At 41.4% G+C, this 141,234-nt stretch overlaps 3 protein-coding genes across 4 annotated transcripts; 2 read left to right on the forward strand and 1 right to left on the reverse strand.

Moving 5' to 3' along the window:
• The first annotated feature begins 6,005 nt into the window (after positions 1-6,005).
• slc44a1a (solute carrier family 44 member 1a) lies at positions 6,006-16,705 on the forward strand. The gene is made up of 16 exons (XM_076729525.1): positions 6,006-6,262; positions 6,530-6,616; positions 7,624-7,766; positions 8,798-8,934; positions 9,077-9,170; positions 9,664-9,833; positions 10,468-10,557; positions 10,677-10,819; positions 11,030-11,216; positions 12,234-12,402; positions 12,534-12,690; positions 12,849-12,932; positions 13,023-13,160; positions 13,259-13,495; positions 14,436-14,510; positions 16,217-16,705. The coding sequence occupies exons 1-16, from the start codon at positions 6,239-6,241 to the stop codon at positions 16,238-16,240; spliced, it is 1,959 nt and encodes a 652-aa protein (XP_076585640.1). The 5' UTR covers positions 6,006-6,238; the 3' UTR covers positions 16,241-16,705.
• A 3,667-nt stretch (positions 16,706-20,372) lies between these two features.
• spock3 (SPARC (osteonectin), cwcv and kazal like domains proteoglycan 3) lies at positions 20,373-38,363 on the reverse strand. Of its 2 annotated transcripts, none has more exons than XM_076727694.1 (11): positions 38,262-38,363; positions 37,975-38,097; positions 27,933-27,972; positions 26,219-26,327; positions 25,366-25,474; positions 25,109-25,217; positions 24,697-24,810; positions 24,384-24,605; positions 23,328-23,390; positions 23,092-23,229; positions 20,373-22,664 (listed from the first exon to the last, which is right to left on the reverse strand). In XM_076727694.1, exons 2-11 carry the CDS (start codon positions 38,095-38,097, stop codon positions 22,507-22,509), a joined length of 1,185 nt encoding a protein of 394 aa, XP_076583809.1. In that variant the 5' UTR covers positions 38,262-38,363; the 3' UTR covers positions 20,373-22,506. The 2 variants fall into 2 exon arrangements, with proteins under 2 accessions (XP_076583809.1, XP_076583807.1); XM_076727692.1 differs by having other exon boundaries at positions 24,384-24,608.
• Positions 38,364-49,129: 10,766 nt separating this feature from the next.
• On the forward strand, positions 49,130-69,288 carry ugt8 (UDP glycosyltransferase 8). Its single transcript, XM_076728581.1, has 6 exons — positions 49,130-49,283; positions 54,563-55,395; positions 59,655-59,797; positions 64,443-64,519; positions 65,517-65,736; positions 65,972-69,288. Exons 2-6 carry the CDS (start codon positions 54,565-54,567, stop codon positions 66,351-66,353), a joined length of 1,653 nt encoding a protein of 550 aa, XP_076584696.1. The 5' UTR covers positions 49,130-49,283; positions 54,563-54,564; the 3' UTR covers positions 66,354-69,288.
• The last annotated feature ends 71,946 nt before the right edge of the window (positions 69,289-141,234 follow it).

Raw genomic sequence — 141,234 nt, forward strand, 5'->3', positions numbered from 1 at the left:
ACCCCCTCCAACTATCCCCGCAACCCTGGCCTCTAACCTCTGGGTCATCCAGATGTGAGGTGAGGCTCTGGATGAGTCTTTTCTTAGGGGCCTCGGTGGGAAACTGTACACTGCCATCAAAGTTCACTCTCCAGGGACGCAGATGTTCGTACTCAAGGGGAAAGATCAAAGTTCAACAAGACTCTCTGCAGCATGTCACATGATGCGCTCTGTGGTTATGCCGAATACAGTGTAACGAAATGCAGATCTTTTCAGTCACAGTAGCATCCACACAGACATGGCTGGTGATTGAAGTGCAGAGGCCGACACAGAGTATGACTCAAGCTATCCATTCATTACCTCATGTAGACATCCAACACGGGCCTGTAATTTAAAAGGCTAAGCCTCCCCCCTGCCAATCCAACCATCCTGCACGGCCACAGGGCAACTGTCCTATGTCACAATCTGATCCGTCAGTGATAAGGTGCAAACACATGTTAAATCAACATGTGTGAAACCACACGCCCATAAGCAATGCCTCTGAATGTGTGTTAGCTACGAGAGTACTTACACACTAAAACTGGAGAATTAAAACAAACTGTAGCTTGAACAAGAGTGCACAGCCATGCCAGCAGCTCTGTGAGACACAGTGGTGCTTTGAGGTAAATGCAAACATGCTAATATGCTCACAAGGGCAATGCTAACACGCTGATGTTGATGGTAATATCACTGTGGCAGCTAGTTATATGTCGTTAGCATTTTGGCATAAAGCTTCATACTTTTGGCTGTGATTGCACAAACCAGTCTGATCTATGAACTGAACTGAGATATATATGAAATGTGAACTGAAACATTCTGTGTTTTCTTTCTGGTAATTTACATGGACATATAGTATGTGCAGTCCATTTTGGAATATGACTATGTGCTGTGTGTAAGTTTCAGTATTTATTTGGCCTTGAGGAGTCATCGCTGCAAGCCAGACTCTGTCTAAGTCCCACATCACACAGGATGAGCATGAACATTCTCACAGGCATGCAGAATCATTGGTCACATGTCTAGAGTGGTTGCATACATGGTTAAGAAAGACCTATTCATGATTCACCCTATAATCCCCCACTGTTCAACCCCTCGACTTCTTAAGTGGAGCAGTGAGGGCCCAAAGGAAACAGCCTCACATTCCTCACTGATATAGTTTATTATTGGAAAAATAAGCCGTCTAAATCATGGGCACTGAAGAACACACAATGTTTGGCCATGTAGGAAAATGTAGGTGACGCTTTCAGAGGAAAAAAAAATGTCCCTCCTATTACTGAGTCATTTTGAGTCTTTGCATACACAAAGACTGCTTTGAGAAGATTTTCCTGCACCCTTCTTTAGGCTTCTTTAAATAACCATTTTCTACTATACTTACCTAGCAGTTATGTGAAGTTGTAAAAACGGATCTTGGGTTCATTTACACTAAAATAAAACTAAACAAAATGCCAGAATCTCATCTGAAATTCTAAAAATAACATCAACCAACCACACCAGGATCCTTGCAATCCTTTGCTGTCACTTGCTATGCCCTGTGGTTAACGACTCCTTTTCAAAAGCCTACAGTCACGCCGGTTTAAATAACAGCGTTTGAGGCCTGGGTGGGAACTTGAGCAATCGCAATATTGTTGAATGAAACATCCCCATGTAGATGATGCAAGTAGAGCATTTAGAAAGCTGGTTGAGGGCCCCATTGCTGTCTTAATTAAAAAATAAAAGGTCTTTAATCATCTGTGGATTTCAACTAGCTTTGCTTGTGTGGGTCTACAATGCAAGAAGTCCTCGTGGGAGAAACCGAGGGGGTCTTGGCCACTGATCATGGGTTACAGTGTGACCGTTAACCATGGGAACAGGAAGTATGAAGTTATTGAGGATACAGACCATAACAATCTCCAGGCTAAAATAATCTATTTAATCTTCTTGTGAGAGGATGTGTGTGTGTGTGCGCGCGTATGAGACAAGAGAGAACGTTATACTATAAGTGTGTGGGTGGTTTTGTTTATGTATGTCTACTGCAAAATGTTGTTTGATGTGTCACATGAGATGACACAGACTTGTGTCACCTAGGCCTTACATTTTTATGATGACATGCAAAATGCTGTGTCACCCACTCAGAAAGTCCCATTGGTGTTCAAGCTTTACCATCTGTTCTTTGTTGTTTAGTACTCTGGCATGGTGAAAAGGTCTCAAGCACCAGCAGTGCCACAGTGAAGGGGACGTTTCCATTTTAGACGTCACTGCTCTTACTAGAAAGCAAACATCCGGCATCTGTCACTCTATTTGTGTTGTACAGCATTTCGCCAAACCTCGTAGGGATGACTGTATAGTTCACATGAGCAAACATACAACCCCAATTCCAAAGAATTTAGGATGCTGTTCGACACATAAATAAAACACAATGTGAAAATTTGCTAATCCTTTGCTAATCCTTTCTGACATATAGCACATAGCTTCATTGATTTTTGTAAATATCTGCTTATTCTGAATGCGATGGCAGCAACACGTTTCAAACTAGTTGCCTACTGCTCAAAATAATTGGTTGGAACATTCCACTGGTAAATAGGTTCGCTGGTAACAGGTGATAGTATTATGATAGGCTATGAAAGGGGCGTCCTCAGGAGGCTGTCATTGACAAACAAGGTCCTCCAAAAGACTCACCTCCTGTCTCTCATCTTTCTCTATATATGAATGGTATCCCAGAGTTGTCTTTCCTCTTTTCAGGTCTTTGTGGTCAAGAGGAGGTCCCGCAACTCAGGTCCTACCGGGTTTTGCAGGCCATGGAAGTTGCTTGACATCCAAATAAGGACAAAAAATATGCTATTTCTAAGTAAAGGTTACGAATCAGAAATAACTTCGCAAGTCAATGCAGCCCATTTTCTGCTTAGACAATGTAAATGCACCTCCAAGAGACAGTTCCACGTGGACCAAGGTAGGGAAAGGTGGCAACAGCTGGATGTCATCTGTGTACTCTGACTCAAACATATGCCCTATAAACCTATAAACACCTACACCTGGGCACATTCTCACACTTCTGTAGCCTTAACATGTATGAAGGAAAGCACACAGCCATACCTTCAGATGCATATTAGCACTGTACACGTGTGTATTAGCATTGAATGTTTCACAGGCTGCTATCACAACGCAGATGCTTAACTTTGCTCTTGTTTCTGGCCTTGATTTGTGCTTATATAACCAAAATAAGACGACAATGCCTTTCTTGAGATCATCCACATGGATGATAAAGCAACTGTCAGTGATTCACAAAGAATCTATTGTGAAACTGAAAAGTGAGTCATATATCACCACCCCTTCTACTCATTTTTGCACCAAAAAAAAAAAAGTAGGTGCAATGTAGACACAAAATATTTGCCTTTTGGAATTCATCACATTCTCCAACACTTGCCATTTTCTGACAGCTTGAATGTTGAAAGTATCTGAGGAGAGACACAAAATATTTATCCTCTTGCCGTGTTGTTTATGAGGAACGATTCTTGAGCTCGGACCAGTCCTTGTAAGGGCCAGAATAGTGACGTACTACATCCCCCCCCCCACCCAGGATTCTGCTGAACATATGCTGTGCTGGCATCGACTGTTCCAGCAAAGATCCAGGAACACGTGTTGTCCTTGGACACTGTTGCCACAGCAGCATCAGCGGGAAATACTTGAGAGCGAGAGTCAGGAGATGAGGGGCCAGGGGCTGTTTCATCATTTGATGAGCTGGACCTCTGAGCAGTTATGTTTCCGCCCCATGTTAGTTTGCATTTTGGTTCCAAATGTAACCTCCCAACATCTGGCCTTGTTCTCTCACATACAATCACATGGAAATTCCAAAGTGTTGTGTTAAGCATATGTTCTGGTCCTGCAAGATCTCCATCTCTTTACTCTTATTTTTGTTTTTAATCCACACTGACACAATAACAGAAATTATCAGGTATGAGGAAAACATGCATGTGTGTCTGTCTGGAATACAGTGTTTAAAAAGGGGACTGTAAAAGGTTTAAGGCTGCAGGAATTTTGCACTAGTCAGGGACGCAACTGATAAGATTGCCACAGTTAAATATTTACCTTCCCTTCCGGTCTTCTAAGCAATGCAGTAGAAACATTTATAGTTCAATAAGAGCAAGAGGAAAAAAAGACGTAAGCCACCTCTTCTTCAGGAAACTGTTTTGACATTCCAGCCCACTCAGGAAGTGTACGGGTCAGGAAATCTTCACTATGAGGAGTAGGAACCTTTAGAAAAACAGTAGGCAGGAGACGCCGTCTTGAAAAAGATGCTACTTCAAACATCTGACTCTTTTCAGCAGCCACCAATGGCAAAATTTTTGAAATAGTACATCCAACTAACTGCAACACAAATCAAGAGTTTCAGGGCAAACGCTGCTGTTGCTAAAATAATGATGTACAAGGGGTGCTGGGTTTTTTCCAGAAATATAAAGATGCTTAAAGATACAACAAAGAAATAGCCTCAGATCTCAAATCACTAACCTTTGCTGTTGCTTGGACTTGTAAATGTGTGTTGCCTCTTGATAGAGCCTACCACATGCAGCTGGGCTGCACAGTGTGTGAGGGGACCCTTCTGCTGCAGCAGTCTCTTTGTCAGCAGGCATCCCCAGTCAAGTGTCTCTGAGCAAGATGCAGTCCTGTAGTGGCTCAGCAGCAGAGCTACCTGAGACTGTCTGTAAAGAATCACTGTGTAAGCATTTGATGGAAGAAATTGGTTGTAGTTGCATGACACAGACTGCTGGGGGCGACAAAAACCTCATATTTATCAACGTGGGGAGCTGATGCACATGGACATACACAACCTTATGGTGTTATAAATTGCACGTTTACAATTTGTAGGTGTAGCTAGCTTAGTTTGAGCGCATTGTCAGCTCATTTAACACACTTGAGAGAAAAACGTGCAGAACTGTAAAATAAAAGAGGCCGAAATTGTGAGGTCCACGTCAGTGCCACTCAAACTTTAACTTACTGTCCAGCCTCTCCTCTGCCCTGTCTGTGAAGCCGGCTAGTCCAGCCTTAAACGTCTCAAAGTACTAATTTGACAAAGGGAAAACACGCTGGTATTACACGAAGAAAGACGAACAATCGGAGCAAAGACTGCCTATGAACCTGAAGCTCATTCTTACTCACCTTTGTGGGTGAAATTGCAACCGCAAGGTGGCACAGTAAAGTTAGCAAACCAGCAATTTCCCCCCGGATAAGGTTCATTTTAGTCAATTAAGTTTTAGTCGTCTTTCTGATGTAATTATCTGTCATTTCGAGTGAGAAGCCTGGCCACACCATGAATTATGTTCACAGTTAACGGTTACTTCTTTACTCCAGTAAACGGCGCCAAACTCTTCACATACGTTCATCTACAAACTACTGTGGACGCTACCGGTAAGCTGCTTTCACTGCAGCTTGTAACTTTCTAACACGCATGGACCTCACCTTTTTAACAACAACAACAACAACAACAACAACAACAACAATTATAGTAATAACAATTATTTTATTTTGGAATTGCAGTGTTTGATAGTCATGTTGTAATTTGCATGCACAATAATTATGTTTAATTCTTAACACTATATGTTACATGTAGCCTATTCGATATGCTTACTGCATTATAGTAAGATGTTTTGATTATAATTGTATCCCGATTTGCTATTTGCATTTTGTCTAATTTTCTTCAAAGTTCAACTGATTCCAAATCAACATACCCTCATGAATATAAAGAGTTATTTATGAGGCAACCAAGGAGGTGTTTTTATGGGTTCCTGCCGACCCAATTCCGCATATTGAGATGTTAATTCAGCATAACTTCTGTTTTTTGTTTTTTGTTTTTTTCCTTTGGCATCATTTCTGATATAGTCACAGAAGTAAAAAAAAAAAAATAAATTGAGAAAGTAAATTAAAGCTTTGATGACAAAAGCAGCGGCATTTCGGCTCTTGCGGTGGTGGTATGTTTGATAATTCGGATATTTTGATAGTCTTTGAAGGCAGCACAAGACATTTGACTTCTTCCGTGTTTACCTGCAGTTGCTCTAAACGAAGGAGAAATCACAAATGGGTGTTAGTAACTGAACTGAAGGCGTTGACAGCTGTTTGTTCGTGTCCATGCACGGGCTATAGGTAGAAGGAGAAGAGAGGGGGAAATGAGCCGAAAAAGCGACAAAGTTTAAGCAAAGAAAGGGCACGTGAAGTTTTGTCGTCGCTGAAGTTCGCTGAAGTTGTCGTGTTCACGATGGGGTGTTGTAACAGCACCGAGGTAAGTGAGCTAAAACATGGTGTCAGTTATGGCTGCTTTACAACTTGTCCCACTGACTCGCAGAGGAGTTTGGGACAACGTGTGTAACGACAGCGTCACTTCTTCGGCAGCAGCGGCAGCTTGTTTTACAACAACAGCAACATTTGTCTGCTGGTTTCTGGAGCAGCGGAGTGGCTGACTGAAAGTGCGCCGCGGCGGTCCCAACAAAGCAGACTTAAGGATATCTGTGTCATCTTTTTCTTTGATTTATTATTTATGCCTTGGCAGAGCAAACGTGACTGGAAACCGCTGGAGGAGCGCAGCTGCACGGACATCCCATGGCTCATCATATTCACGTTGTTTTGTATTGGGATGGTAAGTTTTCGGCGGAATGCGCGTTGCCATTTTAATGAGGTTCACATAGCAAGCAAAGGCGAATGCAGTCCAATACAGCAGATCTGCAGTAAGCCCTGCATTTATTTATGTAATGAATGTTTGGTGACACTTTTTAGACTGTAGTTTGTGTAGCTGTTTTATTGCATTGTACCAGACATTTTTCTCATAGTTTGCCCACCCATTTTATATCAGTGAGTGTAATATTGTGTTCAATGCAGTTGTACAGCTACAGCCTGCAAAATGATTGTTCAGTTCAATCAACACCTCTCTTAAACAGTCACAACAAAAACCGAGCATTATAGCCTTCATGAAAGTAAGATTTGTTGTGGTGCTGTTGCATCAGACTGCATTACTTTTACCTATTACTTGCTTACATGCTGCACTGATCAATCCATGGATGCATGGAAATAACTTTGCACAACAGCCCTGCAATAAATTAAGATTTGGATGAAAGTGATTCAGAGAAGTGTTGAACCTTGCTATGATTTCGGAGGCTGTAGTTATGCTGCTATAGTGCTATGAAATGACAGTGTGTTGTACCGAGATGTGTTTATAATATTCAGTCCATCTTCACAGATGCAAATGAGGTGGACAGATAATTAGAAAATGCCAGTTAGTGGGACACAAATCAGCTCTACAGCACTTTCAGACTTCATCATCCAAAATGTTTATAAAGCTGAATCAGCACCTCTCTGAAACAATTTCAACCAAATCTGAACGTTGTAACTGTCAGAAACCTTTGTGAATTTGTTGCAGGACTGTTGGATTGTACTGCACTGATTTTAATTTCTGTATGTTTTTCATAAAACTAAAGTTCAGTTTACAAACATCTCAGTTTTTGATTGTAGCAAATTAAAAGTCATGTTTTGATTCAAGATTTTGTCACCTATTAAAAATGAGTGCATGGTGCTGCTTATATGAGTGTTAAACCTTTGTCTTTCATCTTATCCTGCAGATAATTAACTTCATCTTTGTGTCATCTGCAGGTGTGTATTTGTGGCTTTCCCATCGCCACAGGAGCTGCCTCCAGGCTCATATCAGGATACGACAGTTACGGCAACACCTGTGGCCGGAATAACACCAAGATCGAGGGAGTGCCCCTGAGCGGCCGGGACATGACCGAAAACAAGTTAGTCTGATTTGTTCCAAATGATCTAAGATGTGACATGGTTTTATTTACATCCTATTCATCTTTTTCTTTTATTGAATATGTTGCATCAAATCTCTGCTGTCCTTTAAGTATTTTCATTTGCTCTGTTTTCCTGATTTAGTTCAAGAATGAGTCCATTAAAGTAGACATGTTGAGACCTCTTTTGCCCTCTGTAGTCGAGTGTAAGTGGCACAGAGGGAAGGCGTTCTCAGCATTACTTGTGTGCATGCAAGGATTGCATCATGCAGTCCTAATCTAATTTGCCACAATCGACCGGTTGCTGTATTTGTAAACACTTCAGTTTACCTCCTGTTCTGGCTCACATACTTAATAAGGTTGAGCAGTCCAGACCATGATCTAAGTGTCGTAAAATGTCTGATGTTTGCTCTGTTTGAGCAACTAAATTTACATAAATGGAAGCGTAAATAAGATGCCATTAGTCAGAAGGTTAACATAGATTAATATCATCAACACAAAGCTGCACTGACTCACAGTCGCACTGTGTTCTGCTGCTCAAGTTCTTCATATATCTGAATGAAAAGCACAGTTTAAGAGTACGTTTCCCTATTCATAATTTCCCACTAAGAAAGCCTGAGTTGGATGTTTTTATCAGCCGGCCTGCATTGACACAATTTCTCCTCTCATCATAATTTATGTGAGAAGTCTTTGATGATATTCCTCCTTTCGGGCTGTAGCTTTCCATCAGCATGCAGCCTGTAGGCTCGGTTTTACTGAAACAATGGGTCATGCTTTATTGATGGGCTGATTGCCCATGGAGGCTTTGAATAAAAGGCGTTTCTGCCACAAAGAAGGATCTGTGCAGCAGAGTAGCAAATGTCACCATCTTTCATTTTCTGCCCAGACAGAACTGTCCCAGCTGGCATAGTAATAACCAAATATACTGATATTTTGGTCAAGGCAAGATAGTTTTTTATTTTGGAGGGAAAGTTGTGGCAGCATTTAACATTATTGAACAGCCAATCTGCAATTCTAACTTTTCTTCCTGTCAGGTATGTTTTCTTTCTAGACCCTTGCAACCTTGACTTAATTAACAGGAGGATCAAGTCCATCGCGCTGTGCGTCTCCAAATGTCCTGCTGCTGAACTGAAGACATACAGCGATTTAAAGCAGTTCGCTCTGAGCAACGGTGAGAAAACTGCACGTGTGAACATATTGTAGAGAAGAGGTGGTCCACAGTATTAACCAACAGTTTTATTAGTATTTGCACGTCTTTATGATAAACAACATGCAATCTTTTGTTATTTGTTTGTTTGTTTATTTGTTTGTAGGATCTCAGCTCTGCTCCTATGATATTTCTCCTACAAGATACACAAGCCATTCAGAGAGATTCACTAAATGTCCTAAACTCCCTACTCCACCAAGGTAAGCAAGCACATCCTTTAGGTTTTGAGTAAATATCAAACATAAACAAGAACGACACTTATCAGAGGATGAGACGGCGTTCTCATCGCCTCCAGTTTTCCCCTGATTTTACCACCATTATTGTTAATTTTGGAACAGGTCAAGGCTGGTCAAGAGTGTTGTGAAGCTGATGTGGGCACAGTGTGTTTAAACCAGGCCAGTGTTTATGAGGGTAACTTGTATATTTTTAGTACTGCTTCATTTTCCGTTTTTGCTTGCGTTCAAACTCACATCATGAGAACAGGAAATCTTCCACTTATTCATTCATTCAGTCAATGTTTATTGATTCATTTATTTCTGTGGTTTCTTCCCAAAACAGATTGACCCAAATACTGTATCTACTGTAGATTAATCTACTAATACACATTCCAGGACCAAGTGAATAACAGAGATATATATAGTCTGCCATTGAAAATAGATGAACCCATGCTCTTCATCTTCGTCATGTTTGCAGTAAGTCTGTCCCAGTGTTCCACCGCTGTATTCCAGTGGATATCGGCTGCTATGCAGAATTCGCGCAGGCCTTCGTCACATTTGTCAGTGACAACAGCGTGTTGCGCCGGGTCATCGCGGGGGTGATGGCCAGCAAGGAGATCATCATGGGCCTTTGTGTGCTGGCTTTAGGTATAACACATGGTTACATCTAACTAACAACAATGCATGAGGATGTTCTCTGTGAATAATGAATGGTCTTATCCAGTGACAAACTACTGCCGTGTTTTTTTTATGTTCTGCTGCTCCCACTGCACAACCCTAATTGCTCATGAGGATTCAGTAGGAAGGCAACTTTCGGAAGGAGAAGCTATTTTTGTCGTTAAAATAACAGGAAATGTCTGAGTGGTTACAGCCATTGTATCCGCTGAAGTTTAGCCCACAGGCATGAATTGAAAGTCTGCTCCGCTCCTCCCATTGGTTCAGCAAAAAAGACCGAACTGATCTAGACATCTTTATTCTCAACTACTCGATCTGTCTGGTTTGGGTAAATTCATTGTCAAGGCTCCATGACTCATAGCAGGAGAGATTTCCCCTTCATGGGGCATCTGGTCTTTTGTCATTCAGTTACTGTTTAAATGAAATGCAATCCCATGGCTTAATTGCTTTTGCATGGTTCTGTGTGTTTCATTTATGTTTTAGATAAAGTAATATTATATTAACCCTTACAATAAACAAAATCTGCAGTTTTCTGCAGCTCGATGCAGATTTTTCCATGTTATCAGTGTGTTTATAGGCTCATCCTGTGTTTTTTTTTTTTTCTCAGTTCTGTCCCTGATCATGATGGTTGTCATTCGTTACATCTCCAAAGTGCTGGTGTTGATTCTAACCATTCTAGTAATCATCGGCTCTATAGGTAACTTACAGATGCAACACATACACCTACCCACCTGATTCGTTTTGACGTTTCAAAATATGCTGATGTTTTCTTCTGTTGCTGTTTTGCAACTCTTTCCCGCGTTGACCTTTTTGCAGGTGGGACAGGCGTCCTCTGGTGGCTCTATGTGGACCACAGGAATGCCCTGGATAATAACACCTTATCAGTATTTGGGAAAGAAGTGGCCTCAGACAACGTTAAGGCCCTTCTTGTGTATGCAATTGGTGCTACAATTTTCACGGTATGTCTGATGCACAGATGCTGTACATGTGCGTGCATTTGGTGATGGATTTGGTGATCTCATACCGCATCACTACAGAGTAATGCATGTTTTTCACATTTGTGTCTTTTTGTTTCCTGAATGACGGGAAAGGCCACTGTGTTTCAATTGAATTACCCGACTCTATAGCTCATTTCAGTAGTTTCATTAGCTCACTGTCTGTCCCTTCAGGTAATTCTCCTGATAGTGATGTTCATCATGAGGAAGCGTGTGGCTCTCACCATCTCCCTGTTCCATGTGGCCGGTAAAGTGTTCATCCACCTTCCCCTGCTGGTCCTGCAGCCTCTCTGGACCTTCGTCTGCCTCATGCTCTTCTGGGTGTACTGGATCGCTGTGCTTCTCTTCCTCGGGACTTCAGGTGAGAACAAAGGCTCCAGTCTGGTTCATTCATGTGCATGTTTGTCACATTGGTTGATTTGATTGGTTAGGATTTGTTGGTGTGTACATGCTTCAGAATAGTTGCTATTATCTGTGCAGAACACAGACTAGTAATCAACATCACGTGTGAGTGGTACCATTCCCAAACGAGTAGAACTTTAAGTTAGTCACTTGTGACATTCTGCCTCAGCATCGCGGCATGACTAAACTCCCACATTTGGAATCTCGTGCCAGTCTCGTGATGTGGGAGGATGGAGTCAAAGAACAACTTCTCTCTTTATCTCCCACTTCTCTTTTCTACAGTTGACTTTTAATCCCACCAAAGTAGCAATTAAAACAAAAGGGCCTGCACAAGTGAAGTCAAATCGTCATATTTTTGATTTATATGTTGTATTTCTGGGATGTATTGTGGTAAATATGGAAATCTACGGAATCAAATGAATGATAAGAGTTGCAGTTGCAGTGAAATTGAAAATCCATAAATGTAAAATAAACCATAAAGTGAAGCTTTCCTCAAGCATTTCTTTTGGTTAAATTAGTTAAATTACATTCTTGACTTATTGACCCTCTTCCTTTTTAGATATGGGAAACATATTATTAGAGAAGATGTTGCACAATTTCAGTTATGATTAAAAAAAATGCTGTAGAGTACAGCTAGTGAATTTATAAAATATGGTATAGTGTTAAAATTCAGATTTCATGCGAGTCCACTCAAATCGTTCACTGCTTGCTCTAAAAAAAACAAAACCTGTGTTGTATTTTAATTTTAGTTTCAACATCAGCCAGCCTAAATCGCAAATAAAACATCAGTGTCCTCTTTAAGCTCATAAAATACTCTGTTCACCAAGAACAGTGCTGACAAGTTGCTTGATGCAGTCATTCACGCATTATAAGTAAAAGTCAATCGGGACGTAAAGTTCATGCATATGTTTTAGCTCAACTGTACGACTCAACTGTAAAACCAGCCACCCAAACACCCGCTCGTATTTCCTCACAGGGACTCCGATAAAGAACAACTCCACAGGTGTGGTTGAATATGAAATGCAAGGGCCCCTTCAGTACTTGGTGTGGTACCACGTTGTGGGTCTCATCTGGATCAGTGAGTTCATTCTCGCCTTCCAGCAGATGACCATCGCTGGAGCCGTGGTCACCTACTACTTCACAAGGTAAGTAACTGAAGCTGATTTGTATTTTATCACATGGAAAACTTCATGTTGTCTTTGCTGTTATGATTATTCAATAATTCAGTTTTTAGGTGATATGATTTCAATTATATCCTTCTCCCTGTTGTCTTAAGGAATAAGTCCCAGATGCCAGCTACGCCCATCCTCTCCTCCATGGCACGGACCATCCGCTACCATCTGGGTACTCTGGCCAAAGGCTCCTTCATCATCACGCTTGTCAAGATCCCTCGTCTCATCCTAACGTATATCCACAGCCAGCTCAAAGGGAAGGTGAGTGGTGAAATTCCGCTAAGTTTATAAAAATGCTACAAACTCAAAAACTCCATCATGGCTTCATATTGAGCCTGCAAGTGTCAATCATCAGTACTTTTTAATCCCCACATTTGAATGAAGCTTGTTAACCTGTGGATTTCCTTCACTCTTCACAGGAGAACGCCTGCGCTCGGTGCATGCTGAAAGCTTGCGTCTGCTGTTTGTGGTGTCTCGAGAAGTGTCTTGCTTACTTAAATCAGGTAAGTCGTTTTAGGTTGGTGAAGGAAGAAAGTGTAGAACACTGCACGGTGGAAACAAGTATTTACAGTGTCCGTATCACCTTATTTCAGAATGCTTACACTGCGACAGCCATCAACAGCACCAATTTCTGCACCTCTGCCCGCGATGCTTTCGTCATCCTGGTGGAGAACGCCCTCCGAGTGGCTGCCATCAACACTGTGGGCGACTTTGTCCTCTTCCTGGGAAAGGTACCTCACAGAGACATATTCTGACATTTCTTATGTGAGATTCTCCCCCAAACCAAGCAGATCTTAATGTCTTCTAACTCTTACATCGACACTCTCAGGTGCTAATAGTCTCCTGCACAGCTTTTGCCGGCGTCCTGGCTCTGAACTACCAGAGGGACTACACTGTGTGGGTCCTGCCTCTCCTCATCGTCTGCCTGTTCGCCTTCCTGGTGGCTCACTGCTTCCTGTCTGTCTTTGAGAATGTGGTCGACGTTCTCTTCCTCTGCTTCGCTGTGGACACAAAGTATAATGATGGCAGCCCTGGACGCCAGTACTACATGGACAAGGCCTTAATGGTGAGAGGATAGTGTGCATAAAGGGGACATTGACGTTGTAACAAATATGTCAGTGGAGTTTTAGAGGCATGTGCTTTTATGCAAGAACCACCCATACGAACAGATTTATTCTTAAGTTGCACAGACACACTGATTCAAGAGAATTTGTGGCTCTCACCAGTTTTCTGTTACTTAATTTGATCTTAGGTGGGAATGAAAATATAAGTGGTCCAAAGCTGTTGTACAAGGCATGTACAGACAGTCTTTCTTCACAGAGCATGACTCGATTGTCTTTAGAGTCATAGTGCTTTAATCTGAGTGATTTATTATGCAGCTGGTAGCATAATATCACCTACTGTGGACTATTATATTCTCTCTACTAATGGACGGCTTTGCTTTAGAAAGACGTCTTTGTAGCATCGCACTTTATGTTAAACCATTTCCTCCTTCTGTCTGTCACAGCTGCTCTGATGACATGTTGTAATGTTAATATATTCACGGTCTTTCATGTCTAAATTTATGTGCTGATTTCTGACAGCAGACTTGAACCTCTGCAGTGTGACATTCTTTTACTGACTTTTTTTTTTTTTTTTTTTTTAACGAAACTTGCCCTCTCAAACCGAGCAAACAGGTAGCTTTGCATAGTATTTTTCTTAACCACTGACTGCTCATGATTAGATCTCATGAATGCGCACCTCCTCGTGAGCAGGACAAGTTTATCCAGTTTGATGAATCTGACTTGTAGGAACATGGAAATTCATATATGAATATTTAGCAACTCCAGGAATCCAACAACGGTATTCCTAGCTGCCATTATTTATTTTCTTTATGAACTTAAAGGACTACTTTTGCCTCAATAATAAAGTGGTTATGATAAACAATCAGAGGCTTTTAAGGTTAATTCTTTTGAATAAAAAAAGGGTAAAATAACTGACCTATAACTCTTTCTTTCCCCTCTCAGGAATATGTTGAGAACAGTAAGAAAATGGGTCAGTACAAGCCAGATGATGGAGATGGACGAGAGATGAAGCCCATGGTGAGTTGAGAAGTCTTTGTACAACCCAGATTCCAAAAGAGTCAAGACGCCATGAAAAACATGAATAAAACAGAATGTGATCATTTTCTTATCCTTTCTGACACTGATACTCAATTGAAAACATGCCAAAGACAATATATTTGATGTTTTACCTCATCAGCGTTGTTGATTTTTGTAAATAGCTGCTTATTCTGAATTTGATGCTGCAAATTTAGCAAATTTCAAACAAGTTGAGACAGGAGCAACTAAAGACTGGGAAAGTTGTGGAATGCTCCAAAAACACCTGTTTGGAACATTCCACAGGTAAACAGGTTCATTGGTAACAGGTGAGAGTATCATGATTGGGTATGAAAGGGGCATCCTGGAAAGGTTCAGTCGTTCACAAGCGAGGATGGAGCGAGGTTCACCACTTTGTGAACACGATTGGATCAAGGGTATTAGTGCACTTCATAATTCTGTTGTCGGCAAACAAAGTTCCTTTGCAAATGATTGCATTCTGTTTTTTTCTGTGTTTTACACAGTGACCCTACTTTTTGGATTTAGGGTTTAGTATTCTCAAGAATACGTAAACTGGGTTCATGTCTGTTACTCATGTAAATACTGTAAACTAACCAGTTCTTTATGTGTGATTCTACAACCCTGCTTCTAAAAAGGTTGGGACACTGTTGAAACTGTAAACAGAAACAGAATGTGATGATTTGTAAAACACTGACATCACATACTTAATTGAAAATAGCACAAAGACAACGTATCAAATGTTGAAACTAAGAAATTTCATTGTTTTTGAAAATTATATCCTCATTTAGGATTTGATGTTAGCAACACATTTCAAAACGTTAGGATAGTAGCAGCAAAAGACTGGAAAAGCTGTGAAATGCTGAAAGAAAACAGCTGGTGGAACATCTCACAGCGAATTAGGTTAACTGGCAACAGGTGAGAACATGATGGGGTATAAAAAGAGCCTCCCAGAGAGGAGGAGTCTTTCTGAAGGAAAGATGGGGAGGGGTTCACCACTCTGTGACAGACTGTGCTGGCAAATAGTGCAACACCTTAAGAATAATATTTCTCAGAGTAAAATTGCAGTGAATTTGGGGATTTCAGTGTCTACAGTACACGATACACAGTCTGTACACGAGGGACAAGGCCAAAAACCAATATTGGATGGCCGTGATCTTCAGGCCTCAGACAGCACTGCATTGAAAACAGACACGATTCTGTAGTGGACATCACTGCATGGGATCAGGAACACCACATTGTGCACGTATCCCAACAGCATGGCTCCAGAGTAAAGAGCCTGTGTGACTCCTGACTTGGCAAGCCATTGAAAATGTTTGATGCATTATGAAACATATAATACGACAAAGGAGACCGTGAACTGTTAAGCAGCTGGTCTCCTCAGCTCCCAAATGCTTACAGAGTGGTGTTAAAAGCAGAGGTGATGCAGCAGAGTGCTAAACATGAGCCTGACCCAACGTTTCTGACATGTGTTGCTGGCATCAAATTCTAAATATGGACATCGTTTTCAACATTTGCTATGTTGTCAGTTTTCAACTCTCAATTAAATACGGGGTTTCAGTGTTTTGCAAATCGTCACATTCTGTTTCTGTTTACATTTTACACAGTGTCCCAACTTTTTTGGAAACGGGTTGTAATACGATGCATTTAAAGCTTGTGAAAGTGAGTCATTAAATTTTTTCCCTTTGCAGGCACGTGGAGGGACTCTTGCTTGACCAAACATCATCCCAAAACCACTAAAAATACACCAAAGCTTAAAGAGTTTACCAGCATTTCACTCCAGGGACATCAGTAAGATAACAGTGCACTCCATACAGAAGCTTCACATCGCTTCAGCAAAAGATGCATTGAGTTTTATTTTGGATTTTTGAGGAAGTAGGTTTGACACTAATTGGTGTAATGTGGCAACGTTTCATTTGTGTTGTGTTTTGATACCAATTTGACCAGTTTGTTAGTTTTGTCTTGTCCCTCTCTAACTTGGGTTTTCTCTTTTGTTATATTTTAAATAATGTTAAGGTTTTAACATGGTTTAACATGTTTTCTTTGTCGCATAATTGGTGTTAGCTGTAGCTTGGTGTACATTTTCAAATGGATAGCTAACTGTGTTTCGTCAAAGGCTGTTCCTGTACTTTTATTACTTCTCAAATTTTATACTTAAATAAATTAAAAAACAGAGTTTCATTGTTTGATCTTTTGTCCACATCTGTAAAATCCTGCAAAGAAGATAATATGAAAACTTACATAATCCTATCAGAGATTTTCTCCTCTCTAGCCACAGACCACTTCTTCTTCAACTCAACAGAATATGTATGTATGTATGTATAAGAGTGTAAGAGCGTGTATGATGAGTGTGAGTATGTGTTAAATCCTGGCAGTTATGCTGTACATCAGCCTTTGGTCAGCAGGGGGCAGCATATGAATTGAAACTAACAAACATTCAGTTTTAAATTGAACTAGTAGTAGTACAGTAGCTTTAAAGTAGTGTAAAGAAGCACGTGGAAAGCAGCACCTAAGCTGCATCAGAATGGGCCATCTGCTTAGACTATATGTGAAAAAGCACAAGTACCCGTCCCAAAGACATCCCTGAAGAGATTTCAGGCATTGTTAACGAAATGAGTGATATTCTTCCATCAGAGACTCCAAGTTAAACCTTAACACAAAATGTCAAGTATTAGTATTATTAGTCAGCTTAGAGATTTTCACTTGCGTGCTGCTTCAAATGCATCAAAAACTCAGTGAGACAAACTTACACAGGACAGCACAGGGAGAGGACTGCTGTGGGGTCTACCTTTGACCACCTGAGGGCAGCACATCCTGTGAAATGAATGGCTTTGCCATTTTGTATCCACTGTAGATGTCATGCCCTTCAAAAATAATGGAAAACAAAATTGCATTTTAGCCTCAGACCGAGGACTAACATGTTTAGCCTTCTCTGAATCCACTTAAGGAAAATGAATGATTTTGCGTCATTGTGAAATGGCGTCATTCCAAATTTCGTGACCTGGTTTAAATTTGCTTTTTGAAAAGATGAAACTTCAGTGAAGTAGCTGGTGACTTCTTGGACATGGGGTGAAAACGTTTAACACAGAATTTCTACACAGTATGTCGATGAAATGCAACAAATGTCCGTATATGTGCCTTGCAGCTGCATTTTGCAAAACTTATTTTTCATATATTTTAAATAAATGTTGTCACCATTAACAAAGGAAGTTAGCCAATTTCTTGTAAATATTAAAAAATGTAAACATCTTCCAAAGTAAATACGGAATGTATTTTTTCCCTTCAAAAAGTGAAATTTCTAAATAACTGCCCTGCCATAAATCTGATTCCCCATGAGTGTATTCACAGTCCACTGATGTATAGATTACTGCCTCATCCCTTCCAGTTTCTCTCCAGTTCGACATTGACCAGACAAGAGTCAAACCACTAAGCAGTTCGAGGTTATTGATGGGAAAGCTCTCAGTGCACGCTGCTGTCCGCCTCCATAAAACACAGGAATCCAGGAGAAAACGGCTCGATGGCTGGTACTGAGTCACACCTACATGATTTCTGTAGCACTTACAGAAACCTAACCATTCCTGGAAGCCTTTTGTCAACGGATAGAAAGACAGGAAAACATGTCCTGCTGGGGGCCACCTGGGCAGGAAACGGCATGATTTGAGCCTGAATAGGAATGTTTTGATATTATTCTTCTTATTGTTGTTGTGGTGGTGGTGTCATTCTGTCACTTGAATATTAAGGATTCTGATTATGTTCATTATTATAGTGAACAAAGCAGGATTGGACATTCGGCTGGAGTGTGTTGACCCAAATCAATCAATTTTTGCTTCCTATGAAGGCCACAATGTCAAAAACGGACTTTACAGAAAATGAAAAAGATCTGATTTCTTTAAATTCTACTGCATTTTGGACACCAGGAGCTTTTCAAGACATATCTTTTTTATTTGCAGCAGACTGTAAAGTATCTGCAGGTATATTTATTGTGGCATCTGAGAGTAAATTTTAAATGAATTCGAGGTATGTGTATATTTCAAGCCCTTCTTCATATTTTAAAACCTCTATCTCAATATATTCTGACGTATCTGTGCATTTTATTTATTTACTTGCTGGATAGCTGCTGTATACCATCCTATAGTGTTCTCAGTACAGGCAGTGTATGAAATAATCATTTGACAGAACCTGTAAAGCTCTGATTCAACTGGTAAATAGTTTACAACCTGTTCTGTCCCACTGCTGTATGGATGTCTATTGTTTACGCTGACTCAGGCGCAGTAACATGAGCCTGCTGTGTGTGTGAGTATTGACCAACAGTGACTTTAGCCATTAAGGTGAGCCATACTGCCTCCTCAGCAGCTTGCCCTGGAAGCTCGGCTCAGGCCTTTTCAATGCTGCTTACATCTAGTACAAAAACAAGACTTCAATAATGAAAAGGGCTCACGATGCTGCTGTAGACACGCAGAAAGAGAGTACACATGCCGAAAAGACAATAGAGAGTAATCACTGTGATCATGATTATAATATTAAAAGGAACACACCCATACACGTAGATCATGTTGACCACAAGCCGCAGATGCAGAATCATCACCTGGTTATTGTGTAGTAGGGCTGGATGATCTGGTGGAAATGTATGGTATTATGTTTATTTTATTTTATTTTATTTTTACAATATTGATACAAAAGCACATATAAAGTATTTAAACTACTACAAAAGTTCCAACATCATTCTGGATGTTGGCTTGGAGACAATAATCAACCATTTAGTAGCTGATTTTAGTGGCTGATGAGTAAGAAGTGCATAAAGTGATATGATTGTAAGCTCCTCCGCCGCTAAACACACTGAATTCTTATTGATGTTTCAATATGAGTATATTAGGTCTAATAACACAAACTTGGCAGGTGATTAATCCTCATACAGCAGCAATACCTGATCATTCAGCTGAGTGTGGAAGTGATGAAAGAGCCTGCGTCAGAGTCGTGCTTATCCAAGAAACCCGATTTCAGAACATCGTAAGTGCTTCCTGCAATTTGAGGCACTTCCCATCAGCGCTCAGTCATGCTGTCTCCCCATATGCAGGCAGATCACTTTTTAGTGTTGGAAAGCCTCCAGCAACGGGCCCTGCCGTGTGGAAATTAGATGGTATCTCGCCACATTTCTATGGTCAGTACATACAGGCAGAGGAAAAGTGCATGAACATGAACATTTGATATTTACCCAGTGACTTCCCTATCTGGAGCTGCTGGCGGATCCTGTTGCCAAGACACACAGATTTACGCATTGTGTGAGTTCCTGCAGCCTGCGTGCGCTGATGGGCTGTGAAAAAAAATAAGAAGAAAAGTGGTTCTCACAGCAAAAAAGGGAAAACAAACTTTTCCAGGTCAGTGAATGAGCCTTTTTCCTGTGATAATTCATTTAGGATATGTGTGTTTTCCTCTGGATGTCCTTACGTGTGCTTGTGTGTGTTGTGTGCATGCTTGCATGTAGGTACGGTGTGGGTGTAACGGCGGCTCATGAAATATTCACCTGCTCCTCTCCTACATAATGCAGTAATGTTCCTGCACACAGAACTCATTGCCTGCGAACACACAGTTTGTCACTCTTCTCTTAAACGGGCTTCACGCACTTCCAACTTCCATTTACGGCAGACGTTTTGGCAGTTCAACAGCTGTACACCTTAAAATGGGAGGACATTACGAAACGCAGGCAACTTGTCCGTCGTTTCCTAAATATAAGCACGTTAAAACAGAACTGAAACAATAAACATGGAACAGAAACTTGGTCACACGGAAACAAGAGGTCACAACGTCTGTACCGCAAGTAACACTCACGACCACACAGTCAAGCCAACATTGGTCAATATAGCTTTTATTTCAGCAAATCATACATACACTGTAAAAAATGCATCTGTATCATAATCTTAAAATGCTATCAGAGCTGTGATGACAGTGTGTGATTGGTTGAGAGTGGCTACAGTGTCTGAGGTCATTAAAATGATTTGCATGTCATCACACTCATGAAACAGCACACTTTAAGACCGAAATGTTTTCCAGTTCGAAAAGTGAATTGAAATTCCAAGTTAAAAGGAATGAGGGGGAGCAAAAACAAACAAAGAAACAAACAAAAAAACTATTGGACAGTTAGATGGCACTTTTCAGGTCTTAACATGGAATTTCAACAGATTCAAAATGAAGCCCGACGGTGGATTAATCATTGAAAATTAACTCCGAATCCCAGGTCTGCATAAGCAGTCGCAAGACTTATCAAGAATACACAAATCTGGGATCAGCTTCACATTTCAACCCTGACAGATATACACTGTAAATAGTTAGAGCATATCAGGTACAAATCCAGCTTTTGAAACAAAGTAAAAGCAAAACACTGTAAGATGATTTTTTTTTTTTTCATATAAAGCTGTCTAAACCAAAGCTTCCTCTAGCCAGTGTACTAATATATAAACCATTTTCAAATCCAGCAGAATCTAAGTGTTTTTATGCCTTAACTGTTAAGTATATCTGTGCTTCTCTACAATCTAGCTATCCTATGTAACAAATCAAAAGATCTGAAATATGGCCTATTTAACACCATCATAAGAGAGACCCAGAACACAAGCCATACCAAAACCCAAACCGTATCCAAGCTTCACAGCGAAGCCACTCTTATGCAGTGTCAAGACGAGTTTAAGTCGATCCAGTAAGCATGCTTCTCCCACCATTCCCACCATCTGTCCTCACCAGAAAAAGGCACACCTTACCCTTCATCCCCTGCCAGACATTTTCAACAGGTCTGCATGGCTCTGTGGTTTTCTTACTGTGCAAGAGATTTATTCCGTTACACTGTGTGTTCAAACTATTTTAAGTACAAGAATTTAAAACATCACCTTTCCACTGGAGCTGATGCTGTGACGTGAGCTGCGACGAGGTTTTCTTTGAGCTCGCCGTCATATTAAAGGTACGTAAACATTTCTTATCGCACAGCCTTGTGGCTCACAAAGTTTTTAACTAAGCAAGTGCAGTTTCATCTGTACACGCTTGAGGGGAATTTTTCACCCTCAAGCTCCATTACATATATTTTCCAGTTCCACAAAGGTTTAGCCTCTGGTTCTACAGACTGAAACGACATCACGCAGTATTAGACATGCTATGGCAAATCTGTTTCATCGTCTGTATTCATCCAACAATGGATTAGAAAAATAGATAATAATAATATTTCTCCCCTAACACCACTGGCCAAGCAGTAATCTGTCTTTCCTTGTTGCTGAGCCTTTGAGATGATTTGACTTGATTTGTGTCTCCGTGAAAACAGCTAGCATGTCGGTTCTGATTGTTATCCAACTGACACTGTGGGTTGTTTTTTTTGTTTTTTTTTTTTGTCTTAACTCTCCTAATGAAGCATGGCTAACTCTTATCTTGTTTTTCCACACAGTTACAGTCACGGTTACAAATCAAGATCAAAAGAAACCTAAAGAGTGCAATATTCTCTTATCTACATCATCAACATCCCACCTATACACAGGAATATTTGATAAGGAGTAAAAGGGTTGGTGGGGTGAAGGAATGAAGAAGGGGAAAACTCTTTAACATTGCGCCTCAGGCATCAACACACTCAGGCATCAGAGTGCTGCACAAGGACAGGACACACTAGAAGACATGGACTGTCCAATGAAGGGAGAGGTCGTTGCACACGTGACCAAATCCAAAACACTGGATTGGGTGTCGCTTAGTCCTCGTCATGTTCTCTGGTTGGCTGACACACAAGTGAACAAGTGCCATTAACCAATCATATTTTATACTTAGAGAGGAAGAGAAATCAGAAATGTTTGCCAAGAATATTTTTTTTCTTACTAATGAACAAACAATACACAGAGAGTAGTCCATAGGCTGTTAGTACGATTAAGTATCTGCCTGGGGAGTCACCTAGAAACGTGCAGTTTGACCAAACAAACAGTTTTCTCTTTTTTTTCTTTTTTTGTTTTCTTTTTCAAAATTACGACAGATATTCGTCGTTGTCGTCATCGTCATCATCATCGTCCTCGTCCTCATCGTCCATCCCAGCCTGGTCGTTGAGGACAAAGGAATCTTCGTCATCGTCGGTGAACAGCGAGTCTCCGCTGCCGAGGTCTCCAGAGGACTCCAAAATCACGCCTAGAAGCACAGAATGAACCAAATCTTACAATCAAACGAACAGTTTTGGGAAGTAGTGAAGATTGACACGCCTGTATGGTCAATATGAACATCCTGCTGGCAGCCTGTTAGCTTAGCTTAGCATAAAGCAACCTAGCCTTAAGGTGAGTAAACCACAACTTTTTCATACTTTCATACAAATTTTGCAGATTTTGCTGAGAGCCAGACATCCAGTTTAAAGTCTTTTTATGCTAAGCTAAACTAAGTGGTTGCTGGCGGTAGCTCCATATTGAACGATGAGAACGAACGGATATGAGAATGGTGTCAGTGTTGTCATCTCGCACTCAGCAAGCATTTGGTTATTTCCTCCATGATGCCGTACCTGCAAATCAACTCTTCGTTCTCTCACACAAACACGTGACCCTCTATCCTCTTCAGTTTTGCTTACCGCAGTTTGCCGGGCCATGGGTGCGTGAGCCGGCCACCTCGTTGCCATAGCGATCCACGCACCAGCACTGGCCACTGCTGCTGTGACACTGGTGGGACCTGTAGTAACCCTCCTCATCACAGGATGGCAGATACTGACCTACACATGCAAGCCAAAACACACACAATGAATTAGGACAACACACCGTTTGTGTGTATATTTGTGCTATGGTGTGTGAGTGTATGTGTGTGTCTCACCGAGCAGTTTCTTTCCCACTTGCTTTTTGTTGATACTGGACAGCTCTGCTTTACAAGGGGAGTCTGAAAAGGAGAGACAAGGGACTCAGGTGACAAACTGCAGAAGTCTGCTTTTCTGGGAATGCATCTGTTGTGGGAACTTTGCTTCCTTAGTGTACTTTTTTGCTTTCGTCGTGATGTTTGTTATCCTGCTGTCTTTGCTTTTACAAGTGCAGCTGTGGAGACTCATCTCTAAATACTTTTTTCTTTATGAGCAAAAAAACTCATTTTCATCCTCGGTCTCATGCACTGGCATTTTAATGCACTGTATTGTATTGTGTTGCATGTTATTATTTTACACAATGCAGTAATGTATTCTGTACACGTCAAGGAAGAATATGGCATTCTCACTGAATGGAAGGTGTCTATTATTGTTCTGTCTGTAGAAGTTAGCTCACAAATTAAAGAAAACTTCTGGTTTATTACCACTTCAGTCTTGTTTTCAGAGTTTTGGCCATCATTTCTATCGGTGGTGATAACACTGTGCTCACCGAAGTAAATGCTGAGATTGGGGAACATAGTAAAATCAATACAACAAAGTACAAAGGGTCAATGGACACAAGTGATCAGACAGACCAACAAGCCAACAGTTAAACCATTTTATAACCACTTATTTTGGAGGTAAAACTGAAAGTACATCCAAAATGTTGGATAAGCATAGCAGGTCAAAGTTAAACCAGACAGTCAGACTGTTGTGATGCATGATTACAGCGGAGAGTACTGGGTAATTATTTATAAGATAAGACAACACTTTATTTATCTGTTTGCATTTGTTTTCTTTTCCAAATAAGGTTTGGCTCACTTGGAGTTCTATTTAAAACCTGCATGTTCATGTTTCTTTTTCTTATTATATAACAAAGCCATGAAAATAAGACCAAACTGTTGTATGAAATCAGAATTATATAACACGACATACAGAGACTGAAGCTGAGTGACATCTGTGTTTGCATGTATGTCCAGGCGTGACGGCATTTGGAGTGTTTGCATTTGCATGAGAGCGCATGGAGATCACCGTACCTGTGTACCTCTGGAAGCATGTGCACCACTCGGAGCTGGTTATGACTTTGTCTGCATGTGTGTCGCAGGATTTGAAGAATGCATCAGAGCATGGCTCGTTCCTGTCCAGGTAGAGGCTCTTGATTTCTGACTGGTCCAGCTGGAGGTCAAAGTTTGTGTCCAACCGGGAGAACATCCAGCCCAGAGGGTCCTTACAAATAGGTGATGCCCCGACCTCAAACTCTGCTGGGAAAAGGATGGAAAAAATGAGAGAGGGTGGATGCAGCCAGGTGTCTCAGTGTAACAATGACTATGTTAATGCCATGTGACTCACTGTTCTTCTCTGGCTTTGAGATCTTGACTCTCTTGTGGTTGCCATTCTCATGCAGTACCCTGAACCAGTCTCTCAGACGACTCACCACCTCCTTCAGGTCCAACTCGCTGCACACTGAGGAACAATAACACTCATGATTAATGATGATAAAGTGATGCTTTATTGTCCTCCTACTCCCTTGTGGAGAAGGGAGGTCAGAGTCAGCTATAGCACAGCTGCCCTGAAACTTGTAGGGATTCACTGTCATGCTAAAAGACTCTTCAGCAGCGCAGAAGGGCTTTAGCTTGCCAGAAGAGGGACTTGAACACGAGCTTGGACACAAAGGAAGACTTTTTAATTGAGGAAAATTTATTGTTTCTTCTGCAATGTATTCTTGCTTGCAGTGTGCAGTCATGTGTGCAGAGCCTCGTACCTTTCTTCTCTGCAGAGCTCTGTTCAGGCTGAGCGGGGCAAGGACACATGCCAGGACACTTCACAGCAATCTTCTTTCCTGTGATGCATGCCTGGTAGTCTAACTTACACTGAGCAAGAGCGACAGAGACAGAAGGGACGAGACAGAAGAGGAAGTAAAATCAGGACATGCGTCTCATCAAGACGAAATGTAACTCATGCATGCTCAGATATCTGTGTTGTGGGTGAGAGAGGAGGTGAATGTGTGTGCATGGGTACCTTGGTGGAGTAGGTGTGGCCGTCAGTTCCACAGACGGGAGAGGGGTGGACCACAGGGCAGGGTTTGCACTTTGACCCCGGGCTCTGATACAAACTGGCATCTTTAAAACTAGAAAGGAGATTCAAAAGACTTACTTCGCACACACACACAAACACACAAAACATCTGACTGTATGCATATGAAAATATTTCAAATGACTTGATGTTGTCTCCATCTCAATGCGCTGATTATCCTCCCAGCTTCATTCAAAACGAATGTTTCCGAAGCATTTTCTGTGATGCATTTTTTTTGTCCTTCAATCAATTTCAAAAATGAGACGAGGATTAGGATTTATGCGTGATTATTTTCTGATTTGCTTACACTGTGTAGTGGTAATTGTGTTGTTGCTAAGAATGGGAAATGAGGTCAGTATGGTGTTACTGTCCTCTGTCCAGTCTGCAGTGTCCCAGACAGACACACACACACACACAGATATACAAAGCCCATTCATATCACTTGGCAGGACTTTGTGTCCGTTGTAAGGCGGTGCCAATGCTGGGGTAATTGGACTAAAAAGTAATGTCACACAACAGTCGCAAGAGAGCTGGGCAACCAGTCCACCAGTTGGAAAAACAGAAAAACAGCCACCCCTCTGGTGCTGTTGCTTATCACACTGCATGAATAACCGAGCATGAAAAGGATGAGGGGGGAGAAAAGAGATGGGAGGTAAAAAGAGATTTGATTTGCTCCTAATCCACTGTTTCATTTAGGACTTTGTCACGGAAACATCTGAATGCAAATTTGAGGGACGGCTTTGAAACTCACGCCTGTTTAAAAGGGCAAGTGTGTGCGAGAGTGTGTGTGTGTTCTTACCTAACTCTCCTCTGGCTGACACAAGAGGCAGTTTTATAATCCTCAGCCACGCACACCTTGTGGCGACTGCATTTGATCTTGAGACAGGGGTCTTTGGCTGGATCAAGGCCTACAAACACAAAACAGAGATATAGAATGAGAAGACTTTTAAGTGTATATATGCGGATGGTATTTGTGTGTGCGACAAAAACACGGCCTCTGTATTTGAAGAGCTTCTTAGAAAGTCCATGAGCATAAGCATAAAGCATCTTCCAAGGTTACATTTTCCTTTTGCTTTTTGAAATCCTAGGGCAATGATTCATAGTTCAACCATGTACTTTCTTTTACTTTTTTACATATCCAAGCTATGTGGATAGGTATATAATAGATCTGCATGTGTATTGCGTGTGTGTGTGTGTGTTAATTCCAGCTACAGTCTGTTCACTTACAGTAAATTGGCAAAGTGTCTCTCACGCTGAAGTCAAAGCCATAATACCCTTAAGTATCCTTACAGCTAAAAACAGATGGGACTGGCTATAGAGGCTACTTCTGGCCTTGCATCAGCCTGAACTGACTGTCAGTCTAATGTGCCCTCTTGCTGAGATCCTCTAACTGATCTGGTGTCAGATCCCACAGCTGAGGGCCACATCTGGCTTTGAAAAGGAGAGCTGATTTTAGATCTGAATCTCAGGCTGAGGGTCTGATCTTTGTTGGTAAAAACAAGCTAGCTGTTTCTGACTGCTTGTCAGCCTTCAGCGTGGCACCTATGTGCAGGATCTAAGGCTCTTAGCTGATCTCAGAACAGTCTGTGAATGACCTCTGCTCTTAAAGAACCTTACAGTAATCCCTGAGCAGCTTTGGCAGATTATCCTGCCTCCATCCTCTACTGCACTATCTAATGCTATTGTTTCCCTGACATGCCTCTGTGTGCATGTGGGGATGTATGTGTGTGAGTGTGTTTGAGGATACAGTGCTAAGTGAGAGTGAAATGTGTTGATGTCCTGGTGTGCCTGGATGTGTGTATGAGCTTATCACTGTCTGTTAATACGATGGGCACTGAGATGATCAAAGAATTGAAAATCAGCTAGTCGGTGTAGTGAAAAGACTTGGGGGTAGCTTGGAAATAGCAAACTTAACACACACTCATATATATGTATGCCAATAGATAAAGGAGAATAAACATGCATGAGATGTTCACCCTCCATTCCTCACTGCTACTAATTCTTGTTGCATGATGTTTACAGAGCAATCATGGGGCACAGGGCTGACTGGTCTCAACATGTTTCCAACAGCCTTCACTGAATGTGATTTGTTGCTATTCGAATGCCCCTGAATAAATGTTATTCATTAGAGTTTTAATGTCATATTGTGCACTTTTTACTGCCATACTGTACATCTTGTATAATAGTACAATTGTAAATAACATGTGGACACCATGCACATATTAACTTTGAGCAATCCTGCCATATTTGATGACATTTTACAAAATGAATACCATTTTACTGTTACAGTAACATAATAAATTTAAAAAACCATAACTCAATGAGTGTGACTCACTCATAACTGGTTGCTGATCGGTGTGTATATACTGATGCAGATTAAAGACTAAAAACAAAAAAGATGGTTTAAACAAAACATCTTCTATTAATAAAATACCATATTTAAGATGTATTTTTGTTTTTGTTTTTTTAATCACAAAGCCAACGGCGCTCGACGCTCTCGTCCTCACACCCACCTTGATCGAAGGGCTTGGATGGAGTCCATGTTCCAGGCTCCTGAAACAGGGTAAACCAATAAATGAAATCATAAAAATATTGTTCAAATATCATCTAGAGTAAAGAATACATGACAGATACAAGATCTCCATTAAGCAGTCATACAAACCTCCACTTCCTTTAGGAGAAAGCATTACAGAGAGAGAGAATGAGGAATTCGTTTTGATTAGGCTTTTCTTTTTGAGTGCAAACTTTGCATAATGAAACAAATTGATCTAGGGAACACACACACACACACACCAACACAGCATCGAGCACAAACACGTAGAGCATGCATTTATTTAGATGATGTTGATGTTATGACAGCAGCTCTAGACCATCATTTGCAAAAAAAAGGGGCCCGTGTGTCTGTGTGTGTGCATTTGCTGCTTATCATATACTCCCTCATGGCACCTAATGGAATTTTGTTCATGTGGCATACACACTCTTAACACAGAGAAAATACCACATCAACCAAAAAGTTTGAAGACGTGAAGGAATATCAACTTGAAAAAAATAAAAAACAAGACTTCCTGCCTGACTAAGGTAAGGAAGGAAATACCTGCAGAGCTCTTATATTTATAATATCAACAGAAAGTCTACTGCATCATTAAATAAAGAAAAATACAGTATGTATGTATATGACCCATTTTAAGTAATAATATAATTTCCCAGAGTGCTTTACTCTTTCTCTATTGTTTGAAAGCTTGTTTTTTGTTTTTTGTTTTTTTTTAAACATCTTCCAAGATAGAGTCAAATGGTTCAACTTGTTGCCTGTGAGTGTGTGTCAACAGCCTAAATAAGAATTGCTGACAGGTAAGTGATTTGCCTGCTTTTAATAGAAGGACAGGAAGGAGACACACCCAGGGGGTGCTGGCTTATGATGCAAATGTAAAAGGAGCTTAAGAAATAGAGGGCTGTGTGCTCAGAGATCTAATTCTCTGCTTCACTCTCAGCTCTGTGTCTGGTTTCATTCAAACTCAACACTACATTGTGTTCTGTCTCCTCTCTTTGTCTTTTACATTATACACAGCACTCACACACCTGATGTTTTCATCACTTGTGGGGACATTACCTAGACTTACATTCATTTCTTGGAGACTTACCCCAAACCTAACCCAAACTTAACCACTATTTGCCTATTCCTGACCCTGTATCTAACCCTATCCTCAGTCTTTACCCTAAAATGTAAAGATTTAAATTGTGGGGACCTGTATTTTGTCCCCACAAGTAACGTGTGTTCCCACAATGTGACTGTGTAAAGAGGGTTTTTGTCCCCACAACATGAGTAATACATGGGCACTCAACACACCCACCCACCCACACACACTCACACACACACACACACACACACACACACACACACATGAACCCTAAACCCTTAACCAAACCTTAACACAAGTCTTCAACCAAATTTTATAATTTATGTTATGGGGACTTTTATCCCCCAAAGGAAGGTGAGTCCCCACAATGTGACTGTGTAAACAGAATTCATGACCCACAAAGTGAGTAATACACATCCATGTAGTTTGACTGACACACACACACACACACACACACACACACACACACTTGTTTTTGCCACATAGGAGGTCACTGACTTGACACTTCCTCTCTGGGCACTTGACTTGATCCTGACCATAGTCATAACCTTACCCTAACACTGGCTAACATTTTGGATATCACCTTTTTAATGTGACTGCGTCAACTCATTTTTGTCCCCACGCTGAAAGTAAATGACAAAATCTGGTTACCCCAAATGAATAATTAACCAGATGAAAACATTGATTTCTTCGATAGCCTCACAATGTTATACAATTACTTGCATAATTGAATTATTTCAATTAATTTACTACTTTACTCATTGATTATTGTTATCAAAATGCAGTTTGAACCTGTGTACAGGTGGCTCTCTCTCTCTCTCTCTCTCTCTCTGTCTCTCTCTCTCTGTGTGTGTGTGTGTGTGTGTGTGTTTGGACATTTATTACTGACATGGTGGGGACATAAATCTGTTTACACAGTCAAATTGTGGGGGCTCACCTCCATTAGGGTCCCCATTAAATTTGAGGGTGAAAACTTGGATAAAGGTTAGGGTTAGGGTTAGGCAAGTCGTGGTTATGTTTAGGGTTAAGGTAATTCTCCAGTAAGTCTATGTAATGTCCTCTGAGGTAATGGAAAAACAACTGCTTGTGTATGTGACTCATTCAGTTCTGTATAGCAGAACAAATTGGAAAGGAAGGAAACAGATGAGAAAAAAACCCATCAGAATAAATCCCACAGCGTGGCTGAATGTGTCTTGTCCACCCAAATAAAGCCCTGTGTAGATTTTTCACAGTCCAATTTTGTGCAAATCTCCACTAACAGGATGAATAAAATTCAATGTTTTTGTGAGTTCAAAGTTCAGTAATCTCTATGGACGCAATTACCTCTCAGTGTCACTTAAACAGAGCAGAATTATTGTACTATTGTTACCTGTGTATGTAGCATTTACTCAAGGTGATGTGTCGTATTGACAGCAGAGGGATTAACTGTGAATCAGCCACGACACAGGGAGGCCATAGTAGCATCAATGAGAAACCAGTTATCAATTATGATGCAGTGAGGAATTTAAAAAAAGTGATGCTAAACGTGCTTTCGAAAAGGCCCTTCCAAAATGTATGTGAACACTGAAAACTTGATCAGCCACATGAGGGCAGGAGTCCCAGCTGAGGTGTGAGTCGTGGCTTAACACAGAATCAATCAAATCTGCCAACAATTAATTGTGTCACAACTGTACTGTATACCGACTTCAAAGTGATACAGAGACACAAGAGTTCGTAGTGAGTGAATAGGTGTGTAAGTACTTTCATAAACATGCAGTTATACAGTGTACTACAGCATAATGCACTGTGCTACTTCAGATTGTCTTGCTGTAAATGGTGAAGCAAATGTTGTTAGTGTTGCCAAGGTTGTCTGGTTTGACAATGTGGAAACACATAATGTAAGGAAGGTTCAGCGCTGGTTGAACTGTGGTTACATAGATAAGTCATCTTCCTGCAGTGTGACTTTGCAGATTTGCAAAGTTTTTTAACAAGCTGTCAATTTTTCTTCAAGCAGCTAAAATATGTTAACACCTTGGACTTCTCTGCCACACTTGTTTGCGAGATGCAGTTTCCTGTATTGTCACCCGTTGAAAAAACAGACATAGTTAGAGTTGCATTTTGTGATGCACTGTTTGTGCTTGGAACACTGCAGTCTGATGCAAACACTTTATATTAACAATTTCTGAACCAAAAGCAATTCATTCTATTTCCTTTCAGCATATCAGAATGAATCATATTGAATGTGCATGATTTATACTCAATGCATCAATGCATTTAATGAACTGTTACACTTCACCATGTATGTTGCTTCATTGGAAAGGTCGCATATTACCTTTACACAGTAACACCTACGCCTCAACTGGTTCTGTTGAGCTGAATTGAGTTGAGAATTGAATCCACATGTCTTTGTGTGTGTATGTGCGTGTATGTACTCTGCACTGAACCTTTACACCGTGATACTGTTTGCCACAAGATCCCAGTTATTTTTCAAAAAGCATGACTTTAACTGTCAGCCAGTCTCCCACTGTCTCATATCCTTGCACTCTATAAGGTGAACAGGGTCAACTCTTGCTTTCTCTAAGCTCTAATTAATTTCTCCTTCTTGTCCTTCATTTCTGTCCCTTTCTTACCCTCTGCATCTTCAGGACAGACTTCATTATTCGTTGTATCACTGCTCCCTCTCTACCTTTCACTATTCTCCTACCTTCCACAAAGGTCTCCTTCTTTTGTTCAGAATTATGCACAGTACATTAACATCTTAATAGAAATAAAACACACTGAAAGCTTAGCAAAGACAAAGCCAAATAGGGAGGTACTTTTGTTTCTGTTCAGGGTGTTCCCCTCTAGCACTGCAGACCATGAAGACTGAATAATGAGAACATTGCATTATGGGGGCCAGGCCCTCTAGACCAGTCAAGACAACAAAAGTGCTTGCGGTCTGATTCCTTAATGGAATCAGCAGACGCACGAGAACGCACGCACGCACACACACACGCACAAAAGTACACAAAAACACACACATATGCAGAACCACACACACACATACACAGTTCTATAAACAAACAAACTTATCACCACAACACTGACTGCAATGCCAGAATCTGTCAGCACTACAAAACATCAAATAACAGCATGAATGCACTTCACTGCACATGCAACCACCCACTTTCCCAAAAACCACAGAAAACCCAAAATTCAACAATAGGTCTAATGGCCTCCTGAGTGTACGCTAAAAATAGCAACTTTTCAATTTATCTCTCCATCTCTTTCCACCTCTATTCCTCTCTCTGCCTTACAGTGATAAGTCTTTTTTTCTCATGTGCACAAATACACACAAACACAACAGTGTGCATTCAGCTCAGTTGGCTCACATCCTAAATTGCCAGCGTGCATACTGATTTTCTGTGGTTTTATCTGCATGTCTACAGAAACAGGTCCTATGTATGTTACTTCTGACGAGCCCCTTTTTCTCACTTCAGATTTTCACAGATCATCCCTGCTAATTGTGTCCTATAATGGCTTCCTTACCTTTCCTGACTACTTACTGACTTCCCCCATAACTTCCAATAGGAAAAATATGTACATGTTTTCTGTACCAGTTCTACTTGTCTTGCTCAAGCTTGTCGCATGCATGCATGCACAAATGCACACAAATACACACCGAGGTGCTTTGAAGTGGAAAAGGCCTCAAGCTCTGTACCTCCCCAACATCATTCACCTTCCACAACACAAACAGCGCAGGACGGACATGCACAGTAAAAACACTGAGAGAGAGAGATAAGAGGTGAAGAGAGGAGTGGATGAAAAGGTGTAATCTGCTCTAATGAGGCTGGTGAAAACAAGATATTAATGTATTCCTACAACATAGAATGAAGCACCATGCTCTTCATCACACTTCATGTGTGCATTCATTGTGTTTTCCGTTCATTGTTAAATTTTCCTCCTCCTCAGCTTATTTATTTACTCTGTGGCAATGCTGAAAGCTAGCCAAAACCCACTAAACAGAGCAGAATGTCTAAAAAACTGAGATGCAGAAAAGAGAGCCCCAGGCCTCTCCATCCGCTCTAACAAGCCTTACAGTAAATTGATGACCAAGATCCAATCTAGTGCATTTAGCAGGAGACCCACTTATGGCTCTTGCTGAAAGATGAACGTGACAGTAGGCATACATGCCTAAAATGTAAAATTTAAATCACAGTTAGGTTTGGGACAAAATACCAGCATATAGAATGAAAAGTATGTGTATTGACACAGTTCTGAGAAAATGTAAAAATGTGTAATTACCTACCTTAATTATTTATGGAATTAAGATAGTGCTAACAGCTCTAAGTAGGAGTAAAGGGTTTCATCCCTAACTAAGATACCCAAACTTCCTTACAAACTACCCGCATGATAAATGACAGTATAGACTGGTCTTGAGGTCAGGGGTCATTTTAAGCAGAGTTGATTTTCATCAACTATTCATAAATCCATTAATAAGGTTGTCTGTAAAGTCCTTTAATTCATAGTTACTAGCTTGTTTCAAACTGGAGATTTGCACCATTACAACGTCAGGACCGTGTTAGTGAGTGAAGACTACAGTAATGTGTGAATCTTCTGCTCGGAAACATCTGCAGTCCAGTCCCATCAAAAGCAGTTGGTAAATTAAAGAGGAAGTTACAGCAACATCATAAGGTGTAATGTAACTTCCAAAAATTACAGTGCTAAATGCTTATGCTAAACTGAAAAGACAATATGTGACAAATGTAGGCATGGCTTTGTTTCAGTTATATGTACATACATGAAGCAATATGTTGGGGTTAGTCGTATTCACACAGTGAGAGAGAAATCTAATTAATCTAACTGACATTATTTCATTATTGGCATAATGTCTTGTGAACTTGAGCTTTGTTTTAGGGGTTGTTTCTGTAAAGTATCTGACAACAAACAGCCCGTCAATCACGTCAACTTAGTCATCTCTGAGTGGATCTATGTTCACAGGGTCCTTCAATATTCTGTTGACACACTTTAACTCTCCGGTTGTGTTCGGGTCAAAACCCTAACCCTAACCCTGGAAACACAGTACCCTAGAAACATCGCTCCATAAATTCAGGTTAGAACTAGAAAACTAGGTTGAAACTAAAGCCAACTCATTAAAAAGTTTTTTTTTCTGGTTTAATCAAGCAGGCTGATCTTTTCACTTCCTGAAAAAAAATATATAATTACACATGTATCTCAGAAGTAAAATTTCCATGACCTGTGTAATTATAGGCAGCACTGTATGTGTCATGACAAACAACTGCAGCTTTCCTGTGCAAATTGCCCCCTCGAGCTGTAACCTCTGCACAGTGTATGCAGTACGTGACAATACTGTGGCAGTATTGGGATGTGCATATGTTCCATTATGCAAGGCAGTATCAATCAGATTGGCATCACCTCACTTCTACAGCACATCTAGATAATGACTAGATGAATATAGAAATTGACTGATTCATAAATGAAACAGCAGACGCATTGTCCATATTATATTCATTATTACTCCAGCAACTGCTCTGACCTACACACGGCAGGCTTCACTTCTTCCTCTAGAATATCTAATTTTACTGCAAGTGTACAAAGCCACAAAGCCACTTGTTAAAATCTGCATGCCAATTAGGAATTAAACACAAATATCTACTATTTAGAGCAATAAGAAAAAAAAGCAATAAATGCCAAAGCACACAGCGACACACAGACGACAATCTGGGACATGGTGTTAAAACAGGAAATGAAAGGCACGTGCACATCTACAGCGCAGATAATGCTTTGGTCCTCCACCTCTACCTCTAATGCCTGAGCCTCAAGGTTAAAACACAGCCATGAATGCACACAGAGCCTTCAGTTCACTGCCGATCACGCCACCCTCTCTCATCTTCCCTTTCTACTCACAACCCTCCATCTCAAGTATGTATCTATCTAACTGTCTATCTATCTATCTATCTATTGACTGTCTTCAGTGTCTTCTCATTGTCTTTGCGGTTATTTATACACCTCTACATTAACACAGTCACCAAACACTCTCACCTCTTCCTCTCTCTCCACACACAATCTTTGTCCCGCTGTATATGTCTCAAAGAGCAGCACATGGCCAATCAGATTTCCTCTCTGGCACTGGTCCTGACAGCCTATTTGCATAATCCAAATCCTATTCAACAGTTGGACCTGAGGTGTATCACATGTGTCCACCTAAGGCTATGGCCTCACACACTTCAGTCTGACAGGCAGGGAAAGTGAGAGACAGAAAAATCCTGTTACAAGTTCTGCAGAAAACATGAAAACATGTATAAAAAGAGAGCACTTGCACTTTGGAAATGGAAAAAAAAATGTTGCTCCTGCTTTTGTTGTTCTTGTTCTCATTATTTGGTCTTCTTTTGCTCTCTGACATCAAATATATCACGGGCTCTAATTCAGAGGAAAATCCTGCTGCATGCGCACAGCATAGTGGTAAGCTGGTGTGAGTGAAAACTGTATTTTCTCTGGTGCATTATGTTAACCATGTTGTTTTTGCTGCACACTCAAAGTACAGCTCCCTAACAAAAAGCCTGTGTGTGCGGGCACGCATGTGTGTCTGTGTGTGTACATATACGTGCATACATGCTTAGCCTTGTGTCTGGGTGTGTGCATGAATGCAAGTGCAAGCATGTACAAATCACTTCTGCTTGTATGGACCCATTTACTGCAATCTGTGGTTAGAGGCAAGATGTGCTTCTAACAGATACACTCTGCCTGAAACCTACATTGCACTATTATATAGAAAAACTTAAAACAGACTTTTTACTGTGAATTCTGCCCCTTTCTGTAATTCTGAGACACTCGTTCCCGAACAACAGTCGTGATTTTCTTTTATCTGTAATCTACAGCTGAGATAAAACCTTAATGCATTGCACGGAGCCTGAATGTATATACGCGTTAGACTACAAAAAATAAGCATTTTTCTTAAGACATGCTGAAAGGCTAATGACTAATGAATATAAGGAGGAGACAGTAGAAAGCTTTGCTAAAACCTGGCCAGTGGTTTTGGGGTCAGAGAAGATCTGACAGTTTAGCATTGAAATCTTTAAATGAGTCTGGGGTCATGTATCAATTGATGGCTATTGCAATATAAGTGCTATATGAATTGGCTTTCATTATAGTCATTTCAAACACAGAGTTATCTGTAAAAAGCAGCTCTTTCCTCCATATATTAAACGAATCAAACAAAGCTATATTTGAGACAACGTATAAGAAACTCATCCCAGCCTGAAATCTGACTGAAGTGCCATTTATTTCACTTCAGTCCAATACTTCAGGTGGTGTGCCATTTGAAAGAGGAAATTCAATGAAAAAAAGCAACATCATTCAAAGGCCTGCATGAGAATCAGTAAAATTAACAGCCAGATGTTTTGGCAAACACAACAAAATGTTCCATCCATTTTTGAACAGCTATTCCAGCAACTCAGTGTTTGAAATGAGAGCTCATAAATGAACGTATCAGCTGCCACAGCGGGTAATATCATATAGTGAGGCACACTTGTGGGGCTCTGTCATGCGGCAGTATTTGTTGTTGTTGGGATCTGGAGGAGGGCGAATTATCCAGTGGTCTGCGGGCCGGGCGGCTGTCGGTGCCGTTGTGCCACCATATTCTGTGACCCATCAGATTCTGTGATCTGATAGGATTTTCCGGGTTGATGTCCATTTGGCTCACAGAATCTGATTACAGAATTTGGTGTAACATCATTACCGGGGCGTGGACCTATCGCTTCGTCAGGCTTTCTGAGACTTTCAAACGCTCTCTAACATGGTGTTGATGCTTCCACTTGGCACCTTCATGCTGTAAAACAGTGAGGTGAAGTTTTTCATTTGGGTGAACACTTTATTTTGGGTACAAGCTACAAGCTGCTGCCCTGCGTGTTGTGTTTACTTCATCTTGGGCACCCTGACTGTTAGGACAGGAAAGTCGGCCCACTGGACACTGTTCCTGCTGATGCCATCGCAGACAGGTGCTGAGCACTTTAAAACACATTGGTTCCTATCCAGCTATGAACGGGGTTTAGTCCACAAAAACTGCCACAAGTGATTAACAGTTGGGCTCCACCATCAGAGGCTGTGTGGTATGTGCCGTAACAATCAGAGGCGTCATTACTCACCTTATAGAAACATGGTAATGGTGGCTGACGGCACCAGCATGTATGAACCAGATCAAACACAATCACTGTAGCACTGCTTGAGAGAGGGAACCACTGGGACACTCAGATGTACACAAAGCCTCTGGGATGCGGTGTAATATTCCTTTAGGATAGGGACTCAGTTGGTCTAAGACTTCACACTGGACTTGCTCTACTTTGTTGTTGTTTTTATCATTGCGTTAATATGTCGTTACCAATTAGGCCTCGCGCCTTTGTTGTGATATTAGTGAGCTTGTCAACACACACTCCACACACGCAGATATGAGTATACAGTTAAAGCATAACATCCAAGTTTGAATCTCCACTGGTTTGTTGCCACTACCTTGTGGCAGGTGTTTATTCCTCCGAACAAGCGGCACATCCAGGCCTCATCGCTGCGGACTCCCTCCGTCATACCTGCCCACAAATAGGCCCCTTCCTGGGACTCGGTGGTGCCTCTCGGACAGCCAGCATTTGTGTTTTCGCAGAGGCCTTGGGTATCTCTGCTAAGCAGGGACTCCAATCGCGAAAACACACTCACAGGCAGGGACTATTGGTCTATTTACTGTCTCAGTGGAGCAGGTGACGAACGTGTGACAAACACCACAACGGGCCCCGTGACGCGTCGCTTGGACACAACGAGAAAACGAGGAGCGCATGATTACAAACCAATGAGGGTGGCTATTAGGAGAAAGGAGCAGGGGTGGGGGTGGGGGGTGTTAAATGAGATAATGAGGAGGAAAGCGGCGTAAATAATACAAGCCATAAATATTACTTACATCTCTGAATTTATCCCATCTCCCCGCGAGCCACTTATCATCCAAAAAATTGCCGCTGTCGGAGCGAGCGGAGACGTGTCCAACGGCGACGGCGCACACACACAGCAAGGCGACGCTCAGCATCTGCGGACACACAACAACAGCACGGAGAGAGGACATCGGATCAGGCTGTAGGACACCGCAGTCGCGTTGAAAACAGAGGCAGTTCAGTCTGCATCACATCGGCGACGAATAGCGATCGTCAACACTGAATATAATGATGCGGAGGTGTTTTTTGTCTCCCCTACCTTGTCGCATCAACTGCTCTCCAGACTGGATGGGCTCGCTGCCGTTTTCTGTCACTAGTAATAGCCTCTCTCTCTCTCTCTCTCTCTCTCTCTCTCCCTCTCTCTCTCTCCCCGCACCGGCTGTCTGTGCGCAGCGGAAAACGGGAACGCGCATGGCATCGTGCGCGGGCCCTGCGCTCTGTCCCTCTTTTTTTTTTTTTTTTCCTCTGCCTCTCCTCGGTGCGGAGGAAACAGTCATGATGGCTCTCTGTGGGCTGTTATCAGGCCACCGCAAAAGTGTCTCCCACTGATTACCTCTTATATAAAAGACATTGGGCAATCCGATGACAAAGGGTTGAATGTGACGGGAAAATGTAGAAAGATGTGGGATTGTTGTAAAAACACAAAGAACAAAAAACAAAAGAAACGGAAAACAGCATAATGTACGATCACCATTGATTCACTATAGAGTATCACCGAGATGCTGTAAATCCAAATAGGAAACATCGGACCTTCTTTTCCAAAAGAAATATATCTACTGTAGATCAGACCTGTGTGCGTGTTCCCTTTATTTCTCTCATGTTTATGCTCTGTTAGAGCCATCGCATGGGAGCTGCTCCAGCTTGTTTGTACAGTAGTGACTCATAAGAGAGTTTTCACATTCCTGGCAGAGGTTAGCTCAGGACTGTAAATTGATGCCGCAAGATAATATGGTTTCCATAAGAGATGCACCTAAGTGGCCCACTCTGGATGATTTGTAGAGGTGGGTGGAACCGCTCTCTGTTAGGGTAGACCTTTTTGGGACATGCCAAGTCCCAAAACATTCTTCCTCAGAGTAGTTATGTGGGATTGGGGGTGTTTGGAGTGGAAGAATTTGAAGTTTTTTTTTTTGTTTCAGGCTACAACAGGATACCACTGCAGTGTTATCACTACAGATAGACACACAAGGGGGTGACAAATTAAAGGAAAAATCTGACTGCTGTCAGATCAATATCTCACATAGATGTTCAGCTCAATTGAAATCTGTTTACTTCAAAGGCCATAGTAGAAGATTGTGATTATTTTTATGCTTATCAAACCACTCAGTGTCCTGTATGGAAGCGTCTGCATTCATTGCAAATGCTTCTCCACTCAGTTACTGAGGTTTTCCTTTTAATTTGTCAATCTTTCTGATAAAGAGATGGACAGAGTAAAATAATGATCTGCAAGTAAAAATGCAAAAACCTTGCAAACATGGAAAGGGTGAGCAAGTGTGAGTATTAATACCACAGCGGTCAGGTGGGTCAAGGCATTATTATGCACAGTTGCTGTAGAAACCTTGACCTCAGCTTCACATCTTCATCTTCATAAGAGGCAGCAGAAAAGACAATTGTGTGTGTGTGTGTGTGTGTGTGTGTGTGTGTGTGTGTGTGTGTGTGTGTGTGTGTGGGCATGTGGAAAAGATGACAGTGTGCAGATATTTGAAAGTCAAATTAGAATATGAAGCATGCATGACTGCATCAGAGAAACACACGAGTGTTTCATGTGGCGGGCATAACTGAGATGCTAAATGGTCAACAGCAAAAGGACACACAGGTAGAGACAAACACAAAATATGCAATCTGAGTTCTGCCCTCACTCCAACAGGAAGTGTACAGCAAGTAAACAGGAAGTTGGTGGCACAGAAGCCACTGTGGGTGAAAGAACAGCAGGCGCTGGTCTCCTTTCAGCCGTGCTGTGTTCTCTCAGATGATCTAATCTTGGTTATGACAAGATAGTTGTGAAGATTGTGGTGTGCAGGACTGTGGATGACGTGGTCATCCTTTTATGATTTACTGTTAGCTTGTTCTTTATGACATTTGTGCAGATGGAAGCGATAAAAGAGGTGGTGTGTGTGTGTGTGTGTGTGTGTGTGTGTGTGTGTGTGTGTGTGTGTGTGTCTTCCAGCCCAGGGGGTTCATACATTATTCAGTCTCAGACATTAAAGATGTAGATGTGGTCAGAGACATATGCAGGAGAGACACACAGAGTGCACACACACACACACACACACACACACACACACACACACACACACACACACACACAAATCCACACATAAATGGCCACACACAGATGTCTGCTGTTGCCTAATGAAACTCTGCATAGATTTTTCATCCCAGTGTAGTTTGTTCTTTTTTCTCCTCTAAGTAAATTCATGAACATCACACATTGTTGACTCAATCTCTACACAGGCAGAGAGAAAAGATGAGAAAGGAGAAGTGGAGAAAGGAAGGGGGTGAAGAAAAACAGGATAAAAACAACGTAATGTGTGAGTGTGTGCGCTTCTGTCTTTGTGTGTGTGTGTGTGTGTGTGTGTGTGTGTGTATGTGTGTGTTTGGACTGGAGAGGCATGGAACGTGTCTCAAGGAGCTGAGATTTCACAGCCCAGTGACTCTGTCACTGTGCACCTGCTCACTGAGACGGTGGGAGGGAGGAAATGAGAGGAAAGAGGGAGGTGAGGTGAGGGGGTTTTGGGGTAAAAGGGAGTACAAAATCCATCAAGAGAGAATTAGGGTGAGCAAAGGAATGCATTCTGCTGTGGAAAAAAAAAAACACCACACAATACCCTATCATCACAGCTGACGATGAGTGTGCCACTCTGCATTTTACCATACATAAGCATATGGCCAAAAGCATTTAGACACCCAAGCATGTCACCTTTATGTGGCTCTTTAACATCTCACTCCAAAACCATAAACATTAAAATGTCACTGTAACGGCCTCCACTCTTCTGAGCATGTTCCATTTTTGCAGAGATTTGCTCCCATTCATTCACAACCACATTAATGAGGCTGGACGTACTTGAGGTCAGTCTTCCAGATCCTCATGAGGATGTTTGTCCAGGCTGAGGTCAAGAATCTGTGAGGGCCAGTCCAGTTCTTTCACACCACACTGGATTATCTTTAAAGACGTCAGTTTGTGCACGGGGGCACTGTCAGGTTGACGCAGTAAAGTTTCCACAAAGTTCCAGAAAGCTTGCTATTGTTGAAAATAGCAATAACACAGCCTCTTTTTTTCTAGAAGACATTTTGACTGATCAAAGCAGGAAAAGCACCAATCTTCCTAATAACGTTAACAATGGCTCCACTCTATAAAAGTGTCCCAGTAAGCCATGACAGTGAGGCAGTGGGCCAGCATGAAGGAACACCAGGACCCTCAAACAGCACTTTTTCACAGCAAACATTTTGACAGCAGAAAAGGCAAAGGCAGGCAAAGCAGAAAAAGCACAGGTGGAACGACTGGCATTAACAATGGCTCTGTTCCATTAAATGTCCCAGGAAGCCTCTCCAGGGAGCCAACATGCACAATACCAAACCCCAGAACTGGCTCGCCTAAACTGAATACAGCCACCATTAATGTTATTAATCACACCTGTTCTTTTCCTGCTTTGGCAAAAAAAAAAGGCCCACTGACGCTGCTGAAAGCGACTCAGCCATCATTAATTGTATTATTTACATCTGTTCCTTCTGTGACACATCAAAATGTCTTGAAAAAAGTAGCAATAAGACTTTCCTTGATTCAAGCTAAGTGGCCTAGTTCATGATCAAAAGTACATGTCAGTGTGTTGACAGGAGCTTCCACATCCACTATTAGAGATGTTTTCCTCCTGTTCAGTGCAGCTCTTGTGTCACTCAAGCAGAATTGCGAATGATTAAATCACCATGCTGGAAATAATGGAGTATCATATTAAGACGATGCTCTCTCTGTCTCTCTCTCTTTGGTCTCCTCTGTCTCTTTCCATCGGGATGTGAGAAGAAAGGCAATAAAAAAAAAAGCGAATTAGAGGGAGACCCAGGTGTGTCTAAATCTTTAATTGGATTTCTTGTCATCTCTTCTTCAGTGAAATGAAACATTAAGGTTTGCTTGGCTTCACCTCAACTCTGGTAATTGTTTTGTGGTATTTTTGTGAAATGAAAACAATGTTTTGTGTGAAAATGTTTTGTGGGTTTGCATGATGTTGTCCAGAACTTTGTATGTGTGGGAGTGTGTGTACATGGATATGTAGGCGTGTGTGAGTGGATTTGTTTTGAACATGGCTGTGTGTGTGTGTGTGTGTGTGTGTGTGTGTGTGTGTGTGTGTGTGTGTGTTTGAAATAGAGATGGAGAAAGCCAGAGATGAGGGTGGTGGGTGAGCGTGTTATCTTGCAAAGCAGACATTTTTAGCATAGCTGTGACTATAAGGTCAGCGTGAGTCCTGTGTTTTAGCCCCGGGATGAAAAGCTAATAGCAGAGTAATGACAGAGAGGGAAACTGCAAACAGAAGATAAGGTGGACAGAAACAAAATGGCCATCGCTGAGAGGGCTGATTACAGAGCCAGTGAGTGAGCATGAGGAAAGGAAGTAAAGAGAGAGAGAGAGAGAGAGAGAGAGAGAGAGAGAGAGAGAGAAGGTGGGAGAAAATAGGATAAATTATATAGAAAATTGATGGATGGATGGATGGATGACAAGGTGAACCTGTCTTTTCGGTGACCGACAGAGCACAAAATTATGCATCTGTCACTGTTATATTTATTATGAAATGAAAACGTCTGTTTTCCAAAGAGAGAGAGAGAGAGAGAAAAAAAAAAGCTGCCTGGTAAATGATAGCTGAATGACATCCAGCTGTGGTTTTACATTTCAGGCAGCATTCGCATATTATTCCACATGTTCTCCCACTATTGGAAATGTACTGAAAGTCCAAGTTTCAAGTCAGGAAGGTCTTTGATCTGTATCTGGGTGAGCCAGAGTCACATGAAACATGTTAAAGATGGAGGACGTACAGAGAGGCTTTGTGTGTGGGTCAGGAAATAAACAGCAAAACAAATAAGACACGAGGAACAGAAAGAGTGGAGTCACTGGAATATTTTGAATTCACCAATAGGAACGTGCTGCAGATATTTTGATGATGGTGTTTGTTCTCCCCCTTGTGGTGATTATTACACATTACACTAAACAGAAACATGACTGTGAGACACACTTTACTCAACTGGAACAGATGCTGTGAAGTGCATATTTAAATTTCAGTCTAAAAAACAGACACAATACATGATTGTTGTTGATGGCACAAAGAAGCTTGGAACATTTATATATAAGCAGCCTTATGATGTTTTCGCTCATACTGTGTCAAAAACATGTTGGTTCTCTAGCTTCTAATGTTTTGTTCCATTTACATAAATGATTGGACACAAGTACCACTCCGTATGATGCAATCTAATACAACATCTCTAATTACAGCCTCAAACATTACCATTAGGTTGGATTCAGATATGAACATGATGAAAACTGTTGATTGATTAAATTGATATAAGACTGGTTGGTGTTTAATTTAATGGCTGCTGTAGTGGATTGCATTACTGCTTTACATGGTTAACTGCTAACTCTGTGTCCATTGATAGCTCCTGAACGGCTCATACGACACTGACAGTGTTTAATACACATTGAAGTGAAGGGGAAGTTTTGAAATGTGAAATGTCTAAGTTTGCTGCAAATGTTCTGACTGCTCACCTGTGGTTTTAGATGCCTAAATATGTATGAATACCACAGAAAGACAGTTGTTATTCCCTGAAAATACTGGCCTGAATACTAAAATGAACTTTTGTTATGAGTCTAGACGTCACTGCAACTCCAACCCGGTCCTGCATGTTTAAGCACCACATCCGAGGTATCAGACACATCTTTATGGGGGATTTAGTCCAACCCCCCTTTCTTCAAATTGTAGTCATTTTCTTCCTGGATTACTATACCACCCTCATTACTCGGCTCCTGTCACAGGTTAACAAAGTTGCTCTGTCGTGAAGGCTGCATGCTCCACTTGTTAAACCTACTAAAATTCTTCCATCTCAACTTCCTCTCCTCTATGGTCAGCTGTGTATGCTATCCTGGAGCAGTTGTGGGAGGATCTGGCCCTGCAGACCTCCAGGCTGCTCTCCAGCAGCTACACATAAGCCGGTTTATTCATATTCCACTACCAGATGCTTGGCTGTCCTTTCCTTTTCGTGCTAGCGGTCATCACTTCACACAGTCGTGACCACTGACTCCTGGCTTCCCAACCAAGAAATGACCTTCCTCATCTGGGCAGAATTCACTTCTGGCCTTTGGTGAGCGAACGCTCATCCTTCATATCCCAAATGCATTTTCTCACTGAATGTTTTCTCCTCCCAGCCTTCCGTTCTAGTAAAAATGTTGAATTATATTCATACTGAGATGTGTTTCTAATACAATATCAATAAGGGTTGAGTAAAAATAGAAACACCTCTCAGCAGTTCAGTTAAACAGAACCGCCTCCACAAACACTCTGAGGCCTGATAGTTCCTGTTTGTGCGCTGCTGACGGTTATCACCTCAATAATAATATTAAATAATAAAACATACATCTTTTGTCTAACGAGTGAAAGACGGGAAAGAGCTGACATCTGGTTATTTCTTTTGTAATACTATTATATTTCCACTAGGGGGCAGAACAGAACACTTATGGAAGCAGAGCAATAAAAATGAGCCCATTTATTTTATCATGAAGCCATGTTGCTTCAAGTGCTTTGTATTCCCTGTTTAATTCAGTTTTATTTATCATAAGCAGGCACGAACTTAGTATTTATTTAGCTAGTTTATGATATATTTGCAGCCCCCCCAAAACTAAGGTATACATCAGATCATTTGCCTTCTGTTTGGATCATGCAGAGCCCTGCATGATCCAAACTTCCTCTACTTCCTCATCTTTGCCCTTTTTTCACTTCTTGCGAATCTTAGCATCCCCACCCTCTCTTTCTTTCTAACTCTCTCTCTCTCTCTCTCTCTCTCTCTCTCTCTCACACACACACACACACACACACACACACACACACCATGACCACCACAGCTCTCCACGGGAGAGTTCTGTCATGGTCTGTAGATTGGGTGTCCCAGGGTGATTAACTATTAATATGGAGCTCAGGTAACACACCTGATATGTGGGAGGGTGGAGGAGGTGCAGGGGATAAAGGCAGGGACGGGGAGAAGGAGGGACAGGGCGGGGAGAAAGAGAATAGCAGAGGAAGACTGAGGAGGAGAAAAGAGAGAGTGACACAGAGAGAAATGGTGTGCAGGGGAAAACTAGCAAAGAGAGAAATGATGAGCGAGTGTGAAGGCACGAGCCAGTTAACCGACTAACACACACTCCCAGTCTACACACAGGCCATTTCTGGATTGGAGGGCTGACTGGCCCAGTAGCCAATAGCAAAGAACAATATTGTGATGACTCAGGGCATAGCTGAGGAAATGGGATACTGAGGGCTGTGAATGTGTGTGTGTGTGTGTGTGTGTGTGCATGTGGAGGGCAGATGCATAGACAAATGGATCACTGTGAGAGAAGAAACATCCATTTGTCTTTAACAACACACATCGCGGCTCTGCTCTCCAACGCGCCCCCCCCCCAATTACTTTGCATTCCCCTCAGTTTATGGGCATGTGCATGCGTATGTTTACAATGTAAACAGACCTACTTCTTTGTGTCAGCATAATTACAATGGACTAAATTCTTTATCTCCATCTTCTCAGCCTGATAAGCATCTGTCCTCTCTCAATTGTTTGCCGGTTGGGAGTTAACCCCCAAGCCCCTTTTTACAAAACCTTCCCCGCAGGCAAACACGAGCTCTTTCTGCTCCATACCCACAGTGCAGAATGTTTAAGGTAAATGAATGAGCTGGTGAATGAGGATGAAGCTATCTATAACGCACACACAAGCGACTGATGCTGTAATAATGTGCTTCAGCCGAACAGCTAATTATACTTCTGATTATTAAGCTATGTTAAAAAGCGTTTTCGCCACTATGGTTTTAGTAGAATGAAGTGCTGAATTTCAGCACCGTCAGGAACTTTATCTTCCAGCCCTCAGTCATCAATCTTTCAGAAGCGCGCGCGCACACACACACACACACACACACACACACACACACACACACACACACACACACACACCCACGCACACACAAAAGGTGACTGGGTGAAACAGACAGGTATAGCTGTATGTTGATATAATGATCATATGTAATCAGATATTTGACATGCAATAAAGAAATGGAACTGCCTTTGTATAATACCAAGTTTGACTGTTTTTTTTTCTTTTAATACCATCAGCCTCACACAGAAGCATTTACCTGTTTATTACAGTTTATTACAAATGAGTGCACACTTTATATTAAGGGTCCATGTTTTCATTATAAGTGGTTTAAAAGTTGTAATTTGAGGCTGTTCTTGCTTATGTCTTTAAAGTTTTACAGATCAGCTCTAAGCCATTAAAAAGCCATTAACTTTCAGGTTGCCAGGTTTTGCTGATTTACTGCTTTTCTTGTTTTTGATATTATTTGTAAATTCATTATCTTTGAGTTTTGGACTGTTGCTTGGACCAAAGAAACAATTTACACCTTGGGCTATGGGAAATTGTGATAGGTAAAACAATAATCAGTTCATCCTAAAACAAAATCCGTTTAAAATAAAAAAAAAAATTCAATCCATAATGAAAATAATTGTAAGTTGCAGCTGTAAAACTTTTACACCTCTTATAATATGTGCCTGATAAGCTGTGGTGGAATGAAACTGCACTCATGCAAATACTGTGTCTAAGTACAATTTTGCCATATTGTACTTTTACTTGAGTATATTCCATTTTATGCTACTTTATTCCACCACATTTCAGAGGCCAATAGCTCCACCTTCACCAGCTGCAACACTGAAGTGATGTCAGTGTCAATGAATCAGTAATCATAGCTCTATATAATACATAATATAATTAATATTTAGAATACATTATTCTGTAACTTTTGTCCTCTTAAGAGTTTGAATGAAGGACTTTTACTTGCCACAGAAGATTTTTACACTGCAGTATTGCTACTTTTACAAAAATAAAGATCCACTAATGCTTACAACCACGTTTCCAAAAAAAGATGGGATGCTGTGTAAAATGTAAAAAGAAATAGAATGTGATGATTTTCAAAACACTGAAAGACAACAGAGCAAATGTTAAAACCGAGAAATTTCATTGTTTTGAAAATTATATCTTCCTCCTTACAATTTGATGTCAGCAACACGTTTTAAAAGAGTTGGGCCAGTAGCAACAAAAGACTAGAAAAGCTGTGAAATGCTGAAAGAAAACAGCTGGTGGAACATCTCACAGTGAATCAGGTTAACTGGCAACAGGTGAGAACATGATGGGGTATAAAAAGAGCCTCCCAGAGAGGAGGAGTCTTTCTGAAGTAAAGATGGGGAGGGGTTCACCACTCTGTGACAGACTGTGCTGGCAAATAGTGCAACAACTTAAGAATAATGTTTCTCAATGTAGAATTGCAAAGAATTTTGTGATTTCATTGTCTACAGTACATAGTCTCATTAAAAGATTCAGAGAATCAGAAGAAATTTCTGTTTCTGAGGGACGAGGCCGAAAACCAATACTGGACGGACGTGATCTTCGGGCCTCAGACGGCACTGCATTGAAAACAGACACGATTCTGTAGTGGACATCACTGCATGGGCTCAGGAACACTTCCAAAAACCATCGTCTGTGAACACAGTAGTTCGTGCACATGGCATGGGTCACCTGCACATTTGTGAAGGCGCCATTAATGCTAAACTAGAAGAAGAAAGAAGAAGAAGAAGAAGAAGAATCGGGGGGAGACATTCCCCTTTATTTGTCACACACACATGCGAGCACGACGGCACACGGCACACGAGGTGAAATTTAACTTCCGCCTTTAACCCATCCTGGTCGTCCTTCCTCCGTGGCAGACCAGGAGCGGTGGGCAGCCAGACCGGCGCCCGGGGACCCATCTTCGGCGTCACCATTGGTCAGGTGGTGATCTTCTTGCATGTTTTTAGTGGGGGTATATTTTACGGAGGATACCCCAGGTGAACACGGGGAGAACATGCAAACTCCACACAGAAAGGCCCTCCTCGAGCAGCAGGCACCAAAGGCATGGTGGAGGACACACCCGGTGCCTGCAGCGAGAATCGAACCCGGGACCTTCTTGCTGTGAGGCGACAGTGTTGCCACCGTATATATATATATATATATATATATATACACACACACACACACACACACACACACACACACACACAGGTTTTGGAGCAACATATGCTGCCAAGGCCTTACTTCATCAAAATGACATCAGTTGGTCTCCTCAGCTCCCAAACACTCACAGTGTTGCTCAAAGCAGAGGTGATGCAGCAGAGTGCTCAACATGAGCCTGACCCAACGTTTTTGAAAAGTGTTGCTGGCTTCAAATTCTACATCATTTCCAAAAACAATTACATTTCTCAGTTTCAACATTTGATGTGTTGTTTTTGTGCTATTTCAATTGAATATGAAGTTTCAATGTTTTGCATATCATCATATCTTGTTTCTATTTACACTTTACACAGTGCCCCAACTTTATTGGGCACAGGGTTGTATTAGAGAGTATGGAATCTCAATATGTAGCCTACAACTACCAAGTCACCAATTACTGTGTATGTTGTATTTTAAAACCTAATATATCAAAATTAGATATAAGATATAGATATAAATTTAGATATAAGTTCAAGCTTTCCTTTCCTTCAGAGACAATATCTTTCCTCTGACATCTTCCTGTAATGAATCACTGTTCATGATTCAAGAAATACAGTGGCAACTTCCTCCTTGATCAGTTCATCCTTCGATCAATACCCTCATCCCCACGGTTTACAGTATCAACACAGTTGGACTCACCTGTAATAGAGGCAAAGCACCTGCATGTACAGATACTCCACCCTAATTGTGTTTTACACAACCACTCTCACTCACCCCCTCCGGTGTGCCCCGCCCTTCCTCTCCATCTCACCGTAGTTAGTCCCGCCTTTCACCGCCCCTGCAAGTGGGACTGCGAGTTTAATGTTCCATCTGCGCGTCTTCTTTACCCGGGGACCCATTTTGCCACAAGTCCTCACCACTTTTTATGTGTTTTATCTCCCCGACACTTTAAAATCCGTCCAAGAACATTGGGACTACCATTGCAGTTTCACCCCCACCTCTCCTGAGCAACATTCAAGTGAGAAGGTAAGCGAATTGGCAACAGGTGCGGCGTCACCTCATCCTGGATCACTGAGCCAAACTCCACTTTTTACTCGTTTTGTCAGGCTGTCAAAGAATAGGTGAACGCTGTTAAAGTTGACAGCTGTGAACTCTGTTTGTTTTTAATGGAAGCTCAGGTGTGATGGTCGAGAGCTCCTGAGACGCAGGTGTAGCCAGGGTGCTCTGTTGCGTTCACGTCCATGGCGAAAATGTTACCATGGGAGAAGGCCACAGTTTAACTTTGAGTTTCTCTGTAAGAGCATTTTCAAAGCGTTTGTTTACAAGCCCTTTTAAATGCTAGGGGTGCTCTCTGGGTTGTCAGAATGGCTTCATTGCTCCGTGTTAGAACCTGCCTTTTCACCCCAGACGTACGCGCACAGACGGTTTCGTTGTAATTTAAGTTCCAGAAAAGCAAACACTGTCATAAAACTTAACCAACTCACTATTGTGGCATCGCAGCTGTGGGGGAAGTGAAAATTCCATTTCGAACCCCAAATCTCCAGTGGGACATCACGTATGACCTGAAATCTTAGGGGGAATTACGCGTCAAACCCGCGTGACCTTAAAGCAGTGTTTCTCTTTTGCGTTTTTTGTTTTCCAATGAGCATACCTGCATCAGGGCACCTGTTCGGCCAGCCCTCTTTATCTTTACCCAAAGCATTTTGCACTCGGTCCTTATGCCAGTCGTTTTAGAACAGAACAGAACAGAACAGAACAGAACCACTGTAGCCAGACATCCACACAAGCAATCCGACCAACAGACCACCATCCCCCGCATTATGACTATAATAAAAACTTGTAATTTGCAGCACAGTCCTCTCTCATGAATCAATAACAGGGCTGTAGGCAGAGGAAAAAACCTATTCACATGCCAGCCTTTACAGTGGGAGAAGATGTCGGACATTAGGAAGCCAGCCCCAAACAGGTGCTTTGACATCGTCTAGCCAACTCTGATAACCCTGTAGGTATCATAGATTGTCATGGGTAGATAGTCTTTATTTCATAATAAATGTAATCTCAAGAGGTATTACTATGGGCTGAATATGTGGTGCAAGGACATTTTAAAGTATATGTTTATGCCTTTTTTTAACCACTACATTCTTTTTTTCCACTCCTCATGTTCACTGGTGCTTCTTTATTTGCAGTACATTATGTTAATGAGATTCTGTTGACGGTTACTTGAAACCTTACTGCTTTGTCTCAGTCCCCTGCAAGGTTATTATAGTTAACTAAAACAAAATTAAAACCTGAGACAAGATGTGGGAAAAAAAACATTTGAGTTCAGTGAAATAGAAACTAGGCTATAGAAAGGGAAAAAAAAACCTCACCTTTAGTTTTAGTCAAATTTGTCAACACACCGAGCATCAGGAGGCTAGGGAGTGTTTCCCCAGTGAACTACCCCCCATATTTTATTAAACCCCCCAAAAATAAAAAGGCAAATCCACTTTAGAAACTAATTGCAACTGAAAACAAGATATAAAAGCAAAATACGAATAAAGACAAAAGATCCAAAACTTTAATGACTCTGACCTCCTGCCTTATTCATTTCTTGTAAAACAGAAATTAACTCTTGGAAAGACCAAGCTGGTCTGACCTGTTCTTGGCTGTTGATGGTTGCTCTGTGTCTGTGGTAATATGAGATTATGAAAGTGATAAGAAATAGTACCAAGAGTCGGCAGTGACATCATCTAAAAAGGTGACGTGAGGAAGAAGAAGAGCTGATAGGTGGAGCTAAATGGGGTTGAATGGGATACTGAATGTCTGTCTGGGCTGTAGTTGCATCAAAATCAGCAGTGGACTGCCTAAGTTAATGTGGGTTTAGTCACTGAATGTCCAATCAGACATTTTGCAATTATATTTTCACAGCCTTTATGTATGAGGAGGATATTTACTAGTTTATCTATATCCAATGTCCACTTTCTTTCAAATGCTGGCAAAGCTTATACATATAAGGATATGCAGAGAGACCGTTTTCACCAAAAATTCAAGGGCTCTGGACCTTAGCTTAACTTATCTACGAAGTTCTCGGCTCTACCTTTCATCTTCGATGCACAAGGACAATTTTTTACAGATATTGCATCATTATCTTAACCTTCTGCTGACTTTGAGCTAATGAGATATATTTTGTTGACACTGAAATGCTGCAGTCAGACCAATTTATGTGTCGGTATCCAAGAACTCGTTATCAGAGACTTGTGATATGTTAAGAAATGCCATGCTACAGTTAATGATTTCATGACACTGAACAGCTTTTTATAGGTGACAAATCTGTCTCCATGCTGTCATTCCCAGAAAGACCTGACCGGAAGTGAACTGTGCGTCTCAGTGGTTATGTGTCCATTTGCTCTGTATACTGTAGAGCATATTCTAGGCAGTCTTGACCTTCAAGAGACCTCATTCGGATTCTTTTGCAGCAAACAAAGATACGATTAGTTAATCAGTCTCCTTTTGAAAGATATAAGGCAAGATAAAGAGCTTGGACTGAGTGTGTTTGACTTAATATCAGTTCTTGGGAGTCACATTTCTGCTCTCAGCAGGGTGCACTGAGCTAATGAACCCCCACTGTGGAGGCAGCAAGGCTGCTCCTCCTGCTGTGCTGAATCAAGGAAATCTTCGTTGAGATTATGGTATTAGAGAGGTATAATTACTGTACAATTACCATCTTGTGTCACTTAATGGATGAAAATTCTTTCTGTGGAAGCTGTAATTGATTTGTTTTTCAATAATACACAACCCAAAGCTGCAATACAAGCCAGTTAATTTGAGATGATCGCAGAGATATTGCGGGCTTTTCTAATTATTTACTACATTTGTTTGTTGTGGTGGTAGTTGGTTACCATTTACTGGTGTGGTTTTGTTAAAATGAGATGTGGTTGTTGGAACTGAACTGTTGATACAAAGCTAAAATGCTAATACTAAAAAAGAAAAATCAATAGCAAAATAGCATATGCTTGTATAATCATATAAAATAATCAAATTGATGTTCAGTGCAATCACTTGTGATGCATGGTTATACATTATCAGAAAGAATTCTTCATATGTGGAAAGCAAAACTTTTACTAATTTTCTTTGTTTAAATTGAATTTACTGCTAATAATAATCGTGACTTCGGACACAGTTACGGTGTCCAAATTGATCATTTTGATCAGATCATCACAGTAGGACTCACTGAATGTCAATACGCAATAGTAGTAAATTATCATATATCTGTTATTATTGCTATATTTCTGAATTATTGGGTATAACTTAAAGGTCCAGCATGTAGGATTTAGTGGCATCTCACAGTGAAGTTATAGATTGCAACCAACTGAACACACCGCACCTCACCCTCCCCTACGGCGGCTGTGAAAAAGGTGCTCTCGGGAGCCTGTGTTTGGCTTGTCCATTCTGTGCCACTGTAGAAACATGGGGGTGCAACATGGTGGACTTTGTGAAAGAGGACCCACTCCCCCGTAGATATAAAGAGCTCATTCTAAGGTAACGAAAACCCAACAATTCATATTTTCGTGATTACACACTAATGAAAACATGGATATATTACATTTCCGCAAATTGTGTCTTTTTCATCTCCACTATGTCTTTACCCAGACCAGCTCGTCATTGCATCTGCTTCAATTCTCTTAATCCAGATAATTTCCTCAGCCCTACCTGTGCGCATGGTAACCAGACTCCATTGTTAGTAACTTAAGTCCTGACGGATCACAGTCCACAGTAGACAGTGGCTGGTTCCTATAGCTACTGTCAACAGTCTGGGCCGAGAAGTGTTTGTAACGAAATCCTCTGAATGCTAAACAAAATGGCTGCCACCTTGCGTCCTCTTCCCACCAGGTCCCAGCTGTTTGCGGAGAGAAACCTCATATTGTGGACAAGCAGGTGGCTGATGCACTATATGATCCTGTTCAGATGCTATCAGGAGACTTTCAGCAGAAACGATATGGGCCTTGCCATTTGATATAGATTCAGACCTAACAGTAATGTCATCAATGAAGATAAGTGCATGAGATGTATTTAAAAAATAACGGCTTATGCTGTTCAGGATTGCAGGGTGCTGTGGCCTGTCACACTTGCAACCACATCTACACCTTCAGGCAGTTTACACTTTCCGATCCCCCCTATCTTCAGGTCTTTACACTGTGATAACCATGCAAGCACAATACCATTTAAACTTGAACCTGTCCTGTTTTATTTACCTGCTTCTTGCTAACCTTCTTGCTTAGTTGCTTATTGGTCTCATCGGAAATTATGAACTGATAATCTGCATGCGATGTTGTAACGGCATATTGAATAGTTGTATGCCATCTCCAGTGCTCCGAAAGGAGAGCTTTGGAAGGAGAAGGTAAGCTATACATATTATGTAAATGGCTTAACATTTTATTAATCTGCTGCCACGTGTGATGTTGTTTTCAGCAAGTTAAAAACGTGGACCACTCATTTTGCTGCACAAGAAAGCAAGAAAAAGCCCTTCTTTTGGCTGGGGCTTACATTGCTTACTTAGCTCCAGGTCTGAAGCCCAAATCACAGTTTTGCTTTGTCCTTTATACATTTTCCTCCAAAGGCCAGCACATTCCTTATGGTGTAACAACCTGTGGAAGGAGAGCATGGGTTAGTCATTGTGGATTAGGAAGACCTGGATAAGTGATGCCTGTCCATGAAGCGGTTTCCAGTACTGATGATTAATCCAAGTGAGAGGGACAATGATTGTTAGCATATAAAGCACAGGGTATGACATGGTGGCATGACAATGGCTCTTTGTGTTGGTGAATAGAGCAGGCAAAGGCTTAGAGTGACGTTGGTGCTACCCACGCCATGTCGGTGACGGTTGTGCACAGAGCGAAGAAGGAGGAAATGGAGGAATCTAAACACGTAGAAAGAGGCAAAGGTGAATTAGTAAATCATTGACAATAAAAAAATTTAATCGCACAGATACTTTTAAGTGTTAATCTCTCAATCTTCTCAGAATGTTCGACAGCGTGGAAACTTATTTGAGGACGAGGACGGGATTGAAATGATTTCAAAAGTTGAAAGTTGATTCATGCAGTTTAAGATTTTGCCGTGTGTGTAACTGTTTAACTGTAACTTCTTGGCATCATGGGTGACTGATAAGAGGTACGCCAAAGTAAAGGTTCATACAGTAGATAAAAGTTTAAGATGACAAAGTACACACGTTAAGTAAGCCATTCTATTATGGCATTGCTTTTGACGACTGTCCTCTATTTTTATTTTGACGTTAGCCGTTAATATCTTTCATTTCTTTATCATTTCAGCCATGCTACTACCCTCATCACTGCTACTCCTCCTTGGTCTCCTCAGCTGGAGTCCCAGTGAATCATGGGCCGCTAAAGTGATCGTGGTCCCACCCATCATGTTCGAATCACATCTCTACATCTTCAAAACACTGGCCACAGCTCTGCACCAGGAAGGCCATGAGACCCACTTTCTCATTTCAAAGGGTCGTGCGGTGCCCCCGTCCCCTCACTACCACTTACAGCATTACCCAGGGATCTTTAACAACACCACAGCTGACAATTTCCTCCAGTCCAAAGTCAGCAACATCTTCTCAGGCCGCCTGACATTTCTGGAGCTGTTTGACATTCTTGACCACTACTCTCAGAACTGTGATGCTGTTGTTGGCAATGTCGAGGTAATGACCCGCCTCAGGGAGGCCAAGTTTGACCTGCTGCTCGTGGACCCTAATGAGATGTGTGGTTTTGTGCTTGCTCATATCCTGGGTGTGCAATATGCTGTGTTCAGCACAGGCCTGTGGTACCCTGCAGAAGCGGGTGCTCCAGCTCCGCTTTCATACGTACCCGAATTTAACTCATTGCTGACAGACCACATGTCTCTGGTCCAGAGGATCACCAACACGGCAGTTTACCTTGTGCAGCGCTTTGGAGTCCATTATATTGCATTACCCAAGTATGACCGGATTATGAAGAAACATGGAGTGAAGCCTCAAGTAGCCATGGCTGACTTGGTGCAGGGTAGCCGGCTATGGATGCTATGCACCGATATGGCTCTGGAGTTCCCCAGGCCCACCCTGCCACATGTGGTGTACATAGGAGGCATCCTTACCAAGCCTCCCAGTCCACTGCCACAGGTCAGTACTGACACACCCAGACAGCTGGCATGCACATGATCAGGTGGTTTTGTAGTTTTGTGGTCTCATACACAACAAGGATAATGCTGTGTAGCGTAGGAGGTCCCTTTCACAGCATATGTCATTTCCTGTCACGTTGTCGATCTATATTCTCTGCGAAAGCAGAGAGAAACTTTATCAGATTGAAATAGCTGCAATGTCTGTTTTTGGATAATCCAGCAAATTAAATACCTACATCAAGATTCTTCCTCATTTAGTCATAAATCAGTGAAATGATATGAAACATCACCCACAATGGTCCATTACACCTAGAGATGTTAAAGGGATAGTCATCGCAGTATGGGAAAATGTATGATGGCTGAAAAATTTGTATCTCTCACAGTATTTAGTATAATTTTAAGAGTGCTGGAACAGGAAATGAGGGCTCTGTGCTGTTGGTGACAAAAACACTGCAGTACAATGGCTAATTCATGGCACCAGAGTCTGACCATGACATTAGGAAAGCTGTACTGTTGCACAGAAGTTTATCCTTTTGTATTGCATATAAGCAAAGGCCGAGCAAATGTTTTGCTCGCACACGTGAATGTTTTGGACTCTTCCTTGGTTGAGTTACTGTTAATAGAGCTGTCACTTTGCTCACCTTGGTTGCAACATGTATTGAATGACAAGTATGTAGCACATTGTCAGGTCACATACATAAAATACACACACTTCTATTCATTGACAGCCTGTCTCTCTGGTTTCTTTCCTCTGTGGATTATCTCCCTTCTCCTGACAGAGATTTAGTATTTTTTTTTTTTTTTGTATCTACCCTTGCTTGTACCCATTGTCTCTGCTATCACTTGGTATCCCTTATTATCAGATGCTGCTACAAAGCCATCCTTTATAGAGGTTGCTGGGGTGAGGATGGGTTTGGGTTGAATGGACATGGTAGATTTTGAGCAGAGAGGGAGGGCAGTCATGGAGAGCAGAGGCGGGTGGTGACGGGGGTTAGTCCAGCGTTTGGACGCCGAGAGCGCGGGCCGTCGGCATCTACTGCGGGGGGTTTTGCAATGCCGCTCCAGCCAATAGGGAGCATTGTGCCGTGTTGTGTGGAGGGAGTTATAATGGAATTGGAGGGAGAACGAGGCCATTGTTCCGGGCAGAGCTCTGGGGACACTGAGACTCTTTTATGGGGTCACTGAGGCGGCGTTGTGGGGACAGTAGAGCCCAGTGTGCCCCTGAGGTTGCTCTGTGCCAGGGCAGGTCTTAGCTGCCGCAGCTGGACCGTTAGCCTCCCTCCCTCTGCTTGTCCTCCACTTCTATCACTCCAACATGGCTGCTCCCTGATCCCTCCTCACAGTCCGTACATCTTTACTTTTCATTCTCAAATATACATCATCTGCCAAGTGAAAAGCATTTTTTGATCAGCTGGCAGCAAGCTGCATTACTACCAAACAGTCCCACTTTGTGTGTACAAGAATACAGTTAACTCCTTTAGTAAATGGGTCTCCTGCCTCCAGGAAGAAGACCCTGGAGGAGGAGGATACCACTGTCGTCATTTTTCCAAAGGAATGTCGTGCCTCTTGTTTTCACTGCCTCAGAGTAGCTGTCAGGCCTCCTTCTTGTCTTTTGATTTAACCATAGTGGTGACATTCTACATCTTTTTTTTCATAGACCGAAGCCACAGTGTACCAATGAATATGGACAGTGTTTAGGATGGGTGGCAGATGTAAAATTCATCATTTCATTAGCTGCTTAATTTGGTCTTTGTCGTCTAATTAGATATAGCTGCAGTTTTCTTCCCTGACCCTTTAACTTTGCTCAGGAAATTATGTCATAGAAGGAAATGGGATAATCTGCATTTAGAGATCATACAGAGATGTTATCATATTTACCAGTTTCAGACTTGCAAATACTCTTCATGTCAACATCAAGTAGTAATTACGACTGTGAGCTCGGCTGTAGTGTCTGACTTTGATCTAAATAACAGAAGTGATTTTATATTATACTGAAGTGCTCATGAGTTCATACCTCCATGTGGATGTCGTTTCTGGAGCGATGTGCTGATGAGTTTTCTTTCAGCATCATAATAAGAAATTCTTCATTATCACCTCCATTGTGTTGAGTTGTTAGCAGAAACTACAGATATCTCAAAACTTGGTACATTAAGCTGAAACGTGTTCACATAAGTTTGTTCTGATTTAGGTGAACTTAAACAATGTGTGTTAGTGAATGTATAGATTAGATGAGAAGATGAGATGCCTTGTAGAGTGATTTGTGTTGCTCTGATGGCTGGCTGCTCTATTGATTTTGTATAGTTTTATGGTGCTTTGTAATTTATTGTATATCAGCAGTACTGTGAGTTAGTTTCCCCACAGACACAATAAAGTACCTGAATTTGTATGTTTTCCAGTTTTGTATTCATTGATTTATCAAGGTAATGCATACACAGGGTATGCCAGGGCTCTGTAGAGATTAAAATAGGGATCTCTTGAGGAAAAGCACTACTTGCCAACTGTATGTTTAGTGGTATATTTTGAAGTAAATTGGCAGCAATTGAGAAAAGATAACAATTCATGTCACATTTACTGAGGAAGAAAGAAGTCAAACTAGGAAATTCGAGTACCTCACAGACACAGTGTGGTAAGATAAGGCCATCTAGACGAATGCTTACGATTGAGAAACAGAGAAGATGAATAATAAGAATTCCCATTACAGGTCCATTAAAATTAGGGACTCTGTGGACTATCAACAGTATTACTTCAAAGGTGGTTATGTTTTCTGTCCAGTTTGCTGGTTTGTTACAGACTACAGACAAACTAATGGCCTGATTTTCATTAATCTTGGTGGAAACGTATAGCATGGGTGAATGAAGAACCCAATTAATGTTGATCTGAATCATGCAGCGGATAAATTAATTATTTTTCACATTAACATTGAAAGACAGGGCATTTGCCCTTGCAGAATAAATGCCGTACATCTTAAAATCCAATAGATGGTAATAGTGTTCAATAGTGACAAAACACGGCCAATTGTACAAATACGATGAGTGCGTATCACAGTCCACTTAACGGGGACCAGTAATTCTCTGGGGTAGCGGACACACGTAGTTGTTCAAACTTCCCACAGAAAGCAGTTGTTATGGAGCACTCGAGGACAGGGAACAGGTACAGTTGTACCAACCTATGGTTCAAAGTAAAGTGTGGCTATTGAAATGTAAATACACACATATGCAAATAATTATAGTCTTACATCCAAATGTGAATTGGCTGCAATGAACTCCACCAGACCTGCTGAGGAAGAAAGGTTTGAACTTTACGCTTGACGAGAACAAGCTGTAATATTGACCGTGAAATTTGCGCTTTTAGATTAAGAAGAGTGGACTGGTGGCCTTGGTGGAGGTCCACGCTGTCCGAGTGCCCTTCTAGTTCATTATTGTCATAATATGCAGTGATGATGTATAATGCAACACCAGGCACCACACTGCAAAATCCATGCTCAGCACATCCGTACTGGCAGTTCTGACTCATTAACTTGTAAACTGTATATTTAACGGCTTCATGCATTAGGCACTCTGTATCTTGCTTGATAAACTTCTGTAGGCTTTTTATACATTACAAATTTCCTTTTCATTTAAGTTGTGCGCAAGGAAATATTTTTTACAGCCTGTACCAGCTGCAATATGATATCTATATCACACTTGTTAAGAAGTTAATCCTCTGGGAGTCTCTCATCCCCCTGCCGCTTTTCAAATGACAACATTGTTAAAATGTTTTGCTTTTGTATACTCAGACATTGTGTTATTCTGCTCAGAATATTTTGACAAACTCGATCACGTTGATCTGTAAATGTGCAAACCATTCATTCATCATTCACAAAGGATTGGTGTGAAGCACACCTCACTTGAATGATTGCTAGACATGAATCCTGTCTGGCTATGAGACAACACTACAATGTCAAAGTTCATGTTAATAGTCTGTTTTATATTTATCTCACTCAAATGCATTAATTATAAAGTAGATGTTAAATGCTTTTAACACATTTTATCTCCAATATTGGTCATTTGAATACATGTAAAACACACAAATGAATCTACAATGAAAAGAAGGGACCGATAAGGTGAAGTAAAGTGAATTTAAAAGTTGAAAATATATCTCCAACAAAACACGTAGCATAGTCGTGTTGCACTGTATTATTTCTTTTCTTTTTCATGGGCAAAGCAGCTGTACAAAATGTGTATTTTTAGCTCTCACCTTCAGTTTCTCATATTTCAACAGGATTTTGAGGCATGGGTGAATGACACAGCAGAGCATGGCTTTGTGGTGGTGTCGTTTGGAGCTGGGGTCAAGTACCTTTCCCAGGATATTGCTCACAAACTGGCGGGAGCCCTTGCCAGACTGCCTCAGCGTGTCGTCTGGAGGTAAGGTATCTGTTAAGGCTGCACTGAATGTCTTTTTTTTTTTTTTTTTTTTAACATTCAGAGCTTCTATTGAGGTTTTTAAATGAAGCTTCGAATGTCATTCATCACACTTAATGACATCATCATCACCCTAAAAATAAAAATGAAAAATGAGAAAATCCCCAATTTGAATAAAGTGATTCATCGGATTAAATGAATTATGAATAGAACTGGTCCGATTTGTCACATAAATACATGTAGGCAGCAGGCTAATCCAATCAAAGCATAAAATAATGATGAAAGAATAATCGCACCCTTGGGCTTATTGTTGCTAGACTGGCTCGTTAATACAGGTGTGTGCCTCCCTTTGGTGCAGTAAACCGGAGTGCAAGCAGTTTTTTGATTGCAGTGAAAATGTTGCTTTTGAAAAGCTAAACGGCAACAAATATGGACTGAACCAGAATAATTTGTTCGATTAAAAACGTGAATTTTGGAAATGATTACATCTATCTTTAAATACAGGGTTTAAAAAGAATGAAGAGAAAAAATAAAACAAAAAGAAAAGCTGTGCAAAAAAGCTCTACAAATGCAGACGTTTAAGTGTTCAGGGTTCAGTCCTACACAGAGTTATCAAGTTTTGTTTGTGCTTGTCCATTAAAATCGATAGATGTGACTAAAATGTAATCTCTCCCAGAGCAATGACCCATTGACTATGAAAACGAGAGGAAAAAACATCCTGGGAGACCCAGTTTCACAGTGCTTTAAAATTCCATTCATGAACCTGTTAATCCATAACTTTTATCTCTAACCAAGTTCATTGGCTGCATTCTCTTTCATCGTGTTTGAGTTTTATCTGGTGTTTTATCTGGTGCATGGCAAAGTAATAATTAATCAGACATCCAAATGTGTGAGGATGCATAATCCTTACCAGACAATGCAACATGTTGATCAACTGTCGGTCTATGTATTATGGTATGTCCCAAGCAGCGCACAAGGCTGCAGGAACAATGCCTTGGTCCTTGTAATATGTGCACATGGCAGTGGTCCCCAAAGCTGGCTTTTCTATAGATAGGTGGTGCAGCTGGGTTAATGTTTGAGCCTGTGCTTGAGTGCAGAGGTTGGTGGCTGGTGCATAAGGTCTTCACTTCACAAACAAACACACTGCGCAATTTACTATAATGTCATACCTGACAGAATGACAGTGTAACCTCTCATTAGGTGTGTCTGTGCCGGATAATTACAGTTTTAAAATGATATGTTGTTTTTATTTTTACTTTGGTCATAGATGTCTATTTCAGTTTAGCTGTGGTCCATTTTCATGTTTTTTTTTCTTTTTGTTTCTTTTTTTAATTTCATCTCAGTTTTTGTTCTAGGTTTTAGCATTACTGTAAACACTGTGGTTATACATTCAAAATGTGTGGAGAGTTTTGTTTTTGTTTTTTTTTCCATTTTTATTTCCATCTCAGTTCGTACATTGTAACCTTTCACAATTACAGTGACATCATTTTCTGTCATTGCATTTCCTTCTTGAACTGTGTGTGACATGCAGAGGTGCCTTTTAGCAACTTAAAGGTGTTTAACAAGGACTTTAGCTAAAACTCTTCTCTGGAGCATATGTTAATTGGTGAAGTAATTTACTAACATTATATTTCTAGACACCACACATAACAAACAATAAACAAATAACTAACAGCAAGTGCATGGGTGAAGTTCTTAGTTAGCCATCAATAGACAAACCACCGCTGTGAGTTTAGAAAGATCACTCAGATGGAGCATATGAGGTCAGAGCAAGGAGACAGAAAATAGAAACCAGAGTTATTATGTGTTCAGGTTGGCCATGCGTCCAGCTGTACATACATACAGTCCCATTCTGGTGAGTGATGTCTTGGGAACAACTTGAAGAAATTTCATCAGATATGCCACAATTATTCAACTCAAGGCTGAACTGATTAGATTTTGGTGGTCAACACATTTTTGGCCATAACTCAAGAATTCATATGCTAATTATAGCGAAACTGTAAACAGATGTCTCATCGGATAACAAGATGAAGTGATAGCATTTTCTATTTAATAGGTCAAAGGTCAACTTGACTGTGACATCATAATGTTCTGTAAAAAAACACTTTTCTGGCCATTATTCAACACCATAACTCAGGAACAGAAGGGGAGATTGTGACCATGATAGTTTCCATTTCACCAAAATACACTGAATACCTTTTATGAGTATGGACAGACACGGATGTAAATGCAACTTGGCTGGTTGGTGGAGGCATACAACCATGAGGTGGAAAAATATGTACTAAATTAGTCTAGGGTAATGTGAAGTCAACATGAATTATAACAAGGCAGTCAACAAGGCAGTGAGTTTGTTTCTCTAACAGTAACTGGAGTATGAATCTACCATCGGAAAGATGGTATTTCCATGTGTTAAGTAAATGCTCATACCGACATTTTAGCCCTCTGTTGATTCCTTCAATAACACAGGAGTGGTTTAAGTGTGTGATAGCTTATCTTCTGTATACTGTATATTCTCTTTCCGTATTGTATTGCATGGAAAGAGAATATGCATTACGTAGTCCATAAAGCTGAGGGAAAATCAGATAAGGGGTGCAGCGCCCTTAGCAGCCGACTGTGGCATGTTGGGAGCAGAGTTCAACATCAGGACACTAAATGACTGGATCAAAATTGCGATGAATTTTAGTGAGATCGAACAGCTGCACTTTATGAGCAGTGTCCGCTCATAAAGCTTTGCAGGGCTGTGAGCAAAAGGCACAGGTGTGTCGTAATTTTGGACACTGGATTTGTCTTGGCACGCAACATGTGTTAGCAATACTGCATAAGTTGTCATTTCAGTGTGACATTTTAGTGCATAAGATGACAAAGGCAAACAAAACGCGCTCCTCTGTTCTCAAGTGCTGACCTTTAATGGTGAGATATCGAGGTCTACAGGTGAAGTGAGACGCTGATATGAAATTAGTGGCGATAGACAGGAGCCCAAGACTTTGGATATGACATTGAACGGTTATCTGGTGTTCAGTGGCCCTCCCAAACTAAAACGATGGAAAAGAAAGAGGGCTGATGAGAGGGACAGGGACCAAGCCAAATGAATCGTGTCATTGATAATTGGCCACATGAATGTAGGCTTTGATTGGCAGGACAGTCAATTGGTGCTTTGTTGAGGGCAGAAAGAGAGATGAAAGAGTTTGAGTTAGGGAGGGAAGGAGACGGAGATGGACGGATGGGGGTCGTAATGTAGAATGCATATGTATTGTGTGCTGCATTTGTTGGAAAATGCTTCCGCACACACAACCACAGACACCCACGCAATACTGCGCACATTCACCACCAGCCCGAAGAGGACAAAGGGTTGAAACCTAAATGTCTGTGAGTGAACAAGCGAAGGCCTTCTGCTTTTTGCATTTTATTTAGGGGAAGAAGAAATCAACATTGAATTCCCCTTTGTTCACTCTTTGAATGATAGAAATGTTTAACTCAACTGGTTCATTGAAGCTTCTGTATATTCAGTCTCTCTTGTACACACTATGTGTACATCTCCTGCCCTCACTTTGCAGGTATGGGTGCACAGCTGTGTTTAGCAAGCACAAGACTAAAAATAAAAGAGTAAATATCTTCACAGTTAGCCCAGCAGTTACTTAAAATGGTGCAGTAGCCTCAGACAGGCAGTATAATGGTTAGCTTGTTTGCAGTAAACTGATTGCAGAAAGGCTAAATTAAAGGAATACTTTGACATTTTGGGAAATACACCGATTCACACTTTCTGTAGTAACTTCCTGGAGTCTCGTGGCGGCCATGAGTTTGCCAGGCAACCATAAGAGACTCCTGGAAGATACTGAGCCCGGTCAAGAAATAGTCCTGCACATAACCACCTCTTCTTCTTCTATGTTATCTCTTTATTTATTGAATATTTTTATCAAAATCGAGCATTTTGTTTTTCAATAGCCTCCATATCATGCAGGTTAACCTGCTGTCTGTTCACTGGTCACATTGGAAATTCCTTCATCATTCCTGTCTTCACCTTTTCCATCAGGCTCTGTGCCATTTTGTCCTTTGTCTGACCTCAAGTTGAATTAAGTAAAAGTGAAATCGTGATTTTTTTTTTTTCCCACTTAAGTGCACAGCACTCTAAAGGTGCTCGCACAAACTGTTGACACTGTGCACGCCGTGCATGTTCTCCACCTTTGTCTCAAATAAAATCTAGGGAAACCCGAGATAAAACTCCAGAAGGGTATTCAAGGGGTAGATAAGATGTCTGTTAACATTGGTCACACATCAGACAAGCTGCTGTGGAACTGATGCCCTCAGTGGTTGCTAGCAGCAGCACAATGTTCAGCTGAAACCAAACTGCTCAAAAAGAGAATCGAATCAATGCAATTCATCTTGTGGTTCAGCTTTTCTGTATGTAGCATAAAAGAGCATCAATTGTAAGTCCAAGTGGTATGTGCACACTGGTCTCCCACAATCAGAGGTGTTGACACATAGAAATGAATATGAAATGCATTGTGACCGGCCGCCCAGTAAAGTGATATCAGGGATTTTCTTTGTGTCCACACACTGTGATAACACCACAATCTGAAAAGAGGTGAGATGAAGTCTGGTATCTCAGTAATGTTGTTCCATTTCCTTCCTTCATTATTTCCTTCTGTAGATTCTCTGGAGTCCCACCAAGTAACCTCGGCAACAACACCAAGCTTGTTGACTGGATGCCTCAGAATGACTTATTAGGTGAGTACATTGAGAGGACACCACGTATGTGTACATCACCTTCTAGTTCTCTTGTCAACAGAATGAGGTATAGGCCTACATGCACTTTGGAAGGAGTACCCTTCCCACTAATGTGGATTAATAATTAAATGTAATGCCATTAGATGAAATGTAGCATTAGGCACATTAACAGTATTTATAGGGCAGAGAGCTCAAAGTACAATAGTTGGTGCATCACAGGGCAATGTCAAGTAATATGGCCATGTGGTGGCAAGAGACACACATACTGACAAAATAAACTTTGGCAAAAAGTCTGAAGTTTATCAAGTGTTATTGCAGCCAAAGTGGAGCACATAATTTTTATTATGCCAAGTTTATTTTGAGCGTAGCAAACAAAACGGTGGTTCGGCTACGTCACATTGTGCTTCAGCTGTTGGCACATCCAGTTTGGGTACGCTACTGTTCAATTTAATTAATACAGCATCACCGTCTCCTTCAAAATGTAATGACAATTAGCCACAATGATCTACAGAATTTGTGTGCTTGCTTTGTTTTTGTCTTGTCCTCCAGCGATCTGTATCTATTAAGAGGAAAGAAACTGTGTCTTACTTAAGTCTGTGCATTTCTGTGAGCATTTGTGTTGTTCTATGCAGATAAGTGCATAAGACTGACTCAGAAGAAAATTAAAATTTCCTGTGTTTTAGTTGAACCACACCTTTTTTAAAATGATTAAAATGTGTGTGGAGAAATGTCTCCCTTCATAAAAACCCTGACTGAGGTTTTTTATTAATTATACTGTTGAAGTGATACACACAAAGATGTAAACTGTAAATAGGCCCCCCTCCACCTGCATGCAACAGTGAGATGCTGAGTGTGCAGCAGTTTGTCGGATCGACTGCATACATTGCAAATAATCTAGAAAAAACAACCCAGCAGAAGGAATGCCCTGTCAAGAAAAAACTAATGAACATAACATCTAACGTGCAAAATAACATCCCTTATCCCTCCTGTTATCTAGGCCACGCCAACACAAGGGCCTTCCTGAGCCACGGTGGCCTGAACAGCATCTATGAGGCCATGTACCACGGGGTGCCGGTGGTCGGCGTGCCCCTGTTTGGAGACCATTATGACACCATGACTCGCGTGGCCGCCAAAGGTATGGGTATCATGCTACACTGGAAGTACATGAGCGAGGAAGACCTCTACACAGCCCTGACCAGCGTCATCACAGACACCAGGTTAGATTTCCAATGCATGGCCACACACAAATGCTTTGTATATTAGTGTTATTGTGTCTCAGTGCCATCTGGTGACCATATGTGGAATGACCACTCTGTGTCTTGAACAATATTCATCTTTACCTCTCTTACATCCATGGATTTACTCTCATATGTCTCTCACAAGCTGCCCGTAAAGACTTGTTTCCTTGTGTCTGTACGTCCCTGCGTCCAACCTCTGTCTCGCTCTTCCCAGGTACCGCCAGAAGGCACGTCTTCTCTCAAACATTCACAAAGACCAGCCAGGCCACCCTGTGACCAGGGCCGTCTACTGGATCAGCTACATCCTCCGTCACCACGGTGCCAACCACCTGCGGTCTGCTGTATACGAGGTGTCCCCCTACCAGTACTTCCTGCTGGATGTGATTTTCACTGTCGGGGCTGCTCTGGCTCTGGCCTTCTTTGCCCTGCAACGGTTGGTCCGATTGCTTAGGGGGAAGGTCGGGGACCAGAGCAGAGGAAGCGGCGCCACCAGGGATGATGGCAACATGGCCAATGGACATTGCCATAGCGAGAGCATGGCCAACGGGAAACACAAACGCAATGGCTCCTTGAAAAACGAGAAGAAGATGAATTAATGTTTTGAATGGCCAAGAGGGACAAGGAAGAAGATTCCTTAAGGACTCAGCTCTAGGATTGGTTTTGTAAAAGCTTTGAGAGAAAGCTGTTCTTAGGTTGAGAGGCAACTTTTTTTCAGAGTGAGCAAGAAGCTGTAGGAGGATACACAGTGCATCGTGTTGGGGCCAGAGCAAGGCATCGGGTGCTCAAAATGTGTGTGTGTGTGCGTGAGTGTGCGAGTGTGCGTGTGTGTGTGTGTGTAAGTGTATGTGTGCACTGAGGCGAATTTAACAAAGAAAACTCTAACAACAACTGCAGCTACAGCAATACAACACCAATTTGGAAAGTCATTGAGGATGAAACGCAGGAAAGACACATTGGAGGACATTGTTTGTTCATGTGTGTCTTCTCTCCTGCATGTTTGCCTTCCTGCCTTCCTTGCTTCCGGTGGAAGGATGATGAAGAGGGGAAAATCCTGAGCGCCAACCCTTCATCCTCCAAACAAAAGAAGAAAAACAAACCGATAACTCTTGAAATATTTAGGATTTAGTGTTTTTAACTGCAATCTCTGCTTCAACAACTGTCTGTCAAACTGTAAATAGAGGACAAATCTATTTATTACTGTACAGATGCATTTTAATGATGAAGCTTTTGAACCATAATCTTATTTTAATTTATTTCATTTATCAGTGTTGTGATGGCATGAAGGTAGATGTGCACTCCCTCCTCTAAGCTAACACTGGATGCTTCATATTAATGGGGGAAAAAAAAAAAAAAAAACGGACAGCAGCATTCATTGTAAGTCTGCACAGGCCTGTGGTTTTTGCATTATCCACAGTATTCACGGGGGTCTTTTTTTCAAACTAATGATTCCATTTTTCCCTTTTCACATGATTGTGCCAACCTGCGACTGCACTTAACCGTGCAGCGTTCCAGTTGCCTGTCAGTTTGTACTGGTAGAGAATAACTCAGCTGTGTTTGGCTTATCAGTGTGAAGAGGGTGATCATGGTACCATCAAAAGATATGATAATGACAGCTACCAAGGATACTGTGGATACACAGAGCTCAGCCAGTCAGCGCATTACCGATCTATGATTTCTTGCTTCATTAGTCCCATATCTTAATTCTGCATCCGTCATATATTTAGTAATTAGCAAGTATTCATCGCTTAAATGCCATTTTTAGCGCTACACTTTGTATATCATTCCTCTCTGATTCATTTGTCGGATAATTTCTAACATATGTTGCAAACTCTGTTTTGAAATGACACCGTTCAGGTAGGATTTCCAGAATCCATTCAGCGCTTCTCTTCTGCAAGTTCGATTTAGATGTTGAGGTGCGTGCATTAACTTTGAGTGTGAGTGATTCACAATCTGTATGTGGCCTTTTATAATTAAGATATGTGTGTGTGCAGTATGCTCGGATACATGTGTGTATGTGCTTGGTATTTCAATGCTTGCGTGTTTTAGATCACGGTGCAGCTTTAGAGTGAGTGTGTGGATGGAAAAAAGGTAGATAAGGTATGTTTTAGCCCACTGAGACAACAACTATTGGCTTTTTTTCCGCTATCCTGTGAACCCATCATCACACTGAGTGAATACCCATGTGAAGGATTCTTTATGTTCTTTTCTTTCAATGAGACTGACTTTCAGCTTTTCTCGCATCTTCTGTGTCCGTCCACTCCACATTAGTTCACTGTTGTTTCTTGACCGTCATGTCTGTTCATTCTTAATGAAGATGGAGGAAGGGTGACGGGGTGACTTGGTTCCGACAACAAAGGTGAACCCCACGACTTCTACAATGAATAATCATGTGTCAAAGTGACACTGATCCCCACAGTGAAATTCTCTTTTCTTGAAGTCTTGTCAAGGAGATCAAAGTACAGGGCGAGCTGGAAGAGTATCTTTGGAGTTTGTAGGGATTCGGTATCTTGCTGATGGACATTTCAGAAGGGCATGTGCTCGTGGACATGGGACATAAAAATCTCATGAACACGAGACTTCCAGTTAGAAGGTTTGTCAAACCACCAGCTCGCACACACACACACACTGTATTTTCCTCCGTTGTCCCAGCAGCAAAGTCCAGACATCTACTTTTTAAAGTCGTGAATTGGCGTTCTTGCAAGAGATTGTTTACCAACTTACCAAAGCCTCACACATGGACAATACAGCAATGTCAATTTTAAAGGAAACAAAAGAAATGCCATCACCTAACCTGTCACAGTTGTTGAGGACTTAACATCCAACCTACATGCACACAGTCTGTTCGCAACTCCTTTGTGATAATGAGAGAAGTTACATGATCTTCCTTTCTCTGTGAGCAACAAGCACACTTGCACAGCCCGACCCCACCCCATTATACTTGAATCATCATCATCATCCTCATCATCATCATCATCATCATCATCATCATCATCTGTAACATTTTCAGCTGTTGGGGGTGATGGGTGGGCCTGCAGGCGCTACACAAGCTATGAACAGGGTCTGGAGAGGAAAAATATTTGTGATGGATCCTTTTTAAATGATCATTTCAGTATTAATGTTCTAGCCCACGCTGTTATATGCCCATCCTTTACCGCCTCTCACGTTTCTGTGCTAACTGCAGTCTGACACGTCCCTGTTCTTGTGACACTTGTATGTCATCAGCTTGAAGACTTTTCTTTGTTCTGTCGTCGGTTGTGCTTGTTCCATTTGTCCACCTCGTTGTCTTCCTCTTGACTTCCTTGTGTATTCTATTGTCTTTGTATTCTTGTCTTTTTTTTCGTCCTCCCCTCTAAATTGTAGATGTCTCCGCTTACTTGCTTTTTTTTTTAAAAAAAAAAATCATTTTACTTTGATTTTAAAATGACATGAAGTCCTCAAATTTCCTGTCATGTGTGTCCATGTTGTAAATAGAACAATGTAAACAAAATACTAATGCTGAATAAAAATGACATATTTTGTTTGCAGAGATGATTGAAACTTTTTCCTCAAATTGGATTGTCTTTATTTTTGGAATAACAAATTTAGAGAGTCACAGAGAAAAAGCCTAATCACTCAACTACTTTGCTTCTCTTACTTGAGAATCAGTTGTTGCGTGTTATCAGTACCACTACACAACAATATCGAACAGACAAGCTCATACAGTCCACGTTTTTGAAACCGACCAAGGCTGAGGTTGATGCTGCCGGTCTCAGTTTGGTAGGCGATGTATAGACTTTCTGATGGGAATTGTTACCTATGAGGTTTTGTAGGTATCAGATGGTAGAATCATCTAAAGTAGCCAACTGCACACACGCATGCACACAAGCAGGGTGGATAGATAGGGTGATCTAATGCTGTATGCTCATACTGAGTGAGGCTGGGGTAACAAAACACCCAGCCTGGTACCCTGCCTCGTTCACTGCCCTGTTAATTATTCACACCGCCTGCAGGGGCCTTGCAGACCTCTCTCTCTCTCTCTCTCTCTCTCTCTCTCTCTCTCTCTCTCTCTCTCTCTCTCTCTCTCACAAACACACACACACACACGCACACACTCACAGTCAAAAGCATCTGCAGGTATGTTTAATTTACGTTCTTGAAGTTGTTTTCTTTTGTTGTCGCTGTTGCCAAATCAGGCACTGTACTGTTAACTGAGACAGGAAGCGGGGGAGAAATGGAGGGCAGGCTGCTGCTGATGAGGAATCTGATATCACAGAAAGCACAGTGGGCATCATTCATGACGTCCTCCATTCATTCTCAGCCACCCCTCCCTCTTCAGACCTTGTAAGTGCCTATTATCTACCTTTCCTCTCCACCTCAAAGGACAATCATCAGGAGCAATTAACCACTTTGTGTAGGACTAAGTGGGTTTCCTGTATAGAGTCGTCTGTCTTTGCACAAGATCTAAGTGATGGATTTGCCAACAGTTCGCCAGAAGGGTGTGCTTGACTCTTCTGAACACTAAAATGCACAGTCTTTGTTTGAGAACAAGGCTAGAAGGTTATAGCAGGGGTTGCATGTGTGCATTGCATTGAGGATCTCCACCCTAGCTTGTGTATGGTTGTGTGTGTGTGAGTGACATGAAGCTGCATGCCAGTTTTGAAATTATTGATTTGGCTTGCATGAGCTTAAATGGATGATGGCCTTCCTCCAGTGTCAATTCATCTCTGTCACAGCACATACTGCATGTAGTACATTGATGGAGGAAGCATAAGCTCTCTCAGTAAAAGTAGCAGGTACACACTGAAAATACTCCACTACAAGTAACAGTCCTTCATATATGTACTCATTTTTCTCCTTGTCAGTATTTTACTATTATATCTTCTTTTAGATTAATATCACTGCTACATTAATGTGTATGTTGCATTTTACTACTGTCAATGTTTAAGGTTGAAGTAATTTTTAACTACTTTCCATACAGTTGGTTTGTAGTGTCGTTGTCCTTGTGAGAATCTTGTATCTCTAAAAAAAAAAATCTTTTCACAAGTTCAGAAAAACAGAATAAAAGAACACTTAAATCTTTCTCTCTTTCTTTTTTTTAAAAAAGATCTAACTCAAAATCACCAAATTTGGAGATGCATGGTTTTCACTGGACAGGAAGGGCATGAAAAACTGAAAAGTATCTGAAAAGTAACCAGAAGCTAAAGCTGTCAAATAAATTTGCAACTTGTAACTTGTTTGAGAGGACTGAAGGACTTTCCCATCACTAACGGAACCCAGAACTGAACTAAGCTGACCTTGACTGTACTGTGTATGTCATGGAAAAAGAGAGGAAGATCATTTAATGGTGAGATCATTGCACAGTGGAAAAGAGTCTTATTTTCTTCTCGAGTGAGACGGACCTGATGCATTGTCGGTTTGTCCTCACACTCTAACATTTTCACATTTGAATTGTGTTGCTGTGAAACCATGTGAAAAACATCCTTGTTCCCTTGTACAAAAATAGCTCAGATCCTAACGCGTATTCTGGGATTTGGCTGGTCTTATTACAGTGCTACACTGTGTGCAGCATGTACTTTGCTCTTAAAGCTAAAAATATTTGCTTTTCTTCTGAAAGCATTGAGTTTGTAAGATAGCGCTGCACATTGCCTCGTCACCCTCAAGATAAGGACCATGGGAACAGGCATACAGCCTTTGTGCATGTAATGTGAGGGCTCATCATCATCAAAAAGGCCTGTGAAAAACTCTGCAGACGGCCTCTTCATTGGTCCTCTTTGGCTCTTTGTCTTTCATCGACTTTCTTTGCCCTTTTTTAGTCTAGCGAGAGGAAGAAAGTAGGATCGGTTGTGAGTTTCATCTTGTGAAAGGTTAAGATCAATATCACCGAGGGCAGCTTCTGCTTGATGAACTGATCAGTGTAACTAGTAGCATCAGATGAGTGTATGTGTGTGAGTGCACAGAGGGAAGAGAAAGTGAGGTGGAAATTAAGCTGCAGGTTACTCTTACGTCCAGTAGAGGGTAGTAGTATTCCATAATCAACTCCTCTGGTCATCTCATGCTTCTCTCTTTTTCTTGTTGTCTCTCCTTCCCATTCTTCTCTCTACACCCCTGCTTCCACCAACAGCTGATGAACCTGTTGACTGAAGGTGAAGAAGCTCTGATTCAAAGATCTTACAATATCTTGTGTGTGGCCTGTAGTTTCTTGCGTGGAGGTGGGCTGCTGTTGTCATTCTGGCCCAGTACATATCCTGCTGGAACTCTACTAAATCTATTAAATCTCCCTGAATCACAATCTCTGGTCTCAAACTCTGCTCAACAGATGTGGCCCCGGCCATCAGTGGAAGCCGTGGTTGAATTCAATTCAAACATCAGAGGCCTTCAAGTGCCGTCTGTGTGTGTGTGTGTGTGTGTGTGTGTGTGTGTGTGTGTGTGAATAAGATTTGAAATGAAAGTTAAATGATCCTTGTGGAGGAACACAGTCCCTTCAGCAGCCTCAAAGATAAGAGGAAGCCAAAAAGAGATGAATGGAGGTAATAAATAATTGCAGCAAGCAGATATAATTGGCATGTGCTGTATTTGTGCATGCAAGCATTATGTGTGCACACATGTACTTATGTGCATGTATGTGTTTTCATGCACTTGTATGTATCTGTGTGTGTGTGTGTGTGTGTGTGTGTGTGTGTGTGTGTGTGTGTGTGTCAGTCAGGGTGTCTGGGATAGATGGAGCCCTGTCACTGTGTCACCATGGAGATAAGAGAAGCCTGACAGCAAGGGAGAGAGAATGACAGCTTTCATATCAATCATACTGACTTATAACTGCATGTGTGTGAGAGTGTGTGTAAGTTAAGGGGTTAGGAAAGGGCATTACACTGGGATCGAAAATAAATGAATGTCATGTGGTTTGTATGTCAACAGCTGCTGTCGGTCTGGCCTCACCTCTCGCGGTAATCTCTAAACTCCAGTGACCACACGTAAACTCACACACACACACACAGACGATGCACTGACACACCAACAGACAGATGCCAGTGTATGTCACCCATCTCTAAGTGCCTGGACAACACCCAGAAGGAGAGAGTTGGCCAAATGTTGTCCTGGCACAAAAATCTACATCTTTCAGCTTCTCTGTGATCGAATTCTCTCTGTCTAATTTACTCTCAGCTCAACTCTATATTTACTCAGAATCCCCCCCCACCCCCCACCCAATTTCTTCCCACTTCACATCCCATCCTCTCTCTCGCTACATATTCACTTTCGTTCCCAGCCGCCAAACATCACCCAACCCAGAGCTTCAGTGAATCCGTAAGCTGATGCAGCGTATCTGTGAGGAATTGGGAATTCAATTGGAGAAAATCAGGCTTTTGAGTTTTCAGCCAGATATTTAATTATGGGAGTGAATTATAGCTGTGTCACTGCAGGGACACAGTGGAGAGGTAATGTGACTAAGTAAACAATAAATAAGCACTAAATAAACATAAAGTCAATGCCATGCTTGATTAGAAACATAACACCCGCTGCTGCCCTTGCTAAACCTCCCATGCTTACTTGCTTTAGCCAACAAAATCCAAATACCTTCCACTCTGTGCATGTGCCTTTGTGTGTTCATACCTGGAAACATATCACTAATATTATCTGAATCCCTTGCCCTGCAGCGAATCTCAGACAGTAGCTGAGAGAGAGGCCAGTGGCGAGATGGAAAGATAGAGAATGGGGGGACTTGGAAGATATGAAGATAGAAATCTAACCTCCACTGTGATTAGGTACTGACCTCATAGGCCTGCTGTCTGCACTGATAAAGAAACAGGAAGACAACCCCCCCACCACACACACGCACACACCCACCCACACCCCCCCATCCCCCCTCTGTGCCCTATCCCTTATTTTGAACTCAGTAAATCATTTGATCTTATCAGATGTTCATTCATTTCATTTCTCTCTTGTCTCCTTCGCTCTGGGTTTTCTTGCTTTTCATATTTCTGTTTGTTCGCCCAAAAGCTACGGGAAGAGATAATCTTGCTATGATCTGTTCTCAGCATCTATTGTTCATGCGGCCTCCTTCTTTTCCTTTGTTCCACTGAAAATGTTTTCTTTAAGTTAAAAAATAAGTTCAGACAAGGTAAACTCGCCGGATCTGGAGTTGGCCTCAGCTCCACGAGTCTGATACATTTTTGCTTGCTTTGAATACAAAACGCTTGCTGATGTCATTTTGCTGATTCACCTCTTGAGACACAGCATGAAAAAAAAATCAATCGGTATTCTAAGAGCACGGTGTCTCTGAGAGGAGACAACAGTGGACACCTATCTGCATTAAGTGATAAGTGCTAACTTTCAGGCAGTGAAAAGATACTGACACCAAATTTCATGAGCGGTGCTCTTTCGTGCTGCCGTGTTCCTGAAGGCCTCATCTGATGTCAAATAACTGCGTTACCAAACTTGTCAGAGATCAGATATCCTTACTGTCAAAGATAACTCATTTTAAAGTCTGGGTTAAAGCAGGGGTTAACACGGTTATCTTCTCTCATACTGTATATCTGTTGCACCTACGCATTCGAGCATGCACGCGCATGTGCAGACAGACGCTCGCACACACCTCCATTGAGCCAGTCAGCGAGCTCTCCATCATTGCCGGCGGTAGCCCAGTGCTCTTTGGTTGGTTGCAGGTTGATGGATGAGTCTCCCTTGAGCAGCTCTGTTAAAGCACCTCTCTATCAGGCTGCAGCCGCATGGGCCCTCACATTTGATTAGATCCCAATGGAAGCCAGTTGCTCCCTGTCATCACTCATACAGCATAGGCAAGAGATGCAACGGAAGCAGCCATTGGAGCACAGAGCTTGACACGCTGAGGAAGCCATTTCGGTGCAAAGAGAGGATATTATGTGACTTGTGTACAACTTCGTCTCACATGGGTGGCGCTGCACTTGGCTGGAGAGGAGAGATAGTGTGAGGGAGAGGGATGCTCATAAAGAGCACAGTGTTATTTCCATTCTTCATGAGCTACATTGAGAACTGAAAGCCTCATCCGAGATTCTATCAATCAAATTGCCCACCTATTCATTTAAATTACACCTGAATGAGAATGAGGACCATTACAGCACTTCAAAACTCAAAAGCCTTCTGTCGCTTTGAGTCCGTCTCTGTCTCTCTCTCTGTTTTCCCCTCTCCCTGCATCTCTCTCTCTTTCATCTCTCATCTCCCTCCATTGGTATTTACATGTCAATGACTTTTGTGTAAGTGCCTTTCTCCTTTTTTTTTTTTTTTTGCCTCCTATTTACATGTCAGTGGCTTTCGCTGCTTGATGGTGCTGCGTCGCAATGAAAGTAATTTGCTCTGTGACAGTCAGACCATTTTATCAGCTATTACTCTCATCCATTCTGGTCAGTGAATACTGATGACAATGAAATCAGGGAGCTGTGAAGACATTTTGCAAGCTCTCGTGTTAGTGACGCTGGTATGGCTTTCATGTGGTCCCACTCACCTCTAAAAGTGTTTTTTTTAATGATATGCGTTATCTTTGTCCTGTCTTTGTTGGTCTTTGTTAAACGATGCCGTCGCTTCAGGTCTTAATGCGAGTTAATTCCTTTTGTGTAGCAAGTGCCTGCTGAACAATTCTTTACTCTGACTTCTCATCTTGGACGCAGTTGGAGTGTTGTTTATTGCTGCAAAGCTGCCTGGTCACAGCAGCATTAAGTCAGGCCTGACATTCTTTATGAACTACACAACAATGTGAAAGCCATTACACTTCCAGTAAATTGCTTTGAAAAACTTGATAGTTGCACAAAAAAGCAATTTCAGCATGAAATCATGGTACTTCCCAGTGAGGGCCTGGAGATAAGTCTCAACTGATGATGTGGTTTAAAAATAAAGACTAATTTCCTTTTAATCAGCAGCATAGACTGCGCCGCCCAGAGTGTTAAATCACTGTTGCAGAAGTGATTTGAGGGTGGGGGGCGCAGAGGGGATGAGATATAGTGATGAGACAGTGCTGATGTGCCCAGGGTCAGCAGCTCACATGTCTGGATGGACAGATGCACACATGCACTCTCACTCTCTGCTTTGTTGTTTTTAAGAGTTCCGTTGGCCATTAATGATTTAGTTTTACAGGCAGGACAGAAATATGACTGCTTATGACTGAAATATTGATGGAGTTGCATGAATTATTAATCGGGCTGATTTCTGGTATAAAGATGCAGTTGACCTACTGTAGTCAGAGGTGAGGTACAGTGGTCGTACTGTTTAGTTCGATGGATGGCGCACACTCGCCTCCAAGGCTTTGTGCAGTTTATACACGTCTGCTTGCGTGTGCTCGAGTGTGCCTCACCCAATGGCTTTGTGAGTCTGCGGCAAATACTCATCTGTTCCTCCAGATATGCATGTATGAATGACAGACGGTTGCACTGAGGTCATCCCGCCGATGATGTGTTTATTCTTTAAACAACCACGTTGTCCACAGACTGTTAGTCAGCTGACAAAAGTAGCAGCCCAGCTACGATGCACAGCACTCTTTTGCCAAAACAACCTGCACGCTTTTAGATCCGTTTGTGTTTGTGCTGCCTCCAGATGAATCTAATTTGGCGCTGAAGAGTGGGAGTAGTTAGTGCAAATCTTAGTCTGCTCTTGGATCTGGCAAACAGAGCACTGGCGTAGAGACATGGCACATAAACAGTCAAAGCACTTCTTTGTTTTGATGGAGGTAAAGGATTGATTCATTTTGCTTACACTGAACACATTTACCTGTTTGCTCCACACACAGTACTTTCTCTTCTAATCTCCTTGTCTCCTTCCCTTGTTCCCTTAAAGATTCATAAGCCTTCAGGTTGTTTTTCATCAGTATGAATATTCGCAGTCTCCTCTTGCCTCCTCGTTTTGTGGCAGTTAGTAAACCATCACATTGGGTTTCACTGCTGGCTGAGTTCTTGGGCTCTTGAATGTCCTCTCTCAACTCCTCACCTCGTCCTCATCCCTCTCTCACAAATTAGTGGGGCATTGGATTGATTTTTCACCCTCTCGTTTTATCTTAACATGACCCTCCGCAGAGCATTTGACGATGTTGAGTTTTTTATGGAGGCGTGATAGATAGATATGGAGTTCTGGAGATGAGTTTGACTCGAAGCTGGAGGCAAAGGAGACAGTAATACATGCTAATGACTCACAAAAATGAGGCCCTAGAGGTGCACAAAGAGTTTGGGCGACAGGAAAAATGTCCAGCGTGAGGAAGGACAAAGAACAAAAGGGGATTATTCGGAAGCGTTTAGGCCTCAGCTAAGTTTGCTGGCTTGGGCTGCTTTGTCCTTCACGTGGGTCAAGAGGACAGGGATGCTGGGTGGAGGGGTAAACAGATAGTATCTCTCCACTCAAGGGATGGAAGGAGGCAAAAGGGATAGAGAGGTAAGCGCTGTGAGGATGGAAATGGAAAGATGGAGGGATGGAGATAGGAGTGAGTGGTGGAGGGAGACTATAGAAGGTGGGATGCTGGGAAGAAGGGGACTGGGAGGAGGAGAAAATGGAGAGGTGCTTATGCCTCTACTAGGAGTTGGGAAAAATATTTGTCAGCTAGGATAGTGAAGACTTGCAGCTCTGATTACATTTGTTTACATCCAAGTTTTCATCCCAATAGATACAGATGTATACACTGTATATAGCATATAACACACAAGGTGAGTAAATACCTTTCTGCTTACAACAATCTTTTACAGAGTCAGTTGCATTGTGGGGCACAGGGTGAATACCTGGGTTTAGATGGCAGGTATAGATGAAACAGATTTAAGGCTGCAGAGAGATTAGCCATAATCTATTGCTGAAAGCAGGGAGCTTTGAGTAACATCATGCACAATGGAAGTCTCCTGAATTTTGATTTGGGGTTTGAAAAGAGGATATACGTGTCTCTAAATGATGAGGTTGAGTCCCAAGCTTTCAGCTAATGGTTTCCAAAGGTTTATTGGCAGCAGCAGTGGCACTTTGTTTTAGATGCAGTATGTCACCTGCTCAACCAGTCGACAGACACGAGACTTAACACCAGATCTGTCTGAATGGCATTCAGGACATACATGGGAATGTGTGCAGGAGAGGAATGAAAATGAGAAAGACAGGCCAACGGGAAACCAAAAAGTGTTAGTTAATGTGAGTGACAGAAAGGCATTAACTACTGGTTGAGCGAAACCACAACTGGTGTCTGGTGTTCGATTCCACCCATGGATATTGGATATGCCTCGCTATGACCACCTGTGAAATCACAGCACAGAACATTTGAAGCCTTTAGGCAAAGTACTTGTCTCTTCAACAATAGTGTTTTCATAACCAGCCAACTGGGAGGAGATCTAAAGAGAGAGGCAGGAGCACTAATCAATAGGAGAGGGTGGACCGGTGTCAAACGGCAAATAAACAAACAAGCCATTATCCTGACACACACACACACACACACACACACACACACACACACACACACACAGCCACACACAGCCACACACCAGGATATGTAACAAATGCAAAGCCAGAGACACACAAAGGCGCACGCTTGGTTAATATGTAATAAAAAGTGTTAATGTGCATGATTGTATGCAAGTGGCAGAACAGAGAGCAACTCACTCTTATTCACAATGACTTCATCCACTTCTCCTGTGTGTGCATGTGTGTGTGTGTGTGTGTGTGTGTGTGTGTGTGTGTGTGTGTGTGTGTGTAAACCATTCACATGCAAACAGACAAACTACGTGTACGTGTCAGCTTAAGCACGTTTTTGATAAATGTGGGTGTATGTTTTTTTTTTTTTTTCCTGGGCTGGCAAAAGAAAGTGAAAATAAAAGGAAAGTGGGAGCAGAGAGTGTGGCTGGTGTAAACACTGATATTACTGTATTGATCAAACCCTCATATCTGGTGGCAGTTAGATGGCCCACGGGCGTGACTCCGTGTGTGAGCGTGTTAAAGTGATCTGTGCATCATCTGTTGTGTATGCATGTGTGCGTTTGTCTGTGCGTGCGTGTGCTTTATCTCTCCCCGTCAACAATGTGTGTGTGTGTGTGTGTGTGTGTGTGTGTGTATGTGTGTGCGTGTGTGTGCGTGTGTGTGTTTGTTCTGGGCAGCGCTGGTGACAGAGCGAGGGAGGGGGAGAAGTGCTATCGATTTTTAGCCCAGCCATGCTAGAGAAAGATCTGTTTGGGTGGAACTGTGATTACCTCCCTTTCTCACCCCTCTCTCTCTCCCCTTACTCTTTCACTTAGCATACATGCAGTATCTATCCGTCCAATGTCTCACCCGTCTCAATCGTTAGGCCTAAACAAAGCGTGTGATGTGCTCTCGCTGTCGTCTATTTCTGGATGCCAGCAAGCCTGGGAGAGAATATGTTTCAAAGTTTTTGCAGCTTAGAAATGGTGTGTTTATATTCTAAGTATACCACACTTACCACATTGGGATTTTGTGTGTTTGTGTGCATCCACAAGTGTGCGTTTGTGTCTGCGTGTGTGCTCTTTCTAAAAACAATGACAATAGTATCTGAGGTTTTAAAAGATTTAGGAATGAATCAGTTGCCTGGTTACCAGAGTCTGTTTGTTGGGTTGCCGTTTGCATGCATGCAATCGCAGACACACGCACATGTAACCACGCCCATATTGTATGTAAGCACACATTCACGTGCACATACAAACATATTTCAATTCCAGAAAGCCTGGATGTAATGTATAACATGCCCCATTTACTTTGCCAAACTTAATCCTGACTGCTGAGCATGACTGGACTGACTGGTGCATTCTGAGGCCAGATCAGTGTACATCTGTCTGCCCGCACATCTGTCTGTCTCTCTGCTCAGCAGCTTGTCAGTCCTCCTCTCAGCCTGTTAGAATGGAACAGACGGCAACATAAAGGCAATCTGTGTTTCTCTGTGTGCGTAGCGAGATAAACAGATAAATGATTAGTTGCAATAGAGGAGAGGGAGTCTTAGTGTCATCATTATGAGGGAGAGAGGGATCGGGATTAAAAGAGTGGCATTGTGTCTAACAGATTATTGGGTCTGTGTGTGTGTGTGTGTGTGTGTGTGTGTGTGTGTGTGTGTGTGTGTGTTTGCCTGCATGTGTGGTTGGCTGCTTTTCTCATTACAGGATTAAAGAGCATCTGGTTCAATGTTCCTACTCAACCCTGCCACTCAAAGTCACCGGGGAAATAATACACTGTTGTCTCATGTAGGTGCGCTGCATGGGCTTGAGTCCATCTATCTTTGTATCTGTGTGTGTATGTGCGTACATGCCACATACGTGATGGTGCGTGCATGTCAACTGGGAGAACAGATATGGATTGAATGGAACTGGACATGGGCAGAAATGAAATTGCTGTGTCTAGAGGCTGTGTCACAGAGAGTGGGGAAGCTTGTATTGGGGGCTCTGTGTGAAAAACTCTTGACTCAAATCTATTTCTGGTTATATAATGAAAGGTGGACTGTGAAGGGCTTAGCTGGATCTGTTGGTGAGTACAAAGCCAAGAAAGTGGTCGAGAGAGTGATGGAAGGCAGACAGAGAGAAAGGAATGAAGACTAGTTGTGGGATTAGATAGATAGATAGATAGATAGATAGATAGATAGATAGATAGATAGATAGATAGATAGATAGAGAGATAGAGAGATAGATAGATTAAAGCTCCATAGGTATTCTTCATGGACAGTAAAGGTACTAATGCTGCTATTGATTTTCTGTCTAATTGGCCCATTGCGGGATGTGGCAACACAGGGCATTACAGTAACAAGTGTCCAAGCGGTTTAACAATTGACAATGTAAGCTCATTTCTCTGACCCACTAAAACTATATTTTCCTGTGGCTTTGGCTACAGCCTGCCTGTGACAGGGATATGTAACCTTTGTTTTGACCAAAAGCACTGCAGGTTCACTTAAAGGGGTGTCCAGACTGAATGTGAAGCACAATTTAAAGGTGGTACAATTGTAAACACAATTATACACAAGGAGACGCAAAGTCTCTCTAGGCAGTGCACGGTGAGGCAAAGATGAGTATGTACAAGTTGACAGTGGGTCCCCATTTTGGTTTTATCATGCACAGGCATGAGGACATGCACACATTCTACACCTGGTAGCAGTAATGTGGCAAGAAACACAGCAATGTGCCAACAAAGGCAAGGAAGAAGAAGACTGCAAGAAAGTAAACACGGGTGCAGACAATGTGGGACTTGAAATATTTTTTTTTTAAAAATTGGCTTGTAAATATTTTATGAGGAAGGAAATGCACTCAGCATACTGAATGTTTACATAAATTTGTTTGTTTACAAGACATGCACCTTTATTGAAAGTACAGGGATAACAACATAATGGCAAAAGGAGACCTCTCTGGAAGAGAGCGATCTGGTGTTTCAGGTAAGTTTTGAGATCAGTTAGCGTCTGACCTGTCACACAAACACAACACAGACACACACACATGGACACACACCGGCAGTGTGTTGCTGACTAGATGGTGCACTGGTGATTTGGGGGATATCAAAACAGCCTGCAAAAACACTGCTGTGGTGTGCAGGTTTGGTGTGTTCAGGAACATACTCTTTGGATGCTTCGATTGGCTGACAGAATTGCTGATGGACGACGTCTGTCTCTATGCTAATTTCAAACTAAAATTGAGTGTCCAAATGTAAAATGTATGCGCTATATAGTGCTGTAAAGGATTCCCACAATGGAATGGGAAAAGTCAATGTCGTGGGCATCACATGAACTTTCCCAGGGCGATGCTTTTAATAAACAATGTTGATTAGAGTTGTGTGGCATGACACCGGTCAGTGTTGACACGCAATGGTTGTGATTTATGAGCGTCTGAAGTCTCAGTTTACTGTGATAATGCAAGTAATTGAACGAGTCTGTTATTGGGAATGAGCGCACGAGGGAGTTATCTGAGACACAGCTGTTGCAGTATATGAGCCACAGACATCAAATCTGAAGATTTAGATTGTAATATTTCTATAATATTTTGCCAACGCTGAGCAGTTTATTCAAATTCTGCTTTTCCATCATTTACATGGTGTAAGGTATCACTTTACCATTTAGTAATTATAAGCAGAATAAAGCATAGCAGTATATATGTAAGCATTATAGTGCACTGTAAGGTTTTATACGTGTGTACTCACACAGCTGACTGTGTGTACATCAGTTCTGGATGCTTCATAAGAGGAGTTATAGCTGTTATAAAACAATTATGTAACAAAAGAAGCTTATCACATGACAAACATTTATATACTGCTTACAGATGTTATCTATTTAAAGATTAAAGAAAAAAATGAAACTACTGAAGAGATGAAAGAATGAAAGAATCTCTGGGATTCATCATTTTTTTTTAAATGTTTTGATTTATTTTTATTTTTTTACAATTAACTTTCCTTTTCACCCAACCGAACCGTTACACAGGCAAGAAATAGAATAAGTGCATACCTTAATTGTGTAAATTGTATTTTCATTTGTGACTGACACAACAATAATAAATCATTGTTGTTGATGGTGGTGCTGGGCTAATAAGAGTTTATGTCAGTATTTCTATGCGTTTGTGTATGTGTCTGTTTATTGCCTGTGCCCCTATTAATCAGAACCTATCACTTGTGCCTAATGGAGATAGATTATCAAGCAGAGGGACGTGACTGTCCCTAGAGAATGCCTGGGTTTCTGTGTGTGTGTGTGTGTGTGTGTGTGTGTGTGTGTGACTGTGATATAGTAAATACCCCAATAACTGCGTGATTTTCTGCTTGACTACTAGAGCCACCATCGTTTGTGTCACCTGCCCCCGATAAGGAGGTGAGGCTGTGTTTCTGGAGACACAGAGGTTAAGCACACTCATTTATTACACTCTCCTTGTGTATGTGTGTGTGTGTGTGTGTGTGCGTGTGTGTGTGAGTATAATTAGCCGAGACTATGCTTACTGGCGCACTCCACATTTATTTCCCAAACAAACAAGACTTTAACAGCACCTGTACAGGCTTTTTCTAACCGCCTGGAGGTAGAAAAGAGTTTGCCACCAGCTGCAGCAGAAAGCTTTAATCCCTCAGATATCCCTATATTATCCTCGCCGCTCAGGGTGAAATATCAGCTACATACTAATACTTCTCCCCTTCTTCCTTGAAACATGTCCTTGCACGGCTCCCTGGGATACCTCTCGGCCTCTTTGTATCTTGGAAGCGTTTCAGGTGTATTCAGCCGAGCAAAATTACCACATCAAAAGGCTACAAACTGCAGATCACATTAATTCGGCAGGAACAATATGATGTGCGGTTTAGTGACAATAATAGACCTAAACAAACTCCAACTGATCCTTGCTATGCCTAATCTCATGCTGACGTGCTCTCACAAGGAAACACACACTTGTGTAAACCCATTTTACTTTCATTACGTATCACTCACAATGGATGAGAGCCCTCATTTCACAGAGTGTTGCCACAGACTTGATATGAATATCTTTTGAACATGGAGACACACACACACACAGACGGCATAAAACCTCATGCAAAATGTTCCTCAGCCCAACAGTGGTGTTAGTGGTGAGAGAGTTCTATTAACATGCTTTACAGAAGTCAGACCAGCTGCATGAGTCAGGATAAAATTGTACATCAGACAAAAGACATTGAGAGACTTGAGATTCTTCTAAACCAGAGCAAGAGGTGATCATTTTCTGGTTAATGTTTAGATATTTTTTAAAGATCCTCTCCAATGAAAAGGACGTTTTTAAGCTTATTAATATGTCCATATGGTGTTTTTCAAAACACTACACGACACATCTGAGCATTTCGGCCTTGGAATTGCAGCGTAGCAATGAAAGAAACATGGATTCAGACTCAAGTTTCAAACACGAGTAAGGTACCAATCCTGTCAACATGTGGATGCTTATACAGTGAAATGAGGGGTATCAGATGAGAAGCCAGGTGTAATTACATATCATGTTTTGCAAGCTAAGTTTCTCGATTTTCAAAATGATGGCAGACGTGTTCTGTTTTTGGTTGCCAAACGTCAGCCTTCATTTTTAACCAAAGGATCTGATTATCCGAGAGCCAAACTTCCACGGAAAATGTGCTTCGCAGGAGCCATTTCCCACAACACTTTAGAAAATTTTGCATCACATTTTTTAAGTGTCGTGATTTTGAGTGTCGATATTTTACGTTACGTTTTATGTTGAAAGTTCTCCTCGTGTCACCTTTTCCTCTATTTCCTGTGTTTTCCCGCCTTTGTAATTGTTGATTGGTTTCACCTGCCCCTCATTTATTCCACCTCTCCCTTTTTTCTCTTCCCTCTCCAATGTTTTCCCTCAGTCTGTGCCAGTTCATCCTTGTATCTTATGTGTCAAGCTTTCCAGCTCTTTCCAGTGTTTTCCGGCTTTATGGACTATTGCTTTGTTTGTTCCTGGACCTCGCTTGTTGTTTTGGATTTTGGATTTGTTTGCCTGTTTGGACTGACTTCTGAATTCGACCTTTGCCTGCCTCACCTTCTGGTAAGCCAGTTAATTGCCTTTTTTACAAATCGAAATAATTTGAATTGCACCTGTTCTGACTTTGCAGTTTGCATTTGCATCCAACCCCTTGCTTCCTTGTTTCCCCTGTCTGCGTGTGTGACAGATGGATTTTGCCATAAAACTTATATGGAAGCCTGATGCTGTTTCATCCATTGATCCTAGGGACACAGCGAGTACGAGCCAACATGTTGGTAAGTTTATTTTTCTCGTCTTTCAGCTGTTGACTGTGCCCAAACAAATCTGCAGTGTGCTGAATAATGTTTGTCTGCTGAGTTACATGATGATTCATGTCAAATACTGACATTTTATATGGCTTTGGGGTGTTGATGAAGGAAGTTTGTCAGACAGAACCTGTTTGGCTGAATTACTCCTGCATTATCACTTGCCATTGTGTAGCGTACAGCAGCTAGCAACACAAGATACAAGCAGAGGTTTGTGTGTTTGATGAGCGGGTGGGTGGAGATAGAGGCGGGGACCATTATATCCACACACATTATAAATGGAGTGTTATTTTTTTTTTTTATAGAAAAAAACTTCTAAAAATGCAGTTTTGGTGAACGTAGATGAGTTTCTTGGGGTTTAATCAATGCCAAGAGAAGAACTTTAATCTTATTTTGACAATTCTTTGATGGCTGCACAGAAATGAGAAAAATTTAATGAAATGTGGTCCAGTGTGTTTTTTTTTTTGGACCGCTGATGCCATTTGAAGGTCAGCTGAAACAACAACCAAGTTTTCTTGTCTCTAAGGGAACAAAATGCTCTAAATACGGAAATAACAGCCTCCTTATGTATTGTTCCATCTTCTTTCTTCTATTGATTGTCAGCTGTCTTCTGGGTAGTCAGACTTGCTGATGACCTTTTGAAATTCTGTATGTGTGTGCCTGAGTGTGGTGCATGTGTGTCATTACCTCTGTGTCCAGCTGCAGCATGTGCTCCCTTTGCATCCTGTCATGTTATCATATTCTCTCCTGTTCTTCCCATCGATTACCTGTCATCGTGCTGAAAAGTAGAGTTTTGTTTCACCAAGTTAGCAAATAGTGAGTTCTCTCTCTCTGTCTGTCTGTCTGTCTGTCTGTCTGTCTGTCTCTCTCTCTCTCTCTCTCTCTCTCTCTCTCTCTCTCTCTCTCTCTGCCTCCCTCATTTTCTGTCTCTATTTTGCTTATCTCTCTCTTCTCAAATACAAGATTCCTCTGTCATGCCAGTCTTAACTTTATCTTTCTGAACTTTTACACTTTTCTTTGTGAAATATTGCAAATCTTCCTTTTATCTCTTTGGTTGTGACATTGTAGGACAAGTTTGCGCAACTTATTAAATACATCCGTATGTGTATTTCTTTGTTCAATGCCACATAGTGCCTCATGTCCTAGAAAGTGAAATCAAATCAGACCTGTCATAGCACATCTGTTATGCATGGTTTCTTTTGTTTGTCTCTCTGCGTGTCTGTTTGTGCGTGCAGGTGTGTGCACATGTGTGCACCTTGCATGTGTGTTTGAAATATTGCTGATACGCATGGCTGAACGCGTGCTGGTTCTCTTGCTGGTAGGAAGCTAAACAGCAGAAGAAGAGAAGGTTAAGTAGGAAGGTCAACAGAGCAGGGAGGGTGGGGGGGAGGATATCCATCACAGAAACCAGTACATTTCCATGGATACCATGGCTATTTATTTTTATTTGGATGGAAAAGAAGACACTTTCTGCAGGTAAGCTGGCAGCCTGCCTGGGGCCAACTTGACACATCCTCTGCAGACACTTGGAGAGAGAACATGGAGCCCCAAAGTAAACAAACTGACTGCGCAAATCAGCTTGAAAAGTTGTTTGCTGGGTTCCAGAAGCAAGCTTATTTATTCTTTCAAGTAAGGGATCATTCTGTCAGTTATATATATATAGGTGAACAAATTGACTTTGTTTCAGTAAACCCATTGGAAAAATATTTTTCTCGCCTTCAAGGCCAAAACACAACAGTATATGGGTGTCAGTGGACTTTGGTCTGTTTTGATTTTTCTCCCACTGTTAAAACCAATTAGCCAACGAGAGAGAAAATGTTTCCATCACAAGACAATGACCTGAGCGTCAACTATTCATAACACCATTGTGGGAATTTGTTTGAATTCAAAAGAATCCTTATTAAGAGAAAATATGTTTCAAATTTCAAGTTTATTCATATATTGCTTCAAAGTGCAAAATTATTTATATAGCACAAAGCAAACAGGATTTTGCACCAAAGTATTTCACAAAGACAGACATGTATGTATAAGTACACACATACAAGCACAGGATATATGCAGAACAGATTTTGTGGAAATAAGGCAAAATAAAGATAATTAACGTATAACTTTAAACCCAAAGCATGAGATAAACAGGTTGAACACAATTCAAAGCCATAGAATAAAAGTGGGTCTTAAGGTGCTTCTTGAAAGCATCAACAGACTCAACCTGTCTCATGGCCTCTGGCAGAGTTGAGGAGCCGCTACAGAAAAGGCCCGGTCCCCAGCCTTTTTCCCCATGAACGCGACACAGCTAACATGCCACGGTGGGAGGATCTGATGGGTGTGGTGGTGCTGTAAGGTGTGAGGAGTTTTGAGATACATGTTTGGGAGAGCCCATCAAGACATTTGTAGATAATCAGATGAATTTTGAAGTTTATCCTTAAATGAACGGGGGCCAGTCTAACGATGCAAAGATATGGAAATGGTCGCCCGAGAGATGCTGAGGTAAAGGGACTCACTGTAGTCCTGGATGATATCGGTGCATGAATGACTCTTTCTAGAATAGAGGGTGATAGGAAATGCCCAAATTTAGAGGAAGCTGGACCTGACAGCAGAATTTGCCTGCCTGTTGAAACTAAGATCTGCATCAAATATAAAACCAAGGTTCTTAGCGCGTGGTCTAATATAGGTGCAATGGTGATTGAGGTGATCCCGGAAAGAATAGGACCTCTGCCCTGTCCTCATTTAACTGAAGGGAATTATGAGCCAACCAGGCGATAATATCTTGGAGACAGTTGTATAACTGAGTTACGAAGGTAGATCTGAGGATCATCTGCTTAGCAGAGAAAAGGGATATCATGCATTTGGACTCTAGGAGCATGTAGAGATGGAAAAGAAGTGGACCTAAATCTGACCTTTGTGGGGCCCCACATGAAGTCTTTGCAGGTGTGGAGGATGAGTTGACAGTGGAAACAGTAAAACTTTTGAGAATCATGTGTTCAGCAGTGTCAAAAGCTGTACAGAGATTTAAGATTAAGAGCAATTGCCAGCACCCGCAGCACAGAGAAGGTCATTTAGCACACAGTTCATTTTAGATTTACTCTCACATTTGTTTTAACATTGAGTTACCCTTGAGTTTAATAACATGCTTTCGGCACATTATGTCATCAATGTTTTAATGGGTCTGTGACCTGTGGGATATAAAAAAAGGAGTAATATTTTCAGCTTTCAGAGTATCCATGTCAATTTACAGTCATGCAATAATCAACGGATCCAGAGGGCCTTGCTGGTGAATAGCTGTTAGAAAACAGGCCAGTCTGATTACAGCAGCCAACAGGTGTGGGTCACTGGTTTGGATGAAGGGTCAGTGATTCAGAGTGTGAGATGAGCTGCTTGCACACTGCTGGTTTCATTACATTAAAGCTGCAGAGGCATCAATCAGAATTAAAGATATTCTCCACTTTAATCTCCTCTTTAGCCTTATTTTGACAACTACTTTATTGATGAAAATAATGAAAAATCTAATCAGTTTTCCTTAAAAAGGTTTGTTTTGTGCAACCAAAAGTTCAAAATCCACATACATATGATTAATGATAAGAACATTAGAGAAATATGATAACTTGGTTATCAAAATTATAGCCAGTCATTGACTAATCAATTCTTTGACTAATTGTGTTAACTCTGATACAAAGTTTCTGTTTTTCACTTTAATTGTTCATTATTCTGCTTCTCAAATCACTTTTCTGCAGCATGTTACATTTTCTCAATCCAGGTAAAATGAAATCTATCATTCTCTCATTCCTTCTTGTAATTGTCTCTTTCCTACAGTCAAGCAACCTGTTCTATCTCACATTTCTTGACTTCATCTCTCTTCACCTCCCTCCCACGTGCTCTGTCACTACCCTTCTTCTGTTTTTTTTTTTCCATCTCTCTCTGCTTCTGTTCTCCTCTCTTCTTCACCTCCTGTCTCCTCCGCCTCTAACACCTCTTGTCATTATGGCTAACTCCTGCTATGACAAGCCACGGCTTGATCTATTTCTATCTCCCCTCAGACAAGTGTTACATATACACCAACTGTTCGTGTGTGTGTGTGTGTGTGTGTGTGTGTGTGTGTGTGTGTGTGTGTCTGTTCTAGGGACAGAGAGTTGGGGACATCTGTGTGCATACATATTTACTGCATGTGGGCTCACGCACCACGACCATCAGCATTAAAATTCACAAAGCCAGCATGCGCAGTACGTTGTCATGAGTTGTCTTTGAGGTTTCTGAAAATGGTGAGCTAACATCAGAATGTTCCTTCATATGGAGATGACAATGGTGAACTAGCTGCCAGCTAACAGATGCACATGAAATCACAATGGAGACACCTTATCACATCTACCTTCAGCTATGTTCTGACTTGTTGCTTGAAATAATGATTATGAAAGGCAAATGGCAAAGTTCTCCTCCAATATTTGTGGAAATGGTTCCTCTGGTATTATGGCACCATGTTGTTAATTATGTGAGGTATGGGAGGTAGAATGACCTATAGCTTTTACGAGTAGCCATGCAAGCAGCTGGAAGCAGGTCCAGCATGGATCATGGTTAGGAGTGCGAACTGGTAGATGGAGAGATGCCGGTTCACTTGCTGGGGACTATCAAGGTGCCCTTGAGCAAGGCCCCAAACCCCTAACTGCTCGAAACACCTGACTATGTGGTAGCCCCATCACTGAAATCTCTCCACAACTAATACATTTCTATAGAGTCTGTGTGTGTGTGTGTGTGTATGTGTATGTGTGTGTGTGTGTGTGTGTGTGTGTGTGTGTGTGTGTGTGATGAAAATAAGAACAGAGTGAAAAAACTGAATTTCCTCAAGAGGGATTGTTAAGTACTACATTTCCTTTATGGGTTATTCAAGCTACCTGATTTGATCTTGTCAGACTCATCTGTCACAAAGAGATCCATCTCTCTTATATATCTATATACTCTGTGTGTGTGTGTGTGTGTGTGTGTGTGTGTGTGTGTGTGTGTGTATATGATAAGATGTTTTATACAGTGTTCAGTACCTGCTAGCTCTGCTGTGTTTCACAAGATTTTAATGCTGCAGAGTATTAGGAAACACTAAAAGGTAAAAAGCAGGAAAGTAAAAAATGAAACACTGTAAAGTATAAAGTCGACATTAAAAGTGTCTAAAATCCTAAATAATTAATAAACCATTTATGGAACACATGATATCCCTCTCTAGTATTCCCAACACAACACACTGCTGATTGATCGTCATTAATCCTGGATAGCCGCTGTTTTTCTGAGAGCTTGTTGAGGTCAATGCGTTTGCTGTGTTTGTCCGTGGAGGCTAATACACTCTTATGTCTTTGCTGTTCTCTCTATGGGGTCATCAGACCCTTCAAACTGTAATCTTCCTGGAGACCTTGATGTCTTTAGAGTGTGTATGTGTGTGCTAGTTAATGCAGGACCCCTGTCTGCACTGGCCAAAAGATAGCATGGTTTTCTTTTTGACCTCCCTTGTACCCTTCCCTCAGGGGCAAACGATCCAATCAGAGGATAAGCCTATTTCCAGACCCTCCCCCTGGGAGCAAGAAAGATCCAATCGGATAAGGGTTCATCTCAGATCAGAATCAACAGGGGAGGTGGATAAGGGACCAAACAGACACACAACCATCAAAAGAAAGAAATGGACTAACACACAAATATAAATAGCGCAAAGAATACCCTAAACAGATGTTACTTGTCATGTAATGAGTGAATAATCTGCAAGGCTTTTTCTCAAACACACTCAACATAAGGGGACTTATCTTGTGTATGAGATTTCACATAAGGACAGAGTGGGCTCCTGTTTCTCTGACTGCGGCAGAACCCCTCTGTGATAATTGCCAGCAAGTGCTTCAGCAAGTGGGATAGCAAACCCACTAACATAACAGCAATGAAAACAAGCCCACTCTGATTAAAACAAACAAAAATTAAACGCAGCAGTCTTGGCTGGAACATGCAAAGAGGGACAGGATCGTAAATACTGTGGAACTGATACTTTAATACGCAGACTTTGAGTCTTTTTACGCTGTGTCATTTCACTTTCCTTAATATTCTATTCCACATTTCCTTTGCCTTTCTGATTAGTATGTCCTCCTTCCCATTTACATCCCTTATTACGTTCCTTGTTGCATGCAGCAGGTTGCACATACAGCATGTGTGTGGGCTGCGGCCTAGTGTGCTTGTATGCCTTGTGGCGCAATTGTCTCCAATGTCACTTTCATCTGGGCGTGCGACTCTTCACTCTATCGAAAGCTTTGAAGATACAGAGGGAGTTTAATTCCGTCTTTTGCTCACAGTGACACCCAAATATGTACGCAAACACCCATACACCCAAGCATTCAGTACTAACACTGAAAAGCTTCATTTGCATCCGTCTTTTGGCCCTACAGGAACAATTGTGATCTATGAAGCATCTCCTTCTGTTTAATTGTTTTGTTGCCCAGAGGATGCAGTGATTATGCATGCTACAACATGCCTAAGTGATTGTTTTTGTGCACGCCAATATTTGTGTGGGTGAAAATATGTGTACAGAATGGGCTTGTGTGCGTGTGTGTGTGCGTGTGTGTGTGTGTGTGTGTGTGTGTGTGTGTGTGTGTGTGCTTGAGAGAGAGCTGCTGTCGTCGTCCACAGAGTCTAAGTCTGAAGAAATGTTGCTGTTGGGGGCTTCAACTTCGTTGTCCATAGTGTGGCTGCCTCCTGTCAAAGAGTGGCACATCCCCTCAGAATTTTTTCTGTGGCATGTGGGCGAAGTAGAGAATTTCTTTCGTCGCTATGCGGATGTTTTTGAATCTATATATTCAATAGAAATAACTGGCATACATTGACTGCTAATGTGTATTTGCATGCCTGTGTGTTTTCTTCATTGCTAAGGGCAACAAATGTCCTTTATCGCTGTCAAAATGCCAAATAACTTATCAACACCTCCCCGCCTGCTGCTGTGACATCTATGCCCACACATACACACACACACACACACACACAGCAGGCATACAGCATTACTCAGACACACGAAACTGAAGTAACAACATGTACATTTTATCAAGGTGGAAGAGAAGAATTTGGCATTTGAATGAAATGCATCATTTGTTGTGAAATGTGTTTGTGTGTGTGTGTGCGTTCGTACACTAGCTGCTCTGTTTACGTGTGTACTGTATGCATTAGTGCTTTTAGCATTTCTTCACTGTCCCCTGGTATAAATGTAGATTTTCACCTTTGTGACACACAAACACTCTCTCAGCTGTATTGACTGGTGTCTGACTTCGAAAGCCTCAGGCAGTTAAGTGGGTTGGATTTCAAAAAATTCTCTTTGGCAATTTATTATGGCTACTTTGGACAGTGATACAGTGAATTAATTAGCAGTACCAAATGAAAGGGAACTGTCCTGAGATTAGACTTTTTTTCTTTTTATAAGTGGTGTTCTCAAAGACATGGAAAATCACTCACAGGCATCCAAAATGATATGCATACAATATAATGATAACATTCTGAGAACAGTCGTGTTAGCAGACCTCTGTGTTTTCAATCCAATGCCAGAGCAAAAGCTTTCCACTGCAATGGGATCACGACACTAAATTTTAAACGTACAATCTTTAAAATCAACTGTGTTCATCAGAGTGACTGGCCAAGCCATAGGCAGCACAGCATGGAAGAAAACCTGCATTTCTGCAGAGGTAATTCTTTTCATCCTCGTAATGATGGAGCCTTCAAAGCACAAGAAGATGTGAGGATATCCAGGAAACCAGAGGAGAGGAGAGTTTGTTTGTGTGTGTGTGTGTGTGTGTGTGTGTGTGTGTGTGTGTGTGTGTGTGTTTTCATCTGTGAGTCTTATCATCCATCAAATAACACCATCCCAAACATCACTCTATCTTCTTATCCTGCCCTTTCTGGGTTTTATTTTTCACTTAACGATTTAACAGACAAACAGGCATGCAGCTACATACACACACACACACACACACCCTCTCAAACACACAAACACTGGTAACTTTAGTAACGGAGGGTCTTTACTGCAGGGGATAGTGAGAATAATTAAATATTTAACCCTTCCCACCTTGCTCGCCTCTTTCTTGGCACACCTCCACCACACACAATGTGTGCTTAGGGCCACTTTTCTGTTTAACTATATCAAGCTGTGCAGCTATTAGCGAGTTCATATTTGTTCATAAATTCCACTGGCCCCAGTTGTACGGTCATTAAAGTGAAGTAAATGTAATAATGTAAGTAATGTTTAATGGAATATAAATAATGTTAAAAAAAAAAAAAATAAAGCAAAAGGGGTCCTGCACAGTTAATGGGCATAGAAATAGTAGAAAAAATAAAAATTGTGGCATTGAACATTACAAAACACAGGCTTTCTGTGCAAGCAGGCTATTACGACCTACATTTATGTGTATTGTTCAGCTCACCTCTAGTGGCAGTAAATATGACGGAAGTCAGGTGAGGTAGTATAAAGCACAAGAGAGTTGGCATCTGGAGGAGGTGGAGTGGATGGATGGGTCAAACAAACAAGAGAACTTCCTCCCCATAGACCACTGTTTGAGTCTTGCGTGAAACCAAAAGTCAATGTTGACTTAACAGAACATACTTTATGTACTGAAGTCATGTATGTATGTATGTGTATATATATATATATATGTATATAACAGTAACATTTTTAGCCCAAACATGATCTTTTCCTTACCCTAAACAAATTGCTTTGGTGCCTTAACCTAAGCAAACTGTGACTGTTTCACAGCTTCACCTGCGTGATGATGAAGTTCTGACAAAGGTCCTCCAACAGCCATATGTTGTTTTGGGAATGGCCGTATATGTCGTTGTGGGAGTTGCTGACAATTGACATATTCAGTCGTTTAGGTATGAGGATGTGCTGGGTGACACGTAGTCATTCACATGAGTGCCTGCTGACTAATGACTACTTGAGTCTTCCATTGCACTGTCAAGCTCAATGCTATTAAAACACACAATTACATAGAATTACTTTGCACAAATTGATGTAAATACAGCTAATCCACATTTCAGTCTCTCTTGGTCTGCTACCCCCCCTTTTGCTCTCTTTATCTCACTCTTCTAATAGTCAGATTGAAAATGTCTTTGAACATGAATAACATCAAGAAAAAAAAAAATTGCCGTCCCCGAGAGGAAGTCATGTTCACTAAAGCAGAGCAGCACTTCACTTTCATGGCATTCCTCCCTGGTCAGGAGGAACGTCTTGAAGTCTGGTCAGACAACATGCGTTGACCCTGTCAAATCTAGTGCAAAGCTTTATCCTCTGTCAGTCTGCAAAAAATATGAACATCTCATTTCTACTTGAGGTCTGTTCTGATGCACAGCGCAGACAGATACTTGCAACATCTACAGCTTTACATCAGCGCATCCCACTGAGATATGTGACTACATTTAAAATGTCCACAGAGCAGATCTCATGTTACAAGGTTAGAATCCCAGTTTCATCTCATTAAAGTTAGAATTTCCTCCTTCCTTCCATGATGCTCCCTATCAGCATTTAGGCTGAGGATTTCTCCGCTGCTTCGACAAAAACAAGGCAAATTAAGTGATTTTTTTTTTTTTTTTAAAGAGCCCAGAATGAACTTTGTATGGTTATTGATTAATAAATTAAATTCTTTTGACATTTTGGAGAAGACCTTTCCTGCTTTGAGAATTATTGCTTCATTACATCGTATTATTGAAAGCTTTCCATCAAGTTTTTAATATCTTCTTTCTTCATAAATATATGTGTTTGATGTGAGTATCCTAATGAGTTGGAATGTACTTTGTTATTCCAGTGATGCAAAATCAATGTAATACTTGCCTGAATATTTAGTGGGCAAGTGAGCTGTGGAGATTGGGAAAATTCACTCTCAGACACACACGTGCACAAAAGCACACACACACATCTTCTCCCTTTTCACCCTGTGCCCACACACATGAGCAGAGGGTCTCTGTCTTCCATACATCTATAATCATAGAGCATGGTGGGGCGTGGTCTCTGTGATCATACAGTGATTCATTTATACACCTCATGCCTGCGTGTGTGTGTGCATGCGAGTGTGTGTGTGTGTTTCTGGTGCATTCATTTGTCTAAATTCTTGGAATGCAAACTTGAACTACAGCATCGTTATTTCACATTTATGGAAAGTGGTCTCAGTTGTAAAACAAATGGAAAAAACATGTTAGTCCCATGTAGTGTGTAACGAGGCAGATTCACAATAATGGCCAAAACAGCTGATAACAGAAGATACATCTATGATTTAAATATATAGGTCAGACTGGGGCTCATTAGTTGCTCATACCAAATGCCTTAACTCTGCAGGGAATTGTAATAATAGAGTCCATGTTTATGGATGAGATTCACAGCATGTATGTTCTGTGTAGCCGCAGCATGGCACAGGCTGGTGTCCAACTGCTCACGCAAATGTGACATTGGTAAATTAATGACGAAGTGATACAGCTGGGGTGACGGTGGTAAATAAATTAGGCCTTACCAGCGAGCTTCCTTAGAGATTTCAGACTTCAGAAGGAAGGGAAGAAGAAAGCGACAGAGGCAGGGAGGAGCAAAAGCAATTGAGGAGGAGTGGAACGCACTGAGATAGATGAGCAGAAACAATTTTGAGATTTTCTCCCGTTTCGTCTCCTGTTAGTTTCCTCTCCTTCTAGTTTTTCCGCACTCTTCGTCTCTCCTTCTCCCTGCCCCGCCTCCCCTCTAACTAAATGTTTTTCTGTCTGCCCCAGCCTGCACTCCAAGTCTGTCAGCTCTCCTCTGAGAAAGCCCAAGGTGAAAAGAGGGGAAGAGATAAAGAGGGAAAGAAAGAGAGAGAGAGCAAGAGAGGGAGATGGAAGATGATGGCTCTCACAATGTAGATACGATTTCAATATTAAGATGAGATACAATTTCAATAATAGAATTCGACCTCAAATTTCTCCCTCTCTGCCTCTCTCTCAGGGAGCCTTGCTGTCAGTTTGTGTTTTCACTTGGATGGCTTAAACTGGGGCCTAATCCATCTTGCTCTCCTGAAGACACACACAACATAATCTGACATCATGTAGCCTCTTGAACACTTGGAAATTCAGATGACGGTGCCTACAGCTTTCGAAAGCCATGGCTCTCTCTGGTGAGAGTTGGTCCTGACTGTCTGCCAAAAGAATGAAAGTCACGGATGGGTTGTGCACACAGTCAAGGTGACTTACACCTTCTGAAAAACCTTGATGCACACAGGCGCACACACATACACACCCTGCACTTCTGGGTTGTTCCGACTTGACTCGTGCTCTCCGTACCACTGCGCAACAGAATTCCTCCTTCCCTGTGATGTTTCAGCCCAGTTTCTCCTCTCTTGACATTCTAATTCATAAGTCTCTAGTTTTTGGACAGCTGTGCTACAAACCTCATCTGCAGGTGCATGCTGGCACTAATGGACTGAAGAGCTGGGTCTAAATGAAAGAAAGCTGTGTTGGAGCTGCCACAGTGCTAACCTATGCCCTGTGAGAGAAAGGCTGCACACTGGCCAAACACACACTCCAGTTTTCCTATGTCTATTAGTTGTTCCCTCCCGATAGAACAATTTTCTAGTTTTGTAGCTATGCTAAATTAGCATTGCACACTTTTTCCATTCTGTGCTGCCTGGGCCTCTGAGGCTAAACATGTTTGCCTACATAAAAAAAAAAACATTAGCATGCTAACAAGCTAACAGTTGGCCATTTCAGGTGAATCTAGTAAAGGCTACATACTGATCTGTTAATGAAACAACCATCCATTCATTTGTTACAATCAGTGTTGGGAAAGCAAAATCACTTCAACTAATTACTCTTATATGCAGTCATCATTAAAGTAATGCAGCTACTTTTGAGAGAAGTAGCTAGTAACTATAACTACATTTCAGTAACTTGCACAACACCGGTCACAATCAATTCATTTATTAATACACTCAGTCCAGATTCATTCATTGGTCATATTTTATGTCAGTTACTAAAATTTACCAGGGAGGCTTTCGTCCCTGATGTCCCCCTTTGCAAAATATAATTTGATGGCCTTACTTGCTTGACAAAACTGGTCATCATCACTGACTGTTCATGCCTGTTTCACTTTCAATGACGCTAGCAAGTGAAGTTTAACAAAATGGACGTCCATATCCAAATCCAAGGTGACTTCTCCAAGCTTGAGCAACGTTTTTCTCTCCCTGCTACACAGCTAGCCTGGCTAACGCTGGCGTCAGCTCCACCGCAGCAGCTTCCTCAGGTCGCACACATGCTACCGGAGCCTCCACCAACTACTCAGAAACTCAGAAATCAGAAACAGGACACGTGTGGGAGGGAGGGAGCAAGAGAAATGTAACACCACTGACATCAAGATTTCCATGCTGATTAACACAGAACAACTGGTTAGAAATCAATACTGCACATCTTTCATTGTGGATATTTTGGAATTTCTGGCACCAAATCGGTTGGCTTTGAGAGATAAGCTGTTGGCATTCGATAGCATGTCAGAGGGGGAGAGTGGGCTTTTTGTTTCTCTCTTTGAATATACGCTGTCAAAGAAATATACTGTACATTGAACTTAACATGCAAGTTGCAGTGAGTCTGTACATTTCCCTCACTGTGACGGTGTATTAGATAAAATACTATTTGTGGTTCTGTGTTTGTTCTTCCTGTTTACCTTCCTCCCCAACAAACTCTTTTCTGTGGGATCTTGCCAGAACAGCTCACTCTTCATACAGCGTTAGACCCACAGTGCAGGTGGAGAGTGATGGTCCATTTGATTGCGGTAGGTATGCATAATTTTCTTTATTGGTTATGTGATAGATTGGCATAATTATGTGTACTATCATGGGTGTATACAATTGAATGCTCAATTCTGATTGGTCCAAGGGTGGGCAGTAATTCTCAGTAAAGGGACACCTCCTCACACTATCAAAGAAAGCCCTCTGATCTATCACCCTAAACAGCTTAGACATTAGAGCTTAAGACATTGTGTAGACACTGTCTAAATCCTGTATGCAAACATTCATATCATTTAATTCACTACGCACATGTTGTTTTCTTTAGGAGGAGCCTCCTGTTTAAAAGTGAGCTGCAGAAGCTTCTTAATTCACTTCAAGTTTATTTATTTTACCTTTTTGTATGCAGTCTTTCCACAAGCAGTCGGTTCTGTCTGATAAAACAAGCTGTAAACCTTGCTGCACACCAGGTGAAGCTTATCCCTGCCTCCATGTATCCTTCCTCTGCCTACCATACACAGCAAGCTATAGACTTCAATTTCAGCCAAAAGTAATGCCATACATACAAAACAAAAAACAGTTACCTTATACACGAATCAGAGGGGGTCAATATCTTCCAAAAAAAAAAAAAAAATAGATAATGTCCCCACATCTTTAAATTGTCTCATTTACGGAAGTTTACTTCTTATGCATCTTATTTAACCAATTTAATTTCCTCCTACATGAAAATAATTAAGCATGAAATGCATTATTGATCACATTTCTGTGTTATGTAGGCGGCAGAGGAGGTGCAGTTATACAGCAGGCAGCAGCATTGAAAATGTGATGTAACTTGGAGCCTTATAGCTGAATTGTTTGGATAGCATTATCCAAGTGGAAGGTAAAGAAGCATTTACTAGGACAAAAGGAAAATGCACTCTAAAGTGTATTTCCCCAGAAATTGTTATAATTCCAGAATCCTCAACAGTGTTTAGTGTCACCATAACATATTTTAAATTCTTTTTTATTTATTAATCTTTATAAATTCTTTATAAACACTATAATATTTCACACTATTCTTGTAATAACATAATAATATCTCTCTTTCACTCTTTACTCCATCCAACTTTACCTTTGTATCTGGCATCAGAATGGTATCAAAGTAATTGTTTGAACTGCATATTAGGGCATGTGGATGGAATTCATTGCATCTGATTTTGCCAGCACAGTCTTTGTTTGCCATTTGGCTGGCACAGGTGGTGATGCACTAGAGTCAGAGTTGCACGCTGTCAGTGCAATTTTCATAACACACCCACATCAGGAACATTGCACCCAACACGCCACGTGGTATGTACAAAACAACCAGGACATTATCAGCATATTGCATAAGTTTACCAGTGTCCATGCTGTCTCCTTTCCTCCTTTCATCCCACTTGTCCATTGACTCCCAGAGCAGGAGCCGAGACTTTCCCTCTAACTGGAGCAGAAAATTCTGACTGCCCGCCTTATAGCCCTTATCCCCCCTGCTTCGCACACTCTCAAACCTGCACACACTCTTCTTTTGCCCTTGCCCTTTAAGCTGAAAATAGTGTGTGTGTGCCTGTGTATATGAGTGTGATACAGTTTGTGTGTGTATGGGTATGTATTCAAAAGTGTGTGTGTGTGTGTGTGTGTGTGTGTGTGTGTGTGTAAGAGAGAAGGAGGAAAATGAGGACATATGGCTGTGAATTCCCCGAGATCCCACCTAAAACACTGCAGTATTCAAGGCATAAATCACCCAGATTGCTGAAACACACAGGATAACTGTGCTTCTGTTTAGGCCTCCTTGTGTGTGTGTGTGTGTACATGCACATGCAGGCTCACACACACACAGACACACACGTCTGTTCACAAACCTGTGAGTATTTCCTTGCCAGCACACTTTGGCCAGTGTGATGATCACACACATTAATTTGCACTGAGATGCCTGCACACTTGTAGGGACATTACATAGTGTATGTGTGTGTTCTGTTGTATGTCTTTGGATGTACAGTATTTGTGCATGATTTGCATACCACTGTACTATAATGGGGCTGCTCTACAAATCCTGGCCTCTAGCTCTGGTCCACCCTACCCCCTCCCTCTCTCTTTCAGGTTCAGCGCAGGTTCTCTAATGCTATCACTCTCACCATATGGTGGGAGCATCAGTTAAATTGCTGCTGTTTCAGCGCTGCTTGGCCTGCGTACAGATCAAACACACGCACATTCTCACACGCACATACTCTGGCTGGCCTGTGTGCAGATCCAAACAAAGCCATATGGCCCTTCGCTTTCTTCATTTACCTCATTTACTGTATGTAACAGTGTGTGTGCAGCTGAAGGACAAGAGGAACCAGCATCACCTGTGTTTGCAAGCCGCAGAACACTTGAAGAGGGATTAAGTAAAGTGATGCGCATGGGAATTTCCATTTGGTCTGAAGTCAGCCTGCATCCCTGCCCTCCTGCCGCCCAAAGCTACTTATGCTCCACCACCAGCTATACAAGATGAGACAAGAATGTATAAGATTAAATTACAAGATTGAATTAAACTCTGCATCTTATCAGCACTGCAGTGTGCTGCAGATGTGTTTTTTTTGGACCTACCCTCTTTCATGGTTTTTATTCTTGTAAAAAAGGTCACATTTTTACCCTCAGAGGCCAGAGTTTATCCAAGAGAAGACAGAACAACAGCGCATCTAACTGCCTCAGCTAATAATGTATGTGTGTGCACGCCCGTATGCATGCGTGCATGTGTGTCTGCTTTGTGGGAACATGACTGTGGCTGTTTCCTCTCCTCCTAGCCATTAGAAGGGGCTCATATAACCAGCCTCTGGACCTCAGAGAGATGCACTCTCTATAAATACACACCACTTAAGGGCCTGTGGGGGACTACACGCACACACACACACACACACTACACAAGCAGTAGTTCCACGACTCCCTATTAAGCCTTCAAATGGATGTTTATGCTTTTGCTTAATAGGAACAGGCCTCAAAACTATATGCTTCAAAATTCCACAAGGTCAAAAAAACAAAACTTTATGCTGAGCAGCGAATACATTCCCCCTCCCTAATGCCCCTCGTATTGCTTACTTTACCTATTTCACACTCTACTCATGTGTGGCTTTTATGAACTAAATGAATAAAATTTGTCATTCATAGTGGCCTTAGGGGAGCAGAAGGTGGCATTTTCAGAGATCAACATTTTGTAGAATAAGGTTAGGCCTATTTGTTGCTCTCTTCATATGTCACCATGTGCCTTTACAACATTCTGCTAGAAAGGAGATAAAACTGTGGAACAGATGTCCCTGTTGTTGTTCTTCTGCCCTGTGTGTCTGTGTGTGTGTGTGTGTCAGTGTGTGTACGCACATGCATGTGTATGCTGTGCATGTGAATGTGTGTGAGTGTACAAAACCTTTGCTGTTAGTATTCTTAGTCTTTTAGCACCTTGTTTTGGCAGCATGTTCACTACTTTTATCTAGTACCTCGATAATGGCCAGAGCGCAGTATTAGACATACACGCGCACGTACACACACACACACACACACACACACACACACACACACACACACACACACACACAACAAAAAAATACAAAACCACTACTGCACACACACATGCACACACTGGTGTATGAGCAAACACACACACATCTGCATACGCACTTTAAAGTTGAGTCCTTCCTCATGTCGATGGTCTTCAGAGATACGATGTCCTCTCTTCTTCTGTCCCCGCACATCACAGCCCCATTTCTGCATCAGAATGTCAGGCCTGTTCATTTTTTTTCTGTCTGCCCATTTAGTGCATCCCAATAGAGTTTCTGTCTGTCGGTATGTCTGTCTGCGGGGCTGATAGTCTGTTTGTCTATCTCATCAAAGCCCGCTTTTCCCTAATAGAAGCACCATCTGTCTATCTGTCTGTCTGTTCAAACTGTCAGTCCATCTGTTTGTCTACGCACGCTGTATGCATGCCAACCTCTCTTTGCCCTCTCTTTCTGTCTTTCTCTCCAGTTATCAATCTTGTGGTTAATTTATCAGATAGTCCATTGCCTGATCATCAATCTGTCCATCTGTTAATCCGTGTGTGAGAGAGAGTTACCAAAATAAATTTTCACATCGCCATACCAGAAAGTATTTATAGAGGCCAATAAAACTATTTTACTTTGTCTGTAGATGCTGTGGACTCACAGGTGTCACAGCTAATGTGGTTGGAATGAATAGATAGTTTTTTTTTTTTTTAAAGTAAAATCCATAAAATGTTTGATTAGATTCATTTATTTGGAAATTAGATAAAGCTATAAAGATCCCCATGGGGATGCTGGGTCATTGCTGCTGTAGAGTAAATGATGTACAGAAGAATATAAAATACTTTCATTAAAAGAATACCGTATATTGAGAATACAAGTAAATGAATGAACATAAATACAACTGGAGATATTAGACCTGCTGATATCTGGTCTGCAGGTTGACATTAATAGCGTATGCTGAGAGACTGATACAGAGGGAATGCCAGTACAGAATGTGTAGGAATGTCTAAAATGTGCATTATTGAAAGCTTGATATTGTTCACTGGAAACTTAAACTAAGTAAGCCTGAACAATATTATTGAAAAATAAGACTTTGCCTCCCTGGTTTAGTCACCTGCTGGTAAGATACAGTGAGCGACCAGAACAAGTTAAGAATATTGTTTTCACGTACTGTCAAGGATGCAATGCAGACAGTTACCTGTTTCAGTCTGGCTGCTGTGTGGTCGAGTCTACGTGGCTGCTCCTCTCTCCCACTGAGTGAACGCAGCTGTCAACCCAGAGCCAAGCCACAGCGAGCACAGAGCTATATTAGCAACTCTCCTGAAGGAAGAGTGGCTGGCCAAAAATTTGAGAGGTTTATCACCAGGCTTGTTTGCAAGATGAAGTTGCAAAAGTCACCAAACATGGCACCACAGTTGCTAATTTGGCAACACTGGTGTCTTTTCAAGGATTCCCCGTTTGGTGGCGTTGAAATGGTCACACATTTTAACAATGTGCATCACTCAGTCTCCTTTGAGATAGGTAGATTTATATGATGGAAAACTATAAAAAACAGAACAGACTCTAAAATTACTGCAACTTTACAGCAGGCACAACAACAAAGATGCTCAGTCTTCAAACACTCTTCTTGGCATACTTTCATTCTGTTCATCACTGAAAACAAAAGCCACTGCCATCTTTTTTAATCTAGATGAGTCACCACACAAGAAACCTTATGTATTTGTACTCTGATGCTTAAAAAAACATTGTTTGACTTATGTTCTGTGCATGAACATGGATTCACACTTAAGAGGTTTAATATTTGTACCTTTGAATAGTAATAATAATAGTTATTGTGCGACACCTCATAAGGGAAGACAAATCTCGAAAGCATGTTCCTTTGCAAGTACCACAACATAATGTCAACACATTTATACAGAATAGATAAAACCAACCTGAAACATGTAGAAAAAAATACTACATTAAATTTAACAGTAGAATTGAAAATAAACATTCAAACTTACTGTGTATACAGATGTGCACATTGCTATGCACCTTCCACAACAGACAGAGGTAGGAAGCTTAGACACAGTATATGGTGCCAGTATTATATCATATTATGGGAGAAACTTAGAGAAGATAGATAGAAACATATATTCTCATAAGCATTTAACCTTGTTGACAGGGTTACAGTATATTATGTATAGGCTGTGTGCATGAATGCAGGTCAAAGATATTCAAGCACGGCTGCATTGCGAACAGAAATAATAATAATAGCCAAGAGCAGTTCATTGAGACAGTGCAGTACAATCAGGCAGCATTAATTCATTTTCCATAGCAGCTTACTCATTTCCAGGGTCACAGGGGTGCTTGAGCCGATCGTACAGAAGGCAGAAAAACACCTTGGACAGGTTGCTTGTGCACTGCAGGCTAATGTATAAACAGACAAACAAATTCCAACCTAAGGGCAGTTTTAAATCTTCAATTCACCTCACTAGGAATTGTTGGGAGGGAAACCAACACAAACACAGGGAGAACATGCAAACTTCACATTAAATAAACCAGAGCTGAGATTCAAACCTTGCTTTGAGCTGACATCAATAACCACTGAGTCACAGAGCCTGGTCACACATTATCCCCGCTTTTAAGACAACTCAGGTGAGGTCAACTTTGGCAGGAATCATAGCACATAGAACAGTAGTCTGCACAGACAGGTACACCTCAGGGTGCACCTTGGGGGTTTAACAGAGAGGTTTAAGGTGCTCTGACGCTCAATCAGCTCAGTTTAGAGATATTGGCAGGGTGAGTTCCTCAAGGTAGATACACAGCTTTTTCTACAATAAGCCTTCCTGGGTGACAAAATGGAAACTTCAACAAGGCATGGTGTGTGTGTGTGTGTGTGTGTGTGTGTGTGTGTGTGTGTGTGTGTGTGTGTGTGTGCGCGTGCACACAAAATCATGTCTGTGTAGCTGTGCGCGAATGTGCTAGTGTATTTAATTCTCTGGTTTATCCATCCAATTCAACAGATGTTAGAGTTTGAAATCCAGCCTGGAATCATTAGCAGTAATTTACCTCATAATTACAACCTGACTACTCACAAACATTCCTGTGCACAGAACACTTAAGAACACTGAGTAAAGCTTTACAATATGGGGCACAAACGTGGGAGTTATGAAGGAATGAGTGAGGAATTAGGAATAACCTGATAACTAATGAATCTTTCGTAGTAGTGCCTGAATGAATAAGTGTGTATATGTGTGTGTATATACAGTGGATATATACACATATATAGTATATGTGTGTATAGTGGATAATGATGAGTTAAGAACAGACTGGGAGATTGTATATTAAAGTATCATTCGATAGTGATAAATTCATAAATCTGTCAATTGACATACTGACCACTAATTCCTGACGAACGCCGAACTGAATCATTCAGTCATTAAGTAATCATATTTCTACTCAATCATTTGATACTATTCTTGTGTCCCCTCGAGTGAAAGTTAAATAGTAACAAATAGAGAAAGCAGGATTCTCCAAAAATATCTTTTGCCTTTTCAGACCATATGTGTCGATATTTACGTCCATGTCATATAGAGGAGCATTAGCGATGATGACTGTGTGATGATCAGTGTAAGTAAGATTTAAGATTAGAGCATAGAGCTGTGTGGAAAGGCAATAACTCGTTATCATGGGTGTTGAAGGACACAGCGGTATTGTGTAACGACGTCCTGAAAGATGGACAGAAAAACTCTTAAACGTTTCCCAAGGCCAGCAGAAGTAAAGCATCATTCCAGCACAGCATCACATCTCTGGTTGCTTTGTTCCCAGGACTGTTCGGCAGATGATACACATGACTGACAGTTAGCATCATGTGTGTTAGCATGTGGCTAACCTATGTACAATCAGGACAATAATCCAGAAAAGACAGTAATTTGATGAGCAATGCGCTGGAAGTAAAGAATTTTTAAATTCAAATTAGCATTTAACTGTCCTGCACTGAGCTAACCCAGCAACACTATATGCTAGCTAGTTAGCTTTGCATATTGTGCAAAGCTTCTGATCCACCACTCACAATTCACAATTTTGACTTATTTTAATAGTGGATTTGTAAATTATATATTTAGATGTGAGCCCCTTCAGCACTTTGCATAAATGTTCGCAGAACTAATTAAGTAGTGTGGAATTTTTGCTGAGGGGAATGTTGATGTTGAGAGACGGTGGTGAGGCCACACATATCCCCTGTTGTTTTCTTTGGTTTTGCTTTAGGTGCAAGTCTTTCAGATGTGTGTATTTACAGTAAAAACGTGCATCTTGATTTAGCTTCATGGTGAATCAAACTGAATTCCGCTCAGGTACCGCCATCGTTGCTTAGCGATGAGGAACTGACGCTGCTTCAAAAATGAAGTTGGTGAAATCAGGGGGACTGACTGGAGGAGCTCCCCATAGTGTTACTGATGAAGAATACGCTTCAATGTTCTCAAACCAATCTTAAATATGAAATAGATTTATTACAATATGCTATCATATCCTGCACTTGGGGGTGCACATTAAGAGTGATTAGTGATCAAGTCCTGAGTAATCAATGAGTTGTTAGTAATTTTGTGCCACTCAATGGCTGATTCAGGGTAAATCAGGAGTGAAGTGTGTGTGTCTAATCAGATAATACTCAACAAATCATTACCTAATGACTCTAATATAGTGTCTCCTAGTCTGTTTTCTCATCATTATCTGATTTTAAAGAACTACTCTTGAACAAGTCATCAATTATCAGGCCTTTCCTGGTTCTTCCTCACTCGTTTCTCAGGACCTCCTCACAATTTTGTGTCCCGTAGAAAGACAGAGCTGCTGCAAGACAAGAGCCTGTGGGATGGAGGCAGAATGTGTGAGTTTTTCCAATTGTGCTCTCGCTCTCTCTACCTTTGCCTCCTGTGTGTGTGTGTGTGTGTGTGTGTGTGTGTCTAAGTGTGCACATGTGTGAGTGCACATGGATTTTTTTTTTTCTGCAAGAGGTGATCCATTACTCTGTCAGCTCTTTCCCATGATGCTTAACAGCAACAGGAACACTGTGTCTGGAGAAAACGACTTCATCCTCTGGAAGACAATACTACCTCATTCCTTTATTTCCCTCAGACTGCCTCTCTCTGTTCTGATCCCTCATTGTGGCTGTTATAGTCGACTGTATAGTCTCTATCTCTATCAATGTCTGCCTCTCTACCTTTCTGGATCTCTTGTGCTCTTCCCATTTTCTGCCCACGACTCATTTTTTTTCCTCCTGCTGTTTCTCTCTTTTCCCCTCTGCCGCTCACTGTCTGCTTTAAAGACACTCTGTGTCTTTTTGTCTCAGATGCTGTGGTGATATGACTCTTGAGTGAGGGATGATGCAGCTAGCAGCCTCCTGCTTTTACATAATTGTAATTTGATACAAACACACTGTATTCACTGTCTGTTTCCTCTCTTTGACTCTCATTTTTCCTCCTTTCTGTCTTTCTCTCTCTGTCTCTCACCCTCTCTTTCTATCTCACACACATAGACATGCACACACAGAGGGATAAACATTTATTTTGATATGGTGACGTTATTCGCATCAAACCTCTCACTCTACTAGCCCCAAGCTAACTGACCTTGGTTGCCCATTTTCATGCAAAGTGAATGCAATTGTCAGTGTGGAGTTTTACAGACAGCTTTAACTGTTAATATACAGTGCTATAGTTGTAATGTTACACACGATTCTTTCTATTCTTGCATTTAACAGTATTAGAGCAATTCATTTTCTAATATATTTCATCAGTGCATTCTGTCTTAAGCTGAATGATTTAAATTGATATATATTTTCCTCTAAATATCTAGACCAAATATAATATGAGGGCTATTTCATCATGCAGTGCAATCGGTGTAATAATGTTATTGCAGTAAGACCATGGCTGCACTGGTTCAGTGAAACAAGGGCCAGGAATAAAACAGATGTCTTTTAAAGATTTTATCGGTCTCTCTCGCTTTTGTCTGCAGACCCTGTGAAAACTACAAGAAATAAAAGGTGTGAAAATATAAATCTCTCAGTCGTTTTAAAATCTCTCAGGCAAGTGTCCATTGATAAACATGCCTACATGAGTGAGCACAGCAGAAATTTGCTCAAAGGCACATCAATAAACACTCTACATATATATAAAACAAATGACAGACAATTACCATGTGCACCTCTTGTACCACATGCAGAATAAGGTTATTTTGGGGCTATATGTCTTTTGTCTGCAGCGCCAAATTCCTCAACCAAACATGACTTTGAGGTTGTATTTTTTTTTTTATTACATTACATTTTTCTATTTTATTCTCATTACAATGGAAGAAATAATTTTTCAATCAGGAGAAACTTATGAGATGAACAAAAGATAATGACAAAATTACATTTATTGTGAACAGAAAGAATAGGCTTTGGCGTTTAGACCCTGGCAGGAAGAAGATCACCATGGGAAGCCGTCCTATGAATTAAGTGCTTTCAATATGAAAGAGACTCCCCCAGAGCCAAGACAATGGTGGTGGTGAGGAATGGGGCTAGAGATTCAGATGACTTCATAAGAGGGAAACTTCTGATCAAAGGGTTTGACTGGAAACGGCTGGACATCCACAGCTGAGGTGGTCAAGAGGAGGAGGTGGGTCACAAAATCTCCACAGTGCTGACTTGCACCTGAGTGACAGCAGAGAGCGAGAGCACATTTGAAGTCTGACATCATACAAATGATTGGCTACAGCCGAGCATGTCAGGTTTTGACTGGATGAAGGCAAGAATGAGCTGGTGGAGCTTAGAGATAGTGGGAAACTTAGGTACACGGAGTCAGTCTTCCTGAACACTGAACTGACTGAACAATCGCTAAGCTTCATTTTAAAAAGTTTCTGAATTAGGAAAAATTTGCAACCATTGCTTTTTTAATGGGACAATCCAGTTTTAATGAAAATGTTATGATGGTAAACTAGTATGCATATCATAAATCATGCAGAAAATGCTTACAGTTTACAAGTTGCAATTGCACAACTCATATTTTCCAGACATGAGCTAAAAAAATGTTGCCATACCAACACAGTAAGTAAACCAACAAAGATGCATTATTTTAAGAACTTATTTTATAACAAGTTTGCTGTCCGGAAAATCAGAGCAGCAGCAGGTTTTCAGCATAAAAAACTGCAGTATCGTTGTTTTGAGTATGTAAATTAGTGTCCTGCCAGCCTGCCCATAGATGTATGACCACTTTTTTCTTTCTTTCAGTAGAAGCACTCAGAGAAAGAGTTTGCTTAGGACAATGATCTATCCTGTCTTCGGTTCTGCAATCACTCCTCAATGTCTATTTTCTGGTTGTTAAAACTTACATTAAATCTAATAACCACGATAAAGGGCGACGTAGTGGTAAAATGCTTGAAAACTGACACTGTAGTGCTGTAATTGGGACATCTAATCGCCCAAGTGTCCCAAATCTGAAGGGTGCGCAGGGTCCCATGGGAGTCTGAATATATGATCTACATTCTTCAGTCGAGTTAAAAGTCTTGCTGCTGCCTTCTGAATGAGTTGCATGACAGGGAGCTTTATGGCTAAGGCAAGAAAAGAGGGATTTAAAATCATCATCATGTGTGGGAATCAAAGCATGAATAGCTTTATCCACATCTGACAAGGATGAGCAAGCATTCCTCTTTCATATGGTTCTCATTTGACAAAAACAATGAACAATCCTCAGTGCTTGACCTTTTAAACTTAAGCTAACTAAAAAATAGCACTGTGTAAATAAAATTCTTGTTGTCAGCCAGATAATTTTGCAGAGAGATGACATGATTTACAAAAGACAGGATCAATATGTATATACAGTACAATATAATGATCATACTCAGTGCCATCTCATGCTACTTCCTGTCTCACTGCTATCAGGATATAAATTAGTTTTTTTATGTTCTATTGTCAGAGCCATATTTTGGGCAATCATGTCTGAAATTAGCTTCAATGGGGATTTGATTGGTGCTCTTGCATGCTAGTGGAAGCACTACATTATCTGGCGATGCTCCGAGAGTAGATGTGGTCTTTGAGGGCTCTGGTTACCATGACTTAATTCACAAATAAATACCAACACCTTGCCTTGTGATGCCTCATTTACATGCAACTCATTGTATTGCATTTTGCTGCCCTGCCTCCCACCTTTGTGCCATGCCAGGTGTGCACAGCACGAAAATACCAGTTGTTGAATAGCAAAGTGCACATCAAGTTGATGTAAATGCCAACGTGTCACAGCACAGACAGAAATGATATGCTGACGTTTCAGAGTGTCTGTTACCTGCTGAAGGTCTGTGGCATGTGAATAATAAATTAAATGGATTTTGACTTATAATTACAGTGTTTACATAGAATGAAATGAGAACAAATGGTGTGGACTTAATAGGTGAAATCATAAATGGATTATAGCTTTCACAGAGATCAAATATCTCTGGAGAAGCTAATTGTAATTATCCGTTACAGCAGTTAATTTGAACTTTAACAGTCATTACAATCAGACCAAAGGCTCATCTGTTTTAGGATTAGTTCTTTACAACTGAAGTTTTCTTTTTCTTTTGCCACACAAAACAGATTTAAAAAAAAAAATCAGCTTTCATTTGTAGTGAATGAGAAGTATTAACATTTCCATGATTCATATGAATTTTTGGAAATTATACATTTTGTTCCTGTTCCAAGAACTCAAGGATTTGCTAAGTTTGTGGTTGTATATGAAAGTGTTTGTGTATATGTGTAGGCACACATGTGCAACAGCCTCTTCTCTACAGTGTTTTTCCACACAGTGACAACCCATTCAAATCCAATTAAAGCAACACAGAGGGTTTCACAGCATCATTCATTCATCTGTCACTCATGCTCTCCCCCGCCCGTCTCTCTTGCTCTCTTCTCTCTCCCTCTGCTGCCTGTGGATGGCTGGGTGGTAACTGGGTGGGTGAGCTCTAACTATCACTGCCTCATTTTATCTCTCTGTCTTTTCCTTTCATGCTTCCTGTCGTGAGCTGACACCTCAGGCTAAAATGTTTTACTTGGCACGATGTCAAGATGTTTATTTGACTAGAACCGAATGTGTGTGCTTCTGTGTTTGTGGATGTGTTTGGATTCATGCTCATTCTGTAATGTCATGCTGTAATTTGTATTTTGGGTAGTACTTTATTTTGAGACCCATATTTGCAACCCTGATTCCAAAAAAGCCAGGACACTGTGTAAAATGAAACAGAATGGGATAATTACCAATCCTTTTTGACATATTCTCCAGTGAAAACAGTACAAAGACAATATATTTAATGTTTGACCTCATCCATTTCATTTATTTTTGTACATATCTGCTTATTCTGAATATGATGCCTACAGCATGTCTCAAAAAAAGTTGGGACAGGAGCAACTAAAAACTGGGAAAGTTGCAAAATGCTCCAAAAACAGCTGTTTGGAACATTCCACAGGTAAACAGGTTCATTGGTAACACATTGGTAACAGGTAATAGTATCATGATTGGGTTTGAAAGGGGCGTCCTTGAAATGCTCAATGTTCACAAGGAAGGATGGAGCGAGGTTCACCACTTTGTGAACACATGATTGTATAAAGGATATTACTACATGGATTCAGTAACACTTTAGCACAGTTCTTCTACAAATCATTGCATTCTGTTTTAAAATTATGTTTTACAGTGTCCCAAGTTTTTTTGGAATCAGGGTTGTACATTTAATAAATGGTTTGTCACACGTGACAACACACTATAATCTTGCTGTAAAAAGATATAAGGGTAATTTCTGAATGCATTTGCTGCAGTTTCACTGCCAAATGACCATAACGTTAATAAATACATGTCTTATGTTTGGATATTCATAAATACTTGCACAGGAGTAAAATCACAAATGTTTCAATCGTCAAGTAGAAGCAGTTGATGGCAAGTTTGAGAGTGTGTATCATCCATGCCGCTCTGGATTTTATAGCAGACACCCAGTTGTAAATCCAGGACCTACTGCTCTCTAAGCCACAAAGCTAATATGGCACTGACAGGGTGTCCTTTCTGGCAAAGTCTGAAGCGGTCCTTTCCAGGACTGCAAACACTATCGCCACAAAACAGGAGAGTGTCCCACTGCCAAATGTTACCCCTTAGTCCACATCTCTTGGAAAAACAAACCTCTCTAAGAGCCATGACCATACCATCCAATAGGGTTAGGTACAGGAAATGGCCAGAATAGACACTATTATAGGCAAATGGGCTGTCAAAAACAGGCCTTCTGAATCCAACCTGATGGCTCTGCATGAGGAACAGGAGGGTCTCTAAGTGACTGCAAAAGAATCTGAGTTGAATTTTGGGGCATTGGGTGAAGAAGTGAGCAAATGATGAGAATCATTTTGTGTTTAGGCTTGTGTAATATTACACTGTCATGAAAGCTAACAGACAGAACCAGCAGGTGTGACAGTGAGGCAAACTGGTGTGCTCAAAGTCTGTTTCAGTGTCGTGGCAACAAGTGCACACAGTGTGGACAAATTTACAAACTCAAACCTAGTTTTTCATGCCTCTGAGTAATACGGGTAAGATGATTATTCAGTTTGTCGTCTGAGTGAATTGTGAATGTTACTTGTAAACTGGGTATTTTCAGTAAGGTGTGTGCTTGAAATTGTGTTACCAAGTCCCGGCAAGCACGGCTAAACTGGCATGTTTGGTCATGCTGCTCTCAGAATTGGACAACAAAGCATATTTTCCAGAATTTTCTGTGAAATTCCTACTTTACTGTTACCAGCTAAGGGCTGAAAGCAACAAAACAGTGTTGTTTTCCATCATACATGCTTCCATCTTTGCTACTTAGTTGACCTTTGCTTTATTGCAGCTATGGCTAATTAAATGCAACTACGATTACCTAATTCTCCAGTGTTGACATGCATTTATCTACAATGTAGAAAGGCTTTAAAAGCAATGGTCACCATTACTCGTATGGCTTTACACAACACTTGAACAGCTAGTGCGCTTAAATCAAACATGTTTCAAATGTGTGTCAAATGTGATTTGTGTATGTTACCAACTGACTGCTTGGTAAGCAGTTATTTCATGGAGTGCATTTCGACAGTTAGGTTGATATAAGTGTGTGTGTACGCGCGTGCGTGTGTGTGGTGGGGCTCTGCAGGGAGCACTGTTTCCATTAATGTCTGTACTAAGATGCAACTCAGCTTTCTGAATTATGCAAATGAGGTGCTGTAAATTCATGACAGAATCAATGGCTTTCATTTTTATCAAATCAATCAGGCCTCCATCAGTCCACACTACTGCAGGACACACACACACACACACACACACACACACACACACACACACACACACACACACACGCACGCACACACACAAGCCCTTATATTAATCCTGCCAAGGCAGGCCTTAGAATAATGAGTTTTGGAATGATGTGTATACAGTCATAAATATAATTTTTGCTTTTAACCATCAGCTGATTCATGGTAATGTGTGTGTGTGTGTGTGTGTGTGTCTGTGTGTGTGTGTGTGTGAGAGAGAGAGAGAGAGAGAGAGAGAGAGAAGTAGTGCAGCCTTTGTGATGAGTCAACTATTGGGAAGCTACCAAATGGATCTCAGCCTGATACACTATAAGTCATGGAAGATGAAGAGTCTGGGCATTTTACTACAGTACTGCATTTAAACTCACACTTACTCTCTGTCACACGTATATGCATTTCTACTTTATACTTCATTGTGTTTCTTTGTTCTGTTTTATTATTCACTCCATTACATGTTTACTATCTTGCATTTTAACTAATAGCTATCATTCATTGTTGTTTTTATTGTTAGCAGGATTGTTTTACATCTCACCACCACCATAAATGAGGATAAAGGTAAAATAAAGGTTGATTTATAGACACACATATGCACACACTTCTGTTTCCACCTTTACGTCCTCATTGCAGGCCTCATAGGTCTTTGCACTCTTTCAAATACACATACCTTCATCCCGTAAACAAAGTGTGTCGGTAAAACCATAGCATACAAAAGAAATGGAATGAAGCGTACAGAAATATCATTGTACCACAGGACTCACTGAAAAATGTTCTGCAGGCAGTTACCAATGACTATAGAAAACATGGATGCAGTGTAAACCCAGAAGCCTTTTACTTCTGCCTGCCAACTTGGCAACTGCTGAGGCCAGAAAATCCAGGCAAATAGTAGGGGAGTGTAAGTGGAGCTGAAGAGGGATTAGAGAGTACAGATACAGGTTGAGACAGCTTTCATTGCCCTAACATACCGCGCATTATACTTTTTTAGATGCTATGTACCTTATGGATCAGGCTTGTAACTCACTCACAATGAACCTGAGCCCACTTGTTCATGTTTACAGGAGATTCTTTAAAACGGCACGCTGTTCAGGTATCGTTAAATCAGCCTGACATGGGAGCAACCCCCCTGTACGAGAAGAAACCACGCAGTTGTTTCGATGTCAAAGTCGTCTCCTAGAGGTAAAGAAAGGAGCTGCATTTGAAATACTCGCGCCCCCTGCAGGCAGTGAGTGTTATCGCTGCCTTCTTTAAAAATAGCCAGTGTTTAATACTTGTACACCTCCTAGCTCAAGTAGAATTCATTCAAAATCTTATATTGTTGTGTTACACTAACCTCCAGTGGTTATTTAACTGATGTAAAAATATAACTCAGAATGAGGCTTTAAAACTTAGAATTTTGGGAATAAACCCTTTATTTTACTTTGTACACATATATGAACTGGGCATCACCTTATAAGCTTATATTACTTACTACATTACTTTGAGTGTGTGTTAATTGGGGATAGGTCACTTGTCCAAAGTAGCATATATTCATCACCAAAGATATAACTGCATTTTTTTAAGGGAGTTAGGATAAATTTCCTAGATTTTTCTTTAGATAAACAACATCCACCGAGGACCCCCTTTGTTCAATTCCTGCCTCCTCATAGCGACCAGGGAAGGGAACTGTGTGGAAGACAGGAAACTTATGATTACACTCAGTTTGTACAATTCAAAGCATTTTGTACAAGCAAACTACAACAATCTGCCATGTCAAACCATTCAGTTCTGCTGTCATTGTGCTTACTGTTTGGTTGTATGACAAGCCTCCATTCTCTTCAGTTTGTTTTCCTCTCGTGTGCCCCTACGTCCCATTCTTCTCCCAAGTCACATCAATATCATATTCCCACTTCCTTCCTATATCAAATAAAGTCTAGCAGAGGGTTTTCAGCACAACCTTGATCTGCCATTGAAGGCTCACTTCACTTGTCTGCCTCATCATGTTACACAAGCATTGCATTTCACCGTACCTTACCTCATATCCCTCTCAATTTTATGTCAGTCTTCATATCAAACTTTATGTCAAACGTTTGAAGCTGCATCTATTTTTAAGATTCAGTGAAGATTCCTCTGTGCACTTGTCAGTTGTTAGGTTAAGCATGTAAATCTGTTCACATTTCTGTCGACACAGTGGAGATGCCAACGCCGGGTCGTCAGGCAAAGACTCTCAACAGGTTCAGCTTTTGTTGCAATGCAATATCATCCGGCAAGGAGTACTGTTACCAACACAGGCCTGAATTAATGCACGACTGTTCTGGTCTAAATTCTTGCTAAGGGTTCCATCTAATTTGCTGAAACATTATTAGTATGGTTCATTGGTCTAGGGGTAAGATTCTCATTTGAGGTGTGAGAGCTACCAGGTGTCAATCCCAGACAAGGCCGGATGATGGAATTTAAGGTCACTGAGCTTGAATTCAGTGTTAAGCAAGTGTGAAGTAGTTGTGGTGTATTGTGTTGAAATTGCCGCAATATATCTACAATGTCTCTATTGGACACCAGTCCATTCTCACACTAAAGCATATAGTAGACCCAGCCTAGGAGTCCAAAGCACACGTATGTTTGAGGGTGCAATACCACTACCAGCAGGGGGTGATAATGGAGCAGAGGATGACTGTAGTATAAAGAGCTGAGGAGGTTGGATGTGTCAAACGCAGGACTTTCACACGTGATCGAGTCCTGTGTTGAACCCAAAGTCAGCGTTGACTTTGTTTGTTTTTTATTTTAATTACGTGAACTTATGAAACGTACTTAACTTGCATCATGTATATAACAGCGTGTACTTAACTTATATAACTAACGTTATATTTTAACCGAATCGATGATGTTTTCCTAAATCTAACCAAGCAGGTATGGTGCCTAACTGAGAGTGTAACCAGATGCTGCTAACTTGACTGTGGAATGAGAATGTGTTTTTTTCACACCTTAGTGGAGCAAAACATGACAATGACATGGTGGACCAGTGGGTCAACAACACGCTTTGACGTGATACTGGGACAGCTATGGCTCAGTAGGCACAGTAGCTTGTTGCCATCCATGTGTCTGTGTGCATGTGTGTGGGTATGGGGATGTGTATTACTCATGTTGTGGAAGCATAAATCCATTAGCACAAGGGCATTGTGGGGACTTGCCTTCCTAATAGGGACAAAACACAAGTCCCTGTCATGTAAATCGTTACATTTTAGACTGAAGGATAAGGTTAGAGTAAGGCTAGGTTTAGGTTAAGGTTGTTGGGGTTAGGCAACTAGTGGTTATGGTTATGGTTAGGCTATGTCTTCAAGAAAGGAATGTAAGTCTATTCAATTTCCCAAAAGGGATGAAAACCTAGAGAGAGTTAAGTCCTATATAAATGTAGATCATTTACCAATGTTAAGATGAATGAGCCTTTGTTTTCAGGCCTTTGTTCAAAAATTCAAAGGCTATTGACATTTAGCTGATACACAGATTGAGTTGCCATTTTGTTACCGCTCCATTATTATTCATTATTTATTACTCCACCTTCTTGGTGGCATTATGGTGAATTTCATTGACTCAACTTGCTCCTCCAACTGGGGCAACAACCACTTTATCAAAACCAAAACCAACAGACGAAAACTGAAATGTGGGTATAGAGTTAGAGGCATGAAACCTGGATTACTGCCAACCTGACTTGCTCTAAATAGCAATGAAAAAAAAAAACAAATACATGAATAAATAATTAGAATAAATAAATAAGTAGGTGAGAATGTTATGAACTCAGGAATTTCCCGCCTCAGGGAGCAATGCAATGCATATGTATACTGGGAAACATACAGTAGATTAAAGCAATGGAATAAGGTAGCTGCTGCATTATTCATGAATAAAACATAATAATTTTAGATATATTGAGATGATTTTGTGTTTGCCTCATTAATTTAGGTTGGTTTTCTGTGTACAGTAGGCCAACAGATGGAACTTTTGCAGGCTCAGAGCACCTTAACTGTAGGACCTCAAAAGGAATAATAATTAAAAAAAACTTTCAACCACAAGTCATGTTTGTACTGCTCACTTGTCGTTGTTGGCCTTTCTGATAGTACATCTTTCTTTTTCTTTTTTTTTTTTGTAGCATTAAGCTGCTGTTTGTAGATGTGCATCTGTGTTGAAGCAGTGGATGGGAATAAACCTTCAAGCCTAAATAATAAATTGTGTGTTCATATATTCACAAAATAATTCATTGAATGTCTGCGTATGCTATATTGCACTTGTCTGTGCATAAATTTAAGCACTTGTTTCTGTGTTCGTGTGTGTGAGTGAGTGGGTGGGTGGGTGGGTGGGTGGGCATGAGTGTTTGCTTTCACTCGATCAGTGTATACAGGTGTGCAACCCTGGCTCCTAGAAATTATGTTTCCATAGAACTAAATTGCTTTCATTTCATGGCACTGACAAACGTAATTGCTGCTTGGATTATGTTCAGACACAATGTTTCTTTAAGTGAATGAAACAGTGCCTGTACATTCTGCACTGGCAGGTAGGTGGTTGGGCTGGACATTATTGACTTTGCAGAAGATGTTCAGGCTCCTGGTCAGGTTCTCAGATATGTGGACTCTGAGGAACTTGAAACGGGCTGCCTGCTCCACCTCCTCCCTGCTGACGCACAGTCCAGTGTGATATGTTTTTTGTTTTCTTCTGAAGCCGATATTTATTTTGTGTGTGGGTCAGGGTTCAGGTCATTGTCCTTACATCATGCAGACAGTGCCTGGACCTCCTTCCTGTAGGCTGTTTTGTTACTGGATGTCTGCAGCAAATTTAATGAAAGCGTTGAAACAGTGGATGGGATTGCAATCATACATGAAAAGGAGAATAGGAATGGACTGAGGATGCAGCCTTGGGGGATGCCGTATTGAAGCTGATGGCGGAAAAGATGTGATGGCCCAGTCTGACATACTGCGGTCTGTTAGAAAGTCCTTGATCCACAGACAGAGAAGACCTGATGTCTGCAGTTTTTTAATGTTCTGTTTGGATTGATGGAGTTGAAGGTTGAGCTGTAGACAACAAACAGCATCCTGATGTAGGTGTTGGGGTTTTCTCGGTGGGCTGTGTGTACTGCAAATGTGTCATCTGTGGAGATGTAAATGGGTGTGATGAAAACTGCAGAGAATTGTCTTGGCAGGTAAAAGGGACTGCATTTAACCATTAAAAATTCTGTGTCAAGCCAGCAATGTCTTTCAATAACTGTAGCGTCCATGCAGCAGCTGTTGTCAGTGTATACACACACCTCCTCCTCTTGTCTCACCGGAGTCGGGTGTGCAGCCTGGCCGGTACATAGAGCAGCCTGCTAGCTCCATGGCTAAGTTGGAGCTGTTTTCATGCAGCCAGGTCTCCATCATCACCTTAAAACAGCTATCCATGTGGTGGTTGGGGATCTGCAGTCTCATGTTGTCCAATTTGTTAATGAGATGGCGGGCACCGGCAAGAGAGATGCTGGGTACAGCAGGTTTATGCAGTACCGCTCTTAGTCTATCCTGAATCCTGGCTCACTTGCCTTCTGCTTCCGCTCACTTTGCCCCCTGTGCTTCCTCTCTGCTGAGCTGTTGGCCTCCAAGCACTCTGCTTAGTGAGTAATCTAATCCTGTCCATTGCGACAGTAATCTCAGTTCAAGTGTAGATCTTACTTTTCTTGATTTTAGGTGAACAGCTGCTAAGTGTTGGAGAGAACCCAACCGCTGCATCTGTGCACGCCGCCATCTTGGAACTTTGACATTGCGAGATTGCTTTTTTTGGCAGAAAACAAATTAAATGCACAATGCGTCAATTAACATAATTTTCTCATTATGTCAATAGAAAACGGAAATCAGTTGATTTTTTTTTTCCCTTCAAAACATATTTGCTACTGCAAATTAGTTTTATATAAACATACTAGGAGACAGGGTTCAGGTGTGTGTATGTGTGTCTGCAAGTGTGTGAAAGTGGGTGCAATCATTTCCTGTCTCCTGCTTCAGAAAAGATGTTGGCATGACAACATGACACTTGGGAAGGGTTGGAGGGTAGACATAGAGGGAAAAGAGGAAAACAGTGCTGTCTCTAACTCCCATAAATAGACAACTGCAGTTTTTCATGCCAGCTTTGAGAGGCAACTTCATGCTTGGATTTGTTTGCGAACGTGCTTCTGATCTCAACTTGCTGCTCGACCTAAAAATATTTAGCAAGTAAGGAGCAAAAAACTTGATGTACAGATGTTCAATATACAGATGTTGAATATTACATCATGATTCCTAAAACAGTTAAAAGAAGAGGAAATTACCGCAAGATAAAGTAAATTCAACAACTTTATTTTTTTTGCATATGTATATCATTTAGAAATTGGCTTTGTGCATTGTCCGTCTCCTCATTTATGAGAGGCTAAACCAAGATCAGCAGTCATTACGAGGCTTTAAAGTCATTCAATATGGCTGGCATATTGATCCCGTCTATCTGTCATTCGCTCATATACTATTCATGAGGAGGCAGCGTACTTCATTCCCCGTAACCACAGATACCAACATAGATACGCTTGAACACTGCGGTGTGACTTTACTGCCACTTTGAGCACTTAGCTGAATCTTGGCCAAATTAGCTACAACCCTGCTGCATCGAATATATCTTTAGAATAAATGTTACACATTTTAAAATATCTAAAAGTAGAGGCAGGGAAAATGACCTGTAGAATTCCCACCATCTGTCATACTTTGCATTCACTCAGGGAGAACAGCAGAAGGCAGATATCACTGTTTATGATACAGTATGTATGCTTTTATTTTATGAAGGCATTTTCTTAAAAAAAAAAGAAAAAAAAGAAAAACCCATCACAAATAGGAGATAGAATAATAAATGAAAAGGAATATACAGTGCAGAAGAGAGGAGGAGGAGAAAACTGGGGATGTTAACACCTGAATTATTAATCAAGATAATTCAATTCCCAATGACAAGAATATCTATCTGTGCACCACACTGCGCACACACATTTACACATCCACAAATACACAAGCGTGCGCACACAAACACACACACACACACACACATGCACAGATTTATTCTTGCATATGCTCAAGACACTTTTATCTTGCCTACTCAACAGTTATCTTTTTAAAATGGGTCAAGACAAAATGAAAATCGAGAAACTTCTCATTGCGTGAAAGAGATAGACAAGGAGAGAGACAGATACACAGGGGAAGGAGGAGAGATAGGTTGGAGCTGAGGGGGGAGGGCGGGAGGAAGGGAGGGGAGAGTTGTTTGATAAGAAAAGTTCCCTTCAAAACTCACAGGATTGCAAAGGGGAGTCACCTCATATTTGTAATTTCAGTGGGGTTTTTTTGTTTTTGTACACATGGTGCTAGTGTGGGTGGCTCTATGTTTCTGGGTAGGAGCTCGTATGTGTTTATTGCAGAGAACCAGTGAACGGTTCCCAAAACAGACATTTTAAAAAGTACCTTTCACTGGTCTTCTGCATTGACTTCTTTTCCCTCTCTGTTACCAAGACAACAGACATATTAACTAATGTTTTGTTCGGCTGCAATTTGCCCCAGGCTTCTTTTTCTCCTAGGTCAAAAGGTCTGAGAGTATCCAGAGTAATATTATTATACGGCTAATGATTCAGTAACTTTTTAAAATCCTAAGTAGTGTTTGTCTTGCAGGAGAGGGTGAAAACAAGAGGCAAACACTGAGAGATGTGTGTGAGAGGAGGAAGATGAGGGAGCATCATGGCTGGCACCGACAGCTGCGTCTAATAAAAGCCACATTTCTTTATTTGCATATCATTTTCTGTTCTAATTGCTGTGATTATCCAGTTAGAAAAATGGCAGCCAAAGATGTTAAGTAATGATAACCTGCTGTATGTTAACACCGCTATTAACATTCATCATAGTGGAAAACAAACATGCCTCAAAGCCATTCACTAATGTACCAAGCACTGTGAGGTTTTTTTTTTTTATTGCAGCAAACGCTCCTTGTCTGTCTTTTTTTCCCCCTTGTATTGCCATCGGCTTTGTAATAATTACATTTAGCTTTTTTTTTTTTTTTTTTTTTTTTGAGATCTAAATGGAATCAGGTTGAAAAAACTGCATCACAATGAGAACTGACAAACCATGACACTTTATCAAACTTTGTCTATAACGAACTTTAAAGGGCCAACAGCTTCTGCACACTTTGTCAAAGTAAATACTTAATCAAATTGTCTGCCTTTTAGCTTGTACCCAGACATGCCAGACCAAGGTCATGTAAGACCAAAAGTATGACAATGTTGCTTTCATAAAGTGTATGAAAACTGTGCTTTTCACGCAGCTTCCAGATTTCCTGGGTCTGTTGGTTTTCCCTATAGATGTCTATTTTAGCCCTGCCTATTAAACAAGTGTCATATGATGCAGCTACATCCACCACGTGTCACACTCAGGCCTGACTTCTGGCTGAAGGATTAGAGACACAGTTAATGGAGAACACAAACGCAGATGTCAGCTATAACTTTGAACAGATGCAGCAGGGTATCTGTATGCGATTCACACGTGAAAATGCAGAACTTCATAACTACACATGAGCAATAGTACGAGAAACCAACTTTCAGAATTCAGTAGCTAGTGACACCAATTTTTTCACATCTTTCACACCTTCTGCAATGTAGAGAATATTTAGTGCGCACACAAATCTGCATAAAGTTGATACTCCAAATCAAAACACACTCTTGCATTTGTAGGAATTTGGTACAAGCAGAAGTAATGAAAAGCCTCACATCACCTTGCAGACTTTATTTCACCTTTATTTCCACTCCATTTTCCAGACACCTCTTCTGTTCAGTTTTCTAGCCCTACAGTTCGTTGGTAATATTTTCTTCTATCTCCCCTGATACTAAGGGGGTCAGTATGCTCCACGAGAACAGCTTGTCCGGCAGTCGAATACCTTTGATGACATCTCTGTCCAACACCTTTCCAACTTCAGATTAGGGTGGACTGCATCCAACCATTTCCATAACTTTCTGAAAATCTGACAATTCGACATTCACACCCACTTCACACGGTGGTCAGCTGCGCGGAGGTGAGAAAGCTCTCATTTTCTGTTTTTGTCACAGCTATTTCTGTCACCCTTCATACAAGCAGCTGAGTGGAGAACTATGAATGTCTTCAAGGAGAGACCGTCTGAAAATTTTTAAACGACACCACGTCCCCACCTTCCCTATGATGACAACCTGTTAATGGACCTCAGGGCAAACATTTACAGTTGGTTCCCTATTGACCCCAACCCCACACATCTCCCACCCTCCACATGTTTATACATTTATACCAAGCCCATTGTCACACAAGGATGCAGATAAATGTCTCAGCAAAGCCCACCATTACTTTCAATTCTGCAACTTTTTTAATGCCTAATGCCAGCATTTTAAAAATCTGCTTTGTACAGTATCTGCACATGGAAACTAGAGTGTAGTTAAGGTAAAATATAAGATAAATATTAAAGTCAAGCTATTTTCTGTATATGATTTCAAAAATCATGAGGTGCAGAATCATCAAGTAAGGACATAATTTCTAGGGCTGGGCCTGGTTTACACCTTGAGCCCTTCCAAATTTACACTAAGTACACACTACACAGCAGAATAAACATAACTTCATTATAAATCCAGAGACCATCCATGCTGGAATAAAGATATCTGAAACACTAGTTAGTTTAGGAGTAAATAGCTTGCTTTCCAGACAAAATAGAAATGACTTTTGCTTAGTACCGATTAAAAAAAAATGCATAATAAACTGAAGAAATACCAAACCAAGCCAAAGTCCCTTCTTTCTTCTTTGACTACGTGAATCAGCCTAACAGGGTAACTGACATGCTGGAGCCCTGTGGCTTCTTTCTGTCATGTGCACTCCACGAAAGCCAAAAACGGAAGCACAACATAACAAAATGAACTTCCTGTAGCAGTCTGTTTTGCATGTGTTTTTGTCTCTTTTTTCACCTTAGTGAGGTGGATGCGTTCCTGCTTGTTTTTGATACAAAGCTGATAAGATCAGGTGACAGTGCAGTTAATGTTGTACTCTGGTGGAGCAAATTTGCAATATTTACAAAAAATTAGCTAATTAATGATTTTTTACTAAACCCCACTCAACACGCACTGAATTGAGTGAAATGCCTTCCATTGCCTGAGTGATGTGTATGTATATGTATGTGTATGGTCATATAGTATAAGACCATAAAGAAGCTGAACGGTGATAATAACAGTCTTTCAACATATGTGAAATTTGTGATGCAGGATTAATTCACGATTTAATCATCTTCTTCAAAGGCATTTCATTTAATTGTTTTCCTCCATGTTGGAAATAACACAGCCATCATGCTGCAGTCCCTGGGTGTCAGTCAGAGGACGCTTAATTTGCAAGCCAACTCCCGCTGATAATGGCATTAAACATGTGTAGTCTTGCAACAACAATTTTGAAACCCTGCTGCTTATTTTTTAATTGGTTGTTTATATTTGTGGAAATTGTATAAAGTCGGTGCATTTGAAGAGATTGTTCAGACACTCTGTGTCACAGCAATAGGTAACTACACAGCATACTTTTTCATTTTAAAAGGTAGCAATATGATAATGTTGCATAAATGCAGTGTGTGTGTTGTACCTGCTACAGGTCTGTACAGGCTTTTTAATGAAAATCGTCATATTTATTTCTGTGTTTGCCTTTTGGCTTTCATTATTTTTAGCCCTTCGCCCATACTAATCCTGCAGCATGGATTTGCAGGATAAAATGAAGTGGACCATGTGGAAATGTTTAATAAGAAATCCACTGGGATTCCTGCACAGTATGTAAATGAATGGAAATCGTCTGTCATGCATCATAAGCTGTGGTGTTGAATTCTTGGACAGTATTCCATGTAATTATGTTGAGATCATAAATAATATAGAATATTTAAGGGATACAAAAATACAGGGCAGACCGTAGATTCCTTTAAACCTCAGGCTTTATAAAACAACCAGCAAATCTGAAATTCATTTTCAACATTTACATGCATAATTCAACTACATTTCAGTATCATTATGCAGCTTCCAGCATTTAATGTACGCTGAACATTTTGAAGTACATACAACTACACATTTCATATTTAGTACTAATAGTTATGATAAAAGGTTTGCTGAGGTTTTTGGCGTAAGTCATTGCAGTTACTTTGTGCAAACATGGTTCAGCTGAATGCCACATTTGTAATATAAAATGTGACTATAAAAAAGGCCATATTCAAATGAGATATAGTAACAATAGGAAAGTGGCTGCACTGCTACCTCTGGCCAGCACCCATGATTAATTGAGCAATTTCAGCTGTTCATTTATCTAATGACTTTAAGCATCGAGCTCATAAAGATAGAGGAAGCAACAAGTAACGACTGCATGATTTTTCTGTGTCCAGAAAACCGTCTGCATGGATTTAGACTCATATTAAATTTTCAAGAAAAGATTTAGCTAATTAAGTACTGCAGGGTCAAACAGCTTATGTAGTATTTTCATCTCCTGCCTCTACCAAACCCACACAAACTGCATTAATGAAAGGAAAAGGGAGCCACAGGTTGAAAGCAAGAACAACAATAGAAACAAGCAAGCAAATATAGAGATATGAAACAATGATTTCACCATGTGGTGTGACGATGTCAGCCTATGATATGTTAGAGGAGGTTGGGTAAAAAGGGACATAGAGGGAAGAGAAAAAACCAGAAGACTAAAAATTAATTACTGGCTCTTTTGTAGGTGTGTGTGGTGGCAGTCTGTTGCTGCCTTAAAGCTATAGAGTATTTAAATGTCAGGAGACATAAGTGTATCTTCTCAGAGACGAGGAATAACATACCAGCTTTGTGGATCTATGTTGACAATCCCTGTTCATATGCAATGATGCTAACGTACAAAACTCTTTAAATGTTAACGTTGTGACTTGGCTTGAAACTTGGTATGTGAACAATTGATGACTGGGTGACTAATGGCTGATTTCTCACACAATTTAATGGCATGGACAGGAAAATCAGCTCACATATCTGAAATTGTGTTTGTTTCTGAAATATCAACATATTTTTCTAGAAGTAACACATCTTTTGATTCCAATGTTTGCCTGAGTGGCGCTTAAGTGTGTTCCACCAAAGCTGTTTCACCTCAATAATACCGACGAAGACACATTGCCAGTTCTAGAGCTTGGATGTATTCTCAGTGCTGACTTTGTGCACTTGGCTTTGTGGTGTCCTTTTTGTCCCTTTTCACACCCAAATGGGCTTTATTTCATAGTCAAGTCAAAGCTTTGACCCAGAAAATGTAACCACATCCCCGGAAAGAGTCTCCAATTGCTTGTCAATCACAAATAAGTATTTTGTGCCTCCCGCTTCAAGCTTTAGGAAAGGATTTGCGTCAGAACCTTTCTGAATCTTAAAAGTAAGTCCTGATTGATGATTACTGTAAAACAAAAGCACATTTTTTAATGAGCTGGTTGTGGCTTATTTAATTTAAACATATTATCCATCGGCTTTTGTGTAATAATCAAACACAATAGAAAAGCTTCCTCTTTGGTTTGCTCATATCCCAACAGGCACCTGCATTTCAATAACACACTGCAACTGCACAAAAATAATTTGACATTTTTCTGTATTTTCAAGGACAGGAGTGACAATTAAATACAAGCAAAACTCTTTCAAGTAATGTATTGAATCAGGAGTTATTAATAACCTCAACGATGGCTCTCCTCTTTTCAAGCGTCGCAGTAAGCCAGTAAGCGGGACAGTGAGTCAGCAAAAACTGCATTGAAATTAATTCAGCTAAATGGAATTCAGCCATCATTTTTAGATTTTAGTGGACCAGTAGATTGTATGCAGATGCAGCTTCAGGTTCTCCAAACAATGTCTCTGTGTATGAGGTCAATGATACGTAAGACTGTATGCACGTGTTTGCTGACAGATGGATACAAGAAAAATGTTGTATTGGTTCTACTCTACTCTGCTTCACTGCTTCTCTACATTATTCTCCCGTACTCTATGTTTTGTGCCACTTTTCAATGGACCCTTTGAATAAGCACCCGCCTCAGTGAAAGCTAATAAGGAGCCAATAAACAATTAACCACACTCTACTCTGTCATTCTTTATCATTGAGTTGCGATTACAGTGCGACAACTATTAATATAGTAAAAAGTGTTCCATGTACGTGCATGTACTGTGTGTGTGTGTGTGTGTGTGTGTGTGTGTGTGTGTGTGTGTGTGTGTGTGTGCGTGCGTGCGTGTGTGCGTGACAGAGAGAATCACTGTGTGATTAACAGGCCGCCACCAAACACCGCTGAGCTTCTGCACTTCTCTTTTCCTGCTTGTCACAACTTCTGACTATAGCTCAGTGAAAAGTGGCTTCCACACACAAATGCTCGCAGACACATACACACAACCATACACTGAGGCACGCCCGTGCACACGAACGCACGCAGACTGTCGAGCTCAGAACACACACTTCATTTGCGCTCTGACAGCTCAGTGCATGTTCTAGATGAAAGAATTGACAGTTCAAGGTGACGGGTACCTCCAATCAATCCAGTGTTGTGCTGTGTGATGTAGCTCTGTGTACAGGATTTGTGTGAGTATAAGTGTGCGTGTGAGCACATGTGTGTATGTCTCCTCTTTTGTAGTGTTGGTCTTGGTAGTTGGTAGGTGACAGGTGTCCCTTCTTCTTAGCCATGCAATTTATCAGCCCACTGGTGGTGGGGACCTTTGCCTGTGTCCAAATGCCCATAGAACAAAACTCTGTCTCTCTCCTTCCTTTTCCTAAATAAATTATCAGCAAGTAACACAAGCAATGATCAAATCATTTCAAACCAAAGACTTAGATATATAATAATATTTCTCTGTTCCGACATACAGTCCTCTTTCCGTGTCTCTCCTCTCTCGCTCTCTCATTATCCATACACTGACAATCAGCGAATATATTCTAACCAGAAAAAAAGTCAAGGCATGCTGAGCAGCCATGGAGATTTCAAAATCTTTTGTTCTTCCTGGCTTCAATAAAATGTGTTTCAGGGCTCGGCATGAGCCAGCTGTCAGAAATAAACCATGGCTATCAATATAACTCCCCAGATATCATTATTTTAGTTCTTTTCAATTAATTATGAGAGCGTGGTGAGACGGTACTTTAGATCTCATTTCAGGGCCTAAATTGGTTTGTGAGTATAAAAACGTTTATTGTGTATGCCCTGCAGCACACACACACACATACACAAAAAAAAATGATGCGGAGGGTGAGCTTGGATATGGAAGTTAAATGTATAATTTTGCAGCTGAAGATCACAACATTATCCTGGATATCGACCAGCTTATCATCAAGCTTTTATTGGAGGTAAAAGTCTCTCTTGATAGTTTGTTCCACTGGATGATGATTCTTTTCTGTTGAAATGCACATTCCTTCACTCTCTCCTTGGTAACAGTAGCTTTCTCTGTGGGGAGCCCCTTAACACCACCCCACCCACCAAACCCCCACCACCCCTCCTATTCTATTCATCCTCTACTGCTGTACCAAATCAGCTGGGGTGTTAGGGCTTAAGGGAGAGCAGGGGGGTCGGCTAACGGGTTATGAGTGAAGCGTGAACCATGGTGAACAACACAAGCATAAAGACAGGCCTTAAAGTTGAGATACAGATCCAATTCCTTGTTTTTTTTTCTACTTCTTTAACCTCTCTTCTATTTCTATTGCTCTAGCCCTGCTGTCTTCATCTTCCCCATCTCCCTCCCCCTCCTCTCTCTCCTTGGCAGTGGACGGAAGGAGTCAGGGTGATAAATAGGTGGTGTCCGATGTGCTTCTCCTCTCCTGTCGTTCTTTCTCTCCTCCTCTTCCACTCTCCTCCTTCCTGGTCTCGGCTCACCGCACTCCCAGCCCAACAGCGTGTTCATTCCTGTCAGCAAAAAGAGAATCACTGGAACAACCAGGTCTCTGGCACACATGGACAAACACATGCACTTTTGCACTCAGACAGACCCACACACACATGTACATCACTGGAGAAAACATAGTAGGCATGATAGAATGGGGCAATGGCGGTATGTTAATGTGTAAAATGCACTCTGAGATTCACAGAGAGGCACAGCCACACACTGGGCTTACAGTACATGCACAAACACACTCACAGCCAGAGTCTATTAGTGTTCACAATGCACACAGTCTGGATGAATTAACATCAGTGGTCACCAGCATCGACACTGCACACACACTTATTTATCACAGGCACTTTCTCCCTCTTTTGTGTGTGTGTGTGTGTGTGTGTGTGTGTGTGTGCGTGTGCGTGTGCGTGCGTGATGAGAGAGAGTGACTGTGGGTGTGTATTTGGATTTCTTGGTAAATCCTAATTTAAGAAAGTGAAAGAACGAAGGAAAGAAGTAAGGAAAGAAAGAAGGAAAAAAAAGAGGAAGCCTTCGTAGGAGAAGGTGGTCAATACCTACCTCAGTCATGATGGATAGTGGCCCTGGAGTTAAAGCTGAATGCAGCTTTATTCCTCCTACCCTCTAGTGACATGTGTCCTCCCAGAAAACCATTATCAAAGTAAATGCCTGTATCTCAAGCAGCACCATATATTTAAGCCTATAAGAGCTCTGAATAGCGCAGAGCTCCCTCATCCATTTCCAGAATCTCTTCAAACTGCCACCTGTCCAGATCTTATCAGTATATCTCAAATGGGAGCAACACATCATACACTGCATTCAAGCCTATAATAACATAGCCTGCAGTGACAGTTTCCCCTCTCAAAACATTCTCAGATTAGTGCACTTCCCTTGACCCCTTGCTATGTAAGTGAGTGTGTCACTGGAGCTTTATTGAGGAACAATTGGTGTAAGTATCCCCTCAATGCTGCCATGCATCACCTGTTGTATAATTGAAGAGGCTGAGTGCCTGTTAATGATCCTCTGCTTGACCCTGGGCCTGTATTTGCATTGTTTTTAGCTTAGCACATGGCTAATAGCTAGCCTGAAGGCACAGCAGCCTTGCTAAGGATCGAACACCAATTTCCTCCATGCCAAGGGCGAGCTTACCACATCATTTGGAACACAAGGAAAAAAGGTGCATGCCCGCGCACAAACGCGGCCACTCTTTCTCTATATTTCCTCCTGCAACACAGTGTCATGCACACATGCACACAAACACACTGTATAACTGAACCTATGTGGCCAGGGGCTACGTTGAATAGGAGCAGCAAAAGGTGCTATTTATTTAGCTGATGAGAATGAACCTGTTAGCAGAGGGTCTGTGAAGGAGAGGCGCTAACACCCCTGGAGAATGGGCTCCTTCTGTAGCCCAGGAAGGCTGTTTTAAAGAGGTCACAGAGGGTGAAGAGCACAGACAGCATGCTACAAAAGAAAATTGAGCCTAAATGGAACAAGCTAGCAAACAGAGCCTCTCAACACACCCCGATATTTTTCTGAACATGTCTTTAAATTGGGTTGTAAAAATGTGTATCTCTCGGGTTTAGAATCCAATCTGCAGCAAGGAGGGGATGAGCAAAAGAGCAAGTGATAAAAACAAATAAATCAATTTAGTTGCCGGGTTTATTTTCCGATCACAGAGAGCAGTGAGTAATAAAAACCGTGTTACACCAATGCTAAGCTTCGCTTGCATTTTTCATTTACGTGCATGGCATTTGCACGTGCGCGTGTGCACGTGTGAATATATTTGTGCAAGACAGTTGCTTTCGTCAGCGACAGCAGTTTTTTCGTGTGTTTTGTGTTTGTGGCAGAAATGTGAGTTTCTGTTCACCCAGCAGATGCACAATGTCATAACCAATACACAGTTAAAGCCCACTGGGTTCCATTTAACAACACAGAAATATCTAGCATGGTATGTGCGCAGATATAAACAATGTTATAGCCTCATCCCTGGCCCACTGCTGTCCTTATGCTGTGTCTACACTTCACTCTCTTTATGGCACTTATTATTGGAAAGTCAACAGACATAAAAGACTCAGTGTGAGTAGAAGAGCCAAGCCAATGTTTTGGAGTGTCATTTGGCAGGTGTAGTGGGGAGGATATTGGGAGAAGGGCAGCAAAATTGCCTCAAATCGAAAAACTATACAGGAAATAATTTACTTGGACTGTATGTCTCTAGGCACTCAACATTTAGAATGAGCTCTGCTACTTTAATTGAAAGGGAACGAGAGACAGGGAAAGAGAGAGGAAAGCTGTTACAAACAAGAGCATGATTTATGAAATCCACCCCTCTGTTCGTCAGAGCGAGCTCATTATGTATGCGCGACAGTGAGAGGGTGAGAAGACGGATGAGTCGTCCCGGTGGTGGAGGAAAAGGAATGGCGGCGGTAAACTCTGCCGGTAATCAACTGGTGAAATTAAACATCAAAAAACAGGAATGATTGTGTGCGGCAAAGCGATTTGTCTGCAATTAGCGACTGGTCGCATAACTCACACACAGGCACACATAAACACATTCACGCCTAATGGAACAAGACGTGTCATTGGGTGTGTATTTATGTGTGTATGTAGAAATACGGTACAGGATAACCATAAAAACAGTAAGTTAATAAACTTGAGAGACATTAACAGGACCTGAGGCAATTGGAGAGCAACTACTTCATTTGTCAACAGCTCTTATTGAACACCCTCTGAGAGCTAGCTGCTTGTATTTATAGCCTTGTCTCTGTTATTTGTTTATGCTGGTTTAGTTAAAGTGAGAGATGGTTGTTTGAAAAAGGCCAAGGAGGAGGAGAGTATTTGATTACATGGTATATTTATAGTCAGTCGCACCATAGTCTGTATGTTAGTGCCGTGTTAAAGCCACTTCCATGACCTTTATAGTGTTCCATGATCAAACATAAAGAATGCCGATTGTACACCCTCACCTTAACACGACACGCTATCTCTGATTTGTATAAACCTTGACCCAGTGCAGACAGTGCACTCAATATAAAGGTGATGTGTCAATGTGTCAGCTTTTTCTGCAAAATAAACGACGCAGGGAATGGTTACCTGAGCCTCAGAGCGCTGTATGCAGCTGAATTTCATTTTGGACATTTTCTGAATGCTGCCAGTGTAATTCATCAGTGTATTGTAGCAAGGACTGTTTACCTCAGTGGGAGTGTCACACAGCTAACAGCCAATGTCAAAGCTGAAAGTATGCTGCAGAGATCTTCACTGGTCCTTTCTCAGTCTAATTTTCTTCTGCGTAATTGAATTCCCTGTTTATCACAGGATTACTAGCTGTCTGAGCTTAAGCCTATACTTTTCCTAATCTGCATAACATGATTGCCTGTGGTTCTCTAAGTTGACAGAACAACATGTGCCATAACAACCCAGTTGAATATATCCAGCTGCTGTAGACATCTCATGGGGTACTTATTAATGAAGATTACTGTGCAGATGTCGTTGGAAACAGCCTGATAAATGAGTGATTAAGAGAGCTGGACATCCTTTCATGCCTTTGTTGCTTAAGAGAGAGAGACAATCTTGCAAGAATAGTCCCTGATTATGTTTTGAACATTTGCAAAGGCTCACCTTTTCCTCCTGCCCTTCTTCACTGTCTTACTTTGTCTCCCCACTAAACATTGACTGAATCTTCTGTTTCTCTTCCGGATCTGCCGGCTTCACCATTCCCACCATTATAAACCAATGAGGACTAGAGAGTGAAGGCCTGGTCAGACCTGAAAGTGACACAGCAAAATTCATCTATGTGTCTTCACAAAACATTCAGTTCTAGAAGCTCAGTGGCGTGGTAGCCATTAACAAGGCTAACTGATGAGCTAACTGCTAACACACTAGCCAGTTTGGGACATGCTTGCACTAACCAGTCACAAAAGCTTCCCAAACATCATTCCATTTATTCTGTGCTGGGTCTCCCTCCCTGGCATTTTGTTCTCAAGATTTTTCATCATTTTAAGCGAACAATCTGCTCGCTAGCTGCTTGTGAATTGTCAGATGGCAAGCTCATTAGTTGAGATGTTAGTGGTGGTTAGTGATGAGTTGGCACCATAACTTCCTGTCTCATAGCTGTCTGTGAACCAAAGATGACCTTCATGAGGAAAAATCTGCACAGATTTATTTTGGCTTCAACAGGAAATCCACTGATTGTGGTAGTTGCATTTCAATTACTTGATTTTGACACCAAATTGTGCAATTTTAAAAGTTGATGTCAAAGGCCATGATTGAAATGATAAAAAGCTGAACCACTGACCAAAGTGCCTACAACTCCCCAGCATCCCAACTGCAGTCCACCACCTAATATGAGTCAGATCCAGACTGGTTGTCAGAGGAGGAAAGCACCACAGTTTTGCTGAGAGCTGATACCTGTTCTCTTTGCTTTCCTCCCTCCTCTGAAAAGAAAATTGCCTCAGCACAGCCGACTGTCGTGGGGGAGGGTGGAGGGCTTGTTTGCGGTGGAACGCGGTGGGCCTTTAGCTTCAAATGAATTGCTCACACATCGTACTGTATGTTCGCCTTTCACCTCATGCCATGCAGCAGGTGAAATGGGGTTGACCTTAACCTTCCTTTTTGCAGCATGCAAAGGAAGTGGAATCTGATATGATTCAATGGCTTCATATAAGGTTCGTCAGATCACACAAACTTGAGGCAGAAGTACAAAATCCACATCTTCTAGTGTCTCTTTTTTTTTGAACAATTCTCACCCCTCTCCATCTCTGTTTCACCCTGCAGTCTTCAATCTATCTTTTCCTCTTTACCTCTGACCTTTCCATTTTTTGAGTTCCTCCATACCAATCTACTCTTCCATCTTGTCGTCTGCAGTCCCTCTCAATCCTGCCATACTACTGACCTTTCAGTTACATTCTTCCTCTATTTCTCTACCTCTCTTCTCCTCCTGGTCTGGGCTGTAATTCAGCTTGTTTCAGGGCCAGTTAGGCAGCCAGTGGAGTTAATCTGTCTTTTCAGGTCATAAATCACTGCTTGGCATCTCTCTCTCTTCCTCCCTCTCTCTCTCTCTCTCTCCCTCATTCTTTACTCTCTCTCCCCTCCCTCCTCTTACCTGCTGCATGGACGTAGAGCATGCTTTGAGGTGATTGGGTTTGACAGTCAATGCTGGTGTTCTTTGCATGCGTGTTTATGAGTTTGTGTGCGGTTATCGTGGCTTTAACACCCAACAGATAGGGAGTGAAACTGCATACTCTGGGAGTGCCACAGCCAATCAGAAAAGAATGTTGAAATGTCAAGACCAATCAGAAGTGATGCTTCTCTCTGTGGTGCAGTTAGGATCTCTCTCTGTGTCTCTGCTTTTTTGCAAACACAACAATGGCACACACTCAACACTAGTAAGAGATGGAATTCACTCATAAGATCTCAACTTTCTGGGGATAATTTAAAGCTGGCTTTGAGTGTGTAAATGTCTGTGCATGCCTATGTTCATTCTGACATATCTACGACCAGGCAAGTGCATGGGAAACTGTCAGCCCCTACAACAGACAAAACCACATCAGGAACTAGAATGGTGGAATTGATGGGGGGGGGGATACAGAAGAAAGAAGGGGAAGGAGAGAAAACAGCTTAGCGTAGCAGGAGGGAGGAGAGAGAAAGAGGGAGAATGCGGGAGGAGAGCAGCATTGAATAGCAGGAGGGCAGGAGTGGGAGAGCGGGTGGATGAATGTAGTGTGGCTCTATTGTGCCCAGCTCCTGAATGGAGTGTTAGTAAGCTAAGTAGTAGCTGATGATTTACAGCTCCAAGGCCATATCAGCTGAAGTGGGCAAACAATACCCTTTCATAAGCAACATTCAGAAACTAGAAGGGCCGTGTAGGACTTTGCTAGTCTGGATCTAAAGCGGAGTGAAGCGTTGTGCAAGTCTGTGGTTATGTGCAAGAACACACTTCAGCAGAGAGGAAGAAGACGCAGCAAGAAAGAGAGAACACTTGAATGTGCTATTTGTCTCATTTTAGCTGCGACGCTATATTTTTTTTCCCCAACCATTTTATTTTCGACTCTGTTAATTGTCCTGTTAAAAAGGTTTTTTCACAATGATTTTGTGTGTGTGTGTGTGTGTGTGTGTGTGTGTGTGTGTGTGTGTGTGTGTGTGTGATGGGGTGGGGGGGGGGGGGGGTATTGTAAGTAATCTCCAGGCTCTCTCTGCTTGCTGCAGGTTCCCAGAGATTAGCTTCCCATCTCCCTCTGAGCTTTGAGCTATGTTCAGCACCTTAAAGCACTTCCCAACCGCTCCAAATGTAAATACATGCGCTAACTTGACAACCACTTTGATAACAGGAGGCTGTGTCAACTAGACATGTTGAAGTTTATATTAGCTAAATAATGTTTTCAGCCTTTTTTTTTCTGTCAACCTCTCACTTTCTCTGTCAGCCTATCAGTGGGGGCTGTGTGAGAAGTGTTGAGACGCAAGTCATTATGAGCAGAGCCACCCAGCATAGGGACCCTGAACGCAGACCTATCCATGGCATTAGAACAACAAGCTCTGTGACGAATGGGAGAAAATAGAGGAGTCGCGCTTCGTGTGTGTGTGTCTGTCGGTCCACGGCTACACGTTTGCCATTCTAATTTATTGAGAAAGAAGGAGATTCAGTAGACCGTTCTGACTGTATTGCGCTGCAGAATTGTGATAAGGGCCACACACACACACACACACACACACACACAATCATTCACCTAATAGTAACTGCATTCCATACTGCAGTGCCCATTCTGCTCTGCATATAGATTGCAAGGAAGATAATCCTCAAGGAGGGTTCTGCAGAAGTGTCACGGAAGAGAGACACTCACAAAAACACACACACACACATTCTTGCACGTGCACTCTGAAAACACACACAAGTGCTGCAGGAGCAACAGTTGGCTCTCGCCTGCCTCCCCAAACCCGAGAGACCTCCTTTCAGAGACCCCAGAGACCTCAGCCTCCCTCCTAATGCTCCTCCATCCCTTTCCAATTCATGCTCTCTTCTGTTCCGTTCCTCCCCCTCCTCTGCCCTTCCCGCCCCAGAGAGTTCTCAGTTCTGACAGAACAGTTAATCATACACTCTCTGCAGGTCTCATCCTATGTGTGTGTGTGTGTGTGTCCAGATGTACACCTTCATTTTCAGCAAGACGGAGGATCCGTCTTTCTCGCCTCCATTTTTCACTCATTTCTCTCCACTTTTTGCAACTCTTCTTTGCCTGCCCTTCATCTGTCATATATTACCCATGTGAGTATTAAAAGCTCTAGTACACAAACGAAAAGACAGTTTTCAATATTAAAATCTGAATGCATGGTTGGTGTAGTTTGTGACCATGCAGTCTGTAGCCTTGTCTACTTGCACTTTGTTGGCTGTATTTCTTTAAACAGTGTGGTTAATAGCAGAAATATAGTCAGCGAGTGAACATAAGCACCATTTTAGGGCATTTTGTACAAAAGGTGGAGGGAAAAGGGAGGAAAGTGACATCCCATGAAGCACTCAATTTAAAGGATGGGTTCACAGTTTTTCCAAGTCTGTCTTAAAATAATAGTCTGGTGCCCATATAAACATTGAAATAGGCTTTACGCACTGTAACAATTTGTGCTCCATTAAAAGATCCCTTCCTAGAATACTTGCAATCAAAGTGACAGAGAACAAAATCTGCAGTCACTTTGCTGTTTACCTAGTTATTATGAGGCTTTGGCAGTCTTTTTTTCTTTTTTTTTTTTTTGACTCTAGCCCTATATAGCTTCAGATCAACCTTAGATTAACTTCAAATTGCATTATACAGGAACTGTAAACCTATCCTTTAATATTGTATTTCCAAAAAGTTGGGGGAAGAATGATGTTGAATGGTCAGAATCAATTGACTTTTTGTCCCTGCTGTGGGTCAAGATCCAAAAAAGCCACATCCTACAATTCCCATAACTAGTTAATATCATTACAGTTTGACTCTCCCTGACTGATAAACTCCTACATCTTTCAAGTTCCTGCCCACAGTTTGCAACACAGGCTATTTGATAAGAACTTGTAGTCTCCAAGGCCAAAACTGAGATAAGCCACAGAGGACATTACACAGCTGTTTTCCACAGGCTGAGTAGACCTACGCATGACGAGTAAACTGATCCAAATGTGCAAAATCGCTGGAGAGCCTCTTTAATCAGAAGTAAAATGTCTTGAACTCTGCTCCGTTGAGGCTGCCGTTGATGAAGGAGCTGGTAATTCCGTGTCTGCTATGGTGGATTTCTCCTTTGATGTTAGTCTAGAAAGAAGCCCTGTTTAAAGCTGAAATCTGTAACTCTCCACACATTGTCGCCTTTGCCTGGGGTGAGAGGTCTCCAGCAAAGATGGGCAAGTTGTCATGAATAGTTGTGTGGAAGCTTGCAGTTCTTTTGAATCAGCCATTGCAAGACTTGAAAAACATCTCAGCTAGTGAGGTGTGAGCCTACTGGGCTTATGCTTGATTTTGATGCGCAAAATCAGTTTCCAGTACGCCGACAGGATAGGAGCAAACAAACAAGTCACAACTATCTGATGGACTCACAAGCAGACTATAGATTCTCCATCCATGGTTAATGTGCTGACTTGTGTGTTTTGTACTCCACCATGGAAATAAATGTCTTCAGATTTCTGAATCCAAAAGCATTATGGAAGCCAGATTTTGTTTTAGAGACTCTGAGATCTGCAAAGAATCAAAAATTAATTACATTTAAATTTGAAGTTATCAGCCCCAAAACCACATAGATAAAATGTGTTATTTCTTTAACAACTTCAGGCAGCAGTGGCCTATTCCAGATGTACGCACAGCTGCAGCAAATCACTCGAGAAAGTGGAACAAAAACGAAAACACATTTATCCAAGTGGACAGAGAACAAACCAAAATTTAGCAAAGCATGCAACTCTCTGTTTCTACCTAAATCAAGAAAATGAAGAAAGAAAAAGAAAGAAAGAAAGAAAATTTTTCTTATGCTGAAAATTCTGTTCTAAACTAAAACCCAAAGCCATGACAGCAATTAGTGAATGATCATAAATGCTGATTTATTTATTTATTTACAACAACACCAACAAACCTTTGGAAAACCCTTGATGGCTTTCAATGGCAACATTAAAAAAAAAAAAAAAAAAAAACTACAATATGTGTGCATGACAGTGGTTAAAGTAAGATTGTGATTAGGCAACTAAAACACTCTTTAAGTTGGGTGTGGTTAAGAACCAGTAATTGTAAGTCTCCTCTCCTGAATACACCACCCTGACCTCCACACCCTTACCTCTCCTCCTCTCTACACCTCTCTTTTTCCTGCTTTAGCACTGAATGTTAGCACTGAAGGTAAATCGTGAGGTGCAGAATCATCCAATATGAATGCACATAATTCCTAGGATACTGGAGTTTATAGTAGAAAGTGCCTTTATTATGTTGCTTTGATTGAGCGGTTACATTTATTCTGCTAGAGATTAAATATAAGACACCAATTGTCCTGATAGCCTCCAGAGATCAAGGACAGTCACAACAGATTGGAAGCCATAAACATTTCTCCAGACCCAGCCCACTCCTGCTACCTCATCTTTGTTTGCAGATTGAGATGCAGGAGCCGTTTTATCCCTGGAGCCATCACCTGTCTGAACACTGCCCACGACTGCTAACTCTCTAACCACATCTGCCGCCCAGCCAGACTAACAGTGGAGACGCCACGCGCCCCACACATACAGTGCGTGTCTGTTTCTGTTCATACACAGCACTCATATCTCAGTGGTCAGCTTTGCTACATTTCAGAGGGAAATATTGTGCTTTTACTACTACATTTATTAATCTAGTCACTAGTTACTTTTCCGATAAAGATTTTACTTGGATTTGTTGGACCTTTTAATATGATTCATTATTATAAATTAAACTACCCAACAGTATATGAAATTGATATTTTATCTGCAACTCCACCTTGACCAACTATAAAACTGAAGTATTGCTTAGATATTTATACATGATTATTAATAATAATCCAACAACAGGGGCCATTCTGCCAAATGAGTGCTTTTACTTTTCATACTTTAAGTATATTTTGTTGTTGATACTTTCTTACTTCTACTTGAGAAACATTTTTAACGTAGGACTTCATCTTGCCATGGTGCAGTGTGGCAGCAGTATCAGTTTCTTTACTTAATGACATGATTTGATCTCTTCTTCCATCGCTGATAAACAATTGGCTGTATTTTTTCTGTCTTGCATCACTTTAGATCAGATGATGAATGTGTCACAATCAGGATAGGATTTATTGACACGCAAGTTTCCACATACAAGGAATTTGTACAAAATATTAGAAAAAATATGAACATTATATTTTTTTTTATTTAAAGAGCTGTTTTGTGGAGATGTGTTGTGTGCAAAACATTGACCAGAATTGTAAATCTACCTACAATCATTTACCTGCACATGTTTATGTTATTTATGTGCACCAGACAGAAAGCTTTTACTTTTTTTTTTCTTTGTAATTCAGAAGTTTTTTTTTTTTTTAAGTCAAATATAAAAATCTGTAACTTTTTAAACATTTTAATACTTATTTGTTTCTTATGAAATCAAAGATTGGGGCGAACACACACTGTAATAGTTTGAGTTTTCTTTCTCCTTAAGGTTGTGAGATAGCGTTTGGTGATTTTATAAAGGAGCTGGATTAAATTAGGGCATGTGACATGTGTGGAGGGGTGTCCAAAACACCCTCTGTTCACATTCTCGTGTCACAATTTACACTGAAAGCTGCTGATGAAAGAATGTGGAAGTCAAACCATCCCTGTTCTCCCACGTGCTAATATGATATGCTAATGGACACATCACACACACAGGCTCACACACACATCGAGCCTGCACGGAAGTGTGGGTGTGAGTGAATATCGCGAAGTCAGCAGTTTTGAGGTGTGAAAATTGCTCTTGCTCTCCAGGATATTTTTAATTTCCTATTAAACATCATTACACTCGCATAGCACATATGCACATGCACACACACACTCCGCACACACACGTATATATGCACCATCTCTCTCTGTCAAAGGCAAACTTACCAGGTTCACACTGCGTGACTGCCCATGTGATGTTCATCCTTGTCCTCCATTTCATTAGACGAGGGGCTGAGTGAGCTATTCTGGGAGAGAATGGTAACTCTTTGTTGGTTGCTCAGCTGAAGAGACGTCTCCAATAGCAACTGAGACCTGTGGCCTCCCCCCTGTGGCGTCCAGCTCTCATACTTGTGTGCTTGTGAGTGACCATGTCTGTCTGTCTGTGTGTGTTTGCATGGGTTCATCTCCCTGTGTGTGCAGCCCTTGAGCATGTATCTGTGTTTTGCATGTGTGTTTGCGAGTGCAGAGGCAAAACAGGACGCAATCTATCACTCGCAGATCCATAACAGTGGCACACAGCGAGGGATGAACACGTTAGTGTCAGCTGCAGACGAGGAAGATGAGCAGAGGAGAGGAGTGATGTGACTGTTATCGATCCGGCCTGGTAATTACAGCGCGATTTATTACCAGAGAGAGAGGGGAGGGGGAGAGAGGGAGAGACAGAGAGGGAAGGTATCATATTTAGTTTGGGGTTGTAAGTCAGGTTTTTGGCGAGAGTGAACAAGGTCAGAGAGAGACAGAGACGGATCACTTTACCCCCTCCCTCCCTCGAGTGCTGTGCGATCTGATCACTGTTGTGCTTTCTGACATCCTCCCCCGTCCTTTCCTCTCTCCACTCATTCCTATTTTCTATTTTCTAAATCCTCATGTGACCATATGATGCTGTGAGCACTTCTGCTCAACACAAGCAGGCTCATGTTTACTTTCTTAAACACTCACGCCACACATTTAGCCTTTCCATGCATGGTGTCTTTTTGCCTCTCAGAAGCATCACTCGTAATCAGTGCTGAGATGAAGTGTTGATGTGATATGAAATGAAGGTGCACTCCGTCACTCTAACAAGCCTGACAATGTTTGTGGCTTGTAAAAGTGTGGGAGTGCTGGGTTGTTTACAGAGATGTGTGGGCGTTAAGCATGATCTTGTGGGTATGTACGAGCATTCATGTGTGTTTCTGTTTGTGTGGAGACAATATTGTTCCTGAATATATAAAAAAAACTATGTTCTTATTTGGCGAACCACATCCTGTCTCTCAATGACTCACACAGAAAAACACACACGTACCGAAACAGACTACAGTCCTTACATTTGTTTGGCTGAGATGCAGATACGTGCCCTTTTTCTTCCCCCCTTGACCACTAACTGTTTTGTAAATATTTCAGCGGATGCAGTTCTTGCATGAATAGTGTTGATCCCATTGTATTAACACAACTAACAATACAGACACACTGTTTTGTTGTTTTTTTTTCCTACTTCGCTTTCACCATTGGACAAGCATGTGATATATGAAGAGTTCTGTGAGAATAAAAATATATTGAAAGTCTACATAGGTACACACGCAAAGAAAAATATAAACACAGAGAGAGCGTTGAAAATTTTTTAAAGCAGCTGAAAACAAATGCAAAAGGTCTAACCTTAAATGCAATTTTTTTTTTTACTGTTTTTTAAATTCTTATACATGTTTTTCAGTCTTCTTCATATTCTTACTGTTGAGACTTTATTGTATGAATTGTGCTACAAAAACAGAAAAAGCAAACCAGGCCCCACTTTGACTATAAATGCTTTTTTTTTTTTTCAAAGGAACACATACAGGCCTACCACAGGAGTATCATGTTATACTGAGGGTGGGATTAGATTCAAATTCAAAGTTTATCTGGGACTGTCAAATAAAGAATGCATTTGATATTATTCATAGCAGAGTATAGTTTGCTGGTGTATGTTGCTATGGTAATCCTGCCACTGGCGGCGTTCCAGTAATAGATTGATTTGGGTCTGGTTATTCTATACAGTCGAACCCAAAGATGGATGAAGAGAATGCCTTTCTTTTTCTGTGTCTGTGTGTACATGTGTGTGCATGCGTATCTTTGCCTTATCAATCTGCAAGCGCTGTATTGATTGGCCAAAAGATATTCCCTCTAATGTTGCTGGGGGGGGCAGCTTTCACTTAGCCTCCGAGCTCTTAAAAGAACATCTATCTATCAACATTTCCAGGCATGGGGAGGGGTCAGGAGCGGGTAGGTGGTTCGATCTCACACACACACACACACACACACACAGAAGCAGTAATCATTAAAATAGCAACAGCATCAAGCAGCCAACACACCTAAGCAAAGCCTGAGCTTGTTGTTGTTTACACTGTGGGAGGCAAAGAGCTGATACATCTCAGAGAGCTGCTAGTTTGAGGCCATATATCCTGCGCTTTGTGGGAACAGCCAGGAGAGGAGAGTATCATTATTAGTGCCAGGGCTCAGGGTCTAGTATGTATTCAGTGCGAGTATGCAACAATCTGTCCAATGTTTTGCTTTGTTTTTAATTAGGGGGAGGGCATCGTGTGAGTGTTGCACTGTCTGGATGCCTCCTGCCCTGACTCTTGGGTTGATGTGATGCATCGTGATGATAATGTCTTTCCCTGTTTTTACACTCGAGCTCCATTTGCTCTCTTCAGGCCTCGCACAGGACTAGAGGCTCACAGAGCCACCATTTAGCTCTCAGCAGGGAGAGAGAAGAGGGGGGAATCAGTCGCTCCTCCTCTCTTATCTCTCACTTAACAAAAGCCTCTGATGAAGACAACAAGCATTCTCCCTCTCCTGCTCCCTTTCTCTCTCTTGCTCTCTCTCATTTGTCTGTTGCTCTCCTCTGTTTAACTGTCAGAGTGCTAGTTGAACATGGCAGCTCCGACACTTTTCACATCTCTAGTCCTTTGTTGAGTGTGCTCTCACGTGTGTGTGCATATGTGTGAGTGTGTGTGTGTGTGCGCAAGAGAGAGTGACTGCATCCTTGCGTGTATTGTTGTGTATAGCACAGGCTTGCTGATGCCATACCAGACTTTGCACACTTGCACCCGTTCCTGTGTGTCATCTTTATTGTTCTTTTGTTTTGCAGCAGTGAGCATCTCCGTAATTATCTTTTGGGTGAACACACACATGCATGGAAACACATAGCCTATGTATATTGTAAGCCTGCCTATACGCAGCTGTCTAGTTTTCATTTCTGGCTTATTGTCTCCAACTAGTACCATAGCTGGAGAGGTTCTCAGCTTGTAATGTGGAGGAAATGGGTGAACAGCCTCTCTAATTACACTTCACCCACTGACACTAATTTACATACAAACACAATCGCACTCCAATCCAAACCTTCATTATCTCTGGATTCCATTCTGTAGGGCATGATATTCTGGCTGTTATATTTCATTCAAGCTCTGTCTCTCAGCACCACACTGCTTAGTCATTACACTAACTGAGATCCACAAATAGGGACGTTTGCAGTGTGAATGTGACCCAAGAATGTCTGAGTGTTTCA

This window comes from Chaetodon auriga, chromosome 4, assembly GCF_051107435.1.
Source record: "Chaetodon auriga isolate fChaAug3 chromosome 4, fChaAug3.hap1, whole genome shotgun sequence".
Lineage (NCBI taxonomy): Eukaryota > Metazoa > Chordata > Actinopteri > Chaetodontiformes > Chaetodontidae > Chaetodon > Chaetodon auriga.

Excerpts from the sequence above, each read along its gene's own strand:
- ugt8 (XM_076728581.1), top strand. The coding sequence starts at position 54,565 with ATGCTACTACCCTCATCACTGCTACTCCTCCTTGGTCTCCTCAGCTGG. Across the intron at positions 55,396-59,654 it reads CTCCCAGTCCACTGCCACAG|GATTTTGAGGCATGGGTGAA; the intron begins GTCAGTACTGAC and ends ATATTTCAACAG. Across the intron at positions 64,520-65,516 it reads GCCTCAGAATGACTTATTAG|GCCACGCCAACACAAGGGCC; the intron begins GTGAGTACATTG and ends CCTGTTATCTAG.
- slc44a1a (XM_076729525.1), top strand. The coding sequence starts at position 6,239 with ATGGGGTGTTGTAACAGCACCGAG. Across the intron at positions 6,263-6,529 it reads GGTGTTGTAACAGCACCGAG|AGCAAACGTGACTGGAAACC; the intron begins GTAAGTGAGCTA and ends ATGCCTTGGCAG. Across the intron at positions 7,767-8,797 it reads CGGGACATGACCGAAAACAA|GTATGTTTTCTTTCTAGACC; the intron begins GTTAGTCTGATT and ends TCTTCCTGTCAG.
- spock3 (XM_076727692.1), bottom strand. The coding sequence starts at position 38,097 with ATGCTGAGCGTCGCCTTGCTGTGTGTGTGCGCCGTCGCCGTTGGACAC. Across the intron at positions 27,973-37,974 it reads GATGGGATAAATTCAGAGAT|GAGCCTGGAACATGGACTCC; the intron begins GTAAGTAATATT and ends ACCCTGTTTCAG. Across the intron at positions 23,391-24,383 it reads ATGCTTCCAGAGGTACACAG|ACTCCCCTTGTAAAGCAGAG; the intron begins GTACGGTGATCT and ends TCTCCTTTTCAG.